The following is a 133107-nucleotide window of genomic DNA, read 5'->3' as shown; positions in this document are numbered from 1 at the left end:
GGCTCACTTTTTAGACCAGGCTGGCCTCAAACTCACAGAGATTCGCCTGCCTCTGCCTCGAAGAGTTCTAAGATCACAGGCATGCGCCACCACACCCAGCTTACAGGATGTTTATATCACTATTATATGACATTTAAATATTTTATTATGTTTATTTCTTTATATGTCAGGTCACATACCGGCCCAGAGTTCTGAAAGAAATTATGGGCATCTGTTACAGAGTTCCTTACAGTCTCGACATCTGCAGACACGCATGCATCCACTCTAAGGACAGAATCTTTTCCCCTCTCATATCTTTTTCATGATTCTGCTGATCTGCTGTTGGCTCGCAGGGAGTGGCTAACTGGGCCAGGCTTCCTTTGCCAAGAACTCTGCCCTGCTTCCAAGCAGCGGAAGGGTACAAGGGTGGAGGTCAGGGCTGAAGCTTTAGATTCTGTGTCTCTCCGCCTACCATGCATGTCCCAAGGACTGAGCTCCCGTCATGCAGCTTGGCAGCAGGTGCACCTACCTGCTGAGCCATCTTGCAAGTCTTTGCATGATATTTTAATTATAGAAAACAATATTATATCCTGCCGAAAATGGGCAATTTGTGTAATCAAAGCAGCTGAGCTGGTGTAAAAATAGGGTAGACAGCATTATCCAGAAAGGCTTCAGCTTGGCATCTGTTTCATTAAAAATATCTTCTTAACTGATTAAGGCAACAATGATATAATGGTTTATTTGAATCACAAATCAGATTTCTGAGTCCTATTCCCTTGGGCTTGCCAAGGGAATAGTTCAAAATGAATCTTTAGATACGTCCAATATCACATGAACATCTCTGCATCACACACACACCAAGATGAGTACAGTTTCTTCATCACAATTTGCCAGAATAACATCATGTGGTCCATGACTATTTTTATTGTGTGCTATGTGCTGTGTGCATGATTTGAGGCAGGGAGGGATGTGTGTCATGGTACATATAGAGATCGGGGGCAACTCTATGGAATCTGTCTGTCCTTCCATCCATTAAGTGACTTCCATTGACCTAATCTAGATGCAAGGCTTTCATGGTGAGTGCCCTTCCTCATCAAGCCATCCCAACAGTCCCTATTTTCATACTTTTAATATTTTTCAGACTTCTCATTGGGGAGATTGACAGTAGGGATGGGAGGTAAGAAAGCCAGCACTCCTATTCCTAGGAAATTGTTTAATGGCTTCATAGGGAAGGGTTAAGGTCCTAGCAAGGGGAGGATCTGGTCACACCTCAGATGTCAAGGGTAGAGACTCTTCCTCACAAAAACATTGTTAGACTTGGAAGCAAGGCAGAGTTCTCAGCAAAGGAAGTGTGGCCACAGGGGGTTGGGGGAGAGGGGAAGCTGCTCCTTGCAAACCAACAGCAGATCAGCAGAATCATGAAAAAGATATGAGAGGGGAAAATATTCTGGCCTTAGAGTGGATGCATGTGTGTCTGCAGATGTCAAGACTGAGAGGAACTCTCTGTAACAGATGCCCATAATTTCTTTCAGAACTCTGCGCCGGCATGTGATCTTACGCTCAGAGCACATATGACAGCCCATGCAGAGCCTTCTAATGGGGCAGAGTGGCTTTGTCGCTCTATGGTTTTCATTCTCACAGTGTTTGGACTTCAGAATGAGAGTTAGGGAGGGGGTTGTGTGCCATGGAAATTAAAGAGGAAGTTAATGTAGCTAAAAGAGGAAATGACAACACACAGAAGAGGAAATATTTCATATCAGTAGAGACCAAAAAGGTCCCCAACCAGGCAGGGACACTGATTGTTCTTTTGGCCATACCAGACTGGAAGTTGCTTTCCGAAGCAGCTGCATTGACGTAGAATCGCTTTTGAAAAGGGAAGATGGAAGCCAAGTTCCTTCCACGCATCTGGAGCCCCGAGAATGACTCATGCCTGCCTCAGCTCTTACACAGCTTCTCCCAAACCTGCCTAAGAATTTTACATAGCTGCCAAAACAGAAGGAGAAAGAAACAGTCATTTGAGAGCCTCTGCTTGGCCCGTGATTGACATTGCCAGCTGCTGTGCCCTTTAATATTTCCCAAGGCAAACCGAGGAAGGAGTGGGTGGGATGCCTCGCAAATGGGCGGAGAGGCAGAGTGACAGTGTGGCACGTGTGCTCCTTGGAGGTGGCGGAGAGAGGGAGATTGGCTGACACTGAGATTTACTAGCTGAAGGGCTGTCTGGAAGGCTGAAGCGCCTTGTCATGTCAGTTATGGAGGGAGAGATATGAAGTAGGAAGCCCACAGTGGGCGGTTCTAACAATCCAGGCGTGATGGCACACATCTTTTATCTTAGCACTCAAAAGACAGAGGAAGGTGGATCTCTGTGAGTTCTAGGCCAGCCTGGTCTACATCCTGATTTCCAGGCATGCAAGCACTCTTCACCACTGAAGCATCTCTCCAGCAGCCCAGTCCTGTTGCTACAAATCTTGGGTGAACTGAAGGCTGCTTGAGGTGTTTGCTTGTTTGTTTGTTGAGACAGCAAGTCTATTGATCCGTTTAGAAGTATCCAATGCAGGTTAAATGTCGAGGTGGTGAACAGCATTTTGTAGATATCTTTTTCACTAAAACCCACACGAAGTCTTTTCTTTGGGGAACAGAACTGTGACACCCTCTGCGTGTAGTTGTCTGCCCTCACACAGTGGCTAGGCAGTGGGCAAAAAGCCATCGCAAAAGGAGCATGCCAGTGCGCTTACGCTTGGCCCTTCACACACACCGTCTCTGTGTGTTTTGCTCCGCTGTGTTTGCCATGTATGTAACGGACAAACACATCCAGAACCTTCAGCTCCTCACCTCTGCCTGCTCCAGCTGCTGCTGGCCTGTGGTGGTGATGTGGCTCCATCAGCACACTTCAAACCCTTTGTGTTGAGCTCTGTGGGAGAGCTTGTCCTCGGTAATGAATTTGTATTGGATTTCTGTGTTTAAGCATTCTGAACCTGTGCGCTTAGTTTGAAGGCAGAGAGAAGGAAGGAGGCAATCTTTTAAGGCCCGGATTACAGCCGCTGCTACATTTGTAATTTTCTTTTCGTCTTCCGTGTGTGAGAGAGGAGTGCTCATGTGTAGTTACATGAGTGTGGTCGCATGCATGCGTATTTGGAGGCTGATATTAATCTTCCTTATTCATGCTCGGATCCAGATGGCTGTGCAGGCCACAGTACACGCTGTGACCCCTCCCCTCTCACAGACACCACAGGAAGCCAATGGAGAGTACTGTCTGTGACGTCTCCCACTCCCCTGAGGACTTACAACCACCTCTAGAGGGGAGGGGCCCGGGAGTGCCACCCCTCCCTTAGAAGGTACAGTCACTATCTGGGGAACAGAAACATGTTTCGTCAGTGGTGTAGGCACTAATAAGTTGTCCCCGCTTTTCTAAATAACACTATACCCATCCTCGCATAAGTAACTCTGACGAAATGCATTGCTTCACAAACAAACACTTTAAATTAAAAAAACAAAAGTGTACAGCTGGTGAATGGTCCACCTGTGAATGTGCGTAATCCACAGATGCTCCTCAGGCATAGAGTCGTCATGACACTTCCGGCCAGGGTGAGTTAGGGCCTCGGAGGGGAGAAGCCGGTGACAGGGAGAGATGTGTTCAGATGTCCGTGATGAGGAGCACTGCCAGGCGCCCACCTTCTGCCCTTTCCACCGTGACGCAGTGACAGCCTCTCGCTGACACCCTGGCAGTCTCTGATGCCACGCCTAGTGTAGTTTGTTGCTTTGTGTTTTGTTTTAAACTGGACGTTAAGAAAGGGCAGAATTTCAACTGTAACTGCCAGTAATTCTGGCTGGAGGCCTGTTGACTTTTTTTTTTTTTTTTGAGAAATTCTGTCTGTCAGGAAGGCCAAAATACAGCTTCTCCTAACAGACCCGGTGGGTGTGGTATGTTATGGGTTATCAGAATACGGCACGGCTTGGGGTGTTCTGAGTTACTGAAGTTGTTAGTGAGCTAGGGATGCTCGGTTTGGGAAGGCACGTCACACACTGTGCCGGCTCAGGAGGGGGTGTGTGAGCAGCAGCCAAGCTGCTTGTGACTGCTCTTTGCTCCTTGCCCTTTTGCCTCCGGTATATACGTTATAGCCGGAAAGGATAAAGGTTCTTTTTTGAAAATGCCGACCATGAGCCTGAGTCGACAGCCCCGTGGTTTAGAGAGCTTCTCACACAACCGTCAAGGCCAGAGTTCAGACCCCAGCACCCACACGAGTAGTCAGGAATTGTGTATACATCTGTTATCCTAGCTCTGAGGAAGAGACAAAAAGACCACTGAAAACATGAGCCCAGGTTCAACGAGAGACCCTGCCTTAAAGCGATGACCAAAGAGGAGCCTCCTCTGGCCCCTGTGTGTAAGTACAGGTGCACGCATCCACACGGACATGTATGCTCACACACATCAATAAATCTTTGTAAAATGCCAGTTGTATGCCTAGATTGTTTTAAATAGATTTTTGCATCTTCATGAGATACTGTGATTCCTAAGTGTGTTAAAAGTATAAACAAATGAATTCGTTCTTCAAATAAACTCCCATCAGGCATGCCGGACAGCAGTCACGCTCCCTGGAGTCTTACGCCTCACGACTTGGTTAATTTTAACCTTCAACCTCTTCAGCTTAGTATCTTGAAGACAAATGACGTCATTACAGTAATAATTGATGTTGGAGGATGTTTTGCGCAATGTATATTCAAATGCGGATCTGTACCCAGAGATCTGGTTGCAGTCTGGACTTTGGCATTGTCATTATTACGAAGCATCTTCTGTATCAGTATATTTTAAACATTGTACTCTAGCACCTTCTGATTGGTTAAATAAAGAGCTGAGCAGCCAATAGCTAGACAGTATCTATAAAGGGGGCTTTTGGGGCCTGGAGAGATAGAGAGGGTGTGAGGTGGGAACCAGGAGTCACCATGAAGGAGTCACCATGAAGACACAGATGAACAAGAATGTGCCAGAGAGGGACTAAGATAGTAGATAACAGGTCACTTAGCTAGGAAGAAGTCCGGGCCAGCAAAGTCGGGTTAGAATAGCATAGTATCTGCTCAGCTATAGTGCTTAAAGCTATTATAAATAAAAGGAATAGATCTCCATGTCATTCTTTGGGAGCTAGGGGGGACATAGAAAAGCTCTTAATTTACAAATTGATGGGGAATACTTAGTTCCTGATTATCGGTCATACTTGGATATGTAACATGTATGGACAAAGGTCAATTAATGACCTATGCCATTCTTGTCAATCAGGGTAGCTGAGACAATCTGTCTGCTGCGCCACCACTGCCTCCCCCCTCCTCATTCTTCCATCCACCTCTCCCTCCATCCCCCTCCTCTTTCCTCTCCTACTCCCCACCATCCCTCTTCTCCATACACTGTATTTCAGGAGCATGTCTTCTGAGCAATTAAACTTTGTGGATTTCCACAGTGTGCCATTCTCACTTCTATTCCGAACATCCTTCCTCTCACGCGCTCACATGAGATCTTGGGTTCTAGGCAGGCAGTCTTATGTGGCGGGAAACAGGCATTGGGGCGGAGGTGGGGCTGCAAGAACCCTCCGGAAGTTTAGAAAATGTCATTGATTATGATCTGGGTTGCAGTCTTTCAAAATCTACAATTTTTTAAATGTATTTTGCCCAGGGGTCATGCATCTGTTTGCAGGCGTCGGTCCTCTCCTCCTATCACACGGGGCCTGAGGCTCGAATACAAGCATCTTCCTCTACTGAGTCATCAGGCTGGCTCACTGGAAACAGCTGGGCTTGGAGAGCAGGTCCCTGCTCTGTCCTTTCTAAGGAGGCTGGCAGCTATTTGAACGCTAATCACGTCTCTCACTGAGAAAAGAAACTTAGCCTGGAGGCAATCTTGGTACGGGGAAAGCTATCAAGTGGCTCAAAAGAGTGGTTGTTATATTTATGAGGCTTAATGTAGCTCATCTGCAGCGCGCCCCTGCAAATCTCACCTTCTCTATACTGTGGCAGCGGGTAACTTTTGCTTGAAAGCGCAACAGCCTATCTCTAAGTGCCTCCTTTACCCCTCTCCAACTAGCTTTCTGTTCTTGGAGTATTGTTCCAGAAGGGAGCAGCCACCACCACCGCCTAGGTGACACCCAGAGCCTTCTCTTGATCAAGCGGCCACACCTGTTACTACTGAGAAAAGAAAAGAAAAACAAGATGAACATTTCTAATCTTGCTTCTCCCTGTCTGCAAAGACCAAGAACGGCAGAGCCTAGGCTTTTCAGGGTGCTTGCATCAATAGGCTACAAGGTCCCCAGGTTAGAGCCATACCCAAATCTCTTTCAGCATGTGCTTGCGACTGGTGAATAAATTTTCCTATTAAAGAAAATTCATTTGGGGTCTGGAGATGTACTTCAGAGGCAGAACACTTGCCCAGCATGCACAGGGCCTTGAGTTTGACCCTCAGAACTGCCAAAAAATTTAAAATAGGTCAGGGTTAAAATATTGCTTTTTTTTAAATTAAAAAAAAAAGCCTAAAATTAGTTAAAGAGCCACATTTAATAAACAATGGCTGGCAATATCACCTGGCGGGTGTGAAGATGCTGGTAATACCTCACACCTGTGATTTTCAACCTCAGCACCATGGACAGAACTGGATAATTCGTTGTGGTGGCATCCATGACAGGGGTGACAGTCATGGCGACTTGGGGTGGAAGAAAAATCTTGGCACATTATAAATTATTTAACAGCATCTCTGGCGTCTCTGTGGAAGGAGGGGTTCAGACAGAGTCTGGTGTAGCTCAGGCTAACTTTGACCCCTTGGCTCCCTTCTCCCTGATTCTGCCCTTCAAGTATTAGAACTATGGGCACATCGCAACAACCAAAGACTCTAGTCTCTTGGTGCTAGATGCCAGCAGCAACCTCTCAGTTGAAACAACCCAAAATGTTTCTGGGCATTGTTGAATGTCCCCTTGGCTAAAAGCAGAGCTGTATATGTGGTAGGGTGTGGACTCGTGGACTGTGCCTCTGCCTCCAGGGGAACAGGCATGAAACTGCCAAGATGGAGCCTGTTCAAACCCCAGGAATCTCAAACTTGAGACTTAAAATCTCATCCTGAGGACAGAAGGTGTGGGACAAAGCTCGCTTCTTGTTTCCATGCCAACCTCAGAAGCAGGTGACATAACCACAAGGTGTTTACTGGTGGTCCATCGTGTGTGTTACCTGTTATCTTTTGCCAAGTAAATAGAGCACCACCAGCAACCAAGTCCCAGCCAACGACGCATCTTCTTCCTCAAATCCCTTCGCACTGCTAAAGGTTTAAAAGTCTCCGTTTCACACAAAAGAGAACACACATGTGAGCACCATCTGCTTCACCAAAGATCACCTGAGACTGGCTGTTTATTCTGTGCTGTAGCTTTGGGGAAGGAAGGACCCTCCTTCTCCCTAAAGAATTCATTGGAACCCCGGGCTTGACTGCTGACCAGGCTGTTGCTGCAGGGCCATCGCAGTGTGGCCTCCGCCATGTCTGACTCCATCTCGGAGACCTGAGAGTCCACTACTGCTTGGCTCCGTTCCAGAACCCAGTTCAAGATCGTTCGTAGCTACGTAGTGATCTTGAGAGCAGCCTCACCTCTTAAATAAACAAGAGCACCTTATCAGAGCGGTCGGCCTATGCCCCCTTCTGTTTACAGTACCTCTCAAGCCCCTAACACTGTCTTCTGAATTATACTTCTGTCATTCATGCTCTGATGCTGGACCACATAAATCAGATTCTCCATCTGCCTTACAGGATGCCAGCTCCCCCCCCCCCCCGTCTAGATTGATGTGTCACATATACTAGCAGTTCAAGAAAATATTTGCCAAATGAAAAAAAGAAAAATGCCGGAAGATTAACTGTTGTTTCACGTGTCTTTGCTGAGCGAAAGATGCCGGGCCAGGAATATACAGCAAGATTGGGTACAACCTCTGTTCTCAAAGAGTCTTCAGTTTAGGTAGATGTCTCAGAACAACCTTATTGCTATCACGCTGACAAGTAATACAGAAACTTAGGTTAAAGGCCAACGAAAAAAGCCGAAGGATAAAGGGCCTCCTGGAAGAGACTAAGCTTCATCTTGGGGGACAGTAACGCTGCCTGGTTTCCTTGGGTTTTACACCTGTCACTCTACCATAATACACTGGAGTGTAAGGGCGATGCCCCTGTCCGCTACAGCAATACTCCGGGGTGCTTCATGTCAGGGCGATACGGTAGATCTGTTCCTGTGCAGTCCCTCGGATTGATAGGTACAGACTAAGGCTTTGGATAGTTGAACATCTGCGAAGCATTAATGAGAAGAATTTGAAGGCGGGAAATATCTGGTAAACTAGGTTAAAAAGGTGGAATATGGTTTCTATCAGGCTATGTAGAGAAATTTACCTGAGACCGGAATTTTCTCCTCTCCTGGACCTGGAAGAAAAAAAAAGTCAATGGGAATCAAGAAGATAATGTTTTCCAGGCCAGCCAGAGCTATGGAGAGAGGCCAGGTCTCATCAATCAATCAATAAATAGGGGGTAATGGTGCTTAGGACTGCATTCTCCTTCTGAAAAGGTATAAGCCTTGATCAAGGCCCAGGCATGTAGGAAGTGGCTAGAGAGGCTATCTCACAGTGTTGAGAGGTTCTTCAGACAGGGTGGAGGCTCAGGAGTTCAAGGCCAACCTTCAGTTCAGCTAGCTAGTGAGCCTGAGTCCAGCTTGGGGTACCTGAGGCTTATTTTATTTTTTCCAAAGGAGAGATTCCGAAAGCAAACGTATGGCTTTGCAACTCTGGCACTTGGTAACTGGGTGGCCTGCTGAAAGTTACATCACTTCCTTGTCTGTAACCTGGAGGGGACAGTGTCTCCATTGCAGGCAGTTATGAGAGTGAAGTGTAAATAGACACATGCAGGAGCAGGCCGGAGCACAGTGAGTGTGTTGATGGAAGATTCCTGGCGAGCTGAGTGAGAAGCTAGAGAGAAAGAAAGTGAGGAGGGTTTCCAGTGAGGCCCGGGAAGCCACAGGCTGAGGTGATCTGCTAGACTACAGGCAGCCCGCCCCCAAGCCCCCGTGCCTCCCATGTGGCCTGAGTCTTCAAAGATCAGACAAAATGTCTGAAGGCCAACAGTGAATGCCTCCTTAAACGATGTAGCTTAAATCCCAGCCAGAGCCAAGATGGCCACTTAAATGATTTGTAACAGACCTTAAATCCCTTTATAGTCCATCCACTAAAGGGACTCCCCAGTGCCACGATAGTTGACTGATGGTAGCGACCACAAAGAGGGATGGGATGCGGTTCAGTCGGTAGCTGGCATGTCCAGCCCGTGTGAGGCCCTCGGACTCCTCCCAGCACAACACAGACTGCGCGTGCCGGTGCCTCCCGCAACCTCACAATTCCGGAAGTGGAGGCAGGAGAGGCAGACGCTCAGGGTCACCTGTGGCTACGTAGTGAGTCTGAGAACAACTTGATCTCCCTGTCTCTAAAATAAAATAAAATTTAAAAAAGGAAGGGCCTGAGAGATGGCTCAGTGGTTAAGAGCACTTGGTGTTCCCACGGATGACTGGGGGTTTAGTTCGGAGCAAATCACACTAGATATACAACCATAGATTTACAACTATCTATAACTACTCTTCTGGCCTTCATGAACACCTACATGCAGGCAAAGCGCCTATACACATAAATAAAAATCAATAAATCTTATTTTTTTTAAATTAAAAAGTAGCAAAACGGTTGTTCTGAAAATACCCAGAAAATCTCTGCCCTAATCTCTTTGTATTTCCTTCAGGACAGGGTCTTTGTGTTGCTCTGGATGGCCTAGAACCATGAATGTTGAGCTATGCAGATAGAGCCAGCCTCTGATCCCAAGTGCTGGTATTAAATGCTGGTGCCACTATACTCAGTACCCTCATTCCTTTTATTCTGCACCTTGCAGCAGATTGAGAAGTTGATTCGCAACGCCCCTCTTCGTAGATTTGCTGGCGAGATTAAAAAAATAAATAAAAAGCCACGCTTAATTTTTGAGACCATGCCCTGTTATCCACAGATCTGAACTTGCGACACTGATGAGGCTTGTAAGGTTTCAAGCTGTCCACCCTCGCCCCCACCCCCTGATCAGTCTGTCATAGGCCCAGCTCTGCCCTTGTCCTCCAGGAGCTGCCCTCAGACTGTTTAAGGGAATTCATCTGTGATAATAGCTGAGTCACCAGATGAGAGGAAATCATTGCTTTTCTGAGAAGTTTCCAGTAAAATACCATTATCATGATTTACATTTTATTGTCTAAAATGAAGTACTGGAGGATTTCAAGTTTCTCTAAGCATTTTCCTAAGTGAGATGGACCTAAATGTGCTTATTTGTTCTAGTAAAACAAAAAAATGCTCTTAGAATAAAAATTGATGCATTAGCCTTCCCAGAGAACTTGAAAAGATGTTTATTGTGTCATATATTTTATTTAACCCACAAGTGAAAATACATACATTGACTAGAGCAGTTCATGGTTTATGTACATTCATCTGGCAGCCATTTCTTGTTCTTCCCTCTTAGTCGGAGAATCACCCCCTGAGGTACAAGTGTCTAGAGTCCAAAGCTGGGGGAACACTTGTCCTTTCTGGGTTCTAACCTTCCCTGCAGTGTATCGTTTATGTCACCTGGAGAATTCGATTGAGCATCTCTCTTAAAAGCCCACATTCCAAAAACTGTGTAAGAGTGGTAAGTCCCCCCGGGGGGGAGGGGGGATCAGCATGACTTAGGGTTCAGATTTGTTCAGAGAGTTGAAACCCCAGTGGCGGCAGGACAAACATTCTGACACCGCAGGGACAACAGAAGCTACCGAGGGACAGCCACTGTGCACGTGCCCGTGAAATGCCTATAGGCTCACAAGGATAAATGCCAGGAACAAGAGACAGCATGATGGTTTTGGGTTTGGGTTATTGTTGCTTGGCACAAGTTTTGGCCTGGCTGCTTTTCCTTAAAGCAGCCCAGAAATTTTGACTGAACAACCAAGACAATGGCTTCTCTTATGAGGGACATTTAGCTTGTTTTCAGGTCATGGGATGTAGTGAGAAATGTATTGACTACCTGGACCCAGTATATAGACTCAATAGAGTTATGGACTAGCACAGATTATTTTCTAGAGCGGTCTAGGTAGAGTCATATAGAGATGTTAGCATGGAAGAGGTTTGGTCACCAAAAGAATACATTTTATTGTATGTTTGTTTTGATTTTGTTTTGTTGTTGTTTTTCTAGACAAGTTTTCTCCAAGTAAGAGCCCTGGCTGTCCTGGAACTCATTCTGTAGACCAGGCTGGCCTCTAACTGAGATCCACCTGCCTCTGCTTCCCATGTGCCGCCCCTGCCCCTTGAAAAATATTTTAAAGAGATGTGGTTTTAATGGAGACAAGAGAGAGAGAGAGAGGCTTGGAATATTGGTAGACAGGTATCCAATTACCCCTGCTTAGACTTGATGAGGTATTCTCATTTGCAAGCCGAAGGGTAAGAATGAATACATTCCTCACTCAATGCTAGTTTCCAGTGGGTGCAAAGGTGCCTCTCTTAGTAGATTCAGACAGCAGGCTTGCTGGAGCCCAGCGCTCAGAGGGCAGCCTGGAAAACACAGTGAGATTCAGTTTCCTTTAAAAACAAACAAACAAGATGGGCACAGTGAGTTCTCTGTGAGTTCGAGGCCAGCCTGGTCTACAAAGCAAGCCCAGGACAGCCAAGGCTACACAGAGAGATCGATCTCAGAAAACCAACCAATCAACCAACCAACCAAACAAACAAACAAACAAAAGCAAACCCCACATATTAAAAAAAAAAAAAAAAAAAAAGTCAGGTTCAGGAGTTCACTTACAATCTTGGCACATGAAGGCTAAGACAGGAGCTCTCCAGTTCAGGCAGCCAGGGCTATGTGGTGAGAATCTCTTCCCAGAACTAAAACAAGGTCTGGCAAGATGGTTTAGTGGAGAGAGACATTTGCTGCCAAGCCCGAAAATCTGAGTTCAGTCTCCACATGGTAGAAGAAGAGGGCTTCAGCAAACTGTCCTCTGAACACCATAATTGCAAGGCGTACATGTCCACATGTGTGTGCACGCACATGTAATTATGAAATACATGTAATTAAAAACATAATTAAACAAACAAAAACACTGCCAGATGCTTGTGGCACATGCCTTTAATCACAGCACTTGGGAGGCAGAGGCAGGTGGATCTGAGTGCGAGGCCAGCCTGGTCTACAGAGTAAGGTCCAGAAAACCCAGGACTACAAAGTGAGAACGTGTCCCTAAAAAACCATACAAACAAAATCCCAAATCCACGAAGGTCATATTTTCCTTTAAGATTCCACTAGCACATTACCCCTCCCCTCCATCCCCCAGCAATGGGTAAAGAAACACCTTGTTGAGAGCAGATGGCAGTCCTTTTCTTTATTCATCCTAGCTTGATGCCTGGCTTGGGGGCCAAGGCTGTCTTATGTCTAGGACTCATAAAAATCAAATCAAATCCAGGCGGTGCAGAGCAGGAGGAGGAAGACCTGTGGATCACCGTGCCACCCACAGACCTCAGGGACACGGCACAGACACCTGCGTGCCACCACACCGGTGCCCTGCGGAAGGAGGGTGTCACCCGGGAGCCCTCCAGCCACGTGGCCAGCCTGCAGCAGGAGCTGCCAGATGTGCGAGTATGCGGTTGACAGATGGGAGAGAAAGCGAAGTGGAACAGCTTGAGCAATCTGAAGAGAGACGGAACCGGAGACTCCAGGATGGAGCCTGTTGTGATCGGCTAGCCCTGACCCTTGAAGCCATGGTGAGGTCCCAGCCTGAGCTGCCGCTGAGGGCCGTGTCTGAGTCCCTGGCTACAAAGTGGCAGGAGTCAGTGTCTATGTCCGTGACTCATATTACCACTGGAGAACATAGGGATGTCCCTGGTTGGGGTAGCCGCAGGACTGTGCATAACTAGCCACGCTCCTCACTGACTACAGCGCTCTGGGGAGCTAGTCCCATCTGTGCTGTCTGGGCAACACAGGAGAGCTGGCCCTGGAGGCAGGGCTGTGGGTGAGCCGGCCCCAAGGGCTTGAGCATGAGAGAGCTGACCCTGCCAGTCACACGGTGGCACAGTTGCAGAGATGACTTCCCCCGCCCCTCACCACCTCTGGCAGACAGGAAAGCTGCCCAAAGGGTCACGAGACTGGATGAGCTAGCCCTGCCTGCCCCTTCATTGGCTGCAGCACTCAGGAGAGCGGGCCCCACACCTTCTCCGGGGAGCTGGCCCTGGTTGAGGGGGCGTAAAGAGAGCTGGCCTTGCCAACTTGTCTGCCACGATGTGGCTTGGGTACAGGGGTGATGTTCCCCACCACCGCTTGCAGCAGTTGGGAGAGCTGGTTCTGGGGTCACGAGAGTGGGAGAGCTAGCCCTGCCCCCTCACTGGCTGTAGCTCTTGAGAGAGCCAGCCCTGATGGCTAAGGCACAGGTGAACCAGCCCCGAGGGTGTGAGAGCAGGACAGGTGGCCCCGTCCCTTGCGGACTCTGCTCCTTGACTGGGCTGCACAGGAAAGCTGACTCTGGAGGCAAGGGGGTGATCCTCCCCCATGGCACGAGAGCAGAACCTGCCTCTTGCCTATGGCAGCAATGGGTGCTGGAGCAGCGCTGGAGAGCTTTCCCTGGTGGTGCAGATAAGGGAGAACCAGCAAGCTGACCAGCTCAGCTACCACCAAAGGCTCTGAGTTGACCCACCCCAAAATCTGTGTCATCTGGGAATGGTTGGGATGTGTGAAAGTGCCAGTCCTGCTGACCCAAAGCTGCAGGATCTTCATGATACAGGGAAACAAGATAACCAGGAGGAGTCCTGAGAAGGAGCCAATATTAATGGTGTCACAAACACCAGCGATCTAGAACCAGACCAATGGCTCATTGCAGCGAACATTTGCAAGTGAAGATGTGTGGACAGAGGGCTCTACTGTGGGACACACTGTGACACACTACAGCTTCCACGATGAGATGTTTTCTATGATGTTTTTGTTGTTGAGTGTGTATTTTTTATTTTGTGGGGGAGATGGCAAAGGCGGATATGAGGGGAAAGGAAGATGAGGGGGACTGGAAAGCATGATATTAAAGAACCAATAAGAAGTTTTGTTGGTTTTTTTTTTTTTAAAGATTCCATTAGGCACCATGCGGAGCACACTGGTTTACTTACTGCACACAGGAGCAGCACACAGGCGGCCTATGCTATAATGTCTATTTAGACAGTGCCTTGCAAACAAATCTTCCACAGTGCAGCAATACCTACTTCATTTTCTCCCTCTCAACAGTCTATAGAAATCATCAAGCCAAAAGGTAAAAAGAAAAAAAAAAGCCACTCTGGACCTAAGTTATCCCTTCTACCTCTCAAGAGAGTATCAGTGACTTGGAGGTGAATAACTTATATTAAAGATATTTTTTTTGAGAATTTTCATGTGGTACAGGCTGGCCTCAAACTGGCTATGTACCCAAGGATGACCTTGATCCTGATCCGCTAGCCTCAGTCTCCCAAATGCTGGGATCACAGCATGTGCCACCATGCATGCCTGCTTGTACGGCTAAGATTTTTCTCAAAGGTGTGGCTAATTCTGTTTGTTCTGTCCTCCTTTTCCTGTGAGTGTGAGTTACGTAAGTTTGATCCTTGTGAGCATATACTAGAATTAGCTCTGGACTCAAGTAGCCTTATCTGAGCAGGCTACTTAACAGATAATGACAGACGAAGGCTTAGAGAATGTGGCTCATTCACCAAAATGTCAAGGCGCAAGCAAGGCAAACTTCCATGTTCCATTGAGTAGCGTCCTCCTCCCTGCAGGGGGCTTTACTCTGCCCATCAAATGCATCTTCTGTTTCTGACATAGTGTTTTAGAAGACATAGCCATGTGGGGCCCACTGACTGCACCCTTCTCTTCCTAGAGAAGCTGCCTAGTCATTCTTAGGGTGGCTGACCCCCACAGTCCAGAACATAACTGGTTAGACGTGCAGCTATGCCTGCCTGGCACCAACATAGTCATTTCAGAATCACCTGAAAATTTCTTATAAACAAATCCTATCGTAACCCAGACATAATGGCTCAAATTCCTTAAGATGGTATAGTTCTACAGTTTATTTTTAATTAGGATACCCCACCCAGTGATGCAACACTCTAAAAATATCTCTTCCATTCTAAGAGACTGGAACTTTTGCTGGAGCTCTCAGCCAGAGTTGGTCACTTATGACTGATAGCCTACTGTGTGCTCAAACTGTTTAAGCTGCCTCTAAGAGAACAATGCAACTTCCAACCTTAGCCACCTTGGATTTCCTATGCAGTCACCTAAAGCCCAAGCTAATGCAGAGCTGTAATCTTAAGTTATGTGCTCTTCCATGCCCCAGACCCAGATAATACACGTGCATCATTTTCTGAAAGCAGAAAGACAGAAGTTGAAAGTAACTTCCTAAAATCTACCCTAAATGTTGAAAGCAACCATTTATGGTTTTATTGGTTGATAACTCAGTGATGTCTGTTATCTGGTCAGTTGGGATGGGTTGGAGCCTGTGATTTAATCCCTTGTAAAACTCTGCTAAAGATTTCTGTAAAGTGTCCCATTCTTTCTTTACGTGATGCTTCCGTGCTGTTTAGCAAATACAGAGCAAACCCTGTTAGGGTCAGACACAGACAGACAGACACACTCACTCAGACACACACACACACAGAAACAGACACTCACACGACGAACACACACAGCCACACAGACATACACAGGGACAGACAGACACAAGTTCAAGACTCATACAACAGACTGAGGATGGAAGACATAGGAGTATGAAGTAGAGAGTTCAAATATGGTCTTGCTCTTGGCTAAATGACTCCAAAGGGAAGTGGGAAGTGCTTTCATTTCTTTCCTTAATGTGACACTGATGCATTCATTACAAGTGACTCAGAGTTCACCGTTAACAAGTTCTAATCCTGCCTCTTGTGTGTGTGTGTGTGTGTGTGTGTGTGTATGTGTGTGTGTGTGTAGGTAGGTACAGGTGCCTATGAAGTCCAGAAGGCCACACTGAATCTCCTTGAACGAGGGTTATGCGAAGCTGTTACTTGACCCACTGTGGGCGTGGGAGCTGATTTCAGGCCTTCTCTAAGAGCATTACATGTTCTTAAACACCAGGCTATTTCTTCAGCACTAATCCTATAGTTTAAAAAGCTCACGAGGGCTGGAGAGATAGCTCAGTGATCTAGAGCATCTGTTACTCTTGCTCCAAGCGTCTATATGGTGGCTTACAACCATCCATAACTCCAGGGAATCTGACTCCCTCGTATGACTTCCATGGTTTTGTTTTTTTTTTCTTTGTACACATATGTGCATGCAGACAAGACATTCATACACATAAAAAATATGTATATTTTTAAAAGAAACTCATGCCAGGCAGTAATGGTGCTCGCCTTTAGGCTCAGCGCTCGGGAGGCAGAGGCAGGTGGATCTCTGAGTTCAAGGCTAGCCTGATCTATGGAGTTCCAGGACAGCTAGGGCTACACAGAGAAAACCTGTCTACAAAAAACAAAAACAAAACAAAACAAACAAAAAACCCAAAACCAACCGACAAAACAAACAAACAAAAAGAAACTCACCAGAACCTAGCCATGATGACATACGCCTATAATGCCAGCACTTAGTAGGCGAAGGCAGAGTTGCTCTAAGTTCTAAGCTAGTCAAGCTTTATGGTGAGACCATATAGAGATATATATTGATATCTATAGAGAGATATATTGATCTATCTATATATATATCAATAAGGTTAAAACAAGTAAATCCTCATCAGAGGTTTCCTTACTGTGGAAGAACAGGGCATCAAAGATTGGTGCAGGCAGAAAGCAACGGCAGAAGACCTACCGTACACCTTGAGCATCATGTAATGAGAGAACATCTGCAGAAAAAGCCTGACAATTCCAAACGGGAAAACTTGGAGGCTATGCATATGAGCTCACCCTTCTCCAAGCTGGAGGTCATTATTTATCTCAGCTGCTTATTTATCCAGACTGCTTCTATGCTTAAACTATCTTTATTTCTAAAACTATCACATGGCTCTGGTCCAATTCTTTGTTCTGTGATTCAAGAACATACACCTCTCAGCAGATGCCCTTTGGACTCAGAACCACACCTTATACATTAATAAAATAAACTCACTTCCTCTTTGCCTTTTGATTAAAGAAACATCTTTCTGGGAAGTCAAGGCTTTGGAATTGTCTATTTCAAGCAGGCAATGTGAGGAGGTAAATACAACATTCTGATGAGGGGAACAGCCAATAGGGCCACAGTTAGCTTTCTGCACCAGCTGGGCTTAATGAAATGACCAGAGCAATAGAGTCTGTGCATTTAAAGAGCTCAACAGGTGAAAATTTGAATTCAAATTAAATAAACTAAATTGTTGGAGCTTTATTTACATAAACCTCATAATCCCAAGCAAGTAAACTGAAACCCTTATCTTTGTACATTGGCAAAATTTTTGGTGATAGCTGGGTAGAGAGCTGGTTCCATGATTTAGAGTGCTTGCTGCTCTTGAGGACAACCTGGTTCGGTTCCCAGCCCCCAGACATTCACAGAAGCTTTCTGTTTGGGGAGCTGACACCTTGTTCACAGCTTGTTATTTATTTATTTATTTTTGTTCACTCACCACTTGGCTTTGTATGCTTATCAAAATGTTCTATATTTAGTGTAGCTCCTTTCCTGTGAGAGAAAGGACATTACTGGGTGACATAAAGGGTGACATTACTGAGGATTGCAAACTCTTGCCAGATAAGCTAGCCTCTTTAGGATAGAAATTCCTTTTAGCCTCTTATTTAGGACAGAAATACCATCTCTTTTTCCTTCCAGAGTTGTTGGGGTGGCACTGGTGTTGGGGATCAAACCCAGAGCCTCGAGCCTGCTCCAGACACTCACTAGCACTGAGCAACACTCCCAGAATTTTTTCTAGTTCATTTTATGTGCATGGTGCTTTGCCTGCAAGTCTGTCTGTGCAACACATGCTTCCCTGATACCTGGTGGTCAGAAAAAGATTTCTTGTTTAAAACGGCTTGAAAGCCACTGGGTGGGTGCTGGGAATCAAACCCAGGTCCCTGGAAAAGCAGCCAGTATTCCTAACTGCTGAACCGTCTCTCCAGCCTATTTTGTACTATTTTAAACTTCTCCTTAAAAAACAAACAAACAAACAAAAAACTAGGCTACAGTAATACAAGGTTACAATTTTTAAAAGCTAACCTTAAATGATGAAATTCTGAATTTTATATCAAGTAGGGGATGGCTTTATTGGGAATTAAAGTTATATATTTTTCATTTATGACTTAGAAAACGCCATGCACATGTATATGTGTGTGACAGAAATCTTTTATAAATTTATTCAGTGACCCATAGAAATAGCAACTTTTTAAAGATTTAAATTTATGTTTGTGTGTGCACTGCATGAATTCATGTGTACTGCATGCATGTAGTGCCTAGGAAGGCTAGGGAGGGCTTTTAATGGCCCTACACCTGAGGCTACAATGGTTAAAAGTCTGGAATGGCTTTGTCCTTCATTTGGAAGCACGCAGTCTACAGAGCACTCTCTATCTGCAGAGAACTGAGGCTTGTCAGGTGTGGAGTGCAAACAAATCCCACCCGACCTGCTGACTTCACTACAGAGAGGTCCAAGTCAGCCTGCCCCCTCTGACAATTTCTTCACATCACTTCTTCTACCCCCACTCCCTGTCTCTCTCTCTCTTTTGTTGTTCTTTAGTTTGGTTTTTAAAGGCAGGATTTCTCTAGTCCTGGAACTCATTCCAACTCAGAGATCTGCCTGCCTTTGCCTCCCCAGTGCTGGGATAAAAGGCGTGTGCTACCATGCCCAGCCCCATGCCACTTCTTTTCAGATTATTCTCTAGGGGTGATTTTTCCATAAGTATGCTTTCAAATTGTCTTTGCGACTCTTAATATCCCTCTGGACAGTTTCCTAAATGTCCATGGGTAGCCTCAGAAATCACAATTCCCTGGGGAGACAATTTTCCTTTGGTCCCTAGTGCTTCTCTTAGAAGTATCACCCAAGGCATCATTTGCTTTCCAATCGGTGCCACAAAGCTGTCATATTTCTCATGTCATCCTAACTTCTACATGATGCACACACACAAAATAAACAAGTAAATAATTAAAATGTAATTTTAAAGTTTTTAAAGATGACCTTTGGCAGGTCAGAAGGTAACTGTCGGTGACTGCAATGCTCAGCTTGAGTGCTGTATTAAAAATGGGTGATGTGGGTAGGGAATGTGGCTCACCTGGTAGAGGGCCTGCCTAGCATCCACGAAGCCCTGGGTTCCATCCCCAGCACCAACTAAAACCAGGCATGGAGGCACACATCTAGCAGGTAGCAGAATCGTCAGAAGTTTAAGGCCTCAGTAAGTTGGGAACCAGAGTGGCCCATATGAGACCCTGTCTCAAAAAATGAAGAAATAAACTGGCGCAAGACTGGGTTCCAGCTCCTTTGGAAGCACCTGCATATATTTCACACACACACACACACGCTTTATTAAGATTTTTAAAATGCAAAAGCTACTCCCATTTCCCCCCTTCTACTTTGTTAGGTGTCACCTCTTACAACACTAATTTCAGCACCAACTGAATGCTGCTCTTCTAGCACCCCCTTGTGGATATAGTTGGTGTCAGGACTCCTCAGACCCAATCTATACTGTCTTTTTCTCCTTCATAGTCTCGTCTTGCCCAAGTCCCCAAAATACACCTGGATCATTTCCCTAGAGTGACTTCAGCTCCACCATCACCTCTCCTTTTTAATCTGTCCGCATTCCTGTTGTCTCCACTTCCAGTCTTTACAAAGGCTCCAAAACAACCACATCATTTTGTGCTGAATTCCCACTAATGGAAAATTTGGAGTTGGTAGTATCCTCTTCCTAGCTATGCTGGAACTAAGAATTAGGATTGGCTCCACTGCTCTTACTGTGGGCTCATCTACATATCTGGAGAATGAATGGGAGGGTTTGGGCAGCTGCCATTAGCTTACAGCCACCTGAATTGAAGGCTCTGGGTTAGTCTAAAAATATGCTTCACTCCCTTTCTGCAAGGGTATTTTTTGCTGAGTTTAAAACAGTGGCTTAGGGCGGGGAGTGTAGCTCTCAGTTTTGGCTTCACATGCTTTCTCAACATATGCTATATTTAGTGTAACTCTTTCCCTGTGCAAGACTGGGATAGTACTTCAGATTTTAAACTCCTGCCAAATAAACTGGCTTTGCTTTTAGCCTCTGGTTTATGACAGGAGTGAGAGTAGTAGCTGCACAAAGCCCTGCCAACAGTCCCAGCACTGCAGACACTGGGTGCGGTGATGCCTGCTTGTAACACTAGCGCATGGAAGGTAGAGACAGAGGATCAGAAATTAAAGGTCATTGTTGGCTATTCAGTAAGTTCAGGGCTACTCTGAGGTACGTAAGACCTGCCTCAAGTAAAACGGCACACGGTTCAACCCTTTTAAACATTTCACTGGCTTGTATCATTTTTAATGAAGCCATCTACCAGTTTTAATAATTACCGATCTGGAGCTGGGCTAGCTTGTCCGAGTGCACAAGGCCCCAAGTGGCAGCCCCAGCACTGCATGCTGGCAGTGGAGAACGGAGGAAACGTATCTGCCTCTGGCCTTGACTGGCTGTCACTGCCTTCCATCTTGAGCAGTTTCCCCAGGACACATCCAGATAGAAGTAACGTGATTTGACAATCATCCAGAAACCTGTGAGGTTCTCTTAACACTGCCTGTATTCTTCCTCTTCTTTCCAGACTCAACCTTGCCAGCAGTTCTCTTACCTTTCCCTTCAGTTCAACCTTTTTCTCTGCTTGCTTCGATTTACATATTTCTCCTGACTCACTGCTTCCAAGCACATTAAGTCTGTGCCTGTCTCTAGGCTGCTTCTCTAAAAGGAACAAACGCCAGTAGAAGAGTCCCCGTAACACCAGCCTCCTAGCGCTGTCCTTTGCTCTGGATTTTGCTGGATACTGTTTCAGTAGCTGTTTCCTGTTCCGCTCAGAAGCTGAACTTCTTCCCAGCAGGAAGTCTGTAGAACCAACACCAGAGCCTGCACAGCTGCAGCCGCCAGGTGAGGATGTGCTGAGGCCCTTTCCGCCGGGGTCAGGGTAGACCATGCAGACCTGAACTCAGCATCAGACAGGACACGTGCAAAGAAATCTTTCATTTGCTCTCCAAGAGCAAAGGCCATGCTTCATTTTTTTGAACAATGGCAATGAAGCTTTCGTAAGAAACTAGGCTGGTGCCTAATGTACATGGCTGACATTTATTTTAAATAAAGAATATATTAAGTCCTCACAAAGCCAGGTTTTAAAAAAGGCATCTAGTAAATTTATACAGTGAATAGTATGTCTTTATTCTATTTACAGTAAATTTGTTATAAATATAATACATTTTTGAAAAGCTTATTTTTAACTCGAGTAGATTTATATTTTAAACAGATCAACTTAATTGTTAAAGTTATGTAATAAAGAATATGATTTAATGACAAAAATCTTATTGTGAAATAGTGTGACAGTAAGAGATGAATGAGGGAATAAAGTCAAACTCCTTCCAAAACTATGTTCAGAGCATCAGAAAAGCTTCTTTTTACAGTTATGTATAAGCCATCAGGACACCAGACAGAATGCAAATGCCTGTAACCAAAGTTCAAAACTGATCTTACAGAATTGTATGGGGCAAGGCAGGAAAATCTGTATTCAACACTCTACAGAACAGTAAAGTTGGATCATCAGACTAATGGCTTACTGGGAGTATTGCCAGCAGGGCCTTTCTTTCCTCAAAACCACCTCCTAAGAGTGACACCCATTCGACAAGTTGCAACAGCAGACTTTGACATTTTTTTTAAGACATGTCTTAATAAGGTGTATGGATACGTTGAATTCTGTATTATAAGCCTGTAAATTATTACCAGGTTTAAAATAAGAAGAAAAAAAAGGGGGGGGGGGGTCCTAAGCATTCTCAGCCCAGCATACTGTGTGTCAACTAAGTGCCAAGTTCCAGTATTTTGCAATGATCAGAGAACTTCCTTAACAAGTTGGGAATTTCAAATGCTGCTGTAGAACTAACTCCACAAAGTCCGACTGAGTCTGCAACTTCAGCTGTCACGCATTATTGATGATAATCAGAGCAGGCATGGAGTTCTGCTGACTTGTTTCAAATACTGCAACCTGGTCCAATAACTTGGCGAATACCCTTGGAGTTCCAAGGTTATAAACACCTGTATGAACAAAACATGCCTTCAGCTGCAAACTATGCGTCTCTTGGCTTTTCAGCTGGAGTTTATACTGTGTCTGTCCAAGCCACGTGAAGGATCCATGAGTTTCCAACGACTCTGGACTAGAGGAGGAAGGAAATGGTAAGTTGCAAACTTTTTCCTGTATGTTTTTTTTTTCTCTGAAGTCTTACATCTTTCTTTCACCAAAACCTTTTGTTTCTAGGAATTATTTACGAAATGAACTATTTTAATAACGTTATTACTGTAACAATCAACCATGTGTTACAGTTCTTGCTATTTCTTAGGAACAATGCTAAGAGTAGATAATTCTATTTAATGCCTATAGCGGCATCTAGTAAACAATGGAGTCTGATCTGAATCTAAGCTCTTAAACTTCTTGGTTATCCACATATAAAAAACAATCGTGTGTAAAAGAATGCCCATGATATTATACTTTATAAAACTAGAAAGTAGAAACAATCCAGTGCCCAACAACACAGCCTCACTTAGTGAGTTTGTAACTAGCACCGAACAATCTACTGTGCTTGGATTTTAAGGTGCATTCTAAAATGTAACATGACATGCAGTGTATGCTTCAGATGACTTGGTACCTGCAGAGGCAGAAGGTATCAGAGCCCTTGAAACTAGAGTTACAGATGGCTGTAAGCCACCACACAGGTGCTAGGAACCAAACACAGAGCCTCTACAAGAGCAGTAAGTGCTCTTGACCACGGAGCCATTTCTCCAGCCCCAGATTTACTCTCTAATACGAAAATTCCTGAGACAAACCTGCTGGCTCTAGAAGAATTGGACAATGCAGTATAATGTTGACTCCTTTGTTAAGTATAATTTTCAAATTAGGGGAAAAGCATTTAAAAGCTCTGTAACATTTCCCTGACACCATATAAACAAATCTAGGGCATGCTTGAGTTAACTTCATCCATGTTAGGCAATGATCTGCATAATTTCAAAATGATGAATTGCTTTAAATAATACTAAACTTTGGGCCACAAAATAAATTCTTACCTCGTTGTTTTATGCCGGAGATCAACTATTACATCTACATCTGCCTTTGAACAGTTAGAAAGTAAAAGGGTGACTGGTACTAAGCAAAGACTGTGGAAGAAAGACAGACCAAACCATTAGCCATGAACTTTCTTCTTAGAAACAAGTTTCTAAAAAATAATACAAGACTTAACAGAACATAAGCTTAGGATCAAATTCAAGTAAGAAAAAAAGCTGAGTTACAAAGTCATTCTAGGTAACTTATTTTATAAATAAAATATGTTAATAAAAATCTCTCCATAATAAATATCAGAATGCACACTTTCCATAAGCATTACCGTTAAGCAGAAGTGCTGTCTCTAGATTCAAGCATGAGTTAAGGTATGCTGGTGTTCTGCCCACTCTGCGGCATCTCCTTCATTTCAATTACAAATGTGTAATTCACAAGCCAAAGCAAAAACCCAGGAATTTACACTCTGGTCCAATCTAATTCTCCAATGCTAAATTACTCACACCTTACTAAAATGTGACCAGAAAGAGAGATGTAGTCATCTGCAGGTCTCCTGGGTCAGTGTGCACTACTCCTCACACCTTCTGCTGCCATCTAATTCTCAGACCTTATGATCCACCGAATGTTAGCATCTTCAATTATTATTTTTAAAATATTGAAATTAGCATCTTAATGTTGGCATTTTAAACTGTTAACCCTTTTTTCTCTCCAACTGTCCACTGCTGAGATATGACTTTCATCTTGGCCTTCCTTCCTGCTTTTGCTGCTCCTTTCATGTCTTCTCCAGGTGTTCCTTTCTCCTTGGTTCATTGTTCACCATTTCTTTTCAGTCTCATCATATCCCTCCCCAGCTCTATTAAGGAGAGCTCTACCTCCTCCAAACCAGAACATTGTCACATACACACTAGTTCTAAGAAAATCCCACTATGTCTCACACCTGCAAATGAGCAACCTTTTCAAGTATCATCAGATATAAAACTTTATGTTGCTGTTGTTTCTGTTTTTCAAGACAGCGTTTCTCTGTGTAGCCTTGGCTATCCTAGACTAACTTTGTAGATCAGGCTGGCCTTGAACTCACAGAGATGCACCTGCCTTTCTCTCCCCAGTGTTGGGATTAAAGGCATACACTGCCACCACCCAGCTCAGATTTATAAATTTTTATGTTAAAAATTGTTTAGACATTAAAGTGGTTTATCAACAAATAAATCCTTCCCTGATATTTAGTACTTAAAAATTCTCCAGGGCGGTTAGTTTGCAAGATGGCTCAGTAGATAAAGAAGATTGCTACCAAGCCTGACAACCTGGGGTTGATACCAGGGCTCCACATGGTGGAAGGAGCGAACTAACTCTTGAAGGCTGTCCTTCGACAGGAATGTATTCTTACATATATACAAACAATATAGATAGATAGATAGATAGATAGATAGATAGATAGATAGATAGATAGATAGATAGATAGATAGATTGATTGATTGATTTAAAAAGATACTCTTAAGGGAATACAGTCTAAATCCGAGTCCCACTGTTAGTCATGCTGTAGTTTTGATTTGTGTCTAAACCAAAATTTCCCCCCTAGTTTCTGACTTTCTGAAAAACCTTACAACATAAAAGCTTTTGCCACCTCCAAAGTGGTGGGGCAATGTCCATCCTCAGCAACACTGGAGGCGAGTGTGTATGGGTCTACATGTGCATGTATGCACACACTCAACACTATAGTAAATCATTGAATTTCTTTCCTTTTTTTCTTTTTTGAGGTTGGGGGCTTTTGAGATGGGGTTTCTCTGTGTAGACTTGGCTGTCCTAGACTCAATCTGCAGACCAGGCTGGCCTCGAACTCAGTGATCCGCCTGCCTCTGCCTCCAAGTGCTGGGTCAATTCAATTTCTTTTGGTGTGTGGGCAAATTCTGTTACCGAAAAAAAATGTTAATTTTTACGAATAGGTATCTGTACATGTACACAGAAAAATTTAACAAAAATAACACTCAAACCTTTTTTGATGAAATGGATGATGAAATGACTCCGGGTAGTGGAGACTTGTTTTAATGAGATTAGAAAGCTGCTCTACTGATGGTCTTGTGGAAACCATTGTGTTTTCTGGCCTGAAAAACTTTAATAGTTCCATTTCTGGTGGCTCCTGAGAATAGACAAAAAAGATTAATAATGAAATGATGCTTTGTAAAAGTTACAGCATACAAACTTTTAAAAAACCAATGAAGACAATCTAATCATGAAGAGTATTTCTGTTTTTTTGCCATTATTTAAACTAGGAGCTACTGTTATTTGCAATACAACCTGGGCTAACTTTTCCTGTTTACCTAAAAATTCCACACATCAGCTCTGTGCTCTTACATAATTATCTTAATATTTTTTATATGTTAACTTTGGGTTCCAGAATCGATCACTTCAGTGGTTGATGTGATTCTTTTTATTTTAGTTCACATGTTTATTCCACAGCCAAATAAACTGGCAGGATTAAAGGAGAATTTCTGGTACAGCTGTCTAAAAGTCCAACACTGACTGGTATTCTTTCCCATGATGGAACAAATACATAACATTTCACTAAAGATCTGGGTGACGAAGATTACAAATTTCTATTAACATTTTACTGCAAGGTGGGAAAATCCCCCAAGTGGCTAACTCATTCCACACGCCTGACCTACGGCTTGCGTCTTCCTTCCTCAGTCACACTACACCCAGAAAGGCTTTCATGGCTCCTGCTGAGACGCAGTCCAGTGCCTGAGGCCCTCAACAGTGACTGCCATCAATGAGCTCTTGAACAACTTTTTATCCAGAATTTCCAGGGCAATCAGAAGCACAAATACAGCTCAGTGTCATTTCCTTAAACAATAAATAATGAAAACTGAGAAGTCAAAGGGTTTGTACCACAAAGTAAACCAGTCCCCGCGTAAGCGAATTCATTTGTTTTTGGGCTGCAGGGCCAGGTAAGAGTATGATAGATGGTCCCCTCCACAGTCAGAGCCATGGTGGTCTAGTAAAGCATTTGGTCGGGAAGGCCTCACTTCAGTTGGATGGGCACACCATCAGCCTTCTCGAAGGACTTCTGAAGCTCTAGAACTTTGTTCTTCCCTGCATAATCATATGTTGTCACACTGGAGGTCAGGTTAGTCAGTATGGCACATATGTTAGGCGGTGCTTTGCTAGAAACCAGCTTTGACCCCTGTGGACTATGGGCTTCTGAAGCCCAAGCTTCAAGCAATTTCTGTGTGAAACCACTAAACCACTAGTACATGTTGGCTGAGCCCCGTTCCCTTCGCTGACAGCACTAGAGAAGGCAGCTGACGTGATTCCTAGCCAATAAAACTGCTTGATATTTAGGTTGTGGATATTCAATTGTATAGCACCAGTTTCAGGAGCTGATTATCAAGGTTGAGGGGAAAAAACCCCACCTTGAAAATATATTGCTTCATTTGATAGATTTACTGCTTTATATATATTTCCTAAACACTAACATCTACTGGGGAGGTAGCTTAGCTGGTACTGTGCTTGCCTGGCACATTTAGATTCAAGCCCCAGCACTCTATAAGCGATGTGGCACCACTGTAATCCTTTGCCTTGTACCTATCACTTGGATGCTAGCAAGAGAATCAGGAATTCAAGATCAGCCTCAGCTACACAGCTAGTCTGAGGTCAGCCTAGGCTACTACATAAGGCCCTAAGTTGTTTTTTTTTCTTAAAGAAATTAAACAACAGCATCAAAATTTATCACTAATCATAAATACAACTCTACTTATTTCACAGAGCCTCATTAAAAAAAAAAAAGGCAAGGCTGATTTTACCTGCACTGTGCACAGTACTTATAAAGACCAAAGAAGAGTGATGGCAACACTCTCATATACAAGTCAGCATGTATCATTAGGTCTTGCAGCTCACCTCGCATTCTTCCTCCCTCAACCTTGGAATGAGTCAGTGTTCCAGAAACCACTGTTCTTTTGGTTGGAAAGCAATTATTTCTACACTGAAATGGCCACTGAAAATTAAAGAGCTACAATATGGACAGGTTTCACAAACGTGGCCCAGCCTGAAGGACCTAGATGACAACAGACACCTTAGGACGTTTGTACCAGAAGCTCCACTTTTAAATTCTAAGTCACACACACACAGTCCAACTTAACTCAGACAAAGAGCAGAGGAAGACAGGAGGAGTTTCTGGAGAGCCACCAGGATCTTTTTCTATACCCCAGTCTTGGGTTGGAATGTGTTTCCATTTGTAAAAACTGTTTTTGACTACCTTTGATTTTAAAAGTTAAAAAAAAAAAAAAAAAATGTACTATTAGGGATGGAAAGATGGCTCACTGGCCCAGAGCACTGTATGCTCTTGTACAGGACCGGGTTCACAACCACTCATAACTTCACTTCTAGGATCCAATGCCCTCTTCCCAAATCTGTGGACACAGCACGCACATGGTGCACAGGCATAGTCCTTGGACACTGTGTGCACATGTTGCTCCTGTCTATGAACATCAAGCATGCATGTGGTGCACATACATGCAGGCAAAACGATCACTTATAAAATAAAGAGTACATAATTAAAAATTTTTAGTATATTATTAATATATTCAAGTCATCTAATACAACACAACTTCTAAATTATACTGAATAAGGGCTTAAGGAAAAATTTAGTGGTCAACTGTGGGCTTACCATGTGTCATGCTCAGTGTCAATCCCCAGCATAAAAAAAGTAAATAATACTGAGTAAATTTCTACGTGTCACATGTCAGAAGAAAAGACATAAATAGTAGCCAAAGGAGGATATTTTGACACATGCCTCTAGCTCCAGGACCAGAGGCCAATGCAGAGACTGCACGTTTGAGGCCAGTAGAGCCTTATAACTAGAACCTGTGTGAAAACAGAGAAGACAGAGGCAGAGAGGGCAAGAGGCACGGCACAGAGAGACCGTGGCTATGAGGGAAGTACAGTGATCCGAACACACGACAATCCCAAAAAAGCCTCCCAGCAATGGTCTTACCTGTTTCTGAGAGTGTGAAAAGGCTTCTTTCCCAATAGTATGAAGAACCACATGATGCTGGCCTTCTAAAATAAGCTGCTTGTTATCTTCTACAACGTATGCCTAAAAATACAACCAACAGAAATGTTGCCTTTTCGCTTGTGATAGAAACCTCAAAAGTAACCATCTCAACATCCAGAGGAAAGAAAAGATGACAACTGTATCTCTCAATTATCAATAATCTCATGTCACCATTTCAACCTTTATCTATTCATTCCATCATAAAAGAAACATCTACGCCTCCCTCTCAATCTGTTTGGGCTTTTATAAAACTCAACTAACCCAACTATTTCAAAGAGACAAATCTTGAATGTCTGTTGTTCTTTTCTGTAGACTTTCAAGAAACAACTTCAGATAAGTGTGCTACAACCCAGGCTTCTTGTGTGTGCGTGTATGGACAGGTGCCTCTCAACATCTACTGTCTTCCTCAGCCAGCCCTTCTAAGGAATCTGGAGCTCCCTCCACCTTTCTCTGCCCAACCCTGAACTAGGGTCACAAGTGCAGGTCAGTACCTGGCATTTACCAGGGTGTTGGAGATTTGAACTCAGGTCCTGATGCTTGTATAGAAAGCACTTTACCCACTGAGACATCTCCACAGGGCCAAGAAAGGCTGCTTTCTTAAGGTGATCTTGTTTAAGACCAAGAAGTGATATATAAGCTTCTTTACTCAAATGCCAAAATGCAGGTTAACTATAACTGAATCTTGTGGGTGAAAATGACATGCTTTGTCAGACTGTATAGTCCAGGGTGGCCTCATACCTGTGATTCTCTGTCTGAACTGAGTGCTAGCATTACAGGTGTGTACCAGCATGTCCACTTTAATCCACACACTTTCTTTTGGTTCTGGTCTTTTTTTCCAAGGACCACTCACCGTATATCATAGGCTGGAGTGGAATCTGCTATGTAGCTCAGGCTGGAATCACATTTAAGCCTTCTGAATGCTAGAATTACAGGCACATGGCACCGTATCTGGCTGTACATCTTTTTTAAAAGGCGCTTTTTTCCTACTAGTAAGTAGTAAACTAAATCCATCTACTTTAAATATTTGCTCTAATTTACAATTTTTCGGTCTCTTGAAAGAACTCTGTTCTAGAGAAATATTTGTCAATGGCTCTGATTTACTGTATTGTCACATTATACAAACATGTAAGATTTATCTGGAGTTTTCATTTTTAATTTTATTTATTTTAAGTGCATCAAAATTTTGTTGGCATGTATGTCTGTGTACTGTGTGCGTGACTGGCACCTGAAGAAGAGAATGTTGGATGCCCTGGGACTGGAGTTACAAGCCACCACGTAGGAATTAAACATGGATCCTCTGGAAAAGCAGCCCAATGCTGAGCTATCTATCCAGCACAGGCTGACTTGTTTTTGCTAAGCCCAGTTTTCTTTAGACTCAAGAGACAATCAGAATGCTCCAAGTGTCTTTATGCTTGAGTACATTCAATGTCTGTATTTATTGACTGGTGACAGTTTGTCATTTGGGGGTCACCCTTCTTTGAGTACTGCTGTACTAAGACTAGGCCTAGGCCTAGGTTAACAGGAGGCAGTAAGTCTCCCAGACAATAACTGAACAGGCATATAAAAGTTCCTTTTACAGATGGTGCTCAACGTGGTTGGTAAGAAAACCCAAAATGATTGAAGAAAAAAGCCCACAAACACTGCAGGAGCAGAGGACATAGAAATGTTACATAGGACAGGAGACATCTGACAGAAAGCAGCAGAGGAGAAATTTGCCTGGGATCATCTCCAGAGAAAAGATTCAGTTCTTTGAATAATAACACTTACCAGATCTCCTACAAGTCTACCAGACCCGCTAGCAAAAAGTAATGATGAAATTGATCAGCTGTTAGTAGGAAATGTGCTAGAAGCCTCAGAATTTCATAAGAAACACCATGTTAACAGCAAAGGTTTGAATAAAGATTTTTCTATCTGTTGGCAACAAGCTAAGAAAATTATAAGGCACTGTCCTACTTGTTCTTTGTATAACCAAATTCTATTACCTACAGGATATAACCCAAAAAGTACCCAAAGAAATGCAATTTGGCAAATTGATATGTTTCATTTTGCAAACCTTGGAAAATTAAAGTATGTGCATACCATAGACACATTCAGGATTTCAATGGGAAACTGCTTTAAGTTCTGAAAAGGCTGATTCTGTAATTATACATTTATTATAAGTTATGGCTATTATGGGGTTACCTATACAAATTAAGACTAAGAATGCTCCAGCATATGTTTCTAGTAAAATGAAACAGTTTTTTGTGTATTACAACATAAAGTATGCCTACAGGACAAGCAGTTACAGAAAAATCTAATCACACTTTAAAAGATAAGCTTAATAAACAAAAAGGGGTAATAAAGAACTCCAGAAATTACACAGTGATTTATTAATTTTAAGCTAATAAAAAAGGAGCAGCTGCAGAGAGACATTATATAATAGAAAAACCTGCTGCATTAAATCAGTCTGTATATTTTAGAGATGTACTGACCTCAGAATGGAAATCAGGATATGTGTTACATTGGGAAAGAGGTTTTGCCCTTGTTTCCACAGAAGAAGAAAAGCTATGGTGACAATCTGAATTGATAAAGATTAGCTTTGAGCAAGAGAGATCACCTGAATAGAGAGGTGATAGTTCATCAGACAGCTTGGTAATTCAGTTCAAACTAAGGTATGAAGACTAGAGTTTTCTTCTTAAGTAAAAAGTTTTTTTTGTTGTTTGGTATTGAAAACAAAACAAAACAGGAGATGTAAAATGTTCTGAGTAACAATTTGGAGCTAGGGTAAAAAATCTGAGCAGGGCCATAGTGGCCCATGCCTTTAACCCTAGCAGAAACAGGCAGATCCCTGTAAGTTAGTTGCTTCCTAAATTCTAGAGTTACAACAAACAGGGTGGTAATGGTTCACACCTCTGATCCCAGTACTTGGGAGACAGGGACAGGCCCAAAGGAATAACAATGATTTAATTTTAAAAGCAGCTTACAAAAGACAGGCTAACATTTAAAGTGAATGCTGTTTATAATCTAAAAATAAATATAATTAGAGGTTTATTTAATTTCATATTTTCAAAAGAACTTTTTAAAATTTTTGATTGAGAGATAATACTTTTTCTATTGCCAAAAACCATTTTGTCCTAGGAAAGATGCACACTACCAAAAAAAGAACCCCCCCCAGAGTTAAATTTGGGGCAGGATTTTGTTTTTATCGTTAGGAGAATAAAATCATCTAAGGAATCTGGAGAACACTGGAGAAATGAAACATCTGAAGAAAAAGGATGGATCATCAAGAGAAAATGTGAGAAGAAAAAGAGTTATTTGGCCAAGTGGTATTGCCCATAAGTGGCAAATGGTCTTTATGTGGTCCCAATTCAATTAAATTAAAGCTGGCTTTGGGGTTGCAGTGTGGCTCTCTCCTTCTCTAAACCCATGCGTGCTTGTTTAAGAAAAATTCAAAATCTGTCATATCAGAAGAGCCACCTGGTATGGGAGAGAGGAAAACAAAAAATAAGGGATTGCTCTATTAACACTAATCTCATAATCCCTTGAACTTCATTTGACTATAATTTTTAAAGTATATTATCTCAAAACCTATAACATTATTATGTATATATAAACTCTCTGTCTGTCATAATACTAGTAGTCATACAGGATATTAGCTAATTCTAGAAATAAGCTTTCTCTAGTTTCTTGTCTGTATTACCAGGGCTGAGTCTGAAGCAAGCATCCACAAAGTTTGTGTACCTCAGATGTACTTACTTAGTAGATTATAGCCCTTAAACCTTTCTGAGATCTGCTGCATGTGGCATTTAAAATGTTTAGGTATTCTACCACTTGTAACAGTAACCTTTTAGGTTTTCAAGAAGGAGAGAGGGGGGTGGGGTGGGGGGTGTGGAGGAATGACAAATCCACCTGGATTGTGTAATACCAACCACTGAGAAAAACTGTTCCATGCTTCTTCTGCTGTCTGGTTGTACATAAACAGTGGAAACCTTTGAGGAGACTGTTATGTTCTACCTAGTCAGAGTTGTCACCAAGCTGACAAACACCACCCAAAGATCAGCTTTGGAATACAGACTGCTTAGGATATTCAAATTGCTGAGTTCATATGAGATAACATGAACATTTTACAGAACTTTGAACTAAAAAATACTAAATCCTAAAACTGCCAAATACAACCAAGTTCAAAGCTTAGCAAAAATTGCTTAATTTTTATAAATAGTTTTACTGTATCTTTACTTTTTATTTAGACAAAAGGCAGAATATAGAAATAATATAGAAACAATAGGAAAAAAGGGTTGATTATTGAATCTACTCATATAGGTCTTTGTATGTTGATACAAAGTTAAGGTTATATTTGGTTACACTGGCATAGATCTTTGTATATTGATACAAAGTTCAGGTTTTTTTTTTTTTTGTTACAACATACTCTTTATCAACTATTTTTAAAGCATTGTACCTATATAGTTCTTAAAAATGCAATGTGAAGTTCTAGTCCTTTTGATAGCTATTATCACAAACTGTTTAAGATGATTAAGAAATGCAAACTAATAGTGAATCAAATTGTGGTTTTGTTAGGTACTAGTTTAGTTAAACATAAATGTTACCTAAGTTAATCAGTCAGTATATAGCTAGAAACAAGTAATTGAGATATACTAGATAAATGTTTTCAAAAAACCTCAGAGATATATAGAATATGGCATTTAAAAACATTTTATTAATTTAAGAATATTTTGACGAGACATGTCAGTTCCTGGCAGCACCCCCTTTTGACTTTGAACATGATGAGCATTGAAAAAAATTCTCCCTTAGGAGATGGCTTCATATGTGGCAAACTAGCCACTAGGCAAGGAATGCCCTTGCTTCTACTGCAGAGAGAATGCTGGACAAACTGGGTGCAGGAAAGTCGACTGCAAGAACGAGGTAGGCAAGTCCTTCCTAATATCTGCTTCACAGAAGTCTGTCAGATATTCTGAGCCAGAAAACTGAAGATTAATGCTCCAACGTTTTAGGAGATACCTTGAATGACTGTCCAGGCAGCCAGCAGTCTTTGTCATTCTATAGTTTTGTAAGCTGCTTGCTCTGCACTTCTTGTTTATTCAGATAATATTAATCCTTCTCAAATCTCTGATGGGATTGAAGACTAAATAGTTATGATCTTATAATTAGGATTAAGTTCTTCACGATTTAAGAAGATGTTTTAGGTTTAAAATCACATTCTCCAGTTATTCAAACACTAGAACAGTTAAAAATTATAAGAATTAAATATTTTTTGCTTTTCCAAAAAAAAAAAAATGTTTTTTAATTGGGATTGCAAGTTTTGATACAACGTCATTTAGGTACAGAACTTTGGACTCACCAAGATAGGAAAGATAGTAGAATACTTTTTTGAGGATGCTTATTATATATGGACTAGACATTGTGAGTGTAATTTTTACCTGATAGTATAGTTTACTGATGTTAGAGAAAAGGTCTTCTATTTAGACAAAAGGGGGAAAATCTAGGATATTTGATCCCATTGTAAACCCCAAACCCTTGTTTTTTTGTTTAGTGTGGTTGAGCCCTACCACACACCTTTAATCTAAGAAATTTCTGTTTATTGTAAACAGGTGATTATGGTGGGGTTCAGCCAGCCCTAGCACACACCTTTATTCCAAGATCTTTTTATATACAGGATTTAAAGTCAATCCTAGTTCAAAAGCCAGAGCAAGAAGCCAATTGACAGAGATTAAAGAGTAGGAGGGACTTTGAGTTGAGGAGAACTTAAGACTGTCTACAGAAGTAGAAAAAGCTTTTAAGTCGAGCTCTGGCTTTAGCTTTAGCCCTGGGTTTTTTGGCCATTTGCTCTTGGGCTCTCAGTTGAGCTAGTGATTCTTTTTTTTTTTTTTCTTCCCCATCTGGACCTGAGATGAGAAGGAAGGTCAGCTGGGTGCTTCTTCTTCTCTGAGCTAGCAGATTTTCACCTGAGCATCTGGCTCCTGAGTCTTTATTGGTAAAATAGAATAGTTGGATATCGAAAGAGACTTCAGAAGACCTCGGAACAGTGGGAGCCTCGAGCCCAGAGCAAGGAACGACACAGGAGCTTCTGAGATAATGAATCACAGTAAGCCACCCCCAAAGACAATTTTAATTATAGACAGACTTTTCCTGCACTAAAAATGGGAAACTATATTTCAGAACCCTTGAGAACAGGGGTAGGAGTTCAGGGAATAGAAACAATACTTGAAAAAGACATTGCAGTACTCACTGCAACTCTGACCACCATAGTAAAACCCTCTCTACTGTCAATTGCAACCTTTTTTCTTTCAAAAAAGGTTGAAAAAATAGCTATACATCAAGAAAAATTGGCTAAAATAATACAAAGGTTTGAGAGACAATAGACAGAGGAACTAAGAGAACAGAAAATGCTTAATTATGAACACATGGTACCTAATGAAATTAAGGATCAAAGTAGACAGTCCACTGATAACTGGTAAGAATCGTGGCTCACGGGAGTGGCGCCTAGCTCACTAGCATGGAGCGAGTATGCCTAAATGTCTAGCTTATGTGTGGATTCATAAAGATCTAATTGTATCTTGATAAATAGAGAGTGGGAAAAAGATTAGCTGAAGGACACTGGATGGTGGGAAAAAAACAAACAAACTACTGAATTAGATCAACCTGCACACTTTAAAGGTGTTTTAACATCAGACTGGAACTCAGGGAATATATTACATTGGGGAAGAGGTTTTTCCTATATTTCCACAGGCAATGAAAGACTATGGGTTGCATCACAACTGATAAAGATCTGATCCAAACAAGAGAAGCTTCCAAATGAAAGGCAGGACTCAAGACAGCAATACAGATGACACAGAAAGCAGATCCCCCTGCATGGAGACAGGTTAACAAACCAGCTGAAGAGAGAGAGACAGTTCATCAGAATGTCAGCCTGGAAAACCTTGATGCTGAAATGGACATTTGCTGAAGGACAGCTGCTGGAAGTAGGGAACTGAGTACCACAGATTCAAAGAGCACTTTCTGGACACAGTCTGGAAATACTCATAATAAATACTTTAAAGGCACCTGCTCACCCAGACCTTCCGGCCCACAATACTCTTGGTGAAACACAGAAATACTAACCCTCAGAAGAAAGTAATCTGCTTTTATTAAATAATTTTCTTCATACAAAAACATTCAAAAAGTCATTATGGAATTTACTAAAAGTTTTAAAATAAATTTCAATACTGAAAGTGAAAGTTTTAATCAGAAATAATGAGTATAGAGTTGTTCTTCAGTTTGAAAATAAAGTATCTAGACCTGAATATACTATCACACATCTTCAATCCCAGAAAGATGAGTTTCTTTAAGTTCAAGATCAGCCTGGTCTATATAGCAAGTTCTAGGCCAAGAGGGCTATGAATTGAGACCCTGTCTCAAACAAACAAACATTAAAAAGGAAAGAAGGAAGGAAGGGCAGACAGATGGACGGACGGTGGGCTGATGGATATCCAGGCTGGGTGTGATGGCATACACCTGGACTTGCAGCACCATGAAGCTAAAGCAAGAGTACAAAGAGTCTGAGGGCCTCCTGTGCTGTACAGAAAGACCCTGTCTCAAAATGCAATGAAAACCAGACAAAACTGAAACGTCTCTACGTGAGGCTGGCTGACCACATGTAATGCACTACCTTCCATAACACGACGATGTTCAGATCCACCTCACTGCACTTCTCAATCAGCCTCACAGCATCCTCCGCAGCATGTTTCTCAGGATGTGCAGGAAGCTGACCTTGTGGTTTCTTCAACTCTGAGGATAAACTTCGGTAAAAGAAATCTGCACATGGGCTTGCTGAACTTACTATCTGTGGAAAGAAAAAATCACTTGTCAACGTGTTTTAACTACATGCTCTGCCCAAACTTACTGTCACTTGTTTAAATATACTCTGCCAAAACCTAAAATTCTAAAGTTCATATGTACCCTTCAAAATTCATTCATTAGTCTCTTGTCTGTACAGCTGAATACGTGAAGGCCATTTGAATACCTAAAAGACTTAGTGAAAATTACTTAGAACCTTAAAAGGTGTTAGACCAAACCAGCCTTTGCTCCCATGAGTTTTCAAGTGTCCAGGGCAGATGAAGAAAAAATACAATTTTACATAACAAAAGTGTTTCTCATTCTATTTAAATCCCTAGAAACATCAAAACTCATTTTCATTGTGTTTGTTATTAAATACTTTTGTGCACCAGTATTTTTTGAGGTGTCCGGCTGAATTACAGTTTTATGAATTACTATGCATATGCATATTAGCTGTAAAGCTTCACAATACAAAGTAAATATTAAATGTTAACAAATACATGCTGGGGTGGAGAGATGGCTCAGCTAATAAAGGGTAGGCTCACAACCAAAAATATAAAAGGTCAGTTTCTAGCATTCACTCCAGCCATTCCAAAAACAAAACAAAACCAACCAACAACAACAACAACAAAAAACTCATATATATATATATTTTTCTTCTGATGAAGTTTTTTCTGGGAAAATATCATCCCCTTTGTTTTTTCCTTAATCTGTAGTACTTGGTATTATTCAACAAAATACTTCAAAAAAAAAAAAAAAAAGGTGTTTGTTTCTGCCTTCTTCAATGCTCATATACAATACTATTTAATAACAAATACAATAAAAGTTGCAACTTTAATATAATTTAAGAATCCTACTGATGCTTCTAAAATTTTAAATTTTTTAAAAATAAAATTAATAATTGATCCACCAGGTCTGGTGGCAACTTAGTGATATCCTTCTCCAAATAAAAAGTGGGCTGGGGATTGCTTTGCAATTATTGGGCCTTCGTAGCTTTCAGACATTGCTTAAGCTGCTTCCTCAAATATTGTCACAGAAGGTGAGTCAGGTGAAAACTCCTGATCAGAGAACTGCCATACTTTAGAGATGTCTAGAAGCCATTCTGTTAACAGCAGTCCAAAAGGATCACAGTGTGGCTCACTGGATGACCTCTCAAGACTACAGCAGGGCTGGTTAGGGACACGGCTCAAATGTAAAAGCATTTGTCACACAATCTTGATGACCTGAAATGGATCCCTACAGCTCATATCTTAATCCCAGCAGCATTATGGGAATATGAAGGTGCAGCCCAAAACTTGTAGGGCAGGTAGCCTGGGAGCATAGAAAGAGCAGCGGCAGACACAAGGGGAGAAACCCTGTCTCAACAAGGAGAAAGAGAACTGACTCCAGAAAGTGGTCCTCTATCTGACCTCTACACATCCACCACAGCACACATCTGCACACAAGCACATGTATGTGAGCACACACAAAATTAAATTAATTAAACAAAATATTAATGCATATTCCAAGCTAGGGACATAGCTCAGTTGGCAGAGAGCTTAATATACACACAGCTCTGGTTTCAACCTCCAGCTCTACACGGAGAGTCAGACATTGTGACACAGGGCTGCAGTGACACCAGTCATACTGACATAAGCCTGTAATCCCAGCACTTAGGAGGTAGAGACAGAAAGATGAGAGATCCAAGGTCATCACTGCCGACACAAAGAGTTCAAGGCCAGGCTGGACTACATGCTACCCTGTCTTCAAGAAAATTTAAAAATTCACATTCTCGCTAGGTGGTGGCAGTGGTGGCGCATTATTCCAGCACTCGGGAGGCAGAGACAGGCACATCGGGTGAGTTAGAGGCCAGCCTGATTCTACAATGCCAGTCCAGGACAGCCAAGGTGGATACACAAAAACACCCTGTCTCAAAAAACAAAAACAAACAACAAAAATCATATTCTCAAACTCTATTGTAGATCATAACGGAGCTACAGAAGTGGGGAGAAAAGCCTTTATCCTAACAAAAATCTCTGTACCTTGATCTTCAAACCTAAGGTGTAAAGACTGGGCTACACCTAAGGTCTACGGTATTACTGAGGAACTGACAGCACATACAACCACAGCCTCCACCACAGTCCGCCACATGTCACGACAGGTAACTCATGCGTGTTATGACAGCGTATGATAGCCTTTCCAATTCCAAGAAAGCCTATGCACTGATGTTTCCAGGGCTCAGAACCGTGTGATATGCCCAAATTTGAAGGTGCATCATGAGAAAAACTTTTAAGCAGACTTAGAAACAGAGGTTCCAGACTATATGCTATACTATGGTCACTTTTCCTAAAACAGAACGGTTTCCTCAAGTAATTACAGCTTTTCTAGAATTGCAAGTACTGTGCCTATCTCACTGGATATTTTCATAAGTTAGCTTTATGTAAGTAAAGTGGTACAGTTTGTCCATATGGCATGCTTGCATTATCTTGAAGACTAAAGGGAGGTGTAAAACTCAGTAAAGTTCAGATGCTCAATATTCACAAAGTTATTAGTGATGCTAGTTTCTTCAAAGTGTACAGATACTCCAGAACTAAGATTTTTACATCAAGTATCACTGTGCATCATTGCATACCTGTTCATTTCCAAAGATGATATCTGCAAAAGTATATTTTTCTGAGGACTGTACAGCAGCTAAAAAAAAAAAGTACAGGAAAACAAACTATATCACTGTTGTAAGATATAAAATGGACATATGAGAAAGTGAGACGAGAATAAAACAAATGTTACCTTCTTTTTGTTTACATCTTATTGCCTTGAAGCAAAACTTTCCTTTCTCCCTACTGGCAAGTTTGGCATCTAGGAATAAAAATGTGTTTCAGGTTACAACACATACAAGCCCAAAGCATTATTCACACTTATTGATAAAAAGGATTTCATTTGGCTGGATGCAGTGATATATGCCTTTAATCTTAGCACTCAAGAGGCAGAGGCAGAGACAGGAGGCTCTCTGAGGCCAGCCTTGTCTCAAAAAAAAAAGGACTGGTACAGTGGTACACACCTGTGATCCCAGCACTCGGGAAAGCAGAGGCAGGCGGATCTCTGTGAGTTTGAGGACAGCCTGATCTACAAATCGAGTCCAGGACAGCTAAGGCTACACAGAAAAACCCTGTCTCAAAAAAGCAAAAAACCAAGCAACCAAACAAAAAGTCTCATTAACAACAACAAAACCTCCTGTGTTCTTAACAAAATGAATATTCACCAACCACTCAAAAAGGTTAAATTCAAAATCTTAGGATACACAAGCATATGTGACTCTATGATTCTCTTTGTGTGTATTTGACATTTGAGATTCTAAACAGAAAGTCTGAAAGTTAGAAACACTAAGAACATAGGGTTCTAGGAACCCACAATCTTAGCAACTTGATCATATCCTTTTAGTATTCGTCAATCATTCCCTTTTAGTATTTTTCCTTGTCTATGACTTTTACATACTATGACTTATACAAATTATATTTTGCCATGGTGTGTTTTCCTACTACTGTATGTCTACTGAATCTGGCTTTTAGAAAATGCTTTTACAGGGCCAGAGAGATGGCTCGCTGGTAAAGAGCTTGCTACCAAGTCTGATGACCTGAGTTTAATACTGGGATCCACATGGTGGAAGGAGAGAACTGACTCCCCCATGTTTTCCTTTGACCTCCACATGTGTGCATGTGCACATGAACACAGACACACACACACACACAAATAAGTGAAAGAATTAAACAATGATGTATTTTAGCCATGAAAGTAGCGGCAGCATAATTTACATGGAAGCCACAACCATTTTTCTGCAGTAAACTTGAATACGCCATGCACTCAGAATATGCAGATTTTCCCATATGTTCACTTAATTCCAATTCTACAATGTGAAATGCTCCCATTGGTACTGTGTTTGAACAAGTGACCCACAACTAATCGTGTCTTGCTGGTGGGAAAAGGTTGTTGGGGCAAGCCTTGAAGTCTTATGCCTAGCCCCACTTCTTATCTACTCTCTCAGCTTCCTGGTGATAGATGCAACGTGACTGGATGTGTCATGCTCCTGCCCCCACACCTTCACTGAAAGGGTGACTGTACCCCTTGTAGCCAAAACAAGCCCTTTCTCTTTTAAGCTGCTTCTTCACATGTTTGGTCACAGCAACAAGAAAGTGACAGGCACAGCTTCCCCAATAAAACTCAGTGTGAGGCCAAGGGTACCGACCTTTGTTTTCAGAGATGTTCACTGATTTGTATAGCTGCCAGTGCTTGCTACTGCTTGACACCTGCACCATGTGGAACTCCTTAACCCCTGCTTCATTCTGTCAAAGACACACAAAAGTCACAAAAGGTTAAGAGCAATGAGGACAAAATTAGGTGCTACTCAAGTCAATCAAAATTAACATTAGAGGGTAGGAACAGAAATCAATGGTAGGATGCTTGCCTCATGTGCAAGACCCTCATTTGATTCAGTACAGATAAAACCCCCTAGCTTTGGGGGCTCAGTGGTTAACAGCATTTGCTGAGCTTCCAGAAGACCTAAGTTTAGTTCTTAGCATCCAAATGGCAATTCACAGTAATCTATACTTCTTCCATTTCCAGAGAGTCAAGCACCTTTTTCTGGCTTCTGTGGGCACCAGGCATACATGCAGTGCACTTACATACAAACAGGCAAAAAAACACTCATATACTTAAAATAAAAACAAATCTTCAGAAATAAAAATATTTGATATGAAATGTATTTCAAATAATTCCACAATATATATTTCAGAAAGTTATTCAAATCCCTGTCTAACATCTTTAGAGAAAGCAAGATTACACCCAAGAAATATACTAGCTACAATCCATATCCATACATAGTTATTAGAATTTACTATTTCTAGAAGTATTTAATAATAAAAATTATTTGTAAGATAAGCATGGCAATTCATATCCATATTCCAACACTTAGGAGTCTGGAGCAAAAAGACTACTGTTTAGAGACTACATCTCAAATTTCAGGCTTCCTTGAGTTACAAAATGAGACCCTGACTCAAAAGAAAAAAAATAAATCCATTGTTGATTATGATACTTTCTGAGCTAGGGTGACAGCGCACAGCTGGCCTAGCATCTGTAAATCCCTATGTCCAAGCTTCAGTCTGGTGGCACATGCCCATAATCTCAGTGCCCAGGAGGAAGAAGCAGGGGCTAGAGACTAAGTTTGAGACCAGATAATCTCTCAAGAAAAAAAGGTATGACATTTTCTTTTATTTCTTCTGAGGCTTTTTCTCCTGAAATTATCTCATTAAGAGGAAAAAAAAAAAAAAAGTAATTACCTAGACACAGTGACACATGCCACATGCCTATAATCCTGGCATTCAGGAGGCTGACAAGTTCAAAGTTACTTACACTAAAACACAGTGAGACCCTACAGAAGGAAGGAAAGAGAGTGGGAAGGGAGGGAGGGACACAAAAAAGCAACAGAAAATTCTCAAACCAGTGTAACTTAAATTGTATGTATGTATACATACATGCACATATGTACATATATATGTATATGTGTGTACATATATATGTATATGTGTGTACACATATAGATAGATAGATAGATAGATAGATAGATAGATAGATAGATAGACAGACAGACAGATATATGTGTGTGTTTTTTGAGACCGGGTTTTTCTGTGTAGCCTTGGCTGTCCTGGAATTCACTCTGTAGACCAGGCTAGCCTTGAACCCACAGAGATTCCTCCCCCAGCTTTGGCCTCCCAAGTGCTGGGATTAAAGGCATGCACCACCACCTTATATAATTTTTATATTTTCCTAAATGAGAGACGATCTGAGATTGGAATTACCAGCATTTTCTTACTCAATTGATGAGCGCTGTCTTGGGAAAATCACCAACATTTCAGCACAATACATCTCATTGTTTCTTAAAAAGTGGCTTCACAGATTTATGAAACTAAAAGCAAGAATTACAGGACTCTCAAGTGATAAGTATCTGAACTGGTCAGCTTGAGGCTCTATAAGCTTTACAATCACATCTTTTTGACATTTGAGTGTACAAACAGAAATGTTTTAACTAAAGGAAATGTTACTGTCAGAATGTGTGAGCATAGGATTACTATTACCAAGGAGAGTGAAATCTCCAAAGAACTGCACACATTTCATTACCTCTGAGACTGCGCCACTGAACAACTACAACCGACACTGACATACACACTATTATCAGCAGATCCTTTGACAAAATCAAAGCCACTTGAGAATTTTAAGATGTGTTCATACTAATCTATGTGTATAGCTCTAAGTTCCTACTTAGGATAAATTATAGTGAAAAAATTTACTGAAAACAAACATTTTAAAATACCTTTTAAAACAAAATTCAGGCTTAAAATAACTTACAGTATTGATATTTTCCACATCCACGAAGACTAGCATATTGCCTCCCCTGCCTTCTTCATCTTCAAGTGAATTACTTCTGCAGACAGTCGCTCGCACATTCAAAGACCGGCTAGTACAAATAACTGCAGTGTGTCTTAATATTCTGTGTCTGAAGATTAAAAACACATGCAAGCTAAATCTAAGATTCTCTCCCTATGTTACAAATCTCTACTTTTAAATAAAAAACAGAAACCCCATAACTTCCAGGATTGCATGTAACCAGAGAATCAAAAAAATACAGTAAGGTAAAATTTTAGTTAGACTAAGTCCAGTTCAATGGTTTCTTCTCAATTTGTATGGAAACTAATAGTATTCCTGGCTCTAGGATTTTCTCCTGCTCATCAGACTCAACCATGTCATAGTGAAATTAACCTTCACATAGCAACAATACATCTTCTATCTTTAAAATGGTCCCAAAGATGTTCCAGAGGTGCCCTGGGTGTGTGCCTTTAAAGAGACAAAAAGAAGGAGGTCTGTAAATTTGAGGCCAACCTGGTCTACAGTGAGTTTCAGGCTAGCCAAGGCTACATAGTGAGATCCTATCTCAAAACAAATAAATAGGTCTCAAAATTAAACCACCAAGCAAAACCACGTCTTTTTTTTTTTTTTTTTTAATTTGTGTGTGCATGCTACATGTGTGTGGATGTGTATCCAAGGAGGCCAGAAGAAGGCACCAGATCATCTAGAATCGGATTGGGTCTTCTAGAAAAATAGCAAAAGCTCTTAACCACTCAGGCACATCTCCCCGGGCCCAAAACCCCAGCTTTTAACTTGGTGTTCAGAGCTGTACATTTCAAACATGTTTTTTAAGTCACAGTCTATATAGCTCAGGGTGGCCAGATACTCCTGATCTTGCCTTCAGAGCTCCCCTTCACCCCCATTATGAGTGCGCACTACCACCCTGAATCCTACTTATTGCCCACAATTTGTGCTGGGGCAAAGCATCCAGTTCTTATTCTCTACCTGGTGCACTGTTGTTCACAGACAAAGCTACTCACTGGGGGGTTGATTCCTGTCCACTTGGTCTCTATGTCCTGAAGTCTCTCCTGCCCTCTGAAACTCCTTTCACTACCATGGCACTAAGGCTCTGGCCAGAGTGCTTTGTCTGTGTCTATCCTCTAAAGGAGGGCACTAAGAACCTCAAGTGTACCATCTCTTCAATTATGTTCCATTTCTATTTTTACATTGTTTCACATGACATTTAGATATCCTACAGAATAAAAAAGATGTTGGATTTATAAAGATAACAGTAATATTAGAATTCTGCTGTGCAACATGCATGCCGGATGTAGAAAGCAGCAAAGCTGGAGCTCTTAAGTGATCATCCACCGGAACACACATTTCTCTTGTCTGCCAAAATCATATTCTTACAAAAGGACAGCTGTATGGCAGGGTGCTTCATATACAAATGACACAACACTTTAGTCTATCAAAGAATCAGTATGTTTATAAACCACAAACAACTAAACATTTTGTGTTTTTTCACTTTCTGATTAAAAAAATAACAATTTCATAAAGTTAATTTTTTTCATTTTTAGCTACCTAGAATTAAGTTATAATTATAACAAGTTTAGATATAAACATCATGCATCATTTGGAAGATGGTTAATGTCTTAGTAAGCAAAGATGTGTAAAATATTAACAAGTACCAAACATTTATTAAAATATAATATACTAAATATTAAGTAAGGACCTTAGACTGTAAAGTTTTAATTACCCACCGTCTTTTAGGCTGCTTTTTAACGCTTTCATAGTAAAATAAAAAGTTAATTTCATGGACACCCTCTTCATCTGGCCCACGAAGCCACATTGGTAGCTGGACAGAAGCTCCGGGGAGGAGCACAGAGTCAGGAAGTGGGACAGGAATGGCCTCCAGCTGCTGTCCTGTGCCGGTCCCAAAGTCCACAGATGACGCTGATGACACAAGTGCTATACCCTCGAAGGGGGAATCTGTCACAACCGTCTTATAAGCACTGCAGTTTTCAGATGTGGAAGGACTTAGCGGTGTTAGAACAGCAGTATTGCCACCAAAAGTGAAGAACTCTGGACGTTTAGACACAACTTTCAATCCAGTCAGAGGACATTTGCTGACATTGACAAATTCTACATATGCTTTCCGGATTTCTCCACAGAGGAGCCCTGTAGGAAAATGTATAAAGAACACCTGCATTGGAGGGAAAAAATATTATTATACTGTTAAAAATTCTGAGTCTCTAATAAGCAACGCCATTAAGAGACTGCATTTCTTTTCTAAAGGAACAAGTTATTCCATAACTCTAGTTCTGTATCAAGCATCTAATGTCATCTTGCACTAAGATTGTAAATTTTGAATTTAAAATACAAGAACAAGAACTAACTTGTCATATGGCATGGCTACGTAGAGTACGGACAAGTAACAATGTACAATAGGGAAAAGTAAGCGCTTTAAAATGGCTGTAAAAATTACATGAAAATTGGTCTAATAACCTGTATTCACTGTCAAATTTAAAAGTAGATACCCATGGTTCTCACAGGAGAACACAGAGAACCATGATTTTATTTTCACAACTTCAAAGTCCAAAACACTCCACACAACCCTGGGTTACTAGAAACTTGATGGGGCAAAACCAGATTTAAGAAACGGAGTATATTTCAACCTGTAAATGAAAGCTAGGCATAGGGGCTAGAGAAATGACTCAGAGATAAACAGCACTGGCTGTTCTTCCAGGGGTCCTGAGTTCAATTCCCAGAAACCAGATGTGGCTCCTAACCATCTATTATGAGATCTGGTGCCCTCTTCAGCCCTGCAGGCACAAATGCAGGCAGAACACTGTACACAAAATGAATGAATGAATGAATGAATGAATGGATCTTATAAAAAAAAAAAGCTAGCCATAAATCAGACTACTCAACAACTGTCTTTGGATTCATACAATGAAACAAGGGGCTAAGAAACTAAAACTAGAAACTTAGTTAATGACTTCTCAGGTGATTTAGCACATAAAAGACAAAATGAAACTCTTGGAAAACATATCCAACACTCACAAAAGACCTAATATCAACCACAAATATGTATAAATATTCGCTCCCCCTACTCTCTGCCCCCCTCCCCTCTGGTTTTTGGAGACAGTTTGTGTGTGTGTGTGTGTGTGTGTGTGTGTGTATGTCCTTGGCTATCCTGGACTCCCACCGATCTTCACAAGACTTTTTGTTTGGTCAGCCCTCTTTCAAACACCACTGTCAGAATGCAGTGGCCTTGGTAACAATGTTTAAAATGCCACACACAGAAACACACAAGCCATAACAAAAGCAGTTCCAAATATAGGAGGGATGTGAATTTAACAGCTGCTCAATTCCACAAAGTTTAAGCCAATGACAGTACCTGGTTCACATAACCAGAGAGCGAGTCAGGTTTTCTAAGGTTAGATGCTTAGAACCAGAACTGAGAATAAAGCTCCAGCTATAACCATGTGTCATCTGAGAGCAACACTTGCTGCAACCTCTATATCTAAAGTTTAGGAAATGTCAAGAAAGAGGGGTTAGAAGGACTGTAAGAGCCAGAAGACCAGGGTGCCATCTATTAATGTTTTCTATATATGACAAGGAAGATGTACCCATGAACTCCCACAATACGGCTGCCAGAACAAGACCAGCACAATGACAGCACCAGCTGACAATGGCTCTTAAGAAAGTGGCTGATAAGAAAGGAAACTGCAGGAACAGCTTTCATATAGGTCACATAATCCCATGTACTTAGCCCTGGACACGTGTACATACAAGCAAAACTGAATGGACTCAGGTTTACACAGATGCATGCACATACCAGTAATAATAATTTTAGAAAGAAATTTGGGAGAAAAAAACAGAGGAGGAATTAGGGGGAATATATGAAGTTCTCAAAAAAGTAAAATTATTAAATTAAGGAAATACAAAAAAGTTATACTTCTCACCATCCCTTTTTTGAGATAGGGTTTCTCTGTGTAGCTTTGGCTGTCCTGCAACTCACTCTTTAGACCAAGGTGGCCTCAAACTCAGAGATCTGCCTGCCTCTGCCTATGGAGTGCTGGGATTAAAGGCATGCACCACCACTTTTAACAGCTTTAATAACTAAGGAACATTTCAATTATATGATTTAACAAAAACTGTGAAGTAACAGAATTAAGTATGTTTTGGTAACCTCTAATTGATTTTGAAAACTTATAGTGATCAGAACATCTGCTTTTGAAAGTAAGCTCTCATAAATTGTTTGCTTTGTAATTCTAGTCAAACACCTATGACTTTAAATTACAAAATAGAACAGATGAAACATAGCATTTAAACGCTAATCTGTCTTAATTCCTCTCCAGGTGCTGATTTTACCTACAACTATGCAACATTAATCAATTATCACTGTAAGAACTTGACAAGCCAGAATAGGAATATAGGAAGCTTGGAGATTGGGCTGGTCATGTTAAAGACACAACTTACACAGAAATAAAACACCACTGAATCAAAAAGGCAGTACATAGTGTCAAAAAACAGCCACACATGGTGGCCCATGTCTTTAATCCCAACACTCAAATGGCAGAAGCAGGCTGATCTCAGGCCAGCCTGGTCTACATATCAAAGTCCAGGCCAGCCACGGGTACATAGTAAGATCCTGTCTCAACAAACAACAAAAACTCTGAATAAACAAGAGGGTATTTTCAGAATATCAGTACAGAGACAGCATAATGAGCAGCATGTGGCCTACTGAGAGAACTAGAAACAAACTTTTGTCATACTCCCTTAACAGTCAGAAGAACACACTCCTTCAACTTAGTACACACAAATGACAGGCAGGGTGCCCAGGCACTTGGCACACAGAGGTGGGAAAACCAGTTCCACACTCCACAAACAGGTGGTGAGACATTTGGCAATGGAAGGTATTGGCTGGAGTGTCCTCTGACCTCACATGCACACTCTAGTACATGCATCCACACACTCATACAAAATAATTATGAAGGAAAACACCAAAAAATAAAGGGAAAGAATAAATTGTTTAAAGAATCCAGACACTAGTAAATAAGATATAGCTGGCTCAATGGCAGAATGCATGTCTAGCACATGTGCGGCCCTGGGTTTGAACCCCAGCCACAATCAATCAATCAATTAATCAAATTTAACTTAACTGGCTAGAAGAGTCAGTATAGAACAAAAACTAACACATAAAAAGCTACATATGACTATAGCTAAGTAAAATCCCTCAACATAGACAAGAATACAAATAAAGTTAGAACATGTATAAAATATTTATCAACAAGAAAATGGCACTCGGGCATGTATCCTGTTTTTCCCCCCTTCCCCCCATTAAATTTTACCCCTTTGACTTTAAATGCATTAGATCCGAGCAGAATACATGCAGCTCAACAATGGTCTCCCTTCAACACACACCACTACCACCACCTAATTATGTGACATGATGATATTTATAACTAATCACCAATGCCATATTTAAAATCACAAGGTCTGAAAACATAAAACAACATTTTGGGACCATACTACAGGTGCCTTTTGGAGAAGGTGTTCACATTTACCAAATTCCCTACTAGGGAAACTGGGAACTAGCACACACCATATTAGGTCTCACTATGGAACTTATAAACAAATCTTCCCGTCTTCTCCCCCATACCCCTTGTACTCTTCCATACACCCACACAGCCTTTCCTTTTCCATGTTATATCCTGTTGCTTTCCCTTCTTCCTCAGCACTTTTTCTCATGGTCTCCTTACTACTGGAAAAGCCCAGAGACCCATACTCCTCCACTCATACATACATACGTGTGTGTGTGTGTGTGTGTGTGTGTGTATCCACACATATTATAGGTTATAGGTCATTTTGTCTGAGTCTGGGTCACTGTCCATATGCACCCATCCCCAAACACTTGTATACCACTTAGACTGTCTATGAGCATTCACTCACATGTATATACGTTATTTTTATAAATTGCAAAGGGTCAACGAGTTCAATAACCAAAATGCTGAGTTACAAATATTCCCCCAGTTTTTAATAATACTTTGAGAATTACATAGCATGGCTGTGATGGAATGCCAATTTGCACAAAGCCTGACCCATCAATGAGATCTATTTAGCTAGCTTAACAGTAGTTTAAAAGTGCAATTCAAATTCCAGCACGGAGACAGGGGCAGGCAGATTTCTGTGAGTTCAAGGCTAACTAGAATTACATAGAGACACTGTCTCAAAACAATACAACAAAAAAACACAACAACAAAGGTGCAGTTCAACGTCCTATCAACCTCAGCCTAAAATTAATATCTATGAAACCATCATCTGGCTCTGCAATTATTAGGCCATGACATTGGGAGAAGTTTGATACCTCCAGCAGCGGCATCTCCTCGGTGACTATAGGGTCTAAACGTCGGTCAGGACCGTACTTAACAGATGTCTTCTCTTCCTTGGTGTTGTTAAGTCGAGGGCCTTGAATCTCTAAATCCTGTCTCCCTCGGACTGACATACTCAGAGAATGTTTTCCTAAAATTAAACAAAATCAGTACCCTAAAATAATATGATAGGTTTGATGATTTAAGTTAACTTGACTATATGAATACTACAGATTTTCATAAATGCTACAAAAATTCCAGGCAATTGCTGAGTAACACACATAATTACAACAGTAAGTACACTTTAATTCCATGTTTAATATCATCTATGGTATGCTATTCAAGTTCTTATTTTGTTTTGGATTTACTTGTGTTGCATAATGGCTAGGCTTTAAAAACCTGTATCTTATAAACCATAATCCTTATTCACCAAAAGACCCAAGAACAACTTTCTTAGGCCCAGTGTTGATATGGGCCATGAGAATATACTGAGTTAATACATAACACCTGTCAGCTTTTTAACTTCTATTCATATCAAATATGGCACTAATTTGACGATGTATAGTTAGCTACAACTTTGAAAAGGCTAAACAATGAAAATTATATTAGTTTTCCTTTCACTTCTTCAATATCTACATGATGTTTCACCAAAGGCTTTGTATAGTACTCTCATGTGTGAACGGGATAGGGTGGGCATACAACTCCATCTTTCCTGAATGCTACTCAGGACCTTTGATCATTGTGCCAGTTCCAGATTAAATATATAAGATAGTTTTCCAACAAATTATTGTACCGAGACCCCTATGAACATTCTGCATAAAAGAAACTACACTAAAATGTCAAGAAAACTCTGTTTATAAGGTGAGACTTATTTTAATGTTAACTCAGGGTCACTGTCACACAGTAACATAAATTATGATTTTTCTTTAAAATATTTATTTATTTTTTACTGTATGAGTCCTATGTCTGTATGTGCACCTGCATGCCAGAAAAGGGCATGGGAACACATTATAGATGGCTGTGAGCCACCATGTGGTTGCTGGAAAATGAACTCAGATCTCTGGAAGAGCAGACAGTGCTCTTAACCACTGAGCCATCCTCCTTCCAGCCCTAAATTATGGTCTTTAATGTATCTGTCTTGGTACCCTGTTAGCTGCATTTTATGGATTACCTTAATGCTGTGGCACTAAATTAAGAGTTAAGTACCAGTGAGAAAGGAAAGTAAAAAAAAAAATACTCCCTCACACTCTTTCTAAAATGCAATAAATTAGCAAGACGACTTACAAATGAACCCGCCAGCAATTATCAAATAGAAATCAGAAATATAATACTAAAACTCAGACGACCATACTAAATTTTTGTGTGTTTGTATTTGTATTCAAGCTGTTTTATCCTTTCTATTTTAGTTTCTCTTATGTCCAATGGGAAATGTTAACTACAAAGTTCAGTAAGTGTTCCAAGAGATTCCCACTGTTAGTAATCAGCTTTTATGAATGTTAAACTCACACACATCAATGTCAGTCAATTTTAAGTTGTTATAAGATATATCTACTAAAATAAAGTTCTGGAACTACAGCATTTTATTGCAAACTCCCTTCTCAGCATCTTTTCAACCTAAACACAACCAACTATAAATTAATTATAAAATAATATTACTGTTTTAAAGAGTTCTCCAAATTATTTAACAAATAAGCCAACAAAACTCACCAAGCCATGTTAAACACATGTGTCTTTAGTTTTTCTCAAAGTTTGCAGACAATACTGTTTATGACACCAATATTAGCTTAAAACTAACTCTGCTCCTTTTGGTTACAGACAGCAATGTTTTAAGTCATTTTTTTTCTGTTGTTTTGTTCTTTGCACTAGAGACTGAACCTGGAACCTTATGCTAGGCAAGTGCACTACCAATGAGGTACACCAATAGCCCAAATATTACTGTTTCTGTTTTGAGACAATGTCTAACTAAACTGCTTAGGCTATTTTTACAACTCTCCCACAGGGCATGTACTGCCACAGTTGGCTTTGAGTATGTAATATCCAATGAGAAAACAGTTTCTTTAGTTATGTTGCTTTATACAAAGGATATATTTTTTAAAAATATACTAAGGTGGTTTTGTATTGGCAGCAGACATTTCAACTTATAAATTTTAATTAGAATTTACTAAATTGAGATCAGTAACAAAATATTATGAGTAAGGGAATAAAATTCCTTACTTCTGAGTCCATACCAGAAGTTAGAATAATCTAAATTGCTTATACATGCCTAGATGCCAACCTGCAACCCAATAAAAATCACATGCTTACTTAAAATATTATGAGATTTTTCTTGGCAATAATTTTTTTATAATTTGACTATAATTCTCAAACTAGAACTTTGTAGATAACATAACATGGGCAATGTCAAAAGGCTAGATATGCTTGAAAGGATCATTAGACCTATTTAGAAAACCCCTTTACTCACTACTGTATTCTAGGGGACAGTGGAAGTGTTACTTTTCTAACTGCTTAGCGATGTTATTGCTTTACCTGTGTGACATCCAGGAAGAGCACCAAGGCCATCTACTGTCACGGAGCCCTGAATAGTGCCAAGATTATACACAACTCCCAGAATGTGCAGTTCCCCTATGTGATGGGGAAAGAGCTTCAGTCTTGCCTATGGAAATATTGAAGTCATTCTTATTATGTTTTCACAGGATCTTAAATAGCACAGTACCTCAATTTTGGAATATTGCAGAATTAACTCATGATCTAAACTTTCAAAATGACATTTTTTTCTTATGGAAAAAAATTTTATTTTTATTTAAATTCTTGCTTCAGGGGAAAGCACGCACATAGCCCACCACCCATCACAATGCAGTGGGTTTCCGCCATTTGAGGGAATTGCAGGGCCAGCAATCCCAAGTGCAATGGAGGAGCCTGACCCTGTGAAAATCACTTTCTTAGCCATGGTATCTCCCCTGCCATGATAAGTATAGAAAAACATCTTTCTTGGAAGAAAAACTATAAATTCAATAGTTGTTTTAGGTTTTTATGTTTGTTTGGTTTTTTGGTTGTTTTGTTATTGAGTGTCTCACTATGTAGCTTTGGCTAATCTAGAACTTGCTGTGTAGAACTGTCTAGCCTCAAACTCATAGAGATCTACATACCTCTGAGTCCTGGGACTAAAGGTGTATACCACCATGACAGGCAAAAAACAAACAAATCAAATATTACATGTCTCGATCCTCAAAAATCTTATTTTTTTTTTTTTCTGTTGTAGTATTGGGACTCAAACACAAGGCCTTGCATACACTAAACAAATCCCAGCCCTAAAATATTTACTTCAATCTATGCTGGGCATGGTAGCACACATTTTAATCCCAGCACCGAACAGGAAAGCCAGGCGATCCTTGTAAGTTCAAAGCCAGCCTGGTCTACAATGTGAGTTCCAGACCAGACAAGGCTACACAGTGAGACTCTTTCAAAAAAGAACGACCGAAAGGAAGGAGGGAAGGAAACCTGCACATTAAGTGCTGGTACCTTTGCCATATGAACACCAACTGGTGAAAAAGTATGCCAGGCTTCTCCAGACATGTAACCAAAGACCAACTACTACTTCCCTACTTAGTTATTCGAAGCAACTCCAGTTTTCTAAGCTTCCAAATTTTAGACTTGAAAAAGCTAGAATATGTAACAGCTACAGTAATTAAGCTGATCTTTTAAATTTTGTTTTGAGCTTACAAGCATAGAAAGGTAAACAGAAAAATTATTAAAACAATTACCACTTTAGATTCTTCACTGTTAATTAAGAATTCTGAAATAACTTCAGTTCCAATCATTTCAGATTCATCTGTAACCTAAAGAACAAAATATATTTTTTAAAAATAATCATACTAATGAGTAAAATAACAGATTATAAACACCTTCCTGGTCAAATTTACAAAGAGTACCATCAACTGAAATCAGCACTTCTAGGTGCTGGGCAGTGTGTTTTCCATGCCCCCAAGTACAGTTGAGCTATAAAGGCACTTGATTTATAGTTTTCATTTTGTTCGCCTGATTCATCTAAAGCAGATAAGTGATCTATTCAAAGATGCAGTCATCAGGAGGACAAGGCCCAAAGAGAAGAAGTTCAACTGCTTACACGTAACGATAGCCAAAATAATGATTTAAAAGCTATGCACAAAAATACCACAGGATATGTGTGGCTTACCTAACACACAAGAGGCCATATATTTGACCCAAAAGTCTACCACAATTTAAATTTAGAAATTCAGCATAGAAATTCAGCATAGCTGGAGAGATGGCTTAGCGGTTAAGAGAACTGGCTGCTCTTCCAGGGGTCCTGAGTTCAATTCCCAGTAACCACATGGTGGCTCACAACCATCTATAATGTGATCTGATGCCCTCTTCTGGCATGCAGGTGTACATGCAGATAGAGCACTCTATAGATATATAAATTTTAAAAATTTTACAAAAAAAAAAAAAAAAAACTTTACCATAGAATTATTGTGACAGTTAACATGGAAACTTTCAAACCAACCAGTAAATGACAGTAAAACAGTCAGTGAATCATCCATGTAACAAGTTATTAAAAAAAAATCAAGTATTAAACATTTTAACACTAGAAAACATATACTCAGCAACATGAATAGTAGGAAGAAATCCAAAACATGAGCAAAAACCATACAAATGAAAAATCAATGTAGAGATACACAGCAAAATATCACTGTAGTTATTCCTAAGTGGCAGGAAGGTAAGTTTTAAATTCATGTTTTTCTGTATTCTTGTATTTCAAGATTAAGCACACGTGGTTTTTATAACTAGAAAAACTAAGAGAAAAAAGTAAAATGGCAACAGAGTGTTAGGCTGTAGCTCAGACACCTGTTAGTAACTTACTCGTTCTTTAACTTTTTCAGTGTCTTTCCCATTAGCATCTTTAGGCTGAAACTTCCAGAGCAGTGACAAATCAGATAGCAAAAGTGGAACTTTTAGAGGGTTTCTAAAAGCCACTTCCACTGTAATTGGCTCTGCAAAAGAAAAAGGCCACATGTAATAACTCATAAACCCCACACTGCCCATCACCACACCTTCTGTGGGTATTTTTCCTGGCTGCCTTCCATCACCTTATAGAGCTCAGTCTGGAAGTGAGTTAGATGTCCCTGATATCACTCTGTTGGTACGCAAACGTCATGTCACACACACGGATAGCGGAGCCCCACCATGTGCTTATAAATGCAGCTCAGTACCTAGTGAGTCATCTTCATGCCCATAGCCTCCAGTAACATGGCATACCATAAATTACCTGGAATTTGCTCTAAGTAGAACAAAAAAGTCATGAATATATATTCAAGTATTGGGCTGGAGAGATGACTCAGTGGTTAAGATTATTTGCTGGTTTGCGGAGAACCCACAGGGCAGCTCCCAACCATCTCTTACCACCAATTCCATGAGATCCATTGTCCTCTTCTGCCTTCCAGGGACACTAGGCACGCATGTGGTGCACATACACACATGCAGGCAAAGCAATCATACACATAAGTTAAGCTCAATTATATAAGCTTATATATTATATAAGCTCACCTTCCACAACTGCAAGAGGAAATCTGGAGTTATCGGAGTAACTGTTCAAACAATACTGTGTGGGGTAGAAACTGGATGGAATTATTCCTTTATTAGCTACTGCCACAACATGCTCCTCAAGTTCTCGCCACTGCTGGGATGACTCACAGTCATATTCTTGATCAAGACTTATATGAGTAGCTGCTTGCTTTTCACCTTAAAGAAAAAAAAAAAGAAAGCAAATTTCACATTTGAATACACATGAACATTTGCCGCATATAAAACATATTTCAAAGAAGAACCAGAGGTGTCCAAATAAATACACATACATATATATGCACCCTTGCCCAATTTTAATTCTCTGACCAACAAAATATCTACTCATTAGGCTTCTAATACGGGTATTCTTTTCTCTGTGGCTTACAATTACGTTATTTTTGCCTAACTTCCACAATTTTTACATAAAACATTTCAACAGATAGAAAATATAAGAAAACACTGCTTATAAATGAAAATTTTGTTTCTGATTAAACATCTAGTTCAGGCTAGCCTTAAACTAGCTGTGTAACTTAAGGATGACATGAAACTCAACTTCCTGCCTCCATATCCAAAGTGCTGGGATTAAAGGTATGGATCACAACTCATGGCTTGCATCTTTATTTTTTATTTACTTTGTTTTTGGTTTTTCAAGACAGGGTTTATTTATGAAGCTCTGGCTCTCCTGAAACTCAGTAGACTAGACTGGCCTCGAAGTCCGAGGTCCATCTGCCTACCGCTACCTCTCCCATGCTGGGATTAAAAAGACGTGCACTGCCAGGTGCTCTGCCTGCATGTTTGTGTACCATTTACATACCTGGTACTCATAGAGGCAAGAAGAGTTTGGAACCTGGAATTACATAAGGTTGTGAGAACCTATGGGTTCTGGGAATTGAAACTGGGTTCTTTGGAAAAGCAGCATGTGCTCTTAACCACTGAGCTACCTCTCCAGTCCCGTTGCTTATATCTTAACAAATTTCTTTTAAATTACATGTATGCATGTATGTAGGTATGTATGTATGCATGCGTGCATGTGGGGAGAGGTGCATGCTTGGCACCATCTTGGGCTGCTATCAGTTCTCTACTCCCACCACATGGCTTCCTGTATTCAGACATTTATTTCACCAAGTGCCATTACCTCTTGACCCATCAAGTCGTATTTTGAAAGTATTTTAAAGTCAACTTTTTTGGGGGGGAGGGAGGACAGTAGTTCAAGACAGGGTTTCTCTGTGTAGCCTTGGCTGTCCTGGACTTGCTTTTGTAGACCAGGCATTGGCCTTGAACTCACAAAGATCCACCTCCCTCTGCCTCCCTGATAAACTCAACTTTCATTTCATGATCTTGATTTTTTTTTTTTTTAACAGAAAGAGCTTTATAGCCAACACCTTCTTTGCACTCCTCCCAATCCTAACGTCCCCATCACCTCTACTGGCATCACTTCTCCTTGGGCTTAAATTCTAGCACTTGCAGGCATATTTACATTTTTTTTTCTTTGAAGTTTTATGAGAAGTATAGACATAAACAATGCATAGAACTGGTTTCTGTATTTCAAATTTAAGCTGCAAATGATTTTTTTTCACTCAACATTATGTTTCATTATCTAAAGTTAAATACGTAGAAATAGTTCATTCGGGCCCTGCAGCATAGATAGCCCTTATGTGAATATATAAAAATCATTTGCTATTAAAAACAATCATGATATAAAGTTAATTTTGATTTGAAGGAGAAACACCTTGAGCTGAAATATGAAAGTATCTATGATGACCACACACAGCTCACCACTCATCAAGAACACTAACTAACACACCCAACTTTTTCAGGCTTCAACTCCAAGGAAAAGACCCTGTCTTTATTTATTTATTTTTTGACCCTGTCTTTATTTAAAAGGGGGTGGTGATATAGCTTAGTAAGAGGGTGCTTGCCCGGCATATAAAAAGTGCTACATTTGATCTCCAGAACCGAATAAAATTAAGCATAGTGATATATGACCTGTAATCCCAGCACTTGGGAGGAGGACGCAAGAGAATTGGTTCAAGGCCATCTTAAGGTACAAAGCTAGAAACTAGCATGAACTGCACAGAACTCTGTCTACAAATTCTTTTAACCTTAAAATCTTATAAGCATAGAAGTAAAATGTGTTAGCTGCTTCTATATATATTTCTATAATAAAAAGTTAAAGACCCTAAGCAGGGTGTGGTGGTGCACAACTCTAACCCACACGAGAGACAGAGGCAAGTTGCTCCAAGTTCAAGGCCTACACAAGAGTTCCAGTTAACTTGTGGACCTTGTATCAGGACTGGAAAAAAAAAATCATTCAAAACTAAGTTTTCCACATGCTCATCATAGTATGATTTTATACAAACTAAAATCAGTAACTCCAGAAAGAGAATGAATGTTTTATTTAAAGGTGTTTTATATGCACTGAGTGGAGTATATAACAAACATTAAAGAAGCTTGCCAAGGTGAAATAGAACTGAACATTTATGTGAGAAAAGCTGCTATAATGGATCACAATCATTTGATTTTTATTGTTTTTACTTTTTGGACTAAAAAGAAAAACAATAAAGTAGTGGTTACAATTTCTAATTGGAGAAAGAACACTTCAAAGAAATAGTCATTAGGTAACTAGGCCAAGTGAAAATTTACTAACCATCTGCGGGTCGTCTGTCATGGCCAAAGAAAACCCGTGTTGCTGAACTGTTAATGTATGGTAAAGGAAGCTGTGGTAAAGGGCCATCTGGTGACAGCTGATTTACATTCTGGGAGAAATACAAAAGAAGGAAAAAATAGTTTTTAGGAAAACTACATTTTTTCATGTTTCCTAGTTTTTAATACACAAGATATCAAAATGTTATGCAAGAAAATTTAGACATACAAGTATTAGTTTATGTACTATATATACCAGAGTCATAAAAATTTACAATTTAAAACTTTAAACATCATTTAGTTTACCTATGGAGAATCTTGCTGGCCAGGCCTGGTGGCATAAACCTGTAACTAACTCCAGATACTTAGCAGCCTTGGCCTTCAGGGTAAGCTCAAGACAGCCTGAGCAACTACCCCATCTCAAAACACAAAGTAAAGGGGCCAGGAAATACTCAGTGGAAGAGTGCTGTAGTGCTGTCTGGCAGGTACAAAGCCTGGTTTTAAGTGTCAGTACCACTTTTAAAAACAGAACCTTCAAAACAAAACAAAAACAAAAACAAAAACAGAACCTTCAACTAGTTTTTTGTTTAGTTGCATATTAAACTTCCACATGGAACTTCAGTGTGAATTTTGCTTCTTGTTGACTCATTATAGCATCCTATCTGCCAAGTTTTTAACTGGTCTGATTTTAAATTAATAAGTCTAAGTTTCAAATTAAAGAATGTCTGGGTGGGGTACTACCAGTACTTGGGAAGCTCAGGCAGGAGGGTGAAGCTCCTGAGGCCAGCCTAGCTAAAAAGTAGACCTAGAGCAAAAGAGAAAAGGGGCTGGAGATGGCTCAGCAGCAAAAAAAACACTGCCTGCTCTTCCACCGGTATAGGGCTTAATTCCCAGCACTCTTGGTGGCTCACAATTATCTATATCTTCAATTCAGTCCCAGGGTATCCAACACTTCTTATGGCCTCTGTAGGCATCAGGCACAAATGTAATGCACAGACATGCAGGCAAAACACCCAAATACATTAAGTAAACAAGTAAATTTAAATTAAAAAATAATCAAAGAAAGGGAGGCCATATCAATTTGAGAGGAGGGGCTATAGGAAGGACTCAAGGGAAAGGAAAGAGGAAAAGTAATATAATTCTACTTTAATTAAAAATATTAGAAAAAGAAAAGATACAAACAATGTTTCCTGAAATATTAAAATTCTCTTTTAAAAACTGTAATAAGGGCCAAGCAGTACAGATCTATAACCAAAACACCTTCCATAACTTTATGACAGGTGATTACATATTCTGCAATAAAGCCACTTTATTATACTTTAAGGAGTTAATAATAAACACATTTTTTTTCCTGAAAATAATAATTTTAAAACAGTTTGGATGTTTATTCCTAAAGAGAAGTAATTACCTTATAAACATACAGATATTCTCTGAGAAAGGCCCCTTGCTGAGCAGCAGACTGTTTGCTTTCATTGATTAAAATGTGTCTGAAAGCAGACACAGCATTGTCTAGCTGCCTCAAAGTATAGGACTGACGCCCAATGGTGAAGTTGATATGATCCTCTGCCAGAGACCAGCCTTTTCCTTTGTAAACTTGCATGGCTTGACAATAGCAGCGCAAAGCATGCTTTTTCTATAAGAAAATAAATGAAACGTGTATTACAGTTTAAATCTCCTTGAACTGGAAATAATAAACACAAACAAACACATATGGAGACATACGCAAATATAAACAAGTAACTGTTTCATCTGCTAAAAAGAGAATATGATAAAGCAAGAAAATGAAGCCAACAAGTAGGACCATCTCCTCACAATTATACAACTCTACCTAGAACCATACTTTAGGTTTCCTCAGTCGTCCACATGTGAGTGTACATGCGTTTTTGTCTGTTCTGACACCTACCCCATATTTCTCCAAGATTAACTTCTGAGGAAAACACTCATTGATCAATTTGGCTTTATTTCTTTCACATTTTTTCTGTGAACAAGTAAGGTATACTGGCTAACCAGGAGGGCTAAACTGACTGGATTTAGACTCATCATGGAATGACACCGCTGGGAGCGTCTCTAAGAGTGTTTCCAGAAAGGTTTAACTGAGGAGGGAAGACCCATCCTGATTAGAGGAGTACCACCCCATAAGGCGTGGGCTCCTGAAGTGAATAAAAAGAGACAGAGGGGGCCAAGGAGATGGCTCAAGGAACAGAGAAACTTGCATGCAGGACTACTGTTCTGAATTCTTGTCCTGAACCCCTCAAAGTGACAGGAGAAAACTGACGCCAAAGAGTTGTCCTCTGACCTTCACAGGTATACAATACCTCAATACCATGTGAGGTACCTCACACACAATACCTCATACACGCACACACTAATGACACTAAACAAAAAATTAAAAGCCCAAACTGAGCCACAGAAAAGTTAAGTAAACAAATTCAAACTGTTTATATATCTATCAAGATTTAAGCCTTTATCTGTCTAAATCCAAATCTCATGTTTTTATCCATATATTATCTGAAAACAAAATTTATTTCAACTTTTAGGATTAAACCATAAAAGGCTGGCAAGCAGGGGTAGGTAGGCAAGAGTCCTCTGAAGGTAAAGTCTTGCCACCAAGAATGACACCCAGAGTCCGAACCCAGGGGGCCATACTGTAGAAGGATAAGAATCATGCCTGCAAGTAAGCTGCTTGACTTCTCACATGGATATGTGTGAGCGTATGCACACACATGTGCATATATGAAAGAAAAAGAAACAAACAAACAAACTATGACAAGAATTCCAGCACTTGAAAGGCAGAGGCAGGCAGATCTCAAGGCCAGCCTGGTTTACAGACTCAGTTCTAGAACAGTTAGGGCTATAGGGAAACACCCTGTCTTGAAAAAAACAAACCAAGAACCTTTTTAAAAAGACTTGTCTTCACTTCTAATTACATGTGCACATGTGGGTATGTGCTCACAGGTATCTGCACGCAAAGGCAGTCAAGGAAGGGCACCAGATGCTTGCAGCTGCAGTTACAGGCAGCTGTGAATGACTCTCTATGGGTGCTTAGATCCCAGCTCAGGTTCTTTGGAAGAGCAACAACAGCTCTTAACTGCTGAGCATCTTTCCAGAGGCAATTTAAAGACAATGCACTTACCTGCCCTGCTTTACTAAACCGGTGGCCAGCCAGGATCATGTGAAATGCGTATTTTCTAACCATGGGGCTTTTCATGTTTATGAAGCAATGTGCAGCCTGCTCCAAAAGAAGTGCACTTCGGAGATCAGAATCCTGTGAATGTGCAAAAGAAAGAGAAATTAGTGCCAAAAGTGAAAGCAAAAGAGGTTTTGTTTCCTAGCAACAACACAGCGAATGTGTAGCTTAGGGTAGAAGAGGACAGAGACACAAGGGCAAACCAATCTCAACTCTTTCTCCAAGCATCACAGATATAATTTAAAAAGACTGCCCCCAAAATGACCTGTTTTTGTTCCTTTCAATAAATCCAAATGAATAATTATGATGTGTACTATGCACTAAATCTCTGAATTATTGCAATCTTTCTAAGCAGTTATAAGTGGGAAGGAGAATACAAACTGAGAATTAAATACAGGTATTCTAACTAAAGACAAACTCAAAAACATGAAACACAGAAAAATAGTTCTATCAATCTAGCTTCTTGTGGATATTACCCGGTGACTAACAGCATATTTAATGTACATCCTTCCCCAAAGAATACAGGATAGATTATGTGTGGATTATGATGTAAGCTAATTTTTTACTTTATTCTCCTTAAAGAACATTTATTTAAAGGAACCCTCAATTTTTAGTGAAATATTGAAGGCACGTGAGGATCTCTTCATAGGCTCTTTGTAAATCAGGAACAGGAGGACTATAAGGTTCAGCAGCCTGCCTGCCCCTGCCTGCCTAGGAGTTTTAACAACTCATCTTCACTGCCTCCGCTCCTGGTAAGCCATCACTTCAGAGATAAGGAAGAAAGTGATGAAGGTTGCTGATTAAGAATCAACAACTTTTCCCAACTTTCTCTAGGTCCTCAGCCTCAAGCTGAACTTACCAGGCCCTTCCATGTGTTCTGCTGCCATTATTTTCCCAAGGGAAAGTTGAAAACAGAAAAAAATTGACTTTTAAATACAATTGTTTCAATAAATTAGTTATATCAAACAGACCACTTTTATAAACTATCCTTGTAACAGTCTTAAAGTCTTAGAAATATACTTCCATCCTCCAATATAAATATATTTATTTAAAGTAACTGTAAAAAAATACCTTTGTCATCCATACTACACTTTATTTGCATAAGACTTTTCCCAATTTGATGCTGTTTTCTGTTTCTCTTTCCGTGAGTGTTTGTGACTAACACGCATATATGAAAACACACACACACATAACATTTTTATATAGAAGTAGTAGCATACTCAGTATCTTGTTTTTTTTTTCCAAGCCATTTCCATCCTTCATTTCTTCTAAAAAGACTCTCTAGTATGTAAAAATATTATAACTTATAGTTACAAATTAATTAATCATATATTGGTTTTTTGCTACTATAAAAATTACCCAGTAAGTATAATTTCTCTGTGTGCATGTGTGTGTAGGCGTGCATGCATGTAAGCGCATGTGCATATGTGTATATGTGCATATGTATATGTGTGAGTGTTGCTGAGAACTGAACCTAGGCAAGTGTTCTATCACTGAGCTACAACTCTTTGCTCTTAATTCCTGAGACAAGAGCTCACAATGTAGCTTTAGGCTGGTCTACAACTCTGCATATCCCTGGCTGGTCTCAAACCCAGTCTTCCTGCCTTGTCTGCTGTATGTCATCACACTCAGTCATAAACAAAAGAAAACAAAACAACAACAAGAAAAAAATCTCAGTAATTATTCAGATAGTTTTATTACACAAATTTCTGGAAGTAGAAATTAATGAAAATTATGTAATTTGAAATTCTAATCATTGCACACAAATTGCTGCCAAAAAGATTAAAAAAATATTCTCATCAATGGAGATTAAGAATTCTGGTTTCTGGTGCTGGAAAGGTGGTTTGGCAGTTAAGAGCATATACTGCCCTTACAGAGGACCCTTGTATAGTACCCAGCACCCATGTCAGGAAGTTCACAACTGCCTATAACTCAAGCTCCATGGAAATGCAAAACTTCTGGCCTCTGTGAACACACACTTACTCACTCACTCACTCACTCACTCAACTTCATTAAACAGCAAACTGAATAGGTACCAATCCTGGATATCCTATGTAAAGGATGTTCTCTAGAAATCTGTAATGGTTTTCCAGTTATTCAATGTATAGTCCAGTTAAACCCGCATAATAAACTTAGCATTTCCAAATTTAACATCATAGTACTGAATGATTCAAGAAAGATTTTAAATTTACATCATGAATTAATTAAACTGAAATAAAATTAAGCACAGACTACTGACTACTTAAAACATACTATGACTCTCAAATCTTTACTATCAAGTTATTACAAAGAGGGGCTTGGTGAGATCACTTCACAGGTAAAAACAAAACAAACAAAAGCAAAAACATTTGCCATGGAATCCTGACAACCTGAGTTTTTTACCCAGAACTCACTTAATGATAGAATGAATGACAATACAAACTTGTCCTCTGACCTTCTCACAAATGCCATGCATGTGTGCCCAAACACACACACAGAAAACTGAATAAAAAGTACAATTAAAAATCAAGTTATTGCTAAGAAATATATATGGAGGGAGGTGGGGCTGGAAATGTGGTTCGATAGGACAGAACTTGCCTGGCATTTGTGAGGCCCTGAGTTCAATCTCAAACACAGAGAGGGGCAAAGAAGGGGGGATAAAGAGGAGAGAAGAAAAGCCTAAAAGATCACTGCAAATTCATTATTCCGGGAAAACGTTACTAGAACCTGTTCCTACCCATACCCTAAAGCAATAAATGACAACCATATAGATTTGAGATAGTAAAGTTAAAAACAAGTGAGAAAGTTATAATACAAACAAAAGAATGTGCTCTTAAAAAAATTTTATTCATATGGGGGTAAAAAGGCAAACATATTTAAGCAAAAAAAAAAAAAAAAAAAAAAAAAAAAAACAAAACAAAACCCTATACTAATTTCTACACCATAAATTACTTGTATATCATTGATAACCCTGGTATGAGAAACATAACACAGAACTCAAAGTCAAGATCAAGAGCCTGTATTCAACAGTACCAATCAGCTCATGCCTGATACAATGTGGTGATCTGAATAAGAATAGCCACCATGAGCTCATAGGCTCATATATTTAAATAATTAAGTCACCATGGAGTGGCACTATTTGAGAAGGATTAAAAGGACTAGGAGATGCAACACTGTCGGAGGTGGGGTAGGCTTGGAGATTTCAAAAAGCTCATACCAGGCCCAGAATTTCTTTTTCTCTCTCCATTTAATCAAGATGTAGCTATTCCTCCAGCCCCTGCCTGAATGCCGCCATGCTCCCTCACATGATAACAGTCTGACTAAACCTCTAAAACTGTAAACAAGCCCCAACTAAATGCTTTCCTTTTTAAGAGTTGCCTTGGTCATGGGATCGCTTTACAGCAACAGAACAGTAACTAAAACACACCAGTTCATGCTTATTGGTCAGCATATCACATATAACAATTACTAAAAATTTTAAACATCACATATGACATTAATATCTCAGAAAATCTTTTTAAAGTTAATTATTTGGCTTAAGGAACATTTGTAGATTATCATGCGCAAACCTCAGTGTTAGGTATCAGGGATAAAAATGTGAAAGATGGGCTGGAGAAATGGCTCAGTAGTTTAAAAGCAAGATAAGAGTGCTTTTGCAGAGGACTGAGTTTGACTCCCAGCATCCACATCAGGCAGCTCACAGCTCCCTGTACCAGCTTTAGGGAATGTGACACCTCCTGCTGGCCTCTGAGGGAACTGCACGCACATGGACATGACAAAACACAGTAAGTCATGTAAAGGAAAAGCCAAAGAGGGTATGGTCACATGCCTCTCTGTAATTTCAGCACTCAAAAGGCTGAAAAAGTGGAAGGTTGACCTCAAGTAGGTAACAGGTTAAACACAATTTCTAGTATAACATGATGCCAGGCTTTCTAGCAGTGTATGAGAAAGTAAAAAGAAAACATTTAGGGCAAAACAGTGCACTAGAAAACCAGGACATGACCAGCAAATTCCAAGAAAAGAGCCAAAGAAGAAAGAGTGTGATGTAAACCAAAAAGGCAGTAGAGGCCAAGTGAGATAGCTCAGCAGGTGACGGTACTTGCACACAAGCCTGGCCACTTTAGGGAAAGCCATCCAACCCACTGAAAGAAGGAGAGAAGTGACTCCACCAACTCATTTCATGACCTCTGTCTGCCTGTGTTGTGTGCTAGGGAATTCCTGCCACTACATCATCATACACACCACACGTCACAGTGGTAACAAATTAAAAAGGAAATAGTGAGCTTTCAGAGAGACCTTTGAGATATGAATGAAAGTATGTTTCAGAGGATACCCCTGCCCAACAGCAATGTCAAGTCCATCCTATGACTGGATGAATGAACACAAAAGTATCTCAAGCACTGCAAGCCCCCCTTTCCTGAGCAAGTAGAGCTGACTGCTGATAATGTGTCACAAAACTATTGGGTAGAAAATTTTAAATTTATTCAAGTTAATTTAAGATGCCTTGGGTGCATCCAAAGTAGACAAGGATGGCCAATCACCTTTTAGATTTATCTATTTTAGATGCATTTTTAATGCTTAATGGCTTTCTTTAAATGGTCATACAGGTAAAAACTGAGATTAAACATTCCTCAGTGATTTTTTTAAGCAGTTTTCTATTAGATTGAAACACAAGCATGTCTTAGTTGTACATAACATGGAACTTACATCAAACAAGATGTTGTATACATGGTCATGGTTAGTTAATAATGAAAGGTGGACTGAGACTATAGAAACAAAATAAACTCAATCAGGGCTATAAAGAGGACTCCACAGTTAAGAGCACTGGGTGCTGTTGCAAAACACCAGTGTTCAGTTTTCAGCACCCACAGAGACTCTCAACCATCCATGAACTCCAATTCCAGGGGATCTGATACCTTTTGACCTCTATGAGCACCAAACACACACGAGGCACACATATACACACAGACAAAACACTCATAAACATAAAATAAATTTAATAACAATTTTCAACCAATAGATTCAAATTATAAAAGATATACTAGCTGAGTCTGGTATGAATGACCGAAGTCCCAATTCTTAGATGGCTAAGGAAGGAAAATTGGTAGGAATTTAAGTCCAGCATGGACTACAAAAACAGTCTCAAGCTCCTCCTACTACAAAACAAAACAAAAATAAAAAAACAAAGAACCAACCAACTAACCAACCAACCAAAACAAAATAAACCAAACCAAAAAGAAAACAAAAGAATCAAAAATCTTAAAATGAAGTTAAGAAATAAGTGTTTAGACCCTAAATTAAGTGAGCCCCCCTTTTTTGTTTTATACAGCACCTCGTTACAAACAAATAATACTTCACAGTCCAGTACCTCACTTGTCAACCGTATAAGAAGAGCCGCAGCCTCTGAGTACTTGCTTTGACTTTTTAAAATTTCAGCACTAAGCAGCACACATCTTTCAGCCAACACCATATTCCTAAACGAAAACAAACAAGGAAAGTAAGCGGCATCATAGCAATTCTTCAGCACAGGGAAGTTACCGAGCATCCAAGTGTCCACTAGGACATCCCAGCAAGTCTGTCCTGGTGGCCGCTTGCAGATATCCGCAACTAAACCCGCCCTTTCCCTCCTTTTTGGATACACACTAAAGCCCTGTGCATGCTCCAAACTCAACAGTCTCACTTTCTCTAAGAACTCATCCTCTACCCACCCAGCCCCACACCCCGTACAGCTGCTTGTCAAGCTCCACAGCTGAACCTGCCTGCTCTCTTGGACCCTAATTCAAAAGGCAAGGCTATCTCTTCCTGGTCTCCTTTCAGTAGCTTCCAGTTTGCCTCCCTTTCTGTAACTGTTATCAAATTCCAATAAAATGATCAGGATTTAAGAAAAAGGTGTCATTTTTCTACCTACTTATTTAAAAAAAAAAAAAACAATTTTCATAATCTTTACTCCTTTAGAGGTACTGGGGATCAACCTGGGAGCCTGGGAAATAATAAGCTATAGGCCCAGCCCAACACTTTCTCATCATACAATTTTAAAATAAGAACATAGCAAGGCTGCACATAGTGATATACACCTATACTCTTGGAAGGAGAGAACAAACTCCCATCAAGTTGTCCTTGACCTCCATATGCACATATGGTATGCCCATACCCAAATACTCAAGAACGTAAAAATGTTGGAGAGGGTTATTACTCTCAACAAGAATTATGGGTTGGACATAAAATCATGTGCCTTTAATCCCAAAATGTGGCAGGCAGAAGTAGGTGGATCTGTGGGTATGAGACAGACTTGGATCTACAAAGTGAATTCCATGCCCGTCTAGGCTACATTATGAGACCCTGTCTTTTGAAAGAAAAAGTAATATCAGGTCCCATAGTTTACAATTGTGATTCTATCACTCCAGAAGTGGAGACAGAGGAGCGGAAATTTAGAAACACTCTTGGCTACATAGCAAGTTCAAGCCAGCCTGAATGACTTAAGACTCATACATAACCTCCAAAAACAAAGAAATGCTTTGATGCTCTTCCCTACTTTCCACAAATTACATTTTGAAACAAATATTCCTGAATATCTAAATCTGCCTTAATGAACACAAAAGACAAACTCCTAATGTTCACTACACACATATAAGGCTCCAGTCCTAAATTCTATAAACTGTTTAATTTTTAATAAATTGTTACTTTTTATTTGTATTATGCTTTGTTTTTATTTTTAAATGTATATTCACATATGGAGGCACAAATGCACTTGTCATTACAGCATTCATGTGGAGGTTAGGACAATTTTCAGGGTTAGTTCTCTCCTTTCATGTGGATCCCAGGGATCAACTCAAGTTGTCAGGCTTAACAACAACCATCTTTACCCACTGGTATCTCGCCAGCCCTATGAATGCTGTTTTTTTGTAAGCACTGCTATCAACTATAACTTCTACATGAACAATACAGGGCTCAAAATTATTTTTCTACCTCCGTCTTCCAATGCATGTATTCTGCAACGGAAACATCAGAGAGCTAGGCACGTAACTCAGTGGGCAGAGTTCTCAGTCAACTTAATCAAACTAGCCATCTGATTAAGTTGCTGAAAAGTAGTTTTTATAGTGATGTCTACTCAAATATGCAGTAATTTTCATTCACCTCAACAGAAGCCTTAATTCCAGCCTAAGAAGAAGAATCTATCTCCCAGTATTTTTCATATACACAACACAAACTGACCGTTACCAGCAAAACTATAGCGAAAACCTACTTCTGTAACTCATAATTCTAGAAATGTCTCAATAGTCATAAATCCTAGGCACGGCGAATGAAAATCTACCTACCAAATAACCTAAGAGCCTCCTTCTGATGACTTTCAGTACATTCTTAGTTTTCTTATAAGAATTGTAATAGTACTCAGTAGTTAGTTCTCATTTTCCCCTAAGTCTGTATTACTTGACTCTTCATGTTTCTGCCTAATTAGCAAAAAAATTCAAAATGGCTAATTTCTGTAGGTAAAATAAAAAAAGGTGGTACAACAAAAATTATCCCCAAATAGTACAGAACCTCAACACTATATATATCAACTTGTCATCCACAAATGCAACCCAGCTAGAAACTGAAAAGAGAAGCACTATTTTCACTTCAATTTGTCTCTAAATTAACTTCATTTGAGAATCTACAGCACGAAAAGCAAAGAACTACTTATAAATATCAAATCTATCTCAAAATAGGCAAAATATAATATATCCACCTACTTGCAGATATCCCTGTATGTCTGAATTGCTGTGTCCATGTAATGAGCAGGGTATGGCCTAGGAGCTCCTGGCTGAAGAAAGGCTGACACTGCTGCCATTTCCTAAAGGAGAAGAAAAAATTTAAAACAAACAAACAAACAAACAAACAAACAAATGAAATACAGTATCTCAGGAGAACCATTCTCATATGTAACACTCAATAAAGCTAAATACTAGAGGTCTCAGAGCACACATGTATAAACTCCAGTTTAATGTAGACTCAAAACCACAATTTGTTCTGACTTAAAATTCTGGTCTTTGTTGGGGGTGATGGCCCATACCTTTAATCCCAGCATTTGGGAGGCAGAGGCAGTCTGATCCCTGTTAAGTCTGAGACAAGCCTGATCTACACAGTAAGTTCTAGGGTAGGGAGACTAGATAGAAAGCATGTTTTTAAAAAAATAAAAACAGAAGTCATACATGATCATGCATGATCTAAAGGGATACCCTTCATATATCCATAACAAAGGTAAATCCTGAAAATTTGTTGTGAGGTGATTTCGTTGTACACATATCAGAATATATTTATATAAACCAAAGGCAATAACAACAGTAGGTGAGAATGTTTTAAGCAATAATTTTGTTTTGTTTGTTTTTGAGACATGGTTTCTCTGTATAGACCTGGCTGTCCTGGAACTGGCTTTGTAGACTAGTCTGGTCTTGAACTCAGAGATCCACCTGCCTCTGCCTCCTAAGTGCTGGCATTAAAGATGTACACCATCACCATGCAGTGTAAGCAATAATTTTACTGGAATACCATCATATATATTCAGTCTATTGTTATACATTAAAAAAAAAAAAAAACAACTGTGCTGCATGGACATACATTTTTGCTATTTTTATCCATATTTGATAAATATTGCATTTAAGCTATTTAAGCAAAGGTAGCAGCTGTATGAGAGAAGAGCTTAGTACTAAAAAGCAAGGTGTATTTATTGTAACATTATACATTCATAACTGAAAATACCTATAGTTTATAAAAGCTACTGTAAAAGTAATAAACCAGAAGTAACCAAGGCATAAACAAAACCATGAACTGCTAACTTGGAAGATGACCTAGATAACTTGTTGACTAGCTTAGCATAGCTGGAGGATACAATCAAAATATCAAACACTTCCTCCTGGTGGGACTAAGATGAAAAGGTGCTCCTAACATGAGAGTGAAAGAGGAAGTGAAACCTGCTTTGAGCTGTGAACTGTAAAAAGAGGAAGAGACAGCAGACACTTTTCTGGAGAGCAAGTCCCTGGGCACAAGTATTGACAAAGTAAATTTTCTAAATGCACCAAAGGCAAGTCATAGTCCATTGCCTAGCCCATGCAAGGCCCTGGGCTTGATTCCCAGCACCACAAAATATATAAACAAACAGGACCAACCAAGGCACCAGCTGCATAAAGCATTGCTTGATCATTAAGAAAATCCTTCTTTGCAGTGTGATAGCAACTGTAAGCCAAATCATAATGTTGCACCAAAAAGCACAAGTCAGCCATTTTCCTGATCTGAAGCTCCGGTGCTTCTGGAGGATACCTAAAACATAAGAAATAATCTATCATTTGTGGTGTATCACACCATCACATACAAATGTATAGTAAGATGTTCAACTACCCAGAACATAAATTTGATCTCCTTTACACAAATTCTATCTTCAAGGAAGAGTATCAAAGAGTATCAATAAATTTTCAAAACTACTTGAAGTCAAAAGTTAATATGTTTAACTTTTATCCCTGGAAACTTCTCAACTGCAGAACAGCATTTGCCCCATGGACAAGTTATAAGTAAATAAATGGTTAATACCAGGTAACTTATTTATATACTACTCACACACACAAAAAAATAAAATCCAAATAGACTCGTGTCATTTTCCATTAAAGCAAGACTGTGTAAGAAACAAACTTTACTAAATAAATGTCTTGTCTTAGAACAGCAGGCCAAAGAGCCCTGCATGGTGATGCACCAATACCTGGGAGCCTGAAGCAGGAGAGCTCCAAGCTGAAGGATGAATGGGGCAATTCAGCAAGATGTTGCCTTTAAAAAAGTATATACCAAAGCACTTTAGCCAAAAAAGGGCTAGTACTGAATGACTCCATCTTCTTACAAATAGAGAAACAGCTCCAAAATAAAATAACACAGTGTTACTTGAGGGTTTTTTGTTTTGTTTTTGCTTATCACCCTTCTAGACATGGACTATTTACAGATTTACCGTACCAGGCAAGAATTTACTCCTGGTACAGGCCTGAAATCTAACATAAAAGCAATCGATTATCCAAGTAACATTCATGCCACTTTTGGACCAGTAGTCTATCTATCACCTTCTGGCATTATGTAACTGTCCTGGTCAGTTCCAGTCTACTTCCTTAGTGCTCTGTAATCAAACCACGTAGAATCTTCAACAATAGTTATGGTGAGCAACTAAAAGCAATGGTGAGAACCCATGCTGCTTTGGCCAAAAGTGTTTATTTTCAAATGTCCAATTAAGCCAATGATAGTAGTTCACACCTGTAATCTCAGTACTTGGGAAGTAGAAATAGGATTATTACAAGTCCCAAGCCAGCCTCAGTTCTATATAAGACGCTGTATCAAAAAACAAATTAATTTAATTTAGTTCAATTAATTTAAAAGTCCAAAAAGAGCTGTTTTTTAATTAAAATGTAATTAGTCTCTTTCTTAGATATGTGAGTTTTGAACAATATAAAAACAAGAAATTAAAAAGGCAATCACTGTTTTTGTAGTCAAACACTAGACAAAGTTAAAGCAAAGTGTTAAATGTAGTGATATTTTACTCACAACAACCCAGATGTATTCTTCAGCTCATTGATACTCTTTTCTGGAACTTTACTGCCACTAAACCATTTCTTAGTGGCAGAAAACAGAGATCGACTCAAACCTTTCCTTGATATTAGCTGGAAAAAAAAATTAATATGTTGACAAATAAAAGTGCTTGAAATATTTTCTACAAACAACAAAAATTAAGCTTTACTAGTGAGTACACCATTATTTTAATAACACTAATTTTTAAAATGTCTAGGGGCTGCAGAAATGGCTCAGTAGTTAATAGAACTTGTTTCTCTTGCAGAGGACCTGGGTTTGGCTCTCAGTACCCACACAGTCCCTCACAACCAACAGCACGTCCAGTTCTGAGGAAGGTGACACCCCCTTCAGACAGAGCACACATACATGTGATGCACAGGCAAAACACTCACACCCATAAAACAAAGCCAAAAACAGGTTTTTGTTTTTTTAATGTCCAATATAGGCTATAGAGATGGCTTGGTGGTTAAGAACACTTGCTACTCTTGCAAAGGACACAAATCCCCAAGCACAAAAATGGTACATATATGCAGGCAAAACATTCATACACATGAAATTAAAACTGATGAATAAATCTTAAAAAATAACCTGTCAATAAAGTGAAAAAATTCCAAATGAAAATGAATATGGTTTATCTAGAGTTAACAGAACTTCATCACTAATACTGATTTTAGTCAGTCTTCACAATATTGTTAACCAAAAATCAAAACAAAGCTTTAAATATAAAACTTTTAACAGTCTTAAACTCACTGACTTAATTTGAAGATTAATAACCCAAAAACCTTAAGTCTTACCTGGTCATTTAACTGCCGAATTGTTTTCTCTATATGTGGCAGAAGGCCACGGAATGTAAACTCTTGTATAAACTGTCGAATTCTGTCATGATCGGTAAGTGTTAAACACGCACCATGAATCACTCCAGCACTTGCTTTCTTTGTTTCTGGTACTGAAGAGGCAGACTTTGCATGATCAGAGCCATCGGCGTTGTTAGGAAGGTCACCACATTCGTCTAACTGAAGTGGATGAACTCTGAAGTTATTTGGTAAGCCATCTACTGAAAAACAAATTTGTTTACTTTCAGAATGCAACTGAAAACTTAACAAAACCTTTAAAGGAAAAGATAATGAAACCCTTTTCTCTGTGTGTACAGAGATAAAATACCATTAACATTTTCCCATGTTAAAGTAAAGGTGAGCAGTTCAGGGAAAACTGCCTGGCCACTGAGTTTGATCCCTGGAATCCACGTGTGTGTTAAGAATCAGCTCCCTACAAGTTGTTCATTGACCTCTACATACATGACACTGAGCCCTATGCAGATGGACAAACACACACACATATAAATTGTGTACAAAAGGTTTTTAATTTAACTAAGGCAGCACTGAGTTAATAGCTGTTGCCTGTACACAAGTTTAAGACTCTAAGCAACTCAGTTTTAAAGCACTACAGTGAATCACCTTATTTTTGGAGGGCAAACAAGGATTTACTGAAAAGCAGAGTAATAGCTCCCAAAGCAGGGAGAGTCCTGAAAACAGGCTGTCTTATATAGTGGATTGTTGTTAAATATCATAACTGAGTTATAAAGAATTATAATAGCTGCACATGGTGGCACATACATATAATCCCAACATTTGGAAAGCTGAAACAAATGGATCTCAAGCTCAAAGGCAGACAGTGAGTTCCAGGTCAGTCTGGGCTACATAGTAAGACCAACAAAACAAACCCAATTTTAAAGCTATTATTACTGTTGGTATAATGTTCTTATGGAATGTATATAAATTATCCTTGTTCATTCAAATGCTGATTTCCCTACCCCAGTATCTGGTTTCAATCCCTGACATTGCATTGATAAGCATCACCTGTCTCAAGTTTGTATAAACATGCCATCATTTGTTCTCTGTAATTGTCAATTAAACAACCAGCCAGTGTGTGCAATGGAGAGAATAGAGTGGGACGTCCTGGTCCAAAGGAGAGGAGAAGGAAGAGAGGAAGAGGAGAAAAAGATCGGCAAGAGAGGTCTTGGAACCATGAGGAGAGATGAACTAGACCTAAGATATGACTAAAAGTAAGTAATGGGTGAATTCTGAATGGGAGGAAACTATATGGGCTTGGAGGTTTAGGATGGAGTAATCACTGCCCAGCATTGTGCTCTAGGTTAATTAAGTAAATCCTAGTTTCTGTGTGGTGATTTGGGTATGCAGCTGGTTTAGAAATAACTGCTGTTTAACTCCAGATATATCAACAATAAATATTAATAACCTACAATATATTACCAAAGAATATAGTTCTAAGAAATCATACAAATTTGGGAATTCTGGTGTATATCCCATTTCCCTGGCTTTCTAAAAGAGAAAGTTGATAATTGTTCTCTTTTTAATGTGATAGTAGTTTGATTGAACCAGGCATGACCATTTTTAAATTTTTTATTTTTCATTTGCATGTACATGAAGTCTAGGGGAGGCCAGCAGAGGACATTAGATTCCTGTAAAGCTGGAGTTAAAACAGTTTTGAGTGGTCTGGCATAGGTACTGAGATCTAACTCAGGGTCCTCTGGAAGAGCAAAAACCACTGAGCCCTCTCTCTAATCCTCATTGATCTATCATTCTAAAAACACAACTTTTTTTTTTTTTTTTTGAGACAGGGTTTCTCTGTGTAGTATTGGCTGCCCTAGACTTGCTTTGTAAACCAGGCTGGCCTCAAACTCACAGAGATAGGCCTGCCTCTGCCTCCCCAACTGCTGGGATTACCAGTGTGTGCTACCACGCCTGGTTTATAACACATTTTTTCTTTTTAATGTGAAGAACAACAAAAATCAAAATTCAAAGGACTGCATAAAATCAGAAAAAACTCTTAACTTTTGAGCCAGGTATGCTGGCTCTAATTTATCTCCCAGCACCTGGGAGGTAAAGAATGAACATTTTAAATTCAAGGACAGCTTATGCTATCCAGAGAGATACCTTAAATTCCAGCTACTTAAGAAACTGAGGCAATCCCAATTTAAAGCACAGTGTGATAACTTAGTGAATACATTGTCTTAAGAAAGGAAGGGTGGGGTTGGAGATGGCTCAGTAGTTAGGGGCATGCATTGCCCTCGCAGATGACCTGAATTCAGTTCCCTGCACATCAGACACCTCACAACCAGCTGTACGTAAAGCTCTGCGAAGATCTCATGCTTATAACCTCCTTTGGTACCTCATAACACACATAATTTAAAATAAAACATTTTTTAAAATTATAAAGAAAAGGGGCTAGGGATATGTCAGGGACATAGTAAACGAGCATGTGCAAAGCCCTAATAAACTCAATGACCAGCACTCAAAGGGGTGGTGGTGAAAGTTTACCCATCCTTTATCTGTGAAGGCATCTTTTTGTTTGTTATTTTCTTTTGTTTTGTTTTTTGAGACAGAATTTCTGTGTAGCTAGGGCTTTCTTGGAACTAGACCAGCCAGCCTCTGCCTCCCAGGTACTGAGAGTACAGGCATGAAACACCACCACCCAGCAAGAGTGCTTTAATAACAATAAATACTTTCAGCCAAAAGAGAACTGAGAGAAAGTGTAACAAGACCTTTGACTTCGTTATCTAGTCCATCCAATGAAAGCAAGTTACTATCAGGATTCTTACTGGAGGTCAGAGTATAAGGACCATCTTCATATGATTCCTGGCAAAAATAAAATGCAAAGCATTAGTAACATAATTAATCATGTTTAAGTCTTCCAAATACAGCACTGCCTATGCGTCTACTGCTGAATGTAGCTTCATGGACTTGCTAAGGCAACACTCTTTTCTTCTGGCCCGCCATTCTGTCATGATCCATAATGCTGTATTTTAATACTTTTTCATACTCAGCAAACTATGCTAATTCTTCCGCATTAAATGACCTGTCTCAAATGCATCTCAATATGCATGCAGATATTTATATAGGCATCTAAATGTCATGAATCCTAAAAAATAATGCCAAAGAAAAAGCCTAACAGAGTAAGGCAGAAGGAAAAAAGGAATTTTAAAATCTCCTAGGTCACAGACATAAAGCTAGCAGGAGTGGATTCTGATATACTGAAGGGAAGGGCTGTGAGAATATGCAACATAGTACTCTGTTCTATCCCTGAAGCGTACACTACCACTTCATGAAATGACCATTAAAAAACAAAACAAAACAAAACTAAAGCTGTTTTACAACCAACTGGTTTGGGTTTGTTTATGTGTAAAACCCCTTAACCAGCATGATATGAAAGAAAGCCAACATTATTTTAATATTAAAATGAGCGAAACGGGCTTAGTGTATAAGAGCACTTCTTGCTCTTCTAAGGGACCCCGCTTAGTTCCCAACACCAACATCAAATGGTTCTTAACCACCTGTAGCTACAGTTCCAGGGTTTCCAATGCCTCTAGGAATTTATAAGTAAAATCAATACATCAATAAATCTTAAGACATAAATGAATAAAATATTAGGCAGTATGTCTAGATTAAAAATTCTACATGACAGAAAAATAAGGAAAATAAAAATTTTAACCAACACTTCTATTAGATCAATAATTACATTACTTTTAAAATGATTTTTAAATATCATATAAAGAGCAAATAAAGTAGCATAACTATACAAAGTAAATTTTCCATATATTTGAAAAATTCTCCTTTTAAACAAAAGTCAAATTCTTTCTTTACTATTTGGTTTTTCGATACAAGGTTTCTCGGCTGTCTGAGAACTCACTCTGTAGACCAGGCTGACCTCAAACTCACAGATCAACCTGTCCTCCTGAGCGCTGGGGATTAAAGGTATGCACCACCTCAGCCAAGCTAAAAAAGTCCTATCTTCACTAACCAAATAAAGCAAAGACTCTTGACACTGACTCTACCAAGTAGCACGCAGTGTTACTTAACTGTGTGAAAGAAACAAATTTTGCAACTACCCTCTTCAACCAACAAATAATCAACATTACCTAGAACTCAAGAAAGTAACAAAGAAAGAAGAAATAACTTTCAAAAATTCAAGAATGAAAGACCAAATGATAAGAGCCAAAATCCACTGAACTAGAAAGTATGAGCTCCATCGACAAAATGGCCAAAGAAAGCATGCTGAAAACATAGGAAGGCAACCCCAGCACAGGAATAATGAAGAACAGACTAACAACTCAGTTAATTTGGGGGTTATGGGGTGGGGCTCAGGTAGGGTCTCACAAGTACATCATGCTGGCCTTGAACTCATAGAAACCCACCTGCCTCTGCCTCCTGAGTGCATTTTTGGTTAATTTCACAGACAAATCCAAATATCTATCTCTGTACAATGGCCATAGTATATGCTCTGGTTTGAATGAGGAATGTTCCCCCCATAGGTTCATGTATTGGGACATTTGGTCCCCAGCTGGTGGTTCTGAATTTTGAGGCTTGCTGGAGGAAAACATCACTTGGGGCAGCTTTTGAGGGTTGACTAATACCACTTCCTTTTCGCTCTCTGCTTCCTGTTGTAGATGAAAAGTGATCTCTGTTTTCTGACCGCCAGGCGAGTCTCGGACTCCTGCTTTCATGTTTTCCCCCCAACTTGATGGGTTCTATTTATCAACAACAATAAGGTAAAATAAACCGTTTCTTCATGGTGTTTATGACAGCAACAAAAAGTAACTGAAACAGCATGTAATTCACTTTTCAAAAACATAGCACCTAATGCTATCATATACCTCAATGTGCTTTACTGGATTAAAAACAGCTTTTGAACCATTTTATCTAAGAGCTCATACTGATGGTGCATGCTGAGCATGACCAGAGATATTTCTGTCCATCACTTTAACCTTTCACATGTGCTCTATGACCCTGAGCACGTCTAACATCTATCTACTCTTTAAGTTATGGCCTTAAACTGAGCACACTTGGGAAGAAACACAGAGAAAGCTTAGGAATGGACCCCAAAAGAAACTTTCACGCTTCCTCTGACCAAGGGTGGCACTGCTTTGAAAATAACTCTCCTGCTTACCTTGCCTGCTGCATGTACTTCACCTTTCTCCCCTCTTATATGTCTTGGTTATGCTTATTTTGGCTTTGTAAATGCACTATGCTCAGTTACAAAACTAATAAATAAAAATTTTCTAGACCCATGACAGTGGATATGAAAAATGTCAATATGACCTGCGAAGCTGAGGCAGGATGATTCAAAGATGGGGACAGACAGCCTGGGCTGTATATACAGCAACTTCACAACCTGCCTACACTATATATCCTAGAAAAAGAAAACAAAGAGCTAGCCAGGCTTAGCCACACACACCTTTAATCCTAGTACTCAGCAGGCCAAAATAGGTGGATCTCTGTGAGTTTGAGACCAGCTTGATCTGATAACAAGTTCCAATCAGGCATAAGTACCTTCATCCACCTCTCAAAAAAAGAAAGAAAAAAAGGGAGGAAGGGAGGGGAGGAAGAAAGAAAGAAGAAAGAGGGGAGACAAAAAGCAGAAGGGAGAGAGAGGAAAAAAAAAGAAAGAAAAATCTACAATCATATCTTTATGACATAAACTTAAATATAGCTTTTGTGGTTTGGTTCAGTTTTTCAGAGATGTACCTGGTTTTGAATACTGTTTTTCTGGAGATACTGACTCCAAGGATCTGGTATCTGCTCATCTGATGCTCGATTCGGTGCTCGAGAATTAATTTTAAGTAAATAGCAACCCTGAGTTCCATATTTCTGTTTCATTTCTTCATAAATTGATTCAGCTCTAAAGAAAAGAGAAAGAATTTGTAATAACTTTAGTCAGACCTTAATTTTTTATTTATTTGTCCTTATATTCCCTTCATACTTTTATTTATGTGGGAGGCTAATGACATACCACACTTCATGTGAACATCAGAGGACAACTTACAGGAGATGGTTTTCTCTTTCTACTGCATCGATATGGGAGACTGAACTCAGGTCATCACCATTAGCAGTAAGAGCCTTTATCCACTAAGACATCCGGGGAGTTCAGGCAACAAATTTTATTTTATTTAGGTTTCATTTTTTAAGTGTGTGTGTGTGTGTGTGTGTGCAACCTTGCATGGATTTAATGTGCACTACTTGCATGCAAGAGTTCAAGGAGTCTAGAAGAGGGTGCCAGATCCCCTGGGGCTGAATTGCAACCATGTGGGTGCTGGGACCTGACCCTCCGTCACCTGTAAGGGTGGCAAGTGCTCTTAACCCTGAATATCAATGCAGCCTAACAACAGACATTTTAAATCCAAGAATATCCCCCAAAAAAGGCAAAACAGAAAATTTAGAAAATACAAAAATATAAATGAAAACGCATGATTCAAATTAAAATTTATCGTCAAGACAGTCATATCTGTTGCACAGGGAATTCTAATGGCCAAAGCAAAATTTGTTTCTTTACAGCGCAGACCACCTGGGAGTACTCCACATGCCACAGTGGAGACTGCCTCTTTCCAAAGAACTACTTCAAACATACAGATTAACAGCTTCTTGTCAACTGTGGGAACTCACTTTCAGAAAGCATAATCGGAGAGTATCTTTTAAAACCATTTATTAACAAATGAAAAAAATTATAACATCAAAAAATGTTTACAGGGCAGGGAAAAAAAGGAAAGAGAACTATACCAAAGCAGACGAAGATTTCACTACAAAAACCCACACTTTGTTCTTGAAAAACTTAAGAGCAGCTGAAGCTACTTCTCAGATTTAAAAAAAAAAAATCTTTCCATATTTTGAAAAGAAAAAATACATGCCATCTTCAACTGTATATCAAGTTTGAGCCCAGCTTAGGCTTCATGAAATATGTTTCAGGAAGTAAGGAAGGAAAGTAGTTACTAACTATGCTAGCTACTGATAGAGAAAATGAATTGAAATGTGACAACCTAAGAAGGAAATAGAAAACTGTGAGAAATGAAGTTCTGGTTCCACTGGGTTTGGTCTGCTTGTTTATTTATAATTGTTTAATTCTTTCAAGGCTGGATAATGAACCCAGGACCTCAAAAAAAGGTAAGCTCTATCAGTGAGCCTACATATATATCTAGCCCCAAGTCTAGTTTAAATAGGGTATCTTCAGTCCATTCACTATTTTGGGGGCAGGGCACCATCTGGAAAATATGAAGAATTATTCATGAGCAAACACTAATATTGTACAAATAATCCTAGTAAACAACAAAATCATACAACATCCTATTAAAGCTAGGTTAGTAAAAGTTATAAAACAAAGTATCTAAATACATACAGAAACATGTTTATGTATATATACACTGAAGCCAAATTCCTGCTCACTTTATTAATACTGCTAAAAAAGCTAGGATCTGGGCTACTGAGATGGTTTGTGGATAAATGTGCATACTGTCATGTCTGAAGACCTGAGTCCTGTCCCCTGGACCCACATGGTAGAAAGAGAACTGACACCTTTGAAGTGTCATCTGATCTTACATGCATGTTGTGATGTGCACCCAAACACACATACACAGACACACACCATAATAAATCATTTTTAAAAATTAAGAATCATTGACCTAATTTTCCAATGCCTACTGAACATCCTTATTACAACCATTCAACACAGGGGGGTGGGGGGAGGCCATGTTTAACTGACTCGAAAGAATTTTAATAACCTGCTCACACTATTTTTTTTTTACTTACACTACTCTTTTTCCAATGGGCTTTGGACATTTTTTTTTAATCCTAAAGATGAATACTCCACAAGAGGTAAACTGTTCTTTTTCTGAGTTTAAGTTACAGGAAGATACAAAGAAGGTGGGGTTACTGCTCAATGGTAGACTGGGCTCAGGACACACTAGACTGCACACACGCAGTTTCAACTCCTGCTATCATTACCAATATCTCAACCAGTGATCATTTATTTTCAAAAATAAGGATCATAAACTATAAGTCCTAAATGGCAAACAGATATCGAAGAATAGTATGAAACAAGGTTAATTTGACCTACACTTTCAAAAAAATGTCAAAATAAACTCTAAAGCATAAATATAAAATTATTTTTTGTTTACATTACAAGAATTCATTTTAGGGGCAAGGCAGCTCAGTAAGTGAAAGTATTTGCCACTAACAACCTAAATTTAAGCCCCAAGCCTGACTCCATGGTGGAAGAGAACCAACTCTTAAAAGATGTCTTCTGACCTCCACATGTGCCAAGACACATATGCACATGCATGCAAGTGCACACACACACAAACCAAAAATATGTGATTCTTTTTTAAAAAAGTAAAAATTAAAACGTACCAGGTGTGGTGGCACACACCCGTAATCTCAGTATTTGGGAGGCAGAAGCAGGTGGATCTCTGTGAGACTAAGGCCAGCCTAGTCTACAAAGTAAGTCCAGGACAGCCAAAGCTACCCGGAGAAGCCCTGCCTGAAAAAATAAATAAAAAAAATAATAATAATAAATAAATTAATTAATTAATTAATTAAAATGTTAGCACTTACCTTTGCTCATCTCCTGAAGTTACATCATGTAAAAGCACGTAATATTTAAGTGTATTTGGGATAAACCACTTAGGGTAGGAATAATCACTGTTGTGCTGAATTCGATGCTGCTCTTGTGACAACTTTGAAAACTGTTCCATAGGTTCAGCTTCACCAGACGATGCCACCAACATACCTTATAACCACATTGTCAGGGAAATTATCACATCTCTCAATGATGAACACTGCCTTATGAATATAAATTTTAGGAGAGCTCTTCTGGCTAGGCCTCATAGCACAGGCCTGTCATCCCTGTAAGCTACTCAGAAGGCTGAGACTGGAGGGTTCCAAGTTCAAGGCTACGTATGCACTACAGTTCTAAGCCAGAACATCTAAGACCTCTTCCTCTGGCCTCCATGTGCACAAGCATACACACTTGCACAACCACACTCACATACACCACACACACACCACACGCAGATATGCTCACACTTCTCAACTAATCAGATCAAAAAGTCCAAAATAAAGAAAAATAGTTTTGAACGTGATATCACGACCAATAAAAAAAAATAATTTCTCTGGGCTGGCACACCTTAAAGCCCAGTGCTCAGGAGGCAGAGAGAGGTAAATCTGAGTTCAAGGACAGTGTGTTCTACAGAGTTCCAGGACAGCCAAGGCTACAGAAAAATCCTTCATGTCTTGACAAACCAATAAACAAACAAGTAAACAAATGAATGAATGAATGAATGGATGGATGGATGATGAAATGATGATGATAATAATAATTTCTCCAGTTTTTATAACTTCTCAAGAACTTTATCTTTGTTTCTATGATTAACAACTTTCTGGCTTTCAGATGACTTAAAGGATACATGCTAAATAGTGGTTCAGAAACTCATGATCTGATGCTGGCATGGACTGCAGAAAGGTCTCTCTGTAAGACTCAAACCACGGAGTAGTAGCTAAAAATTAACAACATGCAAAATGGTTAAAATTCAGTTTATAAAAGATAATTTCTAGTAACAAACAAGTATTTTACCTGTGCTTTAAGATACATTTGATATCAAGTCAAACAAAACAATTTTATCTGTAGATGCAGGATTTTACATAACTACATCAAATCATTCATATATTTAAAGAGATATACAGCATACATAACATATATTTTATGCTATTCACACAAATACATTTATATGTGGAACCATTCAGGTTAGTAGAATGAAGTGTCACTCCCAGGCCTGTACAGCATCCCTAGAATCATGTATTTACTGGATCAAGGTAACTGGAACTAAACTTAGTTCCCTGTACCAGTCATCACACGGTCACAAGCAGATCCTGCTCATTAGAGATCACACTTTACAACCATGGCTCTCCACCAAGGTTGATTCAACTCCTCGGGAAGAACTGGACAATACTGGAATTACAACAGAAAAGGAGACACGACTCCTGGTACTAAGGGAAAGAGGTCAGAAACTTATACATCTTAGAGTGCACAGAGCAAACCAGCTCCACACACACAGTCAACTGGCTCAAAATGTGAAGATGGGTGTGGCTGACAAATTCTATAGCTTGATGACTTGAGTTTGCCTACAACAAAGCCTTTAAATTTTTACATATTATCATCTGTGTGTGTTCATGGAATGTGGAGGGTCAGAGGACCACTTTCAGATTGGTTCTCTGCTTACACCATGGGTTCTGGGAACTGAACTTAGTTGGTTAAGATACAGCTACAAGCAAATTTACCCACTGAGCCATCTCACTGACCCATCAAAGCCCTTCAAAAGAGAAATCCAAAAGATAATTACTTTATAATCAAATGAACTCTTCAGCAATATCACATCTTCATTTTTTTAAAAAACTGAACATACTTAGTTGGACATGGTTGTTCATGCCTCTAATCCCAGCACTCAAAGTGAGTGAAGCAAGAGGATAACAAATCTGCCATCAGCCTGAACTACAAAGTGAAATCAGTTCACAAACAGTTGAGTGAAAACAGATAGAGAGCAAGGGACAAAGAAGGGTTCTGGGCACAGCCAGTTTGGCAGGCATAGTGTCATATGGCTGTAATCCTAGCACTTTAAGGTAGAGACTGGAGAACCAGGCATAAATGACTAGAAAGGTAGAAGAAAAAAAGAACTATACATGTTGACCAAATCTCACCTGGTGCTAAATAAGCTTTTGGTTATTTGTTTTTGTGTTTTGTGTTTTGAGATAGGATCCCACTGTGTAACCTGGTATGACCTTTGGTTACCTGTGTAGACTTTCTTTTGTGTCACCACACAATATATGTAATATATATATAAACTATATTTTTAACTGTAGCTAGGTGTGGTGACACACACCTTTATTTCTAGCACTGGGGATGCAGAGGCAAGCAGGTCTCTGAGTTCAAGGCCAGCATGGTCTACATAGAACTACACAGAGAGATCCTGCCCCCAAAAAGAAAATTAATTACAACAAATGTTCTACAAGAAATGCTCATATTTGTAGTCTGGTTAGGAGGACATTACTATAACATTTCCCAGCAAAACTATAATCTTCATGGAAATGGAAAATGAATAACACAACTATATGCATTTGTCACAACAGGAAACTAATTTTCTCACCAACAAGAACAAATTCTTACCTCTAATTCAGTTAATAATCTCCAGCTAAAAAATGTATGTGTTTTTAATTTATTATCAATACCAAGAAAAGAGATACTGAAACTTTCGACTAAGTAACAAAATGTCTGTTTCACAAAATGGCTTACTTCACAAAATGACTAGCCAAAACAATTCTGATTATTTGTTCACCTCTGTTGCCTTACTGTTGCTAGTATCTAAGTGGGTGCCCTAGTAAAGGGAACAGGAACTATTTCTGACATGAACTCAATGACTGGCTCCTTTACCTACCCCCCGCCCCCGAGGGAGGAACAGCCTTGCTAGGCCACAGAGGACTGCAGCCAGTCCTGAAGATACCTGATAAGCTAGGGTCAGATGGAAGGGGAGGAGTACCCCCCCCATCAGTAGACTTGGAAAGGGGCAGGGAGGAGATGAGGGAGGGAGGATGGGATTGGGAGGAAATGAGGGAAGGGGCTATGGCTGGGATACAAAGTAAGTAACCTGTAATTAATATAAAAAAATAAAAATTAAAAAAATAAACAATAACAAAAAAAAAGAAAATTGTAGTCAAAGGAAAAAAATTCTGTTTGGTAGTAGATCTTCCAAATTTCTATGCCAGACTATATTATCTATATTAACAAATTTTCCCTGGGTATGATGGAAAATACCTGGACTCCTAGCAACTAGGAGACAGAGGCAGGAAGATTGGGAGTTTGAGGTCATCCTGGACTATATGACCAACAATGTCAAAAAAAAAAAAAATAAGGAAAAAAAAAAGCTAGATTAAATTAAAAGTCTATCCACTAAATGGCACACTATGTAATCTATGTATGGTCCATCCATTAAATGGCACATTATGGAAACTATGGCCCATTCATTAAATGGCACACTATGCAACTAAAAGAGAAAGAGCAAAGTCTCTCCATAAGGCTGTGAAGTAAAATCAGCAACAGAAAGCTAGGCATGGTGGCTCACACCTGTAACCCCAGCACTTAGAAGTCTGATGCAGCAAGATAATGGCTATGAGTTCAATACTAACCAAGACTATTAGAGCCAGACTGTCTCAAAAAACAATAAAACAAAGCAGCAGCCAACAATTTTGCATTTTGTTTAAAAAAAGAAAATATGTAAAAAGCTACACACATATTTGTTTATAATTTCAAAGACAAATAATGAAAAGATAAACCTAACACATATAGGCCTTGGATACAACTTTGTGGTAAGAAATTTGCTGGCATGCATGAACCCCTGGGCTTGAGCCCAATTTCCGCCACAAGAAAAAAAGCCTAAAAAACCAGGCATGGTGGTACACACCTGTAATCCCAGCACTGGGGAGGCAGAGGCAGGTGGATCTTTATGAGTTGAGGCCAGCCTGGTCTACAAAGGAAGGACAGCCATGGATTTATGAGAAGCCCTGTCTCAAAAAATAAAACAAAACAACCCTAATCAATTACCTCTCTGGAAGAAGAAAGGAGAGCAAAAGGGAGGGGAATAAAGGGAAGGGAAATGGGGAAGAAGAAGAAGGTAGATAGAGCAGGAGGCTAACTCTCTCTATTATGGGTTTGGTCTTTTGTTTTATTGTCTAAGACGGGTTTCAGATAGCCCAGGCTGCCTTGTATTTACTGTGTAGCAAAGAAAGGGTGACCTTAAAGTCCTTGTTGTGGTCTAAATGTAAAATAGCTCCCTCCCCCATTGGCTCATATAGTTGAATATTTGGTCCCCAACTGGTGGCACTGTTTGGAAAGGTTATGGAATCTTTAGAAGGTGGAACCTTGCTGGTGAAAATACATCACTAGAGCCACACACAGTGGCACACACCTGTAATCCCAGCACTCAGAGAAGCAGAGGCAGGCAGGTCTCTGTGAGTTTGAAGACAGCTTTGTCTACAAAGCAAGCCCAGAACAGCCAAAGCTACACAGAGAAACCCTGTCTCAAAAAAACAAAACAAACAAAAAAAAATCATCACTACAACTGGGCTGTGAGGTTTTCTAACCTGGCCCCATATTCTTATTCTTTAATTCAAGACTGCCAAAGAAACATGAACAGCTCGCCTTGAGGTCATTTCTTCCCAAAATAAACCCTTTCTCTCCTAAGTTGCTTTTGTCAGGATATGTAACCAGAGGCAACAGAAATTAAACTAATAAACTCTGATCCTTTTGCCTCCACCTCCCAAGTGCTGGAACTGCAGGTATATGCCGCTATACACGGTTTATGTGGTGCTTAGGACCAAACTCAGAATATCAGGCACCACAGACAAGCACTCTACCACTGAGCTACTGTGTTTCATGATTTGACTTTGAAACTTTATGAACAGTTATATATAAAAGTATATATGGGGGCTGGAGAGTTGGCTCAGAGGTTAAGAGCACCGGCTGCTCTTCCAGAGGTCCTGAGTTTAATTCCAAGCAACCACATGGTGGCTCATAACCATCTGTAATGAAATTAGGTGCCCTCTTCTGGCATGCAAGTGTACACACAGACAGAATACTATATATATAATAAATCTTTATAAGTATGTGTGTGTATATATATAAAACTTCCAACTAAATTGAATAAAAAGAAAAAGCCACACACACACACACATACACTCACTCACTCAGACACACTTTATGAATACAGTGAAAGAAACAATGGACATTAAGCACAGGTGTGTGAAGCAAGGCAGAAATGAGTCTTCACCCTTCAGACAGGTTAACAAGTTCTTTTACTCAGCCACATGTTCCAGGTGCTGTGAAAATGTGTGTGATTCCTTTGTCTACCTTTAACTTTGTTAACTACCAAATATTTTTGTTATATTTTTAATATTATGCTCTTTTCTAGGAAGTAGGAGAAAAATGCTATTTTTTTTTAATTTTTGTGTTTAACCTAAGATTTTAATACTTAATGACAATTCCCTCACCTTAAAAATGCTTGTACATAGTTTGGGATGAGTTTGCTTCTATTCTTTTCTTTATTAGCAAGTAAAATAGCAGTCATGATTCCCTGTGTGAAAGCTTCCTTCAACAAGCCAAGCAAGTACTTGGGAGAATGCAGGAGGTGGAGTTCAAAAACCATCCTCAGTTACAAAGGGAGTGTGGGACTAGCATCTCTACACAATGTACTCTGCCTTGGTAAGAAAGGCATAAAGGGGGCTGGAACGATGGCTCACAGGTTAAGAGCACTGGCTGCGCTTCCAGAGGTACTGAGTTCAATTTCCAGAAACCACACAGTGGCTCACAACAATCTATGAGGAGATCTGGTGCCTTCTTCTGACATGCAGGCAATACATGCAGACAAAACATTAAATGCATAGTAAATAAATTAAAAAGGGGGGGGGAATAGTATGTTTTTCCATTTTTATCAAAATAAGATACAGTTCAAACCAGACTATTCCAGGGCAATGTATAGATTTAGGAAGATACTATAATTAAAAAAAATAAACATAATAGATAATAGAGGATGAACAGGTAAAAGTTTAAAAAGTATCAGAAGACCACTTTCACATCTGAAAAATTAGAGACATGTTAACTTGGCACAAATATGAAAAAGACTGAGAAGGGGGGCAATGGACAATAGATAAGAATAACATAAGAACAATCTGGAAAAGAGAGCCATCACAAGAAATACCTGTGTATAACGAGGATTCTTTCAATTCCATGAAAGTGTCTTTTCAATTACTGTACCAAGGAACATTAGCTTTAATTGACCAATCTGATGAAGAAAATATGGCACTGTTAAGCCAGGCTTGTGAGGTAAATATCTAACATCTACTGCTTAAACAGAATGAGTGAAAAGTATGCCAACTTAGTCTACAAACTAGATGCAAACTTCTCAGCATATCTAAGCCTGTACTACAATGGATAAATCTACTTTTAAAATAGCCCCAGAGTAACAATCTGTCCTGATGGAATTTTATCCAAACTAATTTCCATATGTCGTATTTCATTCCTAGTTTCCTAAGACACAAAACTAAACCTAAGCTCTGAGGCTGTGGCTTGGTAGTAGAGTGCATATACTCAGCATGTGCAGGGCCTGTGGCCCAATCCCCGGCAGCCAGATAAACTGAAAATTGACATCTTGAAAAAACAGGGAGAAGCTGGAGAAATAGTTTCTGTTGGTTTACCCTAACAGTTGGGTAAAAAAAAAAAAAAAAGAAAGTCTAAACAGTTCAGCCACAGTATCTGCTTTTAAAAAGAAAGAGCATACAATACTCTTGAGTACAAATGCTGGTATAGCTTTAATCCAAGTAATATAATTAAATAAGTTTCACAATCAAACAATAACTACACTACACTAGGCCTATTAACTATCCAGCAAAAGCCACTTTAAGAAAGAACTCAAAACTAAATCCATTCCCATAGCTAAGAGAACAATTTTTAAACATCCATCTCTAGAGAAACTAAATGGCCCCAAAGAAAACAATTACATATAATAAATACTGTAAACAAAACACCTCCAAGTTTACACAGCCTTACCACAAAATAAAGACGTGACTAGTGAGTTTTCTTTGTGCCCAGAAAGGATCGTCTTAACACCTCAATGTCAAACAGGAAACAAGCTTTTAACAGATAGGAGGAACTTTCCATGAAAAGGACCAAACAGAAAAAGTGTGAAAGAGAGAAAAGACACAGAATAAAAGAAAATTGAAAAGTAAAAAGCCACTAATAATTAATTAGAATTCACTTATCAATGAGTTAACATTCTTAAAAAAAAAAAAAAAAGGAAGCCCTGGCTATCCTGGAACTCACTATGTAAACCAGGCTATTTTCAAACTCAGATATCCTCCTGCTTCTGCAGGAATTAAGAGTACACACCAATACACCTGTTTTCTAAGAAATATCATTTTTAAAAGACAGTGAACAGTAAATTTTCAATATAAAAGCCAATATAAAGCAAAACTCTTCAACATTCATAAAAATGATCAGGGGCAGTGGTGGTATATGCTTTTAATCCCAGTACTTGAGAGTCAGAGGCAGGCAGATCTCTTAATTTGAGGCCATCTGGGTCTACATAGTGAGTTCCAGGATAGCCAAGGCTACACAGAGATACCCTGTCTTGAAAAACCGGGGGGGAGGGGGGGCACACTATAAAGTGATCAGAACACTGAATAGTCATTCAGATTCTACATCCAACTAAGAATAGCTCTGGGAGCAAAAAAGTGGAGAACAATTTCAAATAAAGAACAATTCAAGAACGTTCACAATACCAAAGACCATGCTAGACCAGCTGGTTACAAGTGCTCACTGCTGGGAGCTCAGAAGCCCTAAGTAGCCCAACATGCATTTGAGACAGCAGGGCAAAGAACTTCTGAGTTACTTAAAGCTGAGAAAAAGTAAGTTTCTTAAGATAATAGCAAAAGTATCAGGTAAACCATCAGTCAAGTTTAAAATACATTTTCATTTCCTTCTCGAAATTTTTATCTTAAAGGGCTAGAAAGATGAGAATTAGCTATTTCTCCAGAGGACCCAGGGTCTGTTCCCAATATCCACATGGCGGTTCACAACTATCTGTAACTCCATCCCAGAGGATCCAACAGCCTCTTCTGGCCTCCACGGGTACTACATACATGTAGTACATACACATACATGCAGGTAACATAACCCATACAAAACTTTTTTAAAAAAAAACATGCTAAGAATTAAAAAAAAAAAAAATATCTTCTATACACCCTTCTCAGAAAGCTACTAGGGAAGACTCCTCCATCAAATCAAGGAAATACATGAAAAAAGATGAGAATGAGTCAAGCTGGCTATTCTTGCCTATAATCCTAACGCTCATGAGTCAAGCAGGAGAATTCTGCCCTGAGTTGGAGGAAACACATGCGGGGGGGGGGGGGTAAGGGAGAGAGAGAATAAGAGAAAGAGAGGTGGGGAGAGTGAGTTGAATGTGGCTAGCTGGTTCAGTAGGTAAAAACACTTGATCCCTGATGCAAGCCTGATAATGAATTCATGATCCACACAATCCACAAAAGATCCTAACGAGATGGTCCTCTGAGCTCCATAAATGTGCCATGGAACATGGACACACACACACATTCACATTATGAATGATGGTGATAGTAATAAAGTATAAGAGAAGGAAAGAAAATCTGTAGGATTACAACTGTAGAAAGTGCCTTGGAGAGTCATCAGAACAAGACAGGTGTAGATAAATAGTTTTTAACTTCTGTGTTGTTACCTTTCACCAATGAATGTTCTTACACTTACTTCCTTTGAGACAGAGTCTTAGTCTGTATAGTAGGCTGGCCTGGAACAATGTAGTCCAGGCTGGCCTTGAACTGGGAGTAACCCTAAGCCCTGCCTAAGTGCTGAGGTTATATGCATGAGCAGCAATTCCCAGCAGTCTTTGGACTCCTTTTCCTAACCACTCCTCTTTTTCCCAGCTTGGGGTCATGTACACACTATGCATGTGTTCTTTCACTAAGTTATACTCCTGACCCAAAAAAGTCTGAAATTATACAATAAAAATGAATGGATATGACTCTTTGGAGAAATAAGTACATGTAGTAACAAAAATATTTAGCCCCCAAAGCAATTTTCATCTCCCTGGGGAATGATACCATCCTCACTGGAGATACCAGCGACAGAGAGAGAAAAGACTCTGGAAGGAATCTTGATGAGGAATTACTTGAAAACTGACCTGACAAATTCAAAATCTTACTCAGGAAGGTTGAGAGAATACAAAGAACTCTGAACAAAATGATCTTAAAGATGATTACTAACACACACACACACACACACCCAAAAAAGAGAATAAAAAAAAAAAAAAAAAGAAAGCCCTAGGATAAACTATATTTAGAAATAATATTGTGAACAGGGAATATTAACCAGAAATTATGGAAACTACACTAGGTGATGCAGAAAACTTAGAGTAAATAATTACCCCCTTCCTAAAAATTACCTAAGGCTTTATTAATTGTTTAAATTAACTAAAAGTCCTTATTGTTTAATTAGTTAAAACTGATGAAGACATGGATACCAACATATAGATGTTACTTATAAAGGTGTGGTGGCTCACACCTTTAATTCCAGCTCTCCGGGAATAGAGGCAGGTGGATCTCTATTAGTTTAAAGCCAGCCTGGTCTACACACGAAGTTCTAGGCCAAGCAGAACTACAAGTGAGATCCTGCCAAGACAGACACACAGACAGAGAGGAAAAAAGGCTTAGAAAATGTAACAGCAGGCTAGTGTAATGGCTCGGTACCTAGAGGCATTAGCTGTCAAACCTTACATCTAAGTTCAATTTCTAGCACCTACATGGTAGTAAGAAAAGAGCAATTTCCACAAGTTATCCTCTGACCTCCACTCTTGTGCACTCATATAGATACATGTAAATAGACACAATAAAAGAAATTCAGAGGAGCTGGATGGATGACTTAGCAGTCAAGAGCACTTGTTGCTCTTGCAGAAGATCTGGGTTCAGTTTCCAGAATCCACATGGCAGTTTACAGCCCCAGTTCCAGAGGATGAATGCGTTCCTTTGACCTCCTTGAGTACCAAGCATGCACATGGTACACAAACATACATGTTACCAAAACACACACATAATAAATTTAAAACTTTTTTGAGAAAATATAACACCATAAAAAACAATAAAGAATCTGGTATGGAGGAGAACAGAACTGCTTCTTTCTGTCTTTTAAGTAATCTATGTGTGTGTGTCATTGTTACCAAGTTTTAAAAAAATGTCGCAGGGGACCTTAGAGGTCAAAAATACTTTCAGTAAAAAAAACAGATGTTTCTACACCAGAAAGCCTGGGTGGAAGATCAAGAGTTGGAAGCTAGACTGAGCTACACAGTGAGCTAAAGGTCAGCCTATCACCCTAGGAAACATACTGTGGTAGTTTGAGTGAAAATGGGCCCCACAGGTTCACAGATTTAAATTCTTAACCCCTAGTTGGTAGAACTATTTGGGAAGGATTATGAGGTGAGGTCTTATTGGCAGTGTGTCACTGGAGAGGGGTGGGAGCATTGTGGATTCAAAAATCCATGTCAGGTACAGTCACTCTCTGCCTCATGGTTGTGCCTCAAGATGCATAGCTCTCAGCTACTGCTCCAGTGCCATACCTGCATGCTTGCTGCCATGCTCCCCAACATGATGGTCAGGAACTCATCCTCTGAAACAGTAAGCAAGACCTCAACTAAACACTTTCTTTCTTTTATAAGTTTCCTCAGTCATGGTGTTTTTTCATCGTAAAAGAAAAGCAATTAAGACACTTAGCAAGACCCTGTCTCCAAAAACAAAAACAAAACAGTAAAAAAAAAAAAAAAAAAAAAAAACCACAAAACCTCAAAACTTCTTTCATATATGATAGACAATTCCTCTTTGTACCCCTTAGTCCTTTGGCATACCAGATAAGCCATCTCTACTACAGTCATTATGGCTGTAACATTATAAATCATGGTCCACTATGATTACTGATTAATGATGGTCCTTTACTACATTATAAAGTATGCCTTATATATTTCTCTGTATCATGCAAAGTGAACAACAGAAAATCAATAAATTTGAAAACCTAATGTTAAGCTTAGCAATGCAGGCCTGTCAAGAAGATGAGACAAGAGGACTGTCACAAGTTCCAGGACAGCCAGGGCTACACAACAAAACCCTGTCTCAAACAAACAAAAAGAAAAAAAAAAAAAAAAAGAATGAGAGAGAGAAAAGGAAGGACCGGAAGGAAGGAAAAGGAAAGAAGGAAGGAAGGAAGGAAGGAAGGAAGGAAGGAAGGAAGGAAGGAAGGAAGGAAGGAAGGAAAGAAGAACCATATAGAAAACAGATTCAGAGAATCTGCAAGTAGTTATACTCACCTAAAACCCTAGCACTTAAAGGTAGAGGCAGGAGGATCACAGAGTTCAAAAGCACCATCAACTACACAGAAAGCTTGAGGCGTTTCCTCAAGAAAGAACTGTGAGGCTGGGAGTGGTGGTGCACGCCTGTAATCCCAGCACAACTGAGAGGCCAGCCTGGTCCACACAGGACCAGCCAGGGCTACCCAGAGAAATAGTCTCGAAAAACCAAAGAGAAAACACACACACACACACACACACACACACACACACACACACACACACACAAAAGATGAACTGGGTGTGACGGCACACACCTTTAATTCCAAGGCTAAGGAAGAAGAAGAAGTGCATCGCTGTTGAATTCTCAAAACAAACAAAAAATATAACAATGGGGTTGGGCAGAGAAGAGAACAAGGAAAGGGAAGAAACAGAGAGAAAGGGGGGAGGGGAAGGGGTTCGAGAGAAGATCAGACCAGGAAGGAGAGAACAGGGAAGGGGATGGAAGTGAAAGAAGAATGGATCTAGTCAGGTTCATGTTTTCAGATGAAACAAAGCCTCACAAAGTCAGTGGCCTGCTTCAGTCCCCGATTAACTCAGAATTTATGGTATGAAAGCTTAACACACTAATATCTGAGTACTGAGTTCTTGACTGACTCCTACAACACCGATGACCAAAAAAAAAAAAAAAAAGACAAAACAAAAAACCCAAAACTCAAATTCTACCATTTCTCAGGTAAATCTTCAAAATTTTGCATCACATTAAAATACATTGTGCCAGAAACAGATTAGCCATGAATCTAAAAATTCAAATTCTTTTAATTGGTATAGCCGCTCAGTGGGCTCAATGACTAGTATGTTTAAGGCTCTGGAACAAATTCAAGCACTATAAAATAAAAAATTAAATGAAATTATCAAGTTAATCCATGTTGCTGGAATTAAAAGTAATGACAAAGAAAGGTATGTCAGACTAAAACACAGTAATTCTACACATATTTTTATGCATACAAATTTAGAGACCAAATACCATGGTAACCTACAAGCTGCCACTAAGTTCTTTGTATATGGTAGAAAGATTTGTATTCGTATTATTATTGTTAGTGAGGGTGCATGTATGCCACAGAGCCTATGTGGAGGTCAGAGGACAACTTTGTACAGTCAGTTCTCTTCCACATTCCCATGAGATCTGGGACTCAAACTCCAGTTGTCAGGCTTGCATGGCAAACACCTTAGCAGCTGAGCCTTCACTGGTACAGGAAGATCTTTAGCTATATAATTAGGACATGTAAGTGTCAGAATATCAACTGTATCAGCCTACGAAAATTTATGCTGTTTTTAAACAATTTTTAAGAGACTGAGATTGTAACTAGATGACATATTTTTAACACTTTCCTTTTAAGAATTCACTCCATGTATTTTTAATAAGACTTTTAGACACCGGAAACAAATAACATCAAATATTAACTCATTCTACATATTCATACATTATTTTCCTTATCAGTCTTATCCTGAAAACATGTACTTACTACCTAAACCGGTTTAAAGTATCTAAACTATGTCTTTATACCTATTTTATAAACATTTCCACTTAACACCAAGCAAGAGTAAAAGTATAACATGCTTTTCATTTAATAACAGTATTAAATTATATAAAAAACCTGTTATCTACTGTTAGTTTCCTCATGAAACACTGATTACCCTAGGTTATTTACTACAGGTGCTGGACTAAAACAAAGAAGTTCCTGGAATGTCTTTCAGCACCGCTCTTCAGGCCCAACTCCAACACCCTGAAAGCACTAAAATGTTTGGTTAAAGGGTCTCCAAGGTGGAGAATTATTCTCCTAATTTAAAAAAAAAAAATTCATTTAAGAAATCATAACAACATTTGTTACATACCACTGATGTTAAGGTCATAATCTCCCGCTGTAATCACATTAGCGACTAATCCTTCTGCAGGCTGGCTGCCAGAAACGACATCATTCAAAAGCTTCCCAATGGCTCCCGGCTGAGGTGGCTGGGTGACAATGTTGCTTACTGCTATCTTCAAATTTTTAATTATATGCAGTTGATTATTAGGATCTCTCATGTGAACTTTTAAAAAAGAGAAAGAAATTTTAAATTAACTTTGTATAATGCATCCTAAACTAAAACTGAGTTAATGGTTTTCAAACACAAAAGGAACTCAAATCAGAAACTAAGAACTAAAAGAATATTCTTCCAGAATACAACTGGTTTACATTTTCCCTTACAAACCAAAAGAAATACCTATTAATCATATACTCCCTTCCTCTTTGCCAGCACATGCCTACAATCCCAGCACCTGAAAGATAGAAGCAGGAGGATCAGGAATTCAAGCCCACCGCTACAAGAGACTGTCTCAAATAGGAAACCATTCCTTCTACTCACACAATGCTACTGTTCACAATTTCTCTATCGGTCCTGTTTCCCCTGCATTCAGTGTTGTCCAAAACCACCACCTATAAAGTCTCAGGCCCCTTTATGGCTTTTTGAGGCAGGGTGTTTGTATGAAGCATGAGTGGCCTTGAACGTACAGTGATCCTTCTGCCTCCAATGTGCTAGGATTCCCCACAAACATTTATACAACCTGGCTCATTTATAATTTAATCAGTTACAAACTACATTCCTTATACTTCCTCAGAAACTTCAAAAATTTTAAAGTTAAAAACATAAAAGCTCATCAGATGTAGAAAACATACCTACAATCCCAGAATTCAGAAGGCATAAGCAGGAGGATTATTTTGAGTTCCAAGGCAGCTTGGTCTACATACCATGTTCCAAGCAAGCCAGGGCTGCACACATTTCCGAGGCAAAGAAGAAAAGACTATAAGAAATTAAAATATTACTCAGGTATTGTGGCTCATACCTGAATTCAAGCACTTCAGCAGCTCAGGCTAGAGGAATGCCTTGCTATAAGTTTAAAGCCTGCTCAGACCACAAAATGAGGTAGTTTCAACGAAAAATTAAGTGATAAATAATAATAAAATATCAAGATAGCATATGCCATAAATATTTGCCTCATTTTGTAGTCTGGACTGGCTTTGAACTTATAGCAAGGCATTCCCCTGGCTTGAGCTGCTAGAGTGCTTGAATTACTGGCATGAGACACCAGAGACATCATAATAGAAACAAGAGAATCCTGGGATACTTTACAGGCCAGCTAGATGTACATGCAGGGGTGAACACGGAGGTCCTAGTTCAAATAAGGTGGAAGGCAAGGACAGACACCCAAGATTTTCCTCTGCCCTGCACACACACATGCCATGGGCACACTTATGTACATGTATACACAAAGATTTAAAAAGATGACAAGTTTGCATGTGCTAGCTGAATAGTGAAGATGAGTACTGTATTCTCTGTATTTGTTTATGATTGTTTTTTTGTCATTTGTCAGTTAAATATAGACAGACCTCCCTCAATAATTAAAACTTCCCAACTGTATAATTATGACATAGAAAAGGGGAAAGGGAAAAGGTGGGGAGAGAGAAAAAATAAAGGATAAATAAAATAAAAATAGACAACTGCCAGAGTACTATGTCACACCTCTGAAATCTTTAGGAACATATTTTGCATGTATTTTCCTTATTGTTGGTTCCATAACTGTCAAATACTATAAGCAACCAAATATTTAGTAAACCTTTCTTTGAGATTTGGAAACAATGCTATAGTTTGCTTATCCTACATACCCCAGGCCCTGTATACAAACTAGAAGCATACACTCACACACACACACACACACACACACACACACACACACACCCTTCAAAACCATGGAGATGAATTAATTACCTAGTTATATCAACATAGTAATAGCTGTGATGTTAATATTGTCAGCTTAACAGGCTCTAGAGTCATCAGGAGGCAAACCTGAGTAGGCCTGACAGACAAGGAGATTCTAGATTGGATTCAGGGAAGTGAGAGGCCCATCCTAAATATGGGCTGCATCACATCATAGGTTCAGGTCCTGAGCTGAACAAAAGGGAAAATGAGCTGAGCATTCACTCATCTCTCTGGTGACTGTGAATGTAAGGTTACCATCCAGCCTCCTGTTTCTGCTACCATGTCTTCCGATAATGGACTACACCCTCAAACTGTCAAAATAAACTTTTCCTCTTTAAAGATGTTTTTATCAAGCCAGGAGCGGTGGCACACACCTGTAATCCCAGCACTCTGGGAGGCAGAGGCAGCTGGATCTCTGAGTTCCAGACCAGCTTGGTCTACAGAGTGAATCCAGGACAGAAATGACAGGCTACACAAAGAAATCCTGTCTGGAAAAACCAAAAGGTCATAGCAATGAAGAGAGTAACTAACAGGACACTGATAGCAGAAGCAGAACTTGTGTTGAAGAACCTGACCATGTGATTGATTGCGAGGCTTCTGACACTCTTCACAGAAGAACATCGAAAAGCTTAGAGCTTTGGGCTTTAGAAAGCCACAGACTGAGGCTGGAGAGATGGCTCAGCAGTTAAGAGCACTGACTACTTTTCCAAAGGACCTGGGTTCAATTCCCAGCACCCACATGCAGCTCACTACTGTCTCTAACTCCAGGATCTGATGCTCTCACACAGATAATGCACATAAAATAAAAATAAATAACTTATTTTAAAAAGAAGAAAGAGAGAAAGCCTTAGAAGGTTATAAGAGTTTAACAGGCCATTCTGGTGGGAATTTGGAAAATCAGATTGCCAAGAAAAATATTAACGCTGGAAGCCTTGTTTACAGGGTTTCAAAGAGGAAGGAGTCCACTCGGAAGTAGGTTAGTGGCATTCCTGTTAAATTCTGACCAAGACCTGGTTTCCTCTGCCTTTGGCCTGAGAACTTCAGTGAGATCAAGTTCAAAGGTAATAAACTAATTTAGTTGGCTGAGAAAAATTTAAGCCAGATATCGTCCTGCATTCAGGCTGTGTCCTGATTACTGCTTACTGCTTTTACCCAGGTCTACAGTGACAGACAACAAGTGAAGCAAAATGATGGGAAAATGTGCCATTTGTTCGGAAAAGGGAATTTAAAGCTAAAGACAACATGTCAGCAAGATGATTCAGCAAGACATTTTCTGCCAAGCCTGAGACTGGTTTGATCCCTGGACTGTAACATTTTGGAAGGAAAGAACCAACTTACAAGATCCTCTGACCTCCACACATGTGTGCGTGTGTGTGTGTGCGTGCGTGCGTGCGTGCGTGCGTGCGTGCATTCCAGACAGGCCACAATGGTAAGAAAGAAGATGTAATCCTATAGATAGACAGACAGACAGACAGACAGACAGACAGATAGATAGGCAGGCAGGCAGGCCACATTCCAGAGAAACCTATCTCAACTGAAAAGCCAGGAAAAGTGCCTAGAGAGCAGCTTCACCCTTTTAGTACTACTTGAGAAAACCCAAACTCCCTTAAAGGAGTCTAAACAATGCTGCTGAAAGAGTACCCTGCTCAAAAACAACTCCCCAGAGTCATCTTGGAAGGCACAGAGAACAATTCAACTGTGGTCCAGGAGCCTAAGTACATCTCAAGCTGGCAGCACTTGGCATCATACACATGGTACCAGCTTTACAGGCATGAAAGTTGAAACAAGTGTTAAGTGGCATGGAAGACCATGCCAAGGTTCTAAAATGCCCCTGAGGCAGGGCAATATGTGACAGGGTTGGATCCCCCACTGTGTGAAGCAGGGAAGTGACAGCCTAAGCTGCACTGGGAGGTTCTGGCATGCCACGGAAGGCCGGGAAAATGGGGCATCTGCTGAGGAAAGCTACAGGAATGGGGTGAAGCTGCTTGAAAGCCTGTATGAGCTGCAGGTGGCGGATCAGGAAGGGTGGGGCTACGCAAGCCATCTGGAACACAAGTCCAGAAACCCAACAAGGAGTTTATGATTTGATGTTTGCCCTGCTGGGCTTCAGGGCTGCATCAGTCCAAACTGTCCTTGCTACACTCTCACTCCTCCCTTTAGAAGTGAAGTGTTTATTTTATGTCATACCATATTGGAAGTAGGTAGCCTGTTATGTTTGTTTTTTTTTTTTAATAGGGGTTTATGTGAAGACATCACCAGTTTCAGAAGAAACTTTGCACTTAACTTCAGAATAATATTGTACTGTTAAAAGCTTTAAGGGCTTTTGATTTTAGACTGAATACATTCTATATTATGAAGTACCTTTATGTGTCTATAGAGACAAAAGGTAGAAGGTTATGGTCTAAAAGTGATATATTTGGGCACTGGAGAGACAGCTCAGTGGTTAAGAGCACTAGCTATTCTTCCACAGGGCTTGAGTTTGATTCTTGGCATCCACACAGAGACCCACAATCATCTATACCTCCAGTCCCAGGGGATCAGTCAGCCTCGCCTAATCTCGAGGGCCCTGAATGCATCTATGTGTGCATAAACAAACTTACAGGCAAACAGTCATAAACATAAAATAAAAATAAGGATTAAAAAATTTTAGTGATATATTTGGATATCAGGTTGACAAGGGAAAGACAGATGAGTGGCAGTCAATACTGACAATCAACTTGACAGGATCTCCGGTCATCTAGGACACAAACTTCTGGGCCTGACTCTGAGGGAACTGATAGACTGAATTAACTAAAGAGGGAAACCCCACTCTGAATATGAATGGCACCATCCCATGAGCTAAGGTCTCAGAAATGAAGAAAAAGGAGAAAGATGAATAGCAGTCTCTGCTTCCTAACTGCAGATATGACCAGTTAGCTGTGTTCCTACTGCCATGCCTTTCCCACTATGATGAACTGTATCCTAAACTAAATAAGTCAAAATAATCCCTTTTCCCTAAGTTGTTTTTGTCAGGCATTTTGTCACAACAATAGAACAGTAGTAAGAACAGTGCTAAAATGAAATGCTTTTGGTTTGGGGTGTGTCACTCATAAAGGTTTAATCCCTGGATATCAAAAGGAAAAAAAGGAAAGTTTGTAAGTAAAAGATATTTAACCTAAAAATGGATTATAATGGTTATAACAAAAAAGTGGAGGCAAGAGGATCAGGAGTTCAAGGCCAGCCTGACCTACACAAGATCTTATCAAGGAAGAAGACAAAGAAGACAGAAAAAGGAAAATGAGGAAAAAGGAATGAGAAAGGAGGAGAAAAAGTAAGAAACAAACAAAGACAACAAATCAGACAAGCCGAATTTCAAAGGCATTTACTAGGCTTATCTGACGAACTTCCAGAATTCCATTCTATTATTTTAATCATTTAAATAAATTTGGACAATTTCAACCATTTCCAAAACTGTAATTTAAAGTTAATGTATAAAATGAAAATTTCTTGACATGTCTAAAATGATAATAAAATGCTATTTAAAATTATTCCATTAAACAAACAGTAAGGCATGGTTAACTCTTTGAAATAGATGACCAATACAAATTCCTGAAAAATTATTACGGACTGAAGACACAGCTCAGTGGTACACAACTTTTATGTTGTTTTTATTTTCTTTTATGGTGGTGAGACTAAACACAGGGCTTTATATAGGCTAAACAAGCATTCTATAGCTGAGCCACATCCGTAGCCCTGCTACTCTTTTTTTTTTTTTTACTTCTTATTATGTTATTCATTAAAATATTTCTTTTATACAATATATTCTGATTATGGTTTCCCCTCCCCCTATTCCTCCCAGCTCCTCCCCTCCAACCCAGATCTACATCCTTTCTGGATTTAGTTAGAAAACAAATAGACAGCTAAGGAATAAGTATAAAATACAACAGATGATTTAAAAACAAATCCAAAAATGACAAAACAACCAAACAAGAAAAAGAACCAAAGAAAAAGGACAAAAACAAACAAACAACAAAAAAACTGCCTATAGAAACAGAGATACACATTCTCACACACTAAAATCCCATTAAATAAACAAAAACTGGAAGCCATTATATGCAAAAAACAAACTAAAAGCCCTAACTTACCAGTATGAGACAAAGAACATCCAAAGACGCTTTAGAGTGTGTTTTGTATTGCAGCTCTAGCATTCTTTACTACAGAAAACACGCGTTCCCTAGCATCATAACATCCCAGCTCAATTTCAGCACCACAGAGAGTAAGCTCTAGGATTATAAAATGTTTAAACAGTGAATGCAAGTTAGGTCTGGAACACACACCAAGAATATATGCAAAACCATTTAATTGTGCTTTATCAATATATTCAGCACATTTAAGTCTTTTTAGTTTTTAAAAACATGCAGGAAACCTTAAATGCCTCTCCAGCATCTGATATATATGCATATGAAGCCTAAACGCTATTTTCAAAGTCCTATACAAATACAGTACTCAAAATTCTTCTAGCAACCTTCTTTTCACTATATTTTTAAACTGTGTTTTTCTCCTGAACCTAAAGATAGGTCTACTGCATGACAGTGTACTAAGCCAAGTTTGATCTCAGAAGTCAGGACAAATCAAACAAACCTGCAGACCACAAATAAAATCTAGTCTCCTTTATATGTTTACATTCCTTTTTCTGAATAAAGAAATTTTAACTTGGACTAGAGAGAGGTTTTGGCTGTTCTTCTGGAGGACCAGGGTTCAATTCCCAGTACTCATCTGTATCTCCAGTTTCAGGGGATCCAAACTCTTTTCTGATCTCTGCCAACAACAAACACATGTGGTGCACAGACAGACGTGCTGGCAAAAACACTCATACTTATGAAATAAAAATAAGTAAATCTCTTCAAAAATACAATTTAGAGCCGGTTGTGGTGGCACAGGTCTTTAATTCCCAGCATTTGGGAGGCAGAGGCAGATGGATCTCTGAGTTTGAGGCCAAGCCTACAAAGAAATTTCCAGGAGAGCCAAAGCTACACAGAGAAACCCAATATTAAAAAACCAAAATAAGTAAATAAGAGAATGGATGAATGAATGAATGAATGAATGAATAAAATTTAACTTGTTTTAAAACTTGGATCCTGAAATTTTACTGCCTAAAGTGATAGTCTTAAGACTTACTGCCTAAGGGGGTTAAAAAAAAAAAAGCTTTTAAGAGTCTATATTTCACACAACAGACACACCATGAAAGAAAAAAATTCAAAATTTTATTTATTGCCATCAACAAAAAGACAGTTTGGTTTTCACCAACTTGTTGTTGGTACTGTTTCTGATATGAAGAGATTTATTGTACAGAGATGAGGTGAAAAAGAGGTAGAGAAAGAAAGATAAAGACAGTGGGAGAGGCTAGAAGAGAGAAAAAAGGGGAGTGGGTGAGACACCCCAAGAAAGTCTGAGAAGGGGAGAGAAACCAAGGCAAAGAGAGCTCACCAAATTTTTAAATATAATATTTTCTATTAACTCTTTGAGTATTTCATATTTTGATTATTTTTCATATTTATATTTCATATTTGATTATACTCAAATACTCCACCTCCCTCAACCCCTCCCACATGTACCCCCAGCCCCTTCATAACTTCATGTTCTACCAATATTTTTTTTAATTTTATTTATTATTTATATAGTGTTCTGCCTGCATGTATGTCAACAGGCCAGAAGGGGACAACGATCTCATTAGAAATGGTTGTGAGGTACCATGTGGTTTCTGGGAATTGAACTCAGGACCTCTGGAAGAACAACCAGAGCTCTTAACCTCTAAGCCATCTCTCCAGTCCTCTACGAAAATGTTTACATAGCAACTGAAGTCTATATCTCAATCACCTTGAACTATATCTTTTTCCTCTTTTTTGAGTGTTTCCCTATATAATTCAAGCTGGTATCAAGCAAGCAATCCTGACTCAGCCTCTAAAGTAAAAGGATTATAGACATGTATCATGAGAGCTTCAAGTTTTCAAAAATTTATATCAACTCACATAAAACCTTATATACTACAAACTCAAAGATCTGCCAAAATGGCCTTACTGAAGAACTCAAGACTGCCTCATATTTACCACTAGAAACAAAATCTAAAAGCCCCTTCCTGAAATTCAAGCTTCCCCTCTTGCAGGCATCTCCTCTGCATTCTGAACTCCTGAAGACAACTTTCCTGCTGCTCTCTGCTAATCACTAGACTACAATTTATACCTTCTGACCTAATCATTGGATGGCAGTCTTAACTGCAAACTTAATCTCGGAAAACTGGGCGTGCCACTGCAGGGCTATCTTGATTGTGATGGTTCCTCATTATGACTGCAGAGGGAACTATCTACTTTAAAAAGATTCTGGACTATATACACTGGGAAAAAGATAGCGCTAGTTTGAAATCATCAGTTTCCTGATTGTGGATGCTGACCAGATGCTTCAGGCTCTTGCTGCCTTCACTTCTCTGCCATAATAGACAATACTTTCAACCATGTGCTAAAATAAGCCCCTTCTCTCCTAAGCTGCTTTTGTCAGAGTATTTTACCACAAGAAGAACAAGGGGAACTAAGACACCATCCCACCCTCATTCCTTCCCCATCTCCTGAAGGAGCTGAAGGAGCAGTGGTTGCTTTTTCCTCACTACCATCTCTATGTCAGCCACCTCACTATATCCCTTCCTAATCTTTCCTAGGCTGCAAAGAGAAGGAGAAGTGGACAGGTAGTTCCGCCTCCATCACTGCACTGTCCAATGATGGCAGCGCCACCACAGAAGAGTTCTTAAAAATGCACCTACTCGAAAGAAAGGATATTTAAGTGTAAACACACCAAATTTAAAAAAAAAAAATTGCAACAGGGCTGGAGAGATGGCTCAGTGGTTAAGTGCACTGTCTGCTCTTCCAAATGACCCAGGTTCAACTCCCAGTACCCACATGGCAGCTCACAACTGTCTGTAACCCCAATTCCAAGAGATTTGACACCTTCACACTGTTACACATTAAGTTTACTTTATAAAAAAAAAAATTGCAACAAAAAGAATGCAAAACCTCCATTTATTAAATACGTATTAAAATAAACCTGCCAAAACTTTAGAAGGACATGGGTTAAATAACTAATATTACTAAAACTAATCCCACCAGGATGGGGAATATTCCCAAATAGGGGGGAAAATGGTTGTTAGTGCAAGAGGTACCAAGTTCAATTTTCAGCATCAAAAAGAAAAAAGAAAACATCTTCATTTGCCATTTTTTTCTTTATAAATTTTATCATACCTACCAAACATTTAACTATATACGTGAGGCCTGATATGGTGGCACATGCTTATAATCCTAATATTTAGAACATAGAGGCAGGAAGATCAGAAGTTCAAGGCCAGCCTGGTTACAGGAAACCTTGCTCTCCAGTATAAATAACTAATTTTAAGCACTTCCAGAAGATTAGATGATCGATGATTCAGATCATAGTACCTTGAGTCACACTGCCTGTTTTCAAATCTTTGTTAGATATAAAACTTCAGATAAGCTACCATTGATGATCTCAATGTCATCAATTTTAAAAGAGCAACAATGGCTAGACGGTGGTACACACTTGTAATCCTGGCATGAAGCAAGCTGAAGTAAGAAAATCACTGTGGGCTGGAGGTCAGCCTGAGCTAATAATGAGTTTAAGGCCAGCCTGAGCTATATAACCAACCCTGTACCAAAATAAAAACAGCAATAATAAATATATGGTATAAAAAACAAAAGACTCGATGACTAAAAGAAAAGCTGCATGAAAGAAGCCTAAAGTATTAGCATTATTTCCTTTTCTTATTTTTTTAAAACCTTTTCTCTCCCTTTTTAAAAGAGATTTTTTATGTACACCTGCATGGCAGGAGAGGGCACCAGATCACATCATAGATGGTTGTGAGCCACCAAGTTGTTGCTGGGAATTGAACTCAATACCTCTGGAAGAGCAGACAGTGCTCTTAACCACTGAGCCATCTCTTCAGCCCTATTTCCTTTTCTTAACACAGTAGGAAAGAGCACAGAGAAAGTCAAACTGATCAGGGCTAAACCACACTTGGGAGTATACTTAAATAAAAATTTTTAACTTTTAAAAAACTGTGTGGAAGGGGAAGAGGACCTCCCCTATCAGTGGACTTGGAAAGGGGGAGGGAGGAGATGAAGGAAGGAGGGTGGGATTGGGAGGGAAAGAGGGAGGGAGCTACAGCTGGGATATAAAGTAAATAACCCAGATTAACATAAAAAAATAAAAATTATTAAAAAAAAAAAAAAACTGTCTGTGGGGCTCAGCTTGATCCCAGGAGAGAGGAGGCAGATAGATCTCTGTGAGTTCAAGGCCAGCCTGTCTACAAAGTTCAGGACAGCCAGGGCTATTTCAAAGAGAACCCCTGTCTCCAAAAACCAAAATAAATAAATAAATATATAAATAAATGATAGGTAGGTAGGTAGGTAGGTATAGATAAATAAAGTAAGTCGGGGGGGGGGGTTGCCTTGGATTCCCCCAGAGCTAGAGTTACAAGAAATTCTGAGCCACCACACATGGGTGCTAGGAATGAAACTTTGGTCCTCTGCAGGAGCTTCATGTGCTCTTAGTCACTGGGCCATCTCTCTAGGCTCCTTGAATAAAACTGTACGTAAAATTTAGTTTTTTCCCTAATTTAAAAAAAAAAAAATCAAAGACTGGAGAACGAGCCAAGAATGGTGGCTCAAGCCTATAATCTCAACACTCAAGAGGTTTCAACAGAAGAATTGCCTAGGGTTTGAGGCCTGCCTAGGCTATATAGTGAGTTCCAGACCAGCCTGGCCTAGAGTGAAATCCATCTTAAAAATTAACAAACATAAAAAATAAAGCTGGATAAAGCAAATAACTCTTAAATATGAATACATTTCTCATGATTAACTATCAATATGAAAAAAGCAAAATGTTTGAACTGTTCCAGCCCTATAAATCTAGGTAAGTTGATACATCTACATTGTTAGCTACAATTTATCCTTTCCTTTTCTTAACTTTTTTTTTCTCTCTTTAGATAGGGTCATATGTAACCCTGGCTGGCCTCGAACACCTACATAGCCCAGAAAAAGACTTAAAACAACTTCTTGCCTCTACCTCCAAAGGCTAGGATCGCAGGTGTGCACGGGTTATGTGGTGCTGAGAGTCTTTATTCGTGCAGTCTTTGCTACTTCCTTGAGATTGGGCAAACTACAGTGGAGCTAAGAAGCTGTTTTAATGGTCGAAAGTAAAAGAGTCACTAGCCAGAGAGATGTTTGGTGACCCTCAAAGGCTAGAGGAATGTCATGAACAAGATAACTTGGAAAGACAGATTTAATACTCGATGGGGGGCTGGGGGGGGCATGACAGATCGTCACTCTTACACTCCGTTTTGGAGGCTGCATCTTCCCATCTGAACCGTACAGTAAGTGCCAAATCCTGTTGGGTGGCTGATAAGAGCAGTCTCGACACTCAAAGTTTATCTTCGCGATTTCATGACCCGGTTTGTCCAAGAAAACCGGGCAGTCAGGAGCGCGCGGTCTTGACAGACGCTAGCCGGCCCTCACCGGGCCGCAACCCCGGCCCGTCGCCCCTCTAGTCCTCCACTCGCTCCCAACTTCCTTCTCTCAGCCCTGGCTCGGCTTCAGCCCGGGGATCGAGGAAGGACACCACGTACCTTCGGAAGTGAGGCGAGAGAAGGGCTTGAGCAGCTCGGCGAAGCTGAGGTGGTTGAGACGGGTGAGGCGCTCGGCTTCGTCGCTGCACAGCGCGGCCACGCAGGGAACGAAGGAGTCCGGGATGAGCTCCTGCACCGACTGCACGCACTGGGCCATGGCCGCAGCCGGGCGCCCGGCCTCCGCCCCGCCTCGGAGCCGAGCTTGCCGCAGCCGCCGCCGCCTGCCCAGCCGGGCGCGGCCCCACTCCGGAGCCTGCAGCCGACTGCGCGTAGCCGCCGCCGCCTCGGCTTTCAGGGCCTGGGCCCGTCCCTGCCTCCGCTCAGCGCTCTCCGAGGCTTTGCATCCCACCCTGGCAGGTGGGGACTCCGACCACCGCCGCTCGGTCCTCCCTACGGCAAAGCCTTGGTCACTGTCCGACAGGAACCGCCATGTTGGACCGAACCCTGACCCGCCGGCAGTACTCCTCCCGGCAGGCCCTGCGAGCGCCCCTCACGTGACTGTGTCAAAGACGCGGTAGGGGCGGGGCCGGGACCAGATGACTGAGAAACAGGGGGCGACGGAAGCCCGTCGAAGGATTGGAACCGGAAATACTGTGACGACTGGGTTCCCCCGGCTGGACGGGGGCGGGGCATGGGGCGGGAGGGCGTGGCCGGGCGTGGCCTGCGCTCTGTTTTGGGACAGGTCCTCCAGATCCGGCCAGGCAACTCTGACAGGGCGATGGCTGTTCAGGCCTACCTGACCCTCTTGGTGTCCCCAAAGATCCCATGTGCCTGCAGGAAGCAACCGCTGCAACTTCGATCTACTTTCTGACCGGTCCTTCCGCCTTTCCCTTGCTAGGCAGCAGCTGCTCGAGGGAGTGTGGACGGCCGGGTGCCTAGGGGTTCCCTCTGCAGGGGTCCAGGACGCACTGTGAATCCTTTGAGCATCTACTTGCTCTTAAAAGCGGACTGCCATGTATGTGCTCAGCCACAGAGGAGGAAAGTGTGCTATTGAAGGTGCTTTAGTTAGCACGGGATGTAAGAGGAAACTGCATTTCTCTGGATCACTGGGAAAGGATATCTTCAAATGTCTTTTTTTTTTCTTTCTTTTTTTTTTTTTTAAGACGCATGCTAGGGCGTCGTGCACTTGTCTCTCATACATGAAGTTCTGGCTGTCTGGATGCCTTGTAACTCCAGCTCCAACCTACTAGAATTACAGGCTAGCACCACCATGACAGGCTCCGCCCCTCCTTTTCCTTTTTAGACTATTTACTTCACGAGGGTGGAGCACTTATATACTGTGTGGATGGCTATTCTTGCCTATTTCAGATTTCTCAGCCTCCGTAATCACATGAGCCACACCTACATAACTAAAAGGGAAATACCAGAGGCTTGCCACAGACTAAATGGAGAACAGAGAGTTTTACCAGACCAAAGACCGCATCCTAGAGCTGGCCATTGGCAGAGGCATGTAGATCTCTGTGAATAGGCCATCACTCTGGTCTATGGGGCAAGTTACAGACAGTCAGAGCTGTATACAGTGAGACCCTGTTTCAAGAGAAGAAAAAAAAAAAAGGAAGGGGTCTGTTTTCTTCCTATCCTGCTCAGCTATTGGCAAAGGTTGTTGTTTTGGGGGGGAGGGATTCAAGACAAGGTTTTCCATTTGGCCTTGGTTGTCTTGGACTCGACTCGCTTTGTAGACCAGGCTGGCCTTCAACTCACAGAGATCAGGCTGCCTCTGCCTCCCTGAATGCTGGATTTCAGGCCTGCAGCACACCAACTAAGCAAAGTATTACTTGAACTTAAAAGAGATGACATTAGAGTGGGCACCTAAACATGCTTTTTTAAATACAGAGTCTGATGATGTATCCTTAGCTGGCCTGGAACTTGCTTCGGTAGACCCAGCTGGCCTCATACTCAGAGATCTACTTGCTTCCTGAGTCTGGAATTAAAGATGTGAGCCACTATGCCTAGTGTTAGCAGACTTTTTAATTAAGAGTTTTGTAACGTCAAAACAGAAGTTAGCTGGGCGTGGTGGTGCACTCCTTTAATCCAAGCCCTGGGGCGGCAGAGGCAGGTGGAGTCCAGGACAGCCAGGGCTACACAGAGAGAAACCCTGTCTCAAAAAGCACAAAAATAAAAATTAAAAAGAAGAAGAAGAAGAAGAAGAAGAAGAAGAAGAAGAAGAAGAAGAAGAAGAAGAAGAAGAAGAAGAAGTTGTTAATGGGGCTGGAGAGGTGACCCAGTGGTTACAAGCAATTACTGCTTTTTCAGAGGACCTGAGTTCAATTCCCAGCACCCACATCAGGTGGCCCACAACTGCCAATAAGTCCAGTTTCAGGGGGGTCAACGCCCTCTTCTGACTCCGAGTACAGGGGTACCCTTGTGTGCACATGCCCACACTAAGGCATACACACACATGTACATGTAAATGAAATAAAGCTTGTGACAGATGCCAGTAATTCCAACCAAGTAATACCAGACGCGGTGGTACACACCACACTCCCAGCACTCAGGAGGCAGAGGCAGGTCAATCTACCTGAATTCAAGCCAGCCTGAATAACAAATGAGTTCCCAGACATCCAGGGCTGCACAGAGAAACCCTGTCTCAAAAAACAACAAGAATTTTCAGGCTGAAACCCTAGCTGGGGAAAAAAAAAAAAAGTAAGCTGGACATAGTGGGACATGGCTGTCATCCTGGCACCAGAAAAGTGAAGGCAAATAGATAGATGTCATCTTCAGCTACATAGCAAGTTTCAGGTTAGTCTAGAAACATGTGACTCCATATTTAACAACAACATCAAAAAGTATATCTAGGTAGCAGTAACTACATGTGTAATCCCAGCAGCTGCGAGACAGAAGCAAGAACATCAGCACAAGTTCAAGGCCAGCTTGGTTTATGTCGTGAAAGACACAAACCAAGCGTGTGGCTGACACCTGTGATCCCAGTGTTTGAGATTCTGAGGCAGGGTGACTTCTACAAAGCCTAGGGTACATAGGACCCTGTCTTTAAAAAATGAAAAGAAGGGTTTGGAGAGATGGCTCAGTGGTTATGAGCACTGACTGCTCTTTCGGGTTCAATTCCCAGCACTCACATGGCAGCTCACAACTGTCTGTAATTCCAAGCTCTGACACTCTCACAAAGACATACATGCAAACAAACCACCATTGCACATAAAATAAAAATAAATACATGTAAAACATGCTGGGAATTTAGGTTGGTGGTAGGACACTTGTCTCTTATACATGAGATTCTGGCTTTGATCCCCAACTGATTTAAAAAAAAAAGTAAAACAGAAGTTAAGATTATCCTAGCTTAAAGGAGTAGAGGAGAACGATAGCTCAGGGAAAAGAAGGGTGTGCTACAAGCATAACCCTATGTTGTAGGATATTTGATCTCATTGTGAACCCCAAAATTGTGAAATGTAAAACTCTGTTTCCTTGGTGTGGTTGAGCCCTATCACACACCTTTATTCCAAGAACTTTCTGTTTATTGTAACCTGGTGATAATGGGGAGGTTCACCCTGCCCTAGCACACACTTTTACTTCAAGAGCTTTCTGTACACAGGATTTAATAAAGCTAACCCTAGGTCAAGAGGCAGAGCAAGAAACTAGCCGACATAGATTAAAGAGTAGGAGGGACTTTAAGATGAGGAGTGTTTAAGACAGCATGGAGAAGAAGAAAGCACTCAAGCTCTGGTTTTAGCAGGCTTCAGCTCTCAGCTCCCTGGCTTTTTGGACTCTGAGCTAGCAAGCCTTTGGCCTTGGGTTTGGTTTTTTTGTTTTGTTTTGTTTTGTTGTTTTGTTTTTTATTGTTTGTTTGGTTTTTGTTTTGTTTTTGCTGTTGTTGTTGTTTTGTTTTGTTTTGTTTTTTTGGCCTTCTGCTCCTGGGCTGTCAGCTGAGCTAGTGAGCCTTTGGGTTTTTCCATCCAGACCTGAGCTGAGAAGGAAGGCTAGCTGGTTATTTTTTCTCCCTCTGTGAGCTAGTAGGTTTTCACCCTAGCATCTGGCTCCTGAGCCTTAATTAGTAAAATAGAACAGTTGGGATTTTCCTTCTTTCAAACAACATTTTGATGCTCCAAAAAGTGGCACAACCCTAGAGACAGAGAGATCACTCCAGCTTCGAACAGAGAAGCCATCAGATTCAGTAAGTCATCTGTGAAGTCTTCTAGGAGACAGTTAAGGACGGGAACTACTGTAATAGAAGACTTTAAAACCATGTTTAGTGCTACTTCAGATGGCCTAAAAATAGAAGCATTAAATGAAAAGCTAAATAATATAACTAAAATTAGCTCAGTATCAATTATGATTATGATCATTTTGATTATGATCATATAAATTATGATTAATATCATTTTGTTATTTTTTAATTTATTCTTCATAGTAAATATGGCTTTCTGTACTTGATCTAAGAAAAAACTTTAAAGAAACAGGGTTTTACAGTTCATAGTTTTGGGGTTCACAATGGGATCAAATATCCTGCAACAACCCCAGGCTTCATCAACAAGAGTCTTCCCCTTGCATCTCTGCTTCTGTCTTCATTCCTCTGGAACCCCTTACCCCAATGTAGGGCTTGCCCACATGGCCAGACTCCACACTCTCATTTTAACATATTCATTCCCAGCATCAGTTTTTCCCCAGAGGATGCTTGCAATTTGTCCCACTCAGACCATTTGCCTTTCCTTGAGCCACTCAAGTTCTGGGGAGATTAGCTATTAGTCATGTTCATAGCTCTGCTCTTCTAGGAAGGAAGACAGAATTTATGACTCTCAAAATAGAGATGGGAATGTTCACCAGCCAAATATGAAAGTCACACCACAAACTAATCATTGGCTTCTCTCTAACCACACATAGCCTTCTTCCATAGCTGTGATTTTAAGAATGCCTCTATGTAATAATTATCCCTTTTACTACTGAAAACAGACTCATCTTTTACCTAAGGCAGCCGTGCAGAAATCTTCACAGCCACTTCCAACCCAGGGATCTCTGGGTGTGCTTTTTCATAATCTGTGACCAACAGCATTCTGTTTATTTGCTTATTTTGAGACAGGCCTGGGCTGGCCTCCAACTCACTGTATAGCCAAGGATGACCTTAAACTTCAGGTGCTCCTGCCTCCACCTTCCCAGTGCTAGGATTCCTCCATGTGGTGCTAGACATGTAAAGCAAAACTTCATGCATGCTAGGCAAGCATTCTAACAACTGAACTACATCCCAGACCCTAATCTACTTTCAAATTTCATTACAGATGTTTATTTATTTGTGTTTGTTTACATGTTCACACACACACACATGCAATTATACATATGTGGACGTCAATAGACAACCTTCCTCTCCTTCTATGTGTGGGTCCTTGCAGGCATTAGTTTTCAAAACTCTTTTATTTGCTTTTCTTTTATCTTTTTCTCCCCACTTCACCCCAATCCCTTCCAACATCTCAACACCTGGTAGGAGAGGGAAAGGGTTAGTGGGAGAGGGGGCACAGTTCTCTCAGCTGCTTCCTACTGGTTAGGGTCATCAGATTCCTTGGGGCCAATCCAATCCTCATTTCAGGAGATCTACAACTTCTTGTCTCACCACAGCAACCAAGAGCAGCAAGGGGGAAGCAGGAGCAGCCTTGTTCTTTCTCACAGCTCCCACACTCTCTGGGCTCTGGCATTTATTCTTTCCAGAGTCCTCAGATTTAAACTACCTGCAGCTGTTAAAGAGCTCCTCTCAGAGCTTGCACGAGGAAAATAGTCTGCTGCTGTGGACCATCTAATCAGTCCCACATCCCACATCTGGGACCAAAACAAAACCATGTTTATATCCACCACAGGTCTTGGGAATAGGACTCAGGATATCAGCATGGGCAGCCAGCATCTTCCCAGGCATACATACATATATTTACACGTACGTAGACACATACTTAAATGCATAGAAAGTGGGTGAATTGAATGTAGTCTTCAAAGTCACTAGATAGTTCAGGTGGACCTTGAACTCCTGCTCCTCCAGCCTCCACCTGCTGGGATTATAGGTATGTGACACTGGTTTCAAGTGAAGATATGGATTGTGGTATAGCCCAGTGGTAGACTGCTTGCTTGGCATGTGCAAAGCCATGGGTTTAATCTCCAGAACTACAAAACGAAAGGGTTGGGGATTAAGTCAAGCTATTGGTTCTTCTGTTACTGATGTGTCCACTCCCCCCCTTTTTTTTTTGCAATATAATAAAAACTGTGTTCTTTGTTAGAAACACAATCAAACCATAAAACTCTCATTCTATGCTTGTACCTCCCACCAGACCCAGTAAACTCTAGACGACACCTATCTCCTAAGGAGGCTGGAAATGTTAATGTCGAGTGTCCTGATGCTCACATTATTTATCTGCGCTTAGAAAGTTGGGGATAGGGCTAGAGCAGTGGTTTCCCAACCTTCCTAATGCTGCGACCCTTTCATACAGTTCCTCATGTTGTTGTGACCCCCAAACACAAAATTATTTTCATTGTTACTTCATAACTGTAATTCTGCTACAGTTATGACTCCTAATGCAAGATATCCGATAAGTGACCCTTTTAAAAGGGTTGTTTGACCCCCGGAAGGGTCACAATCCACATGTTGAGAACCACTGGGCTAGAAAGATGGCTTTAGTAGTTAAGAACACTGCTGTGGGGTGGGAGATATGTCTCAATGGTTAAGAGCACAGATTGCTCTTTCTGAGGACCCAGGCTTGATTTCCAGCGCCCACATGGCAGCTTCCAACCAGTGGCTGTAACTCCAGTATAAGAGAACATGACACCCTTCTCTAACCTCTTAACTCTCCTCTGGCATCAGACAGACTTGTACATAAGCATTCAGCCAGGCCAAAAAAAAAAAAAAGTCTACACACACACACATTGGGGTTTTTGTTTGTTTGTTTGTTTGTTTGTTTGTTTTTGAGACACATACTGGGTTTTTCTGGGTAGCCTTGGCTGTCCTACTCACTTTGTAGACCAAGACAGCCTTGAACTCACAGAGATTTGCCTGCCTCTGCCTCCCCAGGTGCTGGGATTCCAGGTGTGTACCATCACACCCAGCTTACACATATATTTTTTAAGTGCACTTAAGTTTGGTTCCCATCATGCATGTCTGAGAGCTCACAGCCACATAAAACTGCAGCTCCAAGAAAGCCACTGCTCTTTATATTTATACGGTAATATAAAAATAAATCCTAAATATTATTTTTAGATTTATGTGTATGGTACAGACCAGAGTGTCTCTGGTCTCTGCCAAAGCAAATTCTCTCAGCTCCTGAGCCATTTCCTCAGCTCCTAAAAATTATTTCTTGAAAAGAAGATTAGCGAGGGCAGTGAGATGGCTTAGGATGCTTGTTGTTAAACCTGCTGACCTGAATTTGATCCCAGGACACGCATGGTGGAAGGAAGGAACCACTCCACCAAACTGTCCTCTGATCTCTGCATGTGCACTGTGACACACACATGCCTGCACTTACACTCTCACATCATATACACATAATAAATATATTTTAAGTTGAGGCTAGGTTTTTATTTTGTATTCACTTAAAGGTTAAGATCTAACTCTACTGTTCAGCACACCATAATTACTTCCACTCGTTTTGAATGTGAAGATCAAATCTGTGCAGCAAAACTGCAATTGCTCCCTTTTTCCGACAGCAGATGGTGCTGTTGAGCATTTGTAATTTGTAACTGTAAAAATTTGTAATTCTCAAATAGATAGTCATCACATGATTCCTCTATCTCAAAGCATTGGAAGTTAGGGAACCCTAAAAATATTTGTAGATTAAAATTTAGTTATGATGGGGAGGTGACTTGGCAGTCAAGAGCATTAACCTAGCGGACCCAGGTTCAGGTCCTAGTACCTACACAGTGACTCACAACTATCTTTAACTCCAGTCCTAGGGGATTCAATGCCTTCCGTGTGCACTGCACACATGGTGCACAGACATACATAAAGCGAAATCACCTGTACACATGAATGGTTAATTACACTCAAATATTTTGTAATATGCTGTGGACATACCTCAGTGGTAAAGCACTCGCCTAAGATATAAAAACTCTAGGTTTAATCCCTAATGCGTGTGTGTGTGTGAGAGAGAGAGAGAGAGAGAGAGAGAGAGAGAGAGAGAGAAGAGAGAGAGAGAGAGAGAGAGAGAGAGAGAGAGAGAGAGAGAGAGAATTGTGTCAGGGCATGAACATGTAGCTTAATGGGAATGACTGCAATGGCGTGAACCAAGCTCTGGGTTCAGACCAGTACACATACATATGCACATCAATCCATTACACATTCAACCCAGTACACATACATATGCACAGAATACATGCATATGTAGTATGCTCACATATGATAAACCTGTGCTCTACATGTTGGTTCATATTCTTTAGCAGTTCCGGAGATCAGACAGCCACATTATTACTAGAGCAAGCCCTCTACTACTCTGTAATCTCAACTCTGGACCACATCTTTTGTTGTTGTTGTTTTTAGACAGATCCTCATGCAGCCAAGTCTGTCCTTGAGTTCCTGATCCTCCTGCCTCCACTTCCCAAGTGTTAAGATTTCACAGAGGAGCTGCAGAGATGGCTCAGCTGTTGAGCACACTGTCTGTTCTTGCAGGTTCAGTTCCTAGCATCCACATGGTGACTTCCAACCACCTGTCACTCCAGTTCCAGAAGATCTAACACCATCTCCTGGCCTTCATGAGCACTAAACACAGATAGTTCACAGAGTGCATGCAGGCAAAATACTCATTGACATAAAATAAGAGTCTTTTTTAAAGAGTTGGATTTGTAGGGCTTGAGGTATGGCTCAAGGGTTGCTTCATGCTCATCCAGGGATCCAGAGTTTGGTTCCGAGAACCAAACCTACTGAGCCAGCAGCCTTACAGGATCCAAAGCCCTCTTCTGGCCTATGATCTGGAGGCGATGGGACCTGGGAGAGTGGAGTTGATATATGAGGTGGATTAAAGTCTCATGCAATAGCCAACTTTACTCAGAGCATCGGGGAATTTATACTCTGGGGGTTAAGAAAGGTCACACGAGAAAAGTTCTCATGAGTTCAACCTGTATACAATCACAAGGACAAACCACACATAGCAAAAATATGTTCTTCCATAGAGGCATATAAACAAATATCAGTAGTCAGTTTTAATGAACAATTTGAAGTGAACTCACTCCTGTCTACTGTACCTGGGAGGAGCACAAAAACACACTCTCAGAACAATTCCATGTTTTGAAGAAACAGGTCGCAAGACTCTTGTCTTGTTTTCTGGGAGTTTTCTTACATCACATTCTATTCACGTGACTTCATTCTTGGACTATGTTCTGACATGCGGGCATCTGCACACACATGGCATAACTCAGACAGACACACACAGATACAATTAATAAGATAATTTAAATTTTATAAGATTATTTATGCCAGTGAGATGGCTCAGTAAGGAAAGACATTGCTGTTCAATCAAAAGCCAGACAGCGAGGCACAGGCAGATATTTCCAGAAACTTTGGATACATCAGGCACTGCTCCAAACACTTATTTAGAGTAAGACCAGGGCCGATTCAGTGATTAAGAACGCTTGTTACTCTTTCAGGGGACCACAGTTCAGTTCCCAGCACCCACATCTGGTAGCTCACAAACACCTACAATCCCAGCTCCAAAGAATCCAACAACCTCATCTGTCTGTGAGGACAGGAACAGTTGACGTACACACATAGACACACACACAAGTAAAAATTCAGTTCAGAAACAAATACAACCGTACGACAAAGTCAACCATGGTGTGCTCAAATCACCTTACTAACTTTGGGGGCCACTTGGGCTGCTCTCCATGGTTCTGAACCATGCTTACTCATCAAGACTCAAGCCTACCTCACTAATGTTCCCTGTAAATTCTCCTATGCTGGCAAGCAAAGACAAGACAAAAATGTCAATAAAAGAAAAATGGAGAGCCAGACGCAGTGGCACATACCTGTAATCCCAGCACTTGGGGAGGTAGAGGCAGGCGGAGCTCTGTGAGTTCCAGGCCAGCCTGGTCTACAAAGCAAGCCCAGGATAGCCAGGGCTATTACACAAAGAAACCCCGATTTGAAAAACAAAACAAACAAACAAAAAAAGGAGGAAGAATACAAGAGAAATACACTTTCAAATTATTTTCAAGTAGGTTTAGCTATCTAGCCTGGCCCAGTAATGCACTTGTTTAGTTCCAACATTTGAGAGGTAGAGGCAGGCAGGTTTCTGTGAGTTTGAGGCCAGCTTTGTCTACATGGCGAGTTCTAGGGCACCCAGGGCTACACACAGAGAAACTCTGCCTTGAAAAACAAACAAACAAAACAAGTTTTAGCTATCTAATTTTGGTGACAAACACCTGTAATTCTTTTGGGGGGAAAAGGGTTTGGGTTTTTATTATTATTGTTGTTGTTGTTTTGAGACATTTTCTCCTTGTAGCATTGGCTGTCCTGGACTCACTTTGTAGACCAGGCTGGCCTTGAATTCACAGAGATCTGTCTGCCTCTGCCTCCTCGAGTGCTGGGATTACAGGTGTGCCACACATCTGTGATTCTAATGTTTAAGAGGTGGATCAGGAGTTCAAGGTAGGTCAGGTCATCTTCAACTACCATCAAGGATTAGTCATTGACTCTGAGTTACAAATAATGAATCGGTGTTGAGGGAAGGAAAGAAATAAAAGCAATTCCTCTTGGAGTCATTTAACCAAAAGATGGTCCAGATTTGAATTCTCTCCATCATGCCGCCTGTGTCTTCTGACCACTGTTGGTCTGTGTGTGAGTCTGAATCCTTGCCTGCATCTCTCTCTGTCCCTGCGTGTCTGTCTGTCTCTATCTGTTCTATGTGTGTCTGTCCCTAACAAAGGGTTTGCTTTGTCTTTGTTGAACAGCATAGAAGCATCATGTGGAGAAGGAACGGGACACTTTAGCAGAGTTTTATGAGGAAGTAAGTCACTATTTCCAACTGATCTGAACTGACCCAGATAGCAATCATCATTATTTATCAACCAGTATCCATAAATGGGTGCTTTCAACCTTTATGGAAGATATTAAGTTGCTTTCAACTTCTATATTTTCTACTTTCAGCAAATGACACATGCATTATCTATGTTGGGCATGGAAGAGTACATAACTTATTACAGCTGTGCATTCGCTGTAACTAGGCAAGGCTGTAAAAGTTGATTACATGGGAAGTCCAAGGCAAGTATTGTTATTTGTTATATTTTTCTCTTAAAGCCAGGTTAAACAAACAATTTGACTACACAGTAGGCAGGCAGTAGGCTGAAGATTTAGGTGACTGTAAGGTGTATTGTTAACTCTGTGAGGTCCAGCAAAAGTTCCCGACTTTTAATGTATGAGTTATTCTCAGAATATTTTACTGCCACAAGATACAAAGAGTTTGAGGACAGACTTGGCTATTAACATTAGGTTAAACAAATGCAAACAAAAAGCTTAAACAAAAAGAAAGTTTTAACTAATATCAATGTTACAGCAAATTAAGTTGTATATCCCCTACTCATACCCATAAAAGACTACTGAAAAAAATATTTTTTATTTTTAAAAGTTAATTAATTTTATGCCTATAAATTTCTTTCTGCAGCCAGGTGCAGTGGTGCACGCCTATAGTCCCAGCACTCAGGGAGGCAGAGGCAGGCGGATCTTTGTGAGTTCAAGGCCAGTCTGGTCTACAAAGTGAGTCCAGGCCAGCCAAGGCTACACAGAGAAATCCTGTCTTGGAAAAACACACAAACAAACAAAACAAAAATGGTTTCTTGCTTCATGCATGTCTGTGTACCATGTTTGTGCCTGGTGCCCATGGAGGTCAGAAAATGGTGTTGGATCTCATGGAACTGGAGTTACAGATGGTCATAAAATATCATATAGGTGTTTGGAACTGAACCTGGGTTCTCTGCAAGAACAACAAATAACTAAGTGATGGTGGTATACATCTTTAATCCCAGCACTCGGGAGTCAGAGGCAGGCAAGTCTCTGACTTCAAGGCCAGCCTAGTCTACAGAGTTCTAAGATAGCCAAGGCTAGACAAAGAAACTCTGTCTCAAAAACAAAACAAAACAGAACAGAACAGAACAAGTACTTTTAACCACCGAATTATCCCTCCATCCCAGGAGAAAAATATATTCTGTACAAGGCAGTGTTAAGATGTTTAACTCCGTGAAGATTTAGAGATGTGGTAAAGGAGGTGCCGTCATCTGCTGGGTCTTACTGAAATTACTGAGGCTGTTAATTATCTTTAGTAATAATCCTTAAAGTTTTGTGGAAGCCTAAGATGATAATGTATATTTAAGACTTACATGTAGGGTTGGAGAGAGCTTTCAGAGGACCTGAGTTAAGTTCCCAGCACCTATATCAGGTTCTTCATAATTGCCTGTAACTTCAGCTCCATGGGACACACTCTTGTAGCCTTGAGGGTTTGAGACAGGCCCTCATATAAATAGCCCAGGCCCGCCTTGGAGTCCTGATCTTGAAGCCTCTATGTCTAAGTGCTGGAATCACAGAAGTGTGCCACCATGCCTACTTCATATAGCTATTCTTGTTGCTTTTTGGAGACTGGGTCTCACTGTGTAATCCTGGCTGGTCTTAAACTCACAGAGATCCACCTGCCTCTGCCTTCCTAGTGCTGGGATTAAAGGTGTACAATACTACACCAGCTTTGACTGTTTTGTTTTTTTTTTTACCACAGGCTCTCACAAAGACTTTCAGAACCAGATAATCCCTGGCCAAGAAACAAGAGCAAATCGGCCCTGTTCCCCAAGGCTTAGAATGAAAACTGCCAACTGAACTAGGCAGGATCCATGACAAGACACTGCAGGAGAACCTCCGTGGTTCTAGAAGGAATCAGGTGTGGCACATTCGTTTATTAGTGATGTCGACAATAACTTTGTTGTTGTTGTTGCTGTTGTTTGGGGATAGGGTCTCATGAATGCCAGGCTAGCCTTGAACTCACTGTGGAACTGAGAATGATCTTGAACTCCAGATCCTCTTGCCTACACCTCCCAGGTGCTAGAATTAGAGATGAGCCATGCACATCCTCAGCTGTCACTCTTACCACTTCACACTGAAAATGTCTACACTGTCTGCTAGCTGACATGTTTACTGGGAATCTGATTTTTCTCTTTCTTTTATCTATACCAATGGGTTGGTTTAGTAATGTGTAGAACATTTTTAAACATCATTTTATGAAGGCTGCCGTGCTTTGTACTCAGTTGGGTCATGTTGAACACCCGGTGGTACATTGAAGGCAATGAAGTCCAGGCAGTGGTTGCTGGATCAGGGAGAGGTGCATAGATGAAGAATGATCATGGACCAGACTGGGAAGAAATCTGAAAAGGGACCAATTTGCTGGCAGAAGCATGTAAAGTCAGAGTACATGAGACTGGGACAGCTCAAGAGGCTCAAAGGCTGATGAAATAAAGACTATGTTTACTTCCAATCATCAGAAAATTTTGGAAAAAATGGAAACCTTAAACCAAGAATGGAAGCAGCGAAGGATTCAGCCCGCACACATCATGACTTCTTGTACGGTGACTTGGATTTTCCAGCACAACACTTCCTGTTAAAGATCCTAAATTTGGGGAGACTCCTGGGAGTCTATGGGTGTGACCCTTGCTGAGACTCCTAGCAGAGGAGCTTTAAGTCATCACCTCCTATAGCCAGGGGGGACTTCAGGAAAGGGAAGTGGACACCAACCCACCCATAGAACCTTCATCCTAAAATTTGTCTTGCCTCCAAAAAGTATAAGGATGGAGCAGAGATTTTGGTAATGGCAAATCAATGACTGGCCCAACTTAAGACCTACCCCATGCAGGAGAGCTGACCTCTGTCACTATTAATGATACTGCACTTTGTTTGCAGACAGGAGCCTAGTATAACTGTCTTCTGAGAGGCTTCATACAGCAGCTGATAGAAACAGATGCAGACACCCACAACCAAACAATGAGCCGAGGTTAGGAGTCTTGTGGAAGGATGGGAAGAAGAATAGAGGGAGCTGAAGGGGTCAAGGACACCACAAGAAGACCTACAGAGTTGACTACCCTGGGCCCATAGGGGGCACACAGAGACTGGACTAGCAACCAAAGAACAAGCATGGGCTGGACCTAGATACCCTACACATATGTAGAAGATGTGTAGCTTAGTGAACATGTAGGTCCCCTAACAATGTGAATAGGAGCGGCCTCTGACTCTGTTGCCTGTATCTGGATCCCTTTCCCCTAGCTGGGCTGCCTTGCCAGGCCTCAGTGAGAGAGGATGCACTTGGTCCTGCTGCGGCTTGAGGTGCCAGTGTAGGCTGGTACCCTTAGGGGCCTCCCCTTCTTTGAGAAGGAGGAGGGGAAATGGATGAAAAGGTGTGAGGGTGGGACTGAGAGGAGAGGGGGCTGGGATCAGGCTGTAAAGTAATTAAATAAATAAATACTCATTTAAAAAAAAAAAGAAATCAACCATGTGTGGTCGAGCTGAAAACAACAACAACAACAACAAAAAAAAACAATAAACAAAACCCTGAACCCTGTATGCAGTTACATCAGTGCCCATAATGTGGTTTTGGTCTCCCTTACAGCAGAATTTTATGGTGGAAGATGAAACTGCTTTACATAACATTCTTTGTATGAGGGATGAAGTTATTGACTGGGTGGCACTTTCACCAAAGAAGTAGTAAAAAAATATGATGAAGAAGTGCACCCCAAACATAAGTGGGCCAAATGCTAAGTCTGTCCAGAGAGGGCAGAGCTTGCATTCCTCTCATAGACTTTTCTGTCGGTGATGCTTTAAGTGAGACAGCTTCCTATGGAAGGGGAGCCCTTCCGTTCAACACCCAACACACATAATCGGAAGAACACAGCAGCTCTGGACCACAAGCTCGTGGACCACAGTATCACCAACACGAGGAGGGAGCTAAGGAGTTTGCTGCTGCCTCACTGCTGAGTGGGTAAAGACACCACCCAAACACCCAGGACGCTGCAGAGGAGGACGCCTTCCAAACAACCATAGCAGACCCAGCACCCCCACCATCAGCACGCTGGAGTCAAAAGATACAGTGACACACAGGGAGGATGGAAACTGAGGGAGAGAATAACGGTAAAGAAGAGCAGAAAAAAGAGACTTCCAACTCCTCTGAAACAAATGCTTATGTCAAACACTAACAATGAAGAGAAACGTCGACCCTCCTGAGAATGTAGAGTGGAGTGGGGCTGAAGCCTCAGTGTTTAGAGTCCTCGTTGGTACTTACTGTGATAAGTTTTGTGCTGTTGTTAGGCTAAATTGGACCAAAACCTTTAGACAAATGTATGCATTTAGAGTCAGAGTCCAGTATAATAGCACGTGTTCCCACTGAAATTGTGGACGCTCCTCCAAGAAAGAACAAAAGGAAACACTGGCTGTGGGCTGCATGTTGCAGAAAAAAACTGAAAAATGATCAAAGCCGCTACCCTGGACATTGGTGCAAAACACAGCACAACAAACACCAAGAAGCGTCCATGCTACCGGGCTGTCTGAGAGTGTGACCCGGACCTGTGGCCCTGACCTCTTTCTCACATGCGCAGCTGCTGACCACCAGGACAGTAAAACAACAACAACAACAACAACTGTGTCCTGTGAAAACTAAAGTACTCGGAGGGGCCTCTAAAAAGCACTGACTGCTGATACCATCTGATGTGGCTGGCTGGGGGAACTTTACCAAAGATCCTGTTCAGAAAAATGAATTTATCTCCGAATACTGTGGAGAGATTATTTCTCGGGATGCAGCCGATGAAAAGGGGGACGTGTGACAGATACACATGTAGCTTCCTAGTCCACTTGAGCCATGATTTTTGTGGCGGACACAACCCACAAGGGCGACAAAATTCATTTTGCTCATCATCCAGTGAATCCAAACTGCTACACCAAAGTTATGATGGTCAACAGTGATCACAGGATAAGCATCTTTGCTAAGAGAGCCACCCGGACTGGTGAAGAGCTGTTATTTTGGTTACGGATACAGCCAGATGGATGCCCTGAAGTATTCAGGCAGTGAGAGAGAAAGGGAAATCCCTTGGCATTTCTACCTCTTCTCCTCTTCCCTGAAACAGCTGCCTTGGCTTTAGAAACCTTGAATACTGTGGGCAATTTAGAAAAAGAAAATGCAGCTTGAAATTTTCAGTTTGCAAAGTAAGGTAACAGTAATTTATGGAAGTGGGTTAAAAAAAAACAACGTTTTATTGCCTTCTCAGCAGCTGCAGAGCGTTTAGTGCCAGTGAATGTTTGCAATAATGCAGTACAGTACACCTTTCGACTTTGGATGAAGAATACCCGAACTTGTGAAAAGAAGTCATTTTGTGCATTTGTTAGGTTTGATTTACATTTGTTTGTATGGTACGTGTGTGAGGTGTGTGTGGTGTGTGTGTACGTGGGGGGATATTTGTGAGTTGGTATGGGGTATGGGTGATGTGTATGGTGTTTGTGCTGGATGGTTTTATTATGTCATCTTGACACAAGCTAAAGTCATCTGAGAAGAGGGAACCTCAATTAAGAAAATGCCTCTATAATAATAAATAATAAAATGCCTCCGCAGCTGGGCACTTTCTTCGTTAGCTACTGTGGTGGTTTGAATAGGAATGGCCTCCACAGGCTCATGTATTTGCATGCTTGGTCATTAAAGAGTGGTGCTATCTGACAGGGTTTAGGAGGTGTGGCCTTGTTGGAAGAAGTGTGTCACCGGGGAGGGCTTTGGGGTTTCAAATGCTTGAGTGTCTCTTTCATTCCTGCGGCCTGCAGATCCAGCTGTAGAACTTTCAGCTCCTCCAGCACCATGTCTGCCTGTGTGCCACCATGCCGCTGATAGACTAACCTCTGAACCTATAAGCCAGCCCCACCGAAAGGCTTTCTGTTACAAGAGCGGCCACAGTCAAGGTTTTTCCTCACAGCAATAGAACACTAACTACAGCAGTATTGATGTGGGAGGGCCCGCCTGTGGCAGGTGGTGCCATCCCTGGGCTGGTGGTCCTAGATTCTATAAAAAAAGCAGGTTAAGTTGTGTTGGGTACACCAATAAGCCTCTGCATCAGCTCCTGGCTCCAGGGTCCTATCCTTCTTGAGTTCCTGTCCTGATTCCCTTTGATGATGAACTGTGATGTGAAAGCTGAAGCTAAATAAAATTCTTTCCTCTAACTTGCTTTTTTGGCTTTTTTGGTTATGGTGTTTTATCGTAGCAATAGAACCCTAATTAAGGTTATGTTTGTGTGTGCATGTGTGTTGTTTGTGTGTGTGGTGGGTATAGTGTATGTGATACGTGTGTGTGCATTGTTAAGTGCACATGAGAGCAATGCCTGTGGTAGCCAGAAGAGGGTGTCAGACTCCCTGGAGCTGGAGCTAACAGGCTGTGGTGAACTGCCAGGTATGAATGCTGGGAATTAAACTCCGGTAGTCTGTAAGAGCCTTGACTGCTCTTAGCCACTTTCTCTAGCCATGAAATGTAAAATTTAAATATAGTTTATAAAATACCACACTAAACAGCAAGAGCCAAAGTTCTTCTTTTAGAACCAACACTACTTCCCTATTATCTATTTTTAAATTGACATGAACTGTTGCTCTTGGGTAGGAAATTAGACAAGTTGTTTGGATGATTTAACTCTTCTTGCACCTTTTTAAAATTCCTTTAAGACAATTTTGCGCATCTTAGGCTGACCTTAACTCACTCTGTATCAAGGATTATCTTGTACTTGTGATTCTCTTGACTTTGGGATTACTGGCTTCTTGTGTTTGTGTTTGTGTGTGTGTGTATTTAAGAAATATTTTAATGTTTATTTACGGGTATATGCAGATGTCTTTGTGTATCTGCCACTTGAGACCAGTTGGATACAAGACTAGAAAAGGGTGTTGGGTCCCCTATAACTGCAGTTACAAGTGGTTGTGAGTCACCCAATGTGGGGGCTGGGAACCAAACTCAAGTCTTCTGGAAGAGCAGTACTTGCTTATAACTGATGAGTCATCTCTACAGCTTGGCCCCTTTTAACGGATGATCCTTCAGTTTTCAAAATAGAACAAATGAAACAAAAGTAAAAAGCAAGCATGGTAGTCATAGTTGTTTGGATAGTTCAGGCCAAACAGGGTCATTTAGTTGGAATCCATGGGTTGTTTTTCCACACTGCAGTCATTGGACTTTCCCTTTGTATATCCTATTTGAAAGATGCAATCATAGGACAACCTGTGAAAGCAAGTGACTCAGCTCACTCACTTTGGACTTTACCTGACCTTGCATATAAAGCCTTGTTTGCAAAAACAACAAAGATTACAAAAGCAATGGCAATGTCTATGACCAAAAGGTGGCTCTGGACTTTTTTAACCTTTCTTTGAAGATCATGATTTGCATGTTCAAGCAATACCTTAATCCCAGCATATGGGATGCAGAGGCAGGGGGATCTCTGTGAGTTCAAGGCCACCGGGGTGGCAAAGAGAAACCCCGTTTTGAAAAGCCCAAGGGGAGCAGGGGCAGCAATTTACTACTTGACACATACCAAAGGACAAACACTGTTCAAAGTATTCTCTGCTTGTGGGTTCATTGAGAATTCACAATTCTACAATAGAAATGCAAATCTGGCTTGACACCTGGGGTGTGAGGTAGGGCATAGTCACTGTTTCTGGCTCCATCTTGTTCCCTTTATCCTCCTGAGTTCTCCCTCACCTTTCTTTCCTGTAGCTACTTTAGATACCTGACACAGCAGGCCCTACTGATGATCACCTTAAGATAAAGGATACAAACAACTCCCTGAACACAGACATAATCCCAGTCATAGCTCACATCGCTGAGATAATGGCCCAAAATGATGATCTACCAGGCCAACAGCATCTGGACTGCTACCATAGGAAACCCTGCTGGTTGCCTTCATTTCTCTTTACTGTATAACACTAAGATTGTTGTGTGGGGGCTCACAGAGACTGAATGGCCAACCAAAGAGCATGATGAGCTGATCCTAGACACACATATGTATCAGATGTGCAGCTTGGTCATTATGTGAGTCCCTTAACAATTGGAGTTGGGGCTGACTCTGACTCTGTTGCCTGCCTTTGGATCCCTTTTCTCTAGCTGGGCTGCCTTGCTTGGCCTCAGTGGGAAAGGATGCACTTAGTCTTGCTGTAACTTTTGTGCCAGGCTGGGATGGTATCCATGGGGGGACCCCCCCCTTCTCAGAGAGGGAGAGGGGGAATGAAGAGAGGAGAATGTGAGGGTGGGACTGAGAGGAGAGGAGGGAGGGGGCTTCGATCAGGCTGTAAAGTAAATTAATGGAAAAAAGATTGTTGTTGGAAAAGAGTTTAGGTTGTTAAACCTCTGTGCTTCCCAATGTGATTACACTGGCAGTGAGGCACTTTTCTTGCTTTTACCACCCTTTCTCTCTTTCTGAATTTCCGGATAACAGAGCCTTGTCCCTTGGGACTTCCTAGAGTCAGAGCTTTTGCCCTAATGCTGGTATTAGTGGGTCCTATTATATTCCTTCTCTTGTCATCATTTGGTGTATGTGTGTGTGTGTACATTTAGTGTGTATGTGCATATGGAACAGAGGTTGATGTCACTGTTTTCCTTTTTCACTCTATATTTAGCTATTTGAGACAGAGTCTCATTGAAACTGAAATTTACAGCTTCCTGTTCTTACTGTCTCCAGGACTGTAGATGCATACTGCTACAGCTGCCTTTCTTTTTCTTTCATTCTTTTTCGTCGTCGTTGTTGTTGTTATTGTTTTTGTTATATTTTGTTTTGTTTTTGAGACAGGGTTTCTCTGTGTAGCCCTGCCTGTTCTGGAACTCACCCTGTAGACCAGGCTGGCCTTGAACTCACAGAGAGTGGCCTGCCTCTGCCTCCGAAGTGCTGGGATCACAGGCATGCACCACTGTGCCCATGTGATATATATAATAGGAACAAAATCAGGTTCTCACAATTGTATGGCAAGCATTTTACTGAATGATGATTTCTCTGACCCAGATGATTTTTTTCCTTTGTTTGCCTTTTCCACTTATTTTATTATTATTATTATGCTACATATTAAAGTCTGAGATACTACCAAATACTCCACCACTGAGCTGCACCACTCAGCGTAAACTGTATTTTTCAGATAGTTTCCTTCATGAATATTTGAAAGTCAGTTGGGATACAATCGGGACGGTGTGCTAAGGTTCTCCACCATTTCAATAGAACCGTATTATTTTATTTTTGGAGACAAGGTCTCATGTAATGTGGTCCACAGGTGCTCTGAACTTCTGATCCTTCTGCTGCCTTCCCAGTGCTGGAATCTCTGACATGTGTCCCCCTACCTGGTATTGTGCAGTGTTGAGGCTTGGACTCAGCACCTCCTGCATGCTAGTGACACCCTGAGTGAAAATGTATATTTGACGTGTGCACGGCCATGTCAAGAACCCCAGCACTTCAGACCCATGAGGGTAGCAAAGCCTTCCTCAGATGAGGCTCCGGGGGATGGCCACACCTTCCTCTGGTTTGAGTGTGAATGGCGACAGTGTGTGAGGAAAGTGTCTGTGGTAGCTTTCTGTTCCTGAATTTTTACAGCCTGAAGACGGCACCCCTACAGAGCTCCTACCAAGACTGGCTAGCCAGGCCTCTTCTTTGTCCAGCTATAGATAATAACCCTGAATCCTTGTTCATCTGTCTGTACTAAGCCCTCGCTCAACTCTGTGTAACAAACACACCGTGCTTCCAGGATGCTGTGGTTTCTCTAGCCAAGAGCCCAGATCACCTGATCCCAGCTTTTCTGTGTAAGTGTCAACGTGTAGTCATTTCTTTATCGCCCCCCCCCCCCGCATGTCCCGCCACCCCAGTTCGATCAGCTCTGGAGTTAGATCACTCTGGAGTCGCGCGGAGTGCAGCAGAAAGGAGGCGCTTTACCAACCCACTTGCGCTTTCAGCCCCTCCCTGTTTGCAGTTTCGTGAGATAGAGGTGTAAGTATTTTGCCTGCCTGTGACCCAGCAGGCCGGAAGAGGGCACCAGATCGCACTATAGATGGTTATTAGACACCACGTGGCTGCTGGGAACGCAGGACCTTTGAAAGAACGGCCAGTGCCCTTAACCCCTGGGCCATCTCTCCAGCCCTGATAGAGTTTTTGCTGTGCAATTCAGGTTAACCTCAAACTTGCGGTTGTCCTGCCTCAGCCCCCTAAGTGCTGGATTTCTATCCATGCACCACTGTGCTTGACTTTCCAAATGGCTATCTCCCCCTCCCCCTTTCTCTGTGTTTGTCTGTGTGTACATGAAAATGTATACACATGGAAGCCAGAGGTCAATCTCAGATGCTGTTTCTCATGAGCCACCCACCTTGTTTTTTGTTTGTTTGTTTGTTTGGTTGGTTGGTTGGTTGGTTGGTTTGGTTTGGTTTTTAGTTTTGGGGTTTTGTTTTTAGGTTTTTTTTTTTAGAGAGTGTCTTTCACTGAGCTAGCGGGGGGGGGGGGGGAAGCAAACTTATTTTGAAAAATAAAAGATGGAATTCAAGTATAAACCAGTATTACCATCACTCAGATGTATATGCTGTCTGTTTCCAACGCAAATGTGTTGAAATCTGAGAGTCCCCCTCTTTTTCTTTGCCTCAGAGTCCTTCTGAAGTGGGCATAAGCCCTGCCGTGCGGCTGTGCTCCTTTGTGTTCCTCCAGTTCCTCTCTCTCTGCTCCATCCCGGGCCTTTGTTGGCTTTATCCTGTTAACCCCGGCCACCTTCCTTCCTTATCCCTCACTCAGAGCATTTGCACTATTTTGTAGTATGCTCTGCCCCCCCCCCCCAAGATGCTCTATACATGGAATGTGATCTTTATGTTTCCATCCCAGAATGAATGTCTAAAAGAGATAGCATGTTTTCTTCCAGACAATTGTAGGGCAAATTGAGTTCACTCTATTTTAAGAACATACTCTCAGGGTGTCAGTTTCCAAAAAAGGAGAAACATAACATTTATGGTACTGAAAACAAGACATATCTTCAAATTATGTTCTTGAGGTCATGGGATATTTTGTACTGCTTATTTTCAGAAATGGCCACCAGAACTATGGACAGGATCAGGCAGAATTTGACAGCTAGTGTGATGCATTAGCAGGGTTCCAACAAAGGCATCAGATGGCATTATCTAGCCAGGGTGGTGCCCTTTCAACCTGGTAGCATGACTTTTTCTTCCCCAAATGTATGTGTCCGAATTCAGAAGCATACAGGGTCACAGGGTGGACATGTCTGGAAAGTATTAAAATATACTGCAAAAACACAAGACGTGGTCTCCTTTCCTCCCTGAGGTTCCGGACGGTATGAAGCTCAGCAAGGAACAGGGAAGTCTGGCAGAACAGGCTCCAGCATTCCAGCTAAGAGTGATCTCTAACCAAACCCTGAGGACTGTACTAGCTACTGTCCTGTTGCTGTGATGAAACACTGCGCTCCAGGCAACTTATAGACGAAAGGGTTTATTGGTGTTTAGTTGTATGGGGACAAGAGGCCATCATGAAGGAAAAGCATAACAGGTGCAAGGCTGAGAGGGCGGGATTCTGAAAGAGCCCATCTTCAAACGCAAGCGTGAGGCAGAGAGAGCAAATGGAAGTGGGACAAGCACCTATGTATTCTATTTTCAGCAAAGCTGTGCTGCCTTAATCTCCCCAAACAGCCCCATTAGCTGGGAACCAGACAGTCAAATACCTGAGCCTATAAGGGACATTTCTTTTTTTTTTTTTTTTTTCAATGCAGTTTATTCAGGAACCTTGAACAATCATCTGACCCTGGGGAAAGCCAGCCCACAGCTTAAATAGCCTCTGGGTAGCCAACCCCAGCGTGCCACGTGGGCAATGCAGATAGGTCCACATACATGGAAGCAAGCCAGATCCTCAGCCTTAGCCAAATGTGGAGTTGTTTGTGACAGAGAGCACTCACCATCGGGAAGGTGGAAGGCGGAAACCAGCTCCATCTTTAAGGCATAGCATTCCGCAGCTCTCTACAGTTCCCCCTTTTTGTTTTAGACACATCAGACAAGAGTAGAGGTCTGATCTCTGATATTAGAAATAAATTGGGACTTTGTACCGATGTTCATTTAGGTGTCATCCACCCAAAGAGCATCAGACCCGTCCGATACCTTTTTCTCAGAGGCGGGACCTGGGGCATCAACCCGCATGCAATCAGACTTGCTCTTCTCTGGGTCCAAAGCGGCTGACCCTGAGTGCAGTGCTTAGCCTCGCATCCTGAGCATAACATTTTAGTTTTTTATGGTAGCCAACCATGCTTGGGGAGACTGTCCTGCTTCAATGGCTGTAAAGGCCTGAATGATCATGGCTGCATTACGCTGTTGTGAGACTCTAATCTTGCAGATACACCACAGGCAAACCAAGGAGACCAACACCAGAAGGCCTGCTAACACTCCCATGCCCGCCCATTCCTTCAGATGATTCATGGCTGCAGCAATCCATGGTGATAATCCTGTGGCTAGTCCTGCATCCACTCTGGTAGAATTTACTGTGACAATGGCCACTCTCAGCTGCTCCATCATAGTATCGAATTCGAATTCTCCAGTCCAATTACCTAAAATATAGCTAGACAATTGTTTAGACAGATTTGCAGCACAGGAAAAATTCTCATGTTGTATGCTAGTGACACAAAGTCCAGCATACTTTCATTGACAGCCAGGTTGAGTGATTTGCCATAGGGTATCAATTTGCTCCTGCAGGAGGTCAATCCTCTGATTGAACACCATCAAGCCTCCTTTTAGTTGAGCATTAATTCCTTTTTGTACATCTAAGGCATGAGCTACATTGGCTAAAAGATTATTCAGGGTCTGAGCAGTCTGCACAGTATGACTCCTGGCTAATGCCACGGTGGTAGCTCCAACAGCCGCCAATGAGATGGCAGTAACAGTGGCAGCTGTAGTTCCAAGATCCCTTTTCTGTCTGAAGAGAGTCATAGCGTGAGGGGCATCAATGGACACAGGCACCCAGCGAGGCATGCGAGTAACCAGGGCATACCTAAATTCACTAGCATTCCAGCATTGGGCAAAAAAGCAAGTATCATCACCACAATTACTTGGCTCTATCTGGCTAATAATGAATAAAAATGGGGTATATAAACAAACAGGTGTGGGCTTATAGGAAATATTATGAGAAGCCTTAACCCCCTCGTTGGAACATCTTGCATCAGTTCTAGAACTAGCAGTGGTGGTGTCTGAGGTCTGGGTAGATTCAGGAGACCATTGCCCCCAGGGGCGAGACATGCTCCATGTAAATTGACTAACTCCATGTTTTGCTCCACTTTTGAAAGTCATTTAAGGTTCTTAAATTATTTTCCCCCCCCTTTTTTTTAAATTTTTCCTCAATTACACTTTATTCATTCTGCATCCCCCTATAAGCCTCTCCCTCCTCCCCTCCCAAACCCACCCTCTCTCCTCCCTCTGCATGCATGCCACTCCCCAAGTCCACTGATAGGGGAGGTTCTCCTCTCCTTTCTGATCTTAGTCCATCAGTTCACATGAAAGTGGCTGCATTGTCCTCTACTATGGCCTGGTAAGGCTGCTCCCCCCCAGGGGGAGGTGATCAAAGAGCAGGCCAATCAGATTATGTCAGAGGCAGTCCCTCTTCACATTACTATGTAACCCAATTGGACTCTGAACTGCCCTGGGCTACATCTGTGCAGGGGTTCTGGGTTATCTCCAAGAATAGACCTTGGTTGGAGTATGAGTCTCTGGGAAGTTCCCTGTGTTCAAATTTTCTTGTTCTGTTGCTCTCCTTGTGGAGACCCTGTCCTCTCCAGCTCTTACTATTTCCCACTTCTTACATAAAATTCCATTCACTCTGCCCAACACTTGCCCATCAGGCTCAGCATCTGCTTTGACAGTCTGTAGGGCAGAGGGTTTCAGAGGCCCTCTGTGGCAGGTTCCTAGGTTGTTTCCTGTTTTCTTCTTCTTCTGTTGTCCATCCTCTTTGCCTTTCCGGATGGGGATTGGACATTTTAGTTAGGGTCCTCTCTCTTGCTTAGTTTCTTTAGATGCACAGGTTTTAGTGGGTTTGTCCTATGTTGTATGTCTATATGAGTGAGTATATACCATGTGTGTCTTTTTGCTTCTGGGACAACTCACTCAGGATGATCCATTCCAGATCCCACCATTTACCTGCAAATTTCATGATTTCCTTATTTTTCATTGCTGAGTAATATTCCATTGTGTAGATGTACCACAATTTCTGCATCCATTCTTCAGTTGAGGGGCATCTGGGTTGTTTCCAGCTCTGGCTATTACAAATAAAGCTGCTACAAATATGGTTGAGCAAATTTCCTTTTTGTGTACTTGAGCCTCTTTTGGATATATGCCTAGGAGTGGTATGGCTGGATCATGGGGAAGCACTATTCCTAGTTGTCTGAGAAAGCGCCAGATTGATTTCCAGAGTGGTTGTACAAGTTTACATTCCCACCAGCAGTGGAGAAGGGTTCCCCTTTCTCCACAACCTCTCCAGCATGTGTTGTCACTTGAGTTTTTGATCTTGGCCATTCTCATGGGTGTAAGGTGAAATCTCAGGGTTGTTTTGATTTGCATTTCCCTAATGGCTAGTGAGGCTGAGCATTTCTTTAAGTGCTTCTCTGCCATTCGGTATTCCTCTACAGAGAATTCTCTGTTTAGCTCTGTTCCCCATTTTTTAAGTGGATTACTTGGTTTGCTGCTTTTCAGCTTCTTTAGTTCTTTATATATACTGGATATGAGTCCTCTGTCAGATAAAGGGTTGGTGAAGATTCTTTCCCAATCTGTAGGCAGTTGCTTTGTTTTGGTGATGGTCTCCTTTGCTTTGCAGAAGCTTTTCAGTTTCATGAGGTCCCATTTATTGATTGTTGCTCTTAGAGCCTGTGCTGTTGGTGTTCTGTTCAGGAAGTTTTCTCCTGTACCGATGAGTTCTAGGGTATTCCCCACTTTTTTTTTCTAGCCTATTTAATGTGTCAGGTTTTATGTTGAGGTCTTTGATCCACTTGGACTTCAGTTTTGTGCAGGGTGATAAGTATGGATCTATTTTCATTTTTCTACATGTAGACATTAAGGGACATTTCTTATCCAAAGCTCTGAAATGTCCTTTGTTGATGCAGAGGTCACTGAGAAAGAAAGCAAAGACCTGGTCAGCAACTTAGGTAGAACGAGAACATGCTTGCTTGTGGCTTCTGCCCTTCACCTGGATCTTGCTTTCCAGAGCCACGTAGGATGAGAGTGCTGCCTCCTTAGAGATATTTGAAGAGAGCAAATAAACCATTATAAACCCTCATTTTAAAAAAATCATTTAACTACTTATTTTGAGAGTGGCCTGTAGCCCACTCTGTATACTAGACTGACCTCAAACTCATAGACATCCAACTGTCTATGCCTCTTCGATGCCAGGCTTGGTTGGTTTGTTTTGGAGACAAGACTAGTGTAACGCGGGTTGGCCTTGAACTCACTGTGTAGTTTAGGCTTGCTATATGTTTATAATAATCTTGATCCTCTCCTGAGTCCTAGGATGATGGGTGTGTGCCACTAACCCACACTAACCCACACACAATCAGCCAGGGGTAGTGTCACACACCTTTAATCCCAGCACTCGAGCAGACAGAGGCAGGCAGTTGCATTTTGCAGTCTGGGTTGGCCTGGAAGGCATGATCATCCTTCGCCAGTTTCTGGAGTGCTAGAGTTTGGTTTTAAGCTCTGCATCTGTTTCTCTTTTGCTTCATTTGCTTGTGTCTTCACAAAAACCCAGTGTTTTATATAGTATTCCTCATGTGATGTGATCACCAAAGAAGACAAGACCACTTTTATCTTCTATTAACTAGGGAGTGCCCCCCCCATTTACTTGGAGGCCAAAGTAGCTCTAGCTCTCCACCTTATTTTTGGAGGCAGAGTCTCTCACTGAACTTGGAGTTCACTGACATGGCTACACTGTCCAGCAAGCTCCAAAGATTTGTGAATTCCCACACCCTCAGCACTGGGTTACAGGCATGTGCCACAGGTCTGGACTTTCCGTGTGGGTGCTGGGGTCTGACCTCCATCTTCCTCCTTGAATAGCAAGCACTTTATTTCTTGGCCATCCCCCTAGCCTGTAGACTTTAGAGTGGCATCTTAAAAGTGGGCGGTGAGTAATGTGTAAACAAATTTACTTCTGGGGGCTGGGGAGATGGCTCAGTGGTTAATAGTACTGGCTTCGAGGAACCCGAATTAGTTTCCCAGCACTCACATGGTGGTTTATAGACATTCCTGGTTCCATTTCTAAGGGAGGAAAAACAACAAATCAAAATTATGTCTGAATATTGTTAAATGAGAAGCAAGAGCTACCATGGTGGCTCACACCTGTAATTCCACCACTGGACAGACTAGGGCAGGAGGATTGCTTCTAGTAACAGGGCCAGCCTGGGCTGCAAAGTAAGACCATGCCAAAAAAAAAAAAAGAAAGAAAGAAAGAAAGAAAGAAAGAAAGAAAGAAAGAAAGAAAGAAAGAAAGAAAAACATGGTGCTGGGGATGTAGCTCAGTTGATAAAATACTTTTCTAACATGCAGGGTGTCCTAAATTTGATTGCCAGCACTTCATAAAGCAGGTATTGTATTGCGTGCCCTGTAATTCCAGACTTCAGAAGGCAGAGCCAGGAAGATTACATTCTAGGCTATCCTTTGTCATAGCCTGGACTACAGAGGCCCTGTCTCAAATAAATAATTCCTCCCTCAAATAGAGAAAGAGAAAATAAAGACTAGGGTACTTTGTTTGCGTATTTGGTTTTGTCTGAAAAAACAGGAGTGGGGGATGACAAAAAACAAAAAAACCTTGCAGAATAAAGCTAAATGTTTACTTTTGTATGGACATCTTGGTGTATTTGTACTCTAGGGCTAACATGGATGTCACACTCTTGTTGAGGATCAATCAATAGCCATTCTTATTTAACTCCACTTTAAAGCATACTATTACCTGGAAAGTGGTTCCTATCTAAGTCCACATCCATACGTCAGGACTCAGCCTGAGCAGAGCATGAACCTTGGCCAAGAGTTAAGGAGGTTATGGCCTTAGTCCAAGTGAGCAAAGGTATTGATAAACAGAAAGTTGACCTGGTCTGTTTTCCATTGTAAATATGAGGTTTGATTTTTAAATGTATTTATTTTTATATATTATGTATAAGAGTGTTTTTTTGG

The 133107-nt window shown here is 40.7% G+C and overlaps 1 protein-coding gene and 2 pseudogenes across 5 annotated transcripts; 1 reads left to right on the top strand and 2 right to left on the bottom strand.

Annotated features, from left to right (window-relative positions):
* Nucleotides 1–21326: 21326 nt before the first annotated feature.
* Nucleotides 21327–105488, bottom strand: Trappc8 (trafficking protein particle complex subunit 8). 5 transcript variants are annotated; one of them, XM_060377633.1, is made up of 30 exons: nucleotides 105008–105488; nucleotides 93442–93636; nucleotides 81049–81138; nucleotides 80198–80372; nucleotides 77342–77495; nucleotides 74362–74455; nucleotides 71594–71853; nucleotides 70776–70891; nucleotides 69368–69518; nucleotides 67955–68055; nucleotides 65593–65698; nucleotides 61105–61125; nucleotides 60192–60323; nucleotides 58467–58691; nucleotides 57063–57171; nucleotides 54398–54592; nucleotides 53714–53844; nucleotides 52597–52671; nucleotides 51362–51488; nucleotides 48832–48986; nucleotides 44219–44661; nucleotides 42459–42606; nucleotides 40303–40399; nucleotides 38850–38918; nucleotides 38695–38753; nucleotides 35917–36090; nucleotides 28215–28316; nucleotides 25216–25361; nucleotides 23239–23328; nucleotides 21327–22334 (listed from the first exon to the last, which is right to left on the bottom strand). In XM_060377633.1, exons 1-30 carry the CDS (start codon nucleotides 105162–105164, stop codon nucleotides 22100–22102), a joined length of 4332 nt encoding a protein of 1443 aa, XP_060233616.1. In that variant the 5' UTR covers nucleotides 105165–105488; the 3' UTR covers nucleotides 21327–22099. The 5 variants fall into 5 exon arrangements, with proteins under 5 accessions (XP_060233616.1, XP_060233617.1, XP_060233618.1 ...); XM_060377634.1 differs by having other exon boundaries at nucleotides 71594–71850; XM_060377635.1 differs by lacking the exon at nucleotides 105008–105488 and adding an exon at nucleotides 86386–86469 and having other exon boundaries at nucleotides 93442–93567.
* Nucleotides 25368–26477, bottom strand: LOC110566378 (cytochrome c oxidase subunit 7A-related protein, mitochondrial-like; annotated as a pseudogene).
* Nucleotides 105489–120138: 14650 nt separating the features above from the next.
* Nucleotides 120139–121075, top strand: LOC132652508 (histone-lysine N-methyltransferase EZH2-like; annotated as a pseudogene).
* The last annotated feature ends 12032 nt before the right edge of the window (nucleotides 121076–133107 follow it).

This window comes from Meriones unguiculatus, chromosome 2 (genome assembly GCF_030254825.1).
Source record: "Meriones unguiculatus strain TT.TT164.6M chromosome 2, Bangor_MerUng_6.1, whole genome shotgun sequence".
NCBI classification, from domain to species: Eukaryota; Metazoa; Chordata; class Mammalia; order Rodentia; family Muridae; genus Meriones; species Meriones unguiculatus.
This window is presented reverse-complemented; position numbering and strand designations above follow the sequence as displayed.

Bases quoted from the DNA above. Each gene is read 5' to 3' on its own strand.
- Trappc8 (XM_060377633.1), bottom strand. From the start codon at position 105,164: ATGGCCCAGTGCGTGCAGTCGGTGCAGGAGCTCATCCCGGACTCCTTC. The intron at 53,845-54,397 runs GTGAGCTTATAT...TTTCTTTTGCAG, and splicing joins TCCTCTTGCAGTTGTGGAAG to AGCCAATTACAGTGGAAGTG. The intron at 52,672-53,713 runs GTAAGTTACTAA...TTTGTTCTTTAG, and splicing joins CTGAAAAAGTTAAAGAACGA to GTTACAGATGAATCTGAAAT.